At 36.0% G+C, this 144,179-nt stretch overlaps 7 protein-coding genes and 1 non-coding gene across 15 annotated transcripts; 4 read left to right on the forward strand and 4 right to left on the reverse strand.

Annotated features, from left to right (window-relative positions):
• The first annotated feature begins 8,112 nt into the window (after window positions 1-8,112).
• On the forward strand, window positions 8,113-17,430 carry LOC142983206 (uncharacterized). The gene is made up of 12 exons (XM_076130098.1): window positions 8,113-8,297; window positions 8,791-8,892; window positions 9,474-9,585; window positions 9,993-10,141; window positions 10,876-10,956; window positions 11,098-11,180; window positions 11,442-11,564; window positions 11,974-12,178; window positions 13,652-13,717; window positions 14,049-14,158; window positions 15,750-16,086; window positions 16,850-17,430. The coding sequence occupies exons 1-12, from the start codon at window positions 8,234-8,236 to the stop codon at window positions 17,077-17,079; spliced, it is 1,662 nt and encodes a 553-aa protein (XP_075986213.1). The 5' UTR covers window positions 8,113-8,233; the 3' UTR covers window positions 17,080-17,430.
• A 12,428-nt stretch (window positions 17,431-29,858) lies between these two features.
• LOC142983171 (uncharacterized) lies at window positions 29,859-38,120 on the forward strand. Of its 2 annotated transcripts, none has more exons than XM_076130049.1 (4): window positions 29,859-29,989; window positions 35,046-35,186; window positions 35,529-36,560; window positions 36,883-38,120. In XM_076130049.1, exons 2-4 carry the CDS (start codon window positions 35,067-35,069, stop codon window positions 36,997-36,999), a joined length of 1,269 nt encoding a protein of 422 aa, XP_075986164.1. In that variant the 5' UTR covers window positions 29,859-29,989; window positions 35,046-35,066; the 3' UTR covers window positions 37,000-38,120. The 2 variants fall into 2 exon arrangements, with proteins under 2 accessions (XP_075986164.1, XP_075986165.1); XM_076130050.1 differs by lacking the exon at window positions 29,859-29,989 and adding an exon at window positions 34,154-34,264.
• A 6,787-nt stretch (window positions 38,121-44,907) lies between these two features.
• MED20 (Mediator complex subunit 20) lies at window positions 44,908-46,988 on the reverse strand. Its single transcript, XM_076129936.1, has 4 exons — window positions 46,784-46,988; window positions 46,174-46,316; window positions 45,509-45,768; window positions 44,908-45,205 (listed from the first exon to the last, which is right to left on the reverse strand). Exons 1-4 carry the CDS (start codon window positions 46,795-46,797, stop codon window positions 44,996-44,998), a joined length of 627 nt encoding a protein of 208 aa, XP_075986051.1. The 5' UTR covers window positions 46,798-46,988; the 3' UTR covers window positions 44,908-44,995.
• Window positions 46,989-47,407: 419 nt separating this feature from the next.
• On the forward strand, window positions 47,408-63,179 carry Herp (Homocysteine-induced endoplasmic reticulum protein). The gene is made up of 4 exons (XM_076129943.1): window positions 47,408-47,816; window positions 53,062-53,498; window positions 56,949-57,173; window positions 57,557-63,179. The coding sequence occupies exons 1-4, from the start codon at window positions 47,682-47,684 to the stop codon at window positions 57,774-57,776; spliced, it is 1,017 nt and encodes a 338-aa protein (XP_075986058.1). The 5' UTR covers window positions 47,408-47,681; the 3' UTR covers window positions 57,777-63,179.
• A 408-nt stretch (window positions 63,180-63,587) lies between these two features.
• LOC142983107 (uncharacterized) lies at window positions 63,588-66,505 on the reverse strand. Its single transcript, XM_076129942.1, has 5 exons — window positions 66,297-66,505; window positions 65,777-65,923; window positions 65,375-65,511; window positions 64,768-64,997; window positions 63,588-64,411 (listed from the first exon to the last, which is right to left on the reverse strand). The coding sequence occupies exons 1-5, from the start codon at window positions 66,442-66,444 to the stop codon at window positions 63,628-63,630; spliced, it is 1,446 nt and encodes a 481-aa protein (XP_075986057.1). The 5' UTR covers window positions 66,445-66,505; the 3' UTR covers window positions 63,588-63,627.
• Window positions 66,506-67,283: 778 nt separating this feature from the next.
• On the forward strand, window positions 67,284-105,705 carry lig (ubiquitin-associated protein-like lingerer). Of its 7 annotated transcripts, none has more exons than XM_076129789.1 (29): window positions 67,284-67,365; window positions 74,846-75,013; window positions 78,773-78,847; window positions 83,420-83,542; window positions 83,966-84,074; window positions 84,153-84,314; window positions 84,856-84,935; window positions 85,403-85,435; window positions 85,563-85,631; window positions 86,201-86,311; window positions 86,771-86,908; window positions 89,427-89,514; window positions 89,794-89,885; window positions 90,200-90,556; window positions 91,045-91,129; window positions 92,448-92,581; window positions 94,401-94,487; window positions 96,003-96,104; window positions 97,408-97,524; window positions 97,813-97,900; window positions 98,274-98,401; window positions 98,770-98,868; window positions 99,285-99,374; window positions 99,881-100,022; window positions 100,553-100,656; window positions 101,186-101,305; window positions 102,610-102,645; window positions 104,189-104,291; window positions 105,061-105,705. In XM_076129789.1, the coding sequence occupies exons 2-28, from the start codon at window positions 74,891-74,893 to the stop codon at window positions 104,276-104,278; spliced, it is 2,982 nt and encodes a 993-aa protein (XP_075985904.1). In that variant the 5' UTR covers window positions 67,284-67,365; window positions 74,846-74,890; the 3' UTR covers window positions 104,279-104,291; window positions 105,061-105,705. The 7 variants fall into 7 exon arrangements, with proteins under 7 accessions (XP_075985904.1, XP_075985909.1, XP_075985911.1 ...); XM_076129790.1 differs by having other exon boundaries at window positions 67,354-67,429; XM_076129791.1 differs by lacking the exon at window positions 67,284-67,365 and adding an exon at window positions 68,022-68,155.
• Window positions 105,706-106,119: 414 nt separating this feature from the next.
• Window positions 106,120-111,697, reverse strand: LOC142983162 (6-phosphogluconolactonase-like). Its single transcript, XM_076130037.1, has 4 exons — window positions 111,476-111,697; window positions 110,023-110,223; window positions 109,288-109,568; window positions 106,120-108,867 (listed from the first exon to the last, which is right to left on the reverse strand). The coding sequence occupies exons 1-4, from the start codon at window positions 111,591-111,593 to the stop codon at window positions 108,772-108,774; spliced, it is 696 nt and encodes a 231-aa protein (XP_075986152.1). The 5' UTR covers window positions 111,594-111,697; the 3' UTR covers window positions 106,120-108,771.
• Window positions 111,698-112,416: 719 nt separating this feature from the next.
• Window positions 112,417-112,500, reverse strand: TRNAL-CAG (transfer RNA leucine (anticodon CAG)). Its single transcript has one exon. It is a non-coding gene; the product is annotated as a tRNA-Leu (tRNA).
• Between the last annotated feature and the right edge of the window lie 31,679 nt (window positions 112,501-144,179).

Raw genomic sequence — 144,179 nt, forward strand, 5'->3', positions numbered from 1 at the left:
GCGGAGGGAGCGGGTGGCGCGGGCGAGGGGCGGTGCGAGTGAGCGGAGAGGCGCCCGCGCCGGCGGCTCTCTTTGATCGATAGTTCGAGCAATTCGCTCGCGGAAGACGGAAGCTCTTCACCGGTGTCGTTCGTTATGTCCTATTCGTCGTGTCGTGTGTGAACTGCTGTTTATTATTACTTGTTATTGTTCCGGTTTTGAGTTGTTAGTGTTTTTATTGTTATTATTTTTGTTGTTATTGTTTTCAAAGTGCAGTTGTGTTCGTAAATAGGAAGAAATGTTGATGTGTTATGTATGGTGAAGCACGTGGAAGTGCACGGCGTGCTCTGCACCTGTACGTCCGGATCCAAAGGTACTCAAACTCTCGCCATACACCAGGTATTTGCGTGTTGATAGACATTGATAACAATTTGTTTTAGCACTTCCTTATTATTGGTTACGTTTTGCTATTATTGTTTGATTTCACGTAAGCCAAGTAGGTACCTACCTACTTACAATTTTACTATGAGCTATTGTAACATACGGGCCTACTTACGATACCATAAACGATACATAAGATTGTTATCTAATGATAGCGTTGCATACTAGTGAGCGCATAGACGTGGTGGTACGCGTATGTACCTACGACGCGTCGCGACATGTCGTCGCTCAGCGCGCCGCCGCCGCCAGAAATCTCGTAGGCATGCGCGGAGATACATCGCGTTGTTCACTATACATTGAACGCTCAAAAATGACTAACTCGGGAACCAATCATTTCCGAGAAATATCGTTGGAGTAAATTTCGCGCATACAGTGTCACAAACTTACCAGTAAAGTTTTCGGTTAGCTGTCATTTACACCCTGTATATTGTTATAGACTAATCTAAATTGTTATTTTTTACAGTTGAGTAAACATAAAAGTATTTATGAACGTCCCTTTCGTTTCTAATTACAATAACATATCTAATAGCCCTCAAAATGTAAACTGTTTATTATAAGTAAAATGTAAAGGTGCATACAAATATGAACATTGATACATAATCCGAACATTTGCAAGACGCATTTCGTCAACTAGGGGTAGCGTCAATTTAGTGACCAGACGAAAATAAAAACTTGAATGCCTCAATTAGACTAAAAATCTCCAAAAATAAACGTCGTGTAAACTCTGATTACTTATACAGTGTTTTGTCTTCTTTATTCATACATTTGAAAATTGATTAAAATTTGACGTATCACTTCCCAATAAGAGCAAAGACGTTTATTAGTAAGACAGTTAGGCTGAAACACTCGATGTGAATACACACGAACATGTCACATAACTTATAACTTACGGATGATATGACGTTCTCGACAATGTTCCGAGGGAACATATAAACGTACATACGGAGCAGTAAAAATCACAACCACCCTTTTTTATTTGTAATAAGTAGAACCCTTTGTAAATCAATAAAGAGTTAAAAAACCCTCTATGCTTTTTTGTAGTCGTCGAATAACCCTTATACTTCGACACTCATTCCCACGAGCATTAACCAAACTTACCGTTGAATGTTGCATTATAGTCTTCTTCTTGTCGTATGGTTAGTGGTCAACCTAGTGTCAAAGTTGTTCAAGCCGCCCGAAGGCCTTTGACATGGCTTAACGACTGTTATCGTAGTAGATAACAACCGGGACCGACTTTTAACGTGCCCTCCGAAGCACGGAGACGCCCAGTTCAAATACCACTATGCGGTCACCCATCTATGGAATGACCGCGCCAAGGGTTGCTTAACCCACAGATCGTTTACCGACCGGTGAGCGCAACTGGCTATGGGCGCCTCAAATTCATTATAGTCAAACACGCAAACATGTACACACCTCAAAACCCGTATAAATATAAAAATATGCGTAATATTGTCTGTTTGTCGCTGTTAGTGTTCAGTGTTGAGTAATGTTTCGCTCGATGTGTTATCGCTTTACAAATGATATGTTATATGTGTATAAGATATATTGTGTTTAGTGTTACTGTTCTACTTGCTGTTCTATTGTCAGGTAATATTTATAATTTATTAATCATATCTTATCAATTACTATACTAATATTATAAATAAGAATGTCTGTCTGTATGTTACGCTTTCGCTGCCAAACCGCTGTTTTTAATTCGATAAAATTTTGGCATAGAGATAGGTGAGGTCTAGATAAAACATATACATTTTTTGTTAATATGCATTCAAATTAGGGTGAATATTTGTCAAATAAATAAATTTATTCATTTCATTACTGTCCTATTGCTAGGTAAACGGCTTGCTCCCGTAATTCGAAAGCTAGGCCTGAAGACATTGGCTCTCATCAAAAACTATGTAAAACGTATTAAGTATATGTTATTACTTTTTCAGATGTTAGTTCAATAACGTTAACTCCTTTGCCGTGGGTCGGTGTCCTACTGTTAAAACATCGTAAGTGGCAACAAAATTGTTTGATAATCTTACAAAATTAGGAACCTTTAGACACTGAGCAATATTATACATTCTATGATCTGTTTATAAATAAGGTTCTGTGTTCAAATGCTGTGCAAAGGTCTCAGTTTCGAATCCTGTATCAGATGTAAATTGTTCCCGAGTTTAATGTGTCTGAAATTCGAACATAAAAAATCATGTAATCCTGATCGGACTTGCATAAGGCACAGGCCATGTCTACCGAAACATTAATTAATTTCCAAAATCAAATGATGCTATTTAGTCTCTATCTCCTCTCTTCTTTACAATGCGTAATTTTATGTATGTATGGATTAATTTTAAGTATTATACTTAAAATTAAGTCCTTAAATTAAGCTTAATCAATGTTATATTTGTTCCATTTAGCTGAAAAGCCAACTGAAGCAGCGGCGGGAGTGATACTAGTCAAAAACAAGTATGCCATCGGGAACGCGAGAGATATCTCCATACTTAACAATTTCAAGTTAAGACTCAGGTAATATGCACAAAAATAAGTACAGTCGGTACTATAGAAAGTTTGACATTTAAAATCTACTGCCAAACTAGTTCCTGCGACGCCCGCTAGAGGCGCTGATTTGATTTTCATACAAAATTTATCGATAGCTAGCCGGTTGTCGTTACTTTATTGTCTTCTTCTTCTTATCAACGTAGTCAACCTAGTTTCAAAGTTGTTCAAGCCGCCCGAAGGCCTTTGACATGGCTTAAAGACTATCGTAACAGATAACAACCGGGACCGACTTTTCAACGTGCCCTCCGAAGCACGAAGACGCCCAGTTGAAATACCACTATGCGGTCACCCATCTATGGATTGACCGCGCCAAGGGTTGCTTAACCCACAGATCGTTTACCGACCGGTGAGCGCAACTGGCTATGGGCGCCTTTGTCACATCAGTCTATAGTGACAAAGAATCGAGCTACAAGTATGATGTAGGTATTAAATCTACTATTTTCTTTCAGTGCTGTAACAGATGTGATGTTCTTCTCAGCATTGAAGAAGGCTTGGTACGCAGAAATAGCAGATTATACGATACATCCTGAGTTTGATCGAACCACTTTGACAACCATAGCACTGCTGCATTTGGAATATGATGAAAAGAAATTTCAAGGTACTTCACATAATTTAAATCCAGGTTAGATAGAAGATCTATAATGTAAATGATTACAAATTTAAACGGATTAATTTAGGAAATATATGCAAACCATGTCATTACTTCAAAGTACTAGCCATAACTACTAGTAAATACTTCCCATGGTCTTTTATGACCTTTTATTTCAGGAGAAATGATAGCATGGCCACATGATATAGACGATTATTCTTATCAAGATGATGAGGTCTTCGCTGTTGGGTATACTGACCGTGAGTATAAAATACTTATATTTTTGAAAATAAACACATTATTTTATATACAGTCAATCTGGGTAACTTTGAATTATTTGGGTCACATTGACAGTGGGGATATGAACTGGTATCTTTTATTTTTTTATATGAAACGAACACAATTGATAAAAGTTTGCAAAACTAAAATAAACTTTTACCTCCCTGTCTCCTGTGTCCCTGCGTCCTCCCTGTCTTTAAGTTGGTAAATAAATATTCATAAAAAATTTGAAGCGCATTGCTGGCTAGAGAGTCGCTTAAACCACTGATACAAAACTAGGTAATTTTGTATTTTCAGGAAATGAAATATTCGAGCAAATAGCCTACAGGATGGATCATGTCAGTTTGAGCGATTGTCTTGATTTTTATTCAAGAGAGGAGGTGAGTGAAATTTTCAGGATTTCATGAAACTAACCGTCAGTAGGAGCTCTTTATTGTGGCTAACTAGTTATGTGCAAAAGCCAAAGGTACACTCGTCTCTATCATTCCATCTCTCTCTAATGAACTCATGAAGGATGTTGGTCGGTTCATTCCTTGCTTAAGACAACAGCTCAAGCTAAGCGTACGCGCTAATACATCAGCAATAGGCTTTATGAATATTATAGTTTTTGCTATGCGTTATCGATCATTCAGTAACTGAAGAGTTTTATGTATATGTTTCAGCTGGACTCAGTATGGATGAGACCGAAACACTATCATTGTTACAGTGTAAGGTACAACAAGGAGGCTTGTGTGTTTGACGCAGGAATGGCTCTTGTCAAGTTTATAGACAACCAGTGGACACTGGTTAGTATCTAATATAACTAATGTAGACTGGGAATTGTATACTTTAACTTAAATGTAGCCAGATGAGATGCTTATAGCCAGTTGCGCTCACCGGTCGGTAAACGAACTGTGGGTTAAGGAACCCTTGGCGCGGTCAATCTATAGATGGGTGATATTTGAATTAAACGTCTCCATGCTAGGCGGTTGTTGTCAATTAAGATAACAGTCGAAAAGCCATGTAATTTGCCTTTCGGGCGGCTGAGATAGTAGGTTGACCATTAACCACATTATTATGATAAAATAAAATAAAAAAACTTAACATATCGCTCTGCAAAAATCTTTGTTCGGAATCTGTCTATACATTAAAAATGTTTTAAAGTACATACATATTTTCAATACTTCTATATCCCTTATGTTCAGATATCACATTATTATAAGAACTCCAGTCTTTATACCATTTCAGTTAGGTATGAGTACATGGAGTCCTGGTTGCGCGCTCCCAGCTCGGTTCATAGACTTTGAGTACTACATGCCCTGGATAACCACGAGGACAGCTACCAGAAGGTCCTGGAAGCAGTTCTGGCCGGCAGAACCTTCTATGAAGAATGAAGACCTGGACGCATGGATGCTGCAGCGGCTTAATGATACTACTATGGTTTTAAGACCAAGTATGGAAAGTAGTTTTATTTATTATGATTTTTTTACTGCCTTAATTTTGTGAAAATTTTGAAGACTACTTTTGGCTGTATCACTTACTAGTCGACCCTCGCTTGCGTCACATAAGTGAATGGGCAAAAATTTTTCCCCGTTTTTGCAATATTTTTTACTGGTACTCTGCTCCTATTGGTCGTAGCGTGATGATATATAGCCTATAGCCTTCCTCGATAAATGGGCTATCTTACTCTGAAAGAATTTTTCAAATCGGACCAGTAGTTCCTGAGATTAGCGCGTTCAAACAAACAAACAATCAAACAAACAAACTCTTCAGCTTTATAATATTAGTATAGATTAGAAATATAAAACATCGGACCTGTATTATATAGGTATTTACCTTATCAATTAAATTTAAAAAGCTACATGACGCCACAACGTGACGGATTTTACACTTCCTAAAGTCATTTTACTAAAACTGATTCACCTATTATTCTTATAGAAAGGAAGTAAAATTGGCTCATTTAGCGTATTATTTCATTATTCCTATTATTTATATACGAAGGAAAATAGTAGGCTAGTATTTTTTTATTACCTAACTTAAAGACCAGATGGATTTACTTATTATTTCTCTTTTTACATCCAATTACACAGATTAAAAAACAAGATCCTGTAACCTAGAAGCGTTTTTCTTATTTTCACCACAAAATCAGCAAAATTATGTTTTATTCCAATAAATTAAATTAATTCTGCTTACATTTTCAGTAACAAAACCAAAGAAACGAGTCAAAGATATAGAAACAGACCCAAGAACGGAGGTAGTGCACGGAACTTGTCGCAAGGGTGAGAGAGCTGACGGTCACCTCATATATAGGGACATTAATAAGTTCGGCTCAGTATCAAACCTCACTAAAGGCACCGCTGTATATGGGGTAAGTGAATGAATATTGTTGTAATAAAATCTCTTTGGCTTCAAGAATCACACATGAGTACACGGTTCATTAAGTTTCTTTCAGTGAGCTCGTGAGGTACCCAAATATCGAGATTTTTTGTGTAGAAAAAAGATTTTATTACAAGTTCATACATATTGTAATATATTATTCCCCGACCTAATTTATTATTTACTGATGAAGGACATAGGCTACTGAATACTCCACATGACATCTGTGGTGCAGTCAGTAGTGCATACAACTGCTGATCTCATAGTCTTGGGTTCGATTCCCTTATTAGAATGAGCTAAACTCGGGTGTATTTAATACACCCTTTAATACCTTCACGTATAACTATAGGACTGATGTTATGTACGTACGATTGAAAGCCGGGCCGTAAGGATCTTCTTTTTCAAACTGTTATATACCAAAAGAACCAAAAAAATATACAAAAATATATAAAAAAAATATATTTCAGTTATCACTCTACGACTTACGCTACAACAAAACAAGATACACCTGCATCATGGTATACGCAGACTGCGACCAGAAATCAGACTCCAAGCTTTGGTACACAAAAGGCTTTCAACAAGGCCACGTGATGGAACCAAACATCTACACAATACCTCTCCCTTCAGACAAGAAAAAGCCTTATATCTACCGATTAAAGGACTATTGGTTCAATTACAATTTTGATAAAATTAATAGCGATATCACTCATTTGCTTTTTCGCTTCGAGTATGTTCAGAAGGCGACTATAGAAGTTTATTTTTATGGGAATAAAACCCGGGGGTATGCTACTGTGAAACCTAAAACTACAGGTAAGGAAATGCGATTTTAAAAGGTAGACTGCTTATGATCTAAGTATTTGTTCTGTAATGTTGTGCAATTCGAAGTTAGTAAAAAATAAATTATTAAATAAGTAGTAGTGTACACGACTGTTGCTAAGAGGACTCGGGTTCGAATCCCAGTTTGGGCCAAATGTCTGTACGGAGTTTTCTTAGAGTTTATCCGGAGTTAGGAAGTCGATGTCGTAGACCTTCTAGTCTCAGAGCACGTAAAGCTGTCGATCCTGCACCTGACATGACACTGATCGTGTCCCACCGGACAATAAGAGTAAGGTAATAGAGAATGTTTCTGTGTATTGTGCACACACTAAGCCTAGAAACAAAGTCCTGCACTGTTGGCCAGTTTCAATTAAAATGGCTGCAGTAGTTAGGCGGTTAGGAGGACATTATTATTACACTTCAACAATATCTTCTTTTTCAGCCACACCAAACTGGGCACACGTAACGAGAGAGCCAGTATACACCTACCCGACAAGCACTCGCAACACTCCGAGGTTCACTCGTAAAGTAACCCCTCCCCCTCCCACCACGAAGCGAGCCCAGGTCACTGTCACTACCACCAAGAGACCCTGGGTGAGGACTACTAACTGGTGGAACAGATGGTGGAGGTACCATTATGATCAGGATCTTGGACATTATGATTGGTGGAGAGGATAATTGCAGTAATGCTAAACACGAACTTATATGCATAGTAAAATAATTTCTGGATTAAATGTTTGTGTCTCTTTTAATCTTTAGACCCAAAAATATAAAATAAAATGAAGTGAACACATACATATGTACTTCACCTTACGTGTTAACTAAAGTCGAATAAAATTCTATTAGGTTTTACAATTTTTTGTTGGAATCATCTCAAAAGCTTGACCGAGTACTAGGTCTGGCCGTCAACAAGACTGAATCGGTCGAAACGTCGAGTTTTAATCGCGTAAAAGTCCCGTCTATCATAGTGTTAAGATTTACCTGATTGTTAAACCTTCTTTACATCGCACGGTCGCAAAAACAGTTAATTTTACGGCACATTTGTGCAATAAAAATTCTCGATAAGAAATTCACGCACGATGACTAATCTAACCTTTTGTTTACTACCTACACAATTGAACTATACATATTTACATTCTTGAACGAAAATAATGCTCTATTGTCCTATCTCATGGTACTGAGTTAGTTGCTTCATGTCCAGTGTACGAAAGATAGTTGACTAGATTTGATAAAATAATGCTATGTGTGAAAAGAACAGTGCTTAGTATCGTTGTTATTGTGATTGTGTTTATATTTGTGGGTAAGTAAAAGTATTTTAAGTTTCAAATCTGTAACGTGATTCTTCTATTCTCTATCGACAAGCTAGCTATCGAGAGATTTTGTATGAAAGTCTGATGAGCGCCCCCAGCGGGCGCCTTAGAAACTATTTTTGTAGCACATTTTAAATGTCAAACTTTCGATACTTGATTCAACAGGCTGTAGATATTAATAGAGTCGGTACAATATTTTTTAATTATTCAGTTGTCGATAGTCGATAGTAGAGAATCGCGCTACAGAATGATTGACTAGTATCATTTATTTGATGTTTTTTACAGATTTTTAAGTATAGAGACGCGGTTGTGTCGAACCGAGGTCAAAAAATATTTAACTTTATCGGAGAATCGAACCCGCTGCACCTGGCGTAATACAGTTTATTTAAGCATGCACAATGCACATAGTAACAACTTACGAAAATCTTCATAATTGATCGAGTAGTTTCCAAGACATTGCGCGACTAACAGTATTTATTCCAGATGCGGTATTACCTCAGACTGAACAAAACAGAACTAACACATCACCGAGACCACTGTTCCTGGCTCCTGTACCTTGGCTCGGTGTACTGTTGTACGATGAACGTAAGTATTTAGAGAAGTACTTTCAATATAAGTCAATAACCGCCTATACACACACACACTATCGCACGTTCTTAGGAGCGTACAGCAAAAAGCAAAGGAAAAGCAGCGCGCTCTTCGCTCGCGGTTTTCTTCTCGCGGGCTTGACAGATGAGCACGACGCGTTGTCTTTCCTTGCCTCTTGCACACCCTTCAATCTACATTCTAATCTACAACAATCGCGCTCTTTCACGCGCGTTTGTTGTTTCATGCGCGATAGTGTGTGTGTGTAAAGGGAGCACTTAGAGATCTTTCAAACTCGTAAAGAAAATTGCAAGCGAAGACCGCGCTGCTTTTCCGCGCATAATCCTTCACAACGCGTGACAGCAAATTGGTATTTGAGCTGAGCATCTCCGTGCTACGGAGGGCACGTAAAATGTCGGTCCCGGTTGTTGTCAATTAAGATGACAGTCGTAAAGCCATGTCAAAGGCCTTTCGGGCGGCTTGAATAACTTTGACACTAGGTTGACCACTAACTATACGATAGATAAAGATAGAATAAAATTTTAATGGAACTTTACTGACATATTTATTTTATACTACAGGTATACTGGAGAAGCCTCCAGCTGCAGCCAGTGTGATAATGGTTAGAGACAAATGGGCGATCGCTAACGCAAGAGACATGGCTGTACTCAACAAATACGAGTGGTTTATAGGGTAACTGCAAATATCGTACCTGTTATACGTGACTGGTCTCAATTGAAAACAGACATTACGGCTAGTATCCGCCTTCTGCGCAAATAGTTCAAAATACACACACATGGCTTTTCAATTATATCTAGTATCTTAGAATTCATAAAGTTATAGCTTGTTTAATGCGTGCTTGCAAATCTGAGAGTACTTTAAAAAACAAACAGCTCTTCGACGAATGTAAAATCCCAGTTTTCACTTGATCAGTATGGTGGAATCAAACTGTTCCTTTTATGTCGTTTCAGTCCAATAACTTAGTAGAAAAAAGGTTTAATTACCCATTCTGTGTATTTTCGACACTGTTATTTGAAAATATGGATTTGAATACTATTTTTTTTGGACTTTGGTACTCATCATATTATTTATGTTTATAGAAACAGAACAAACGTAATGTTTCTGGACGCAAGTAACACACCGTGGTACACGACGCTTGTCAATTTCACCCTGCATCCTGAATTTGATAGAACTACGCTGGCTTCCATAGCTCTGTTGGAATTGGAGCCTGATGTTAGGTTTAAAAAAGGTAATTGATCACACTTAGAAGGTTTGATTTATCATTAGGTGCCTTTACACACACGCTCTTCTGTCAGACGGCGCGTTCTTCACTCACATTTTCTTCGCGGGCTTGACAGATGCGCGCGCTCTTTCCTTTGTTGTTTCACGCGCGAAAGAGCTTAAAGGCACCTATTGTTTTTCATTTGTCCTTTTTAGTCGTTACTAGTAGTTATAAGTTTGAAAGTCTGACAACCAGACTTACCGAGGGGTATCGTGTTATAACCCGGGTTGCATGGTTGTGGTGGTCGGATGGACAGTTGTTCCATGTAAAATACTTGTATTCAGCTGCATCCAGCGAGACTAAAAGCTGACTACAACATAGTTGGAAGAGGGTCTGGGTTACTATTGAGAAATATTCTTATACTAGAGGCCGCCCGCGACTTCGTCCGCGTGGAAACCCTTCCGGGATAAAAAGTAGCCAATGTGTTATTCTGGGTCCTCTGCTACCGATATACCAAATTTCATCGTAATCGATTCAGTAGTATTTGCATGAAAGAGTAACAAACATCCAAACATACATACATACTCACAAGCTTTCGCATTTATGATATTAGTAGGATAAATGACTCGGTTACTTTGCCAGACTCAAGAATCAAACCCAAGAGACCAGATGATGAGCAGCCGGTAAATTACCAACTGATCACTCGATCACTGGACGACAGTTTTGCCTGCGATTGTTTACAAAACCCCTCTTCTTTTCAGAACCAATTCTATCGTGGCCTAATGTTGTCACTAACAACTCTTTTGCGAGCCAAGATATATACACCGTGGGATTCAGTGACCGTAAGAAAATATACTTAATATTTGTAACTACTAGTACTTACCTACTAGTACTTTAATTTTTTTTTTCCATTGTGTATAAATTGTGTTGAAAACGTTTAATTATATCATAGTCAATAAATATCATAATCTTTATATTTTCAGGCAATAAAATTCTGGAGCAAGTAGTTTATAAAATGGGTTACATCAATGAAGAAGATTGCCGCAATTTTTATGAAGCTGAGGAGGTAAATATTTATGTTATTACAAGTATAGGTCAAAGATCTTTGAAAATGACAGCCGGGACCCACGATTTAACGTGCCTTTCAAAACACGTAGGAACTCGATATGTATAATATGGTCACCCATCCACTGACTAACCTCGGCAAGCGAAGCTTAACCTGAGAAATCGATCCGGCTGTTGTTACTGAGCCACGACCTCCTCTAAACGCGGCATGTATATGATGTTTATTATAAAGAATATATTATTATAATATTTAATTTTCTAGCTGGATTCAGACTGGATGCGTCCAAAAAAGTTCCATTGTTACAACGTTAGGTTTAGTAAAGAGACTTGCGTGTTCGACGCCGGGATGGCACTCGTGCGGAAAGTGGGACGAAGATGGACCCTGGTCAGTATACCATCTAGTAGATACATAATCAGTTGGAAGAGCCAAGTGGTCTTAACTCTGAACACTAACACTTGCACCCACACGCAAATGGTCGATTGTTTGAACCCAAAGCAACATACCAATGACTTTTAAGTTATGTGTGTATTAGAAATAATTATCACGTGTTTCAACAAAATCTTGCTCGCAAAAAAAAGCTTTTTTGTTTATTTTATTTATTTATTTTAACATATATAACATATTTCCTGATGCATGTAAAGTCCTCAACCATGTAATGGACTCAAGGCCTAACCTCCAACTCCTTCGGGAGAGGAGCCTAGCCTAGCAGGGAGACAGTCGTTTAAAAGAAACGGTAGATTTTTCAATAATGATTTTTTGTATTTAAAATATCAAATTAATAAATAATTCACAGTTAGGTATGAGTACGTGGGGACCAGGGTGTGTTCTGCCGGCGCGTTTCGTAGACTTCGAGTATTTTATACCGTGGATAGTTGAGAGAACAGGTCCCACGAGGAAAGCTGGCAGGATATTCTTCCCCTCAGTGTCTACGAAGTCCGAAGACCTGGATACATGGATGCTTGAACGAATCAACGACAGCTCTATTGCTTTGAGGCCAGGTAAATAACGCAACTCCTGATCACAAACTAAGTAGAGCTTGTAATATACAACTGACAAACGTACTTATATAAATAAAAATCAATAAAAAAAAACAAAGACTTTTATTTCTAGGAAGAAAATCATATACATTTTAAACATACTACAGATAAATTAACATCTCAACTCAGAACAGATACTCATCACACAAATACCATACTAACATCTACGGCAAAGATGCAATCAAAATGCTTTATTAACACGAATGAATTACTAAACCAATAGCCGGGTCCTGACTGAGCGAGCAGCCTCGCGAGGCAAAATCTCGGTCCCGCTCATTTCGATCTGAAAGAAAGGAGACCTAGATATTGCCTCGCGAGGCTGCTCGCTCAGTCGGGACCCGGCTAATAACGTAGATTATTATTCGCCGATTGGTTCACGAGCAGTCGATTAAACAACCGTCGGATACAGATTCCAAAGAGAATATGTGGCTTTTGTATCTGCTGAGCGGCTCCGTGCTTCGAAGGGAACCTTAATAGTTTCTTTGTGGCTGACGTAGTCTTTATAAAGTCACTCTATTTTACGTTTTTATTGACCAACAACTTTATAACCTTGCATGCAAGGTTCATAGCTGGTGGACGCATACAAAATTTAGAATAACAGTGACCCGCAAAGCTCTTGCAGGAGACGGTGGCAGTTGTTATCAGTTAATTTTTTATTTTATTTTATGGTTAGTGGTCAATCTAGTGTCAAAGTTGTTCAAGCCGCCCGCAAGGCCTTTGATATAAACTTGGCTTAAACGTATGTTATCTTAATTGAAAACACCCGGGACCGACTTTTACGTATGTACCTCCGAAGCACGGAGACGTTCAGTTCAAATACCACTATACAGTCACCCATCTATGGAATGATCGCGCCAAGGGTTCCTTAACCTACTGATCGTTTACCGACCAGTGAGCGCAACTGGCTGTAAGCGCTCGATCTGTCGAATACCAATTAAGATAACAGTCGCAAAGCATATCAAATGCTTCTCGCACGGTTTCAACAACTTTGACACTAGGGTGACCGTTAACCATACGATAAAATAGCAGCGTGCAGTAGCTCTACTCTCTACCACTATCGACTATCGACAACCAGCTAGCAAAATGTTGTATGAAATTCTGATCAGCGCCTCGAACGGGCGTTGTAGGAACTATTTCGGCAGTACATTTTTAAAGTGAAACTTTTGATACTCGACAGCACCGGCTGTATAGAATGGCGCTACGCTACTTGGAATGCACTGGTCGTGGTCAACCTGCGACCAAGGCCAGTGCAGCCTACGCCGAAACGTTAGGCATTCCAAGAAAAAATACATGATCATGTTAATTGCCGTATCCTGTTATATATTTAACCCTACGAGTACAAGTTTTTTCATTCAAACCAGTCCAGTCTCATATTCTGTCAAATGTTATTCTTAATATTATGCGTGCCTTTATTAATTTGTATAAACATTTCAGCGGACAAAACCAGGGGTCACCAATATAGAAACGTAGCAAAGGATCCAAGGACTTTAATTGTCACAGGTATGATATATCTCTAAGTAGCGATTCGACCAAACTTTGTCCAGTTTGCAGCGAGTTCACCTTAAAAAGCCTTCTTCGGTAAATATCTATAATACAAGCAAACCGCATGAAAATCGTAGTAATTATTTTGTTTTTACCGCTAGGAGTTTTCGTTAGGTTTTACGGAAAATATTCACCTTATTTTCTTTGCTATCATAGTACCACGTTCTTAAATTTTTTTATGAAAATGTTATTATGAATTACTTGTACCAGCAATAACATTGTGATGAATCACAATTTATTATTTATTACTAAACAGCCAATGGTATAATATCTAACAATATTTTTGCAGATAAGGGTTCATGCAAGGAAGGAGACGTGCAAGATGGTCAAATGATGTACAAAGATAAAATGAGATTTAGAATTCAAGGGAAAGATACTCGTGCCACTGCAGTATACGGTGTAAGTACACATACTGCCCTCAATAGTTGAAAACACGCATACGTAGAAAAGAAATAAATAATCTTCAAAAAAGTGTTAAAGCGAAAGCACAAATTTATTTTTCATTTATTTATTAATATTTGCGCCCACGCAGCTCCGATCACGCCTTTTCAGCTTCTTTTCTCTCCATCAAACCCTTCCCGTGTCTGAAATTCAATACTAGGAGATCATGACTACATATGTATTCTTATTCTTCCACCAGGTACAAACGCAGTCGAACCGAATAAAAGTGTCCTATCTACTCCCACTCCTGGTTTTTAGGTTTAGCCAATCTTGACTTATAAATAGAGTGACTCAAGTGACAACTTCTTTTATATACATACTAGCTGACCCGCGCAGCTTCGCTTGCGTCACATGAGAGAGAATGGGTCATAATTTTCCCCGTTTTTGTAACAATTTTCGTAGCTAATCCGCTCCTATTGGCCGAAGCGTGATGTTATATAGCTTATTATTATAGCTTTCCTCGGTAAATGGTCAACACAAAAATATTAATTAAACCTCGTAGAGGTTCTCTTATCTATACAAATATTATAAAGCTGAGTTTGTTTGAACGCGCTAATCTCAGGAACTACTGGCTCGAATTGAAAAATATTTTTGTGCTAAGTAACAACCGCGTGCATCCAACTCTAAGGTTAAACTACGCTTGCCGAGGTTGTTCCGTGGATGGGTATACTATAATATAATACTCATAACTATTTAAAAGAATATACAATTAAACTAACACGAAATTCTACCAAACACCACTAAATGGGTATAATATTAACATTAAACACGAAAATAATGTAATTAAAACTACTTAAAAGAATATACAAACAAATTTATTATAACTAACACGAAATATTTAGTGGAAACTATTTCAAACTAATATCAATTCGAAAGAGTATAACCTCAACTGATTAGAATAACGTAAGTAGCATAATAATCAAATTTCGGTTAAAAATCTCCAAAGCGTAGGCTTACCCAGCTAAGACATAAACGTAATGATAGTGCGATTTAATATTGCCAGTAGCGCCATCTATTGAAAGCGCCAGTGCAACCGCAAAGCGGTGGAGCGGTTTCTTCCGATTGTCGCTGTTTTCCGTGGGAATGAGATATTTTCCCGGAGTAAGAAGTAGCCTATGTCCTTTCTCGGATATCAAAGTATCTCCATACCAAATTTCACGCAAATTGGTTCAGTAGTTTAGGCGTGATTGAGTAGCAGACAGACAGACAGACAGACAGACAGAGTTACTTTCACATTTATAATATTAGTATGGATATAACACTAGCTGACACGCGCAACTTCGCTTACATCACATAAAAAGAATGGGTCATGATTTTCCTCGATTTTCTAACATTTTTTACTGGTACTCTGCTCCTATTGGTCGTAGCGTGATGATATATAGCCTATAGCCTTCCTCAATAAATAAGCTATCTAGCAGTAGAAAAAATCTTCAATTTGCACTAGTTGTTTCCGAGATTAGCGCGTTCAAACAAAGAAACATACAAATAAACTCTATAATATTATACTTAATATTAGTAACTATAGCTAATAGACACTTTGTAATTACAGCTTTCAATCTACGATCTACTTTTCAATTTGAAGTTCTACACCTGCATAATGGTATTCGCGCAGTGCGATAAAATATCGACACCCAAACTGTGGTATACAAGAACATTTGAACAGGGTCACCCTTTAAAAATGTGGATTAAGACCGTACCTCTGAAGACGAAACCTCACGTATCTCATTTAAAAGATTACTGGTGGCATTATTACCCTGAAGTGACGAAAACAGAGATTACACAATTAATGTTCCGATTCGAATTTGTTGAAAGAGCCATAATTGAAGTGTATTTTTATGGTAATAGGACTATTTCACCGGCCAAGATTCCTACTACAACTACAACAGGTGCGTATTTTATGCTTTTTGCTCTGAAAAAAATTATTTTCAGTGAACAAGGATTTCGATGTTTAAAGTCTTGATGGCTGCCTTGGTGGTACAGGCAAGTAGCACTCAGGTTCGAAACCCTGGTCGATACAAAAAGTTAGACAAAAGTGAGTAAGCCACTGTGTCTCGGAAAGTTAGTAAACTCTTTACTGAGTGAATTTAATTTTATTTGAAAGCTTCATACAATATTTTTTGCATTTGATCCCAATTTGGCTAGTAGTTTACGAGAAATCCTTGAACAAAATTCATTAACTTTTAACGACGGTTTTTTTATTATTTCCCATAGCCAGTTGCACTCAAGTCAGTAAACGATCTCAGAGTTAAGCAACCCTTGGCGCGGTCATGCCATAGAGGGGTGTGGTATTAGAACTGGGTGGCTCCGTGCTTCAAAGGGCACGTAAAAAGTCGGTCCTGGTTATTTTCTATTAAGATAACAATCGTTAGCCGCGTCAAAGGCCTTCGGGCTTGTACATCTCTGACAATAGATTGCCAACTTACCATACGATAAGAAGAAGATAAACATTTTGACTTATATTTAGTAGAATATGAGAATTAACGCGAACACGCATTTTACTTTAAAATGCCTAACGTTTCGGCGCAGGTTGCACTCGCCGTGGTCGCAGGTTGACTAAAAATGCGTGTTCGCGTTAATTCCCGTATTCTATTATACATTAAACATGCAACGCGAGAGTTTAAAAGTTACGAAAAATTTTGTCTGTTTCAGAGGAACCGCCATTCCATTTAATGGAAAGAGTGCCTGGCGATTATCCAACGAGCACACGAAACCCTCCTCGTGTCCGAGGGACTTATAAGAAGGCCACAACACCATATTATGGGGGGCCGAAGACATCACCTACCCCCCCGACCACACGCCTCACCACTCAGTGGTGGAACAAGTGGTGGCATTTCAACCACTACAGAGACTTTGGAGAATACGACTGGTGGCAAGGATAGATAAGTAATCTATACTAATATTATAAAGCTGAAGAGCTTGTTTGTTTGAAAGCGCTAATCTCAGGAACTTCTGGTGCGAATTGAAAATTCTTTTACTGTTGGATAGCCTATTTATTGAGGAAGGCTATAGGCTATGTAACATCATCTATCATCACGCTACGACCAACAGGAGCAGAGTACCAGTAAAAAATGTTACAGAAATAGGCAATGATGACCCATTCTCTCTTATGTGACGCAAGCGAAGTTCAGCGGGTCAGCTAGTAAGTAATTAATGAATATTTTTGGACTCACGACAACTACACAATTCTGGACCCGGCTTTAGCTCTGAGCACCAATTTAATTATGGGTCGAAGTGACGTCACGGCGAAATCGGTTAAAAAGAATCATCAAATAGACGATGGAAATTGTAAGTTGAAACACGGGTTTACTCGAAAAGGGTCATTATATTTCTTTTGTAAATAAAGTAACAAATATATTTTTTTACCAATTTTTCACGAAGTTTTTTTATTAAAAAATATGGCGTTTTTCATTTATTTTTAAGTAGCATTTACATATAACATTATAAATGCGAAAGTTAGTGAGGATAGATGTACGTTGGTTACTCTTTCACGAAAAAAGTAGGTATTGACTTGAAGAGTTAATAAACCTGATTTCCTGGGATTTCCTGGGGTACAATTTTATGTGATCATGTCATTGTCAATATAATACCTAGTCAATCCATGACACATAACATTTTACGCCAATCTTTCCCAGTGGCCGAAGTCATGAGTAACAGCTAGCATGTCTCAAAACCAGTGTTCGTGAATTCTCTCTTAAAATAAATTTTACGTGCCCTACATAGCACGTACACTATCCACGAACACAATAATGGTCACGTTTCAAGCTACAGTCTACACAAGTTATAGGTACACATGAATCAATGGTATTAGTTAGTTGCCGCCAAACTATAACTTTGTCATGCTGCGCCCCTCGATATACTCAATACGTCACACCTGAACAGTACAGTTGACAACAGAAGCTTTGTAAGATTGCTGTGTTATTGAAGTATTTCTTGAAGGTCCGGTAAATTACACAATACTAGCTTTTGCCCGCGACTTCGTCCACGTGGTTTTGAACTTAGGACAGAATTTTCATTCAAACTTTCACCCCCTATTTGATTCTCTTGGGGGTAGAATGTTTCAAAAAACTTTCTTAGCGGATGTTAACATCATAACATCTACCTGCATGCCAAATTTTAGCCCGATTGGTCTAATGGTTTGAGCTGTGCATTGATATTGATATCACTACGTAGTCAGTTAATCATGACAAATTTCATCATAATCGGCTTATATTTGCTTGAACGAGTTACAAACATCCGTACATATTCAATCCGTACAAACTTTCGCGTTTATAATATTAAGTACGACTAGTAGGATACTCAAGCTTCCACTTTTGTGTACAACCGTACCTAAGCCAGATATATCTAGATTATTCTGGACACGGGCGTCGAACGATCATCAGTTTAGTTCGTGTTACTAACGTCGCCGGTTCGCACCGGATCGTACCGGATCGCGCCGGATCGGGCCGGTGCGCGCCGGATTGAGCCGCTCGACAGTCAAGCTGATTTATGACGCGCTGACGATCGGGTGACTGAGTGATGGCTGGAGGACGTGATTTGTTGCTATTCTGTGTACTAATATCATAACGACTTTGTATATAGATGATATATAAGATAGTAGGAAATAAATAGTAATACAAAGAAGTAATTTTTTTTGAGACTGGGACATAAAATACAGTCAAACCCGGAATAACAATTTCTGGATCACATTAATATTTGTGCGGCGTGGAAACCGTAACCGGGACCTCCCTCCGTCCGTCGTACCTGTAGTGGCGTGGCGACCACCTTAATCACTGCGCCACGGAAGCCTTAAATGAAAATGATGTAACGATGATTTTTTTTATTTTTTTATTTTTTTTTTAAGACAACTCCCGCACTAAGAATTGCTCTTGTGTCGCGGGGACTTTTACAAACATACAAACAACGGACACAAAGCACAACCAGACCCGAAACAATTATTTGTGGATCGCACAAATAATTGTCCCGTGTGGGAATCGAACCCACGACCTCCCGTTGCAGTGGTATCGGCGTGGCGACCTAAACCACTGCGCCACGGAGGCAGTCAAAGATGATAATAAAGAAGTCAAAAAATTGTTATTTACTTTGAAATTAAAATAAAAGTACCCCATGTAACTGTAAGTAACTGTATACCGGACGAGACAGGGCCAATAATTACACATGGAGACAAAATATTATCTTTTGTAGACTCATAAACAACTGTATTTACAGATTTATGAATTTATCTGTGCAACGCGAATCGGTCACTATTGGAAAAATATCTAAATTTATTGTAGATCTCCGAAAGCCAAGTGAAAGCATAAGTGCGCCTTACAGCTCTGTGTATAAAGCTTGAAATAAATAACTACAGGCGAAACAATAAGACACAGTTTGTTATAATAAAAAGAAAACCATTTTCTTTGAAAAACAGCCCGACTTAAGTAAGAGTATCGATTTAAATCTAAGAGAATATAAAACAATCTCAATGTGACCTTTCTAAAATCTTGTTTAAACGGACATTTCCGAACTGTTTAATGAAATAATTCAATTAACGAGAAAACAAACCAATTAGCGTAATGAATCCCTTTCATCCGTCCCTTGACTTATAAACAAAATGCTATATTTAGAACTCATTGAAAATCGCCCTTGGACAGTGAAGGACAGTTAACTAAGAACTCGATATGTATCGGTGACCATCGCATACATACATACGCATCGAAGGGAGGAGCTCGTGGATTAGTTAACAACAGCCGCGCGTATCAGTCTCTGAGGTTAAGTTACGCTTACCGAGGTTGTTCTGTGGATGGATGATCATCTTGTACATATCGCGTTCGTACGTGTTTCGGAAGGCACGTTAAATTGTGGGTCCCGGCTGTAATTTTCGAAGAACTTTGACAGTCGTTAACAGTAGTCAAAAGCTTGAAAGTCTGACAACCAGTCTTACCAATGGGTATCGTGTTATAACCCAGGTGGATACCCTCTATGTATGTATGTTTGTAATAAAATTATGAATTAAAATTATCTTCAAGAAGTTTTACAACCTTTGGAGCACAGCGGAACTACGAATATGTCAATATTTTACAAAATAGTTCTAAACATCCATATAATTTTCTTAACACAAATATTTTCGCTCCAAATACGAACGGTCCGCCATCTTAGCTGTCAACAAGTTAAAATGGCGACCCGAAACTGTGAATAATGTAAACATCTTGGCGGGGCCTGTGCAAACAATTACATGTCTACGGACACAGCATAACAACAACAAAATGTATACAGTTAAAATTCAATAGTGCTACGAATTTGGTTTTTGGGGTTATTTTCAGAACGATATGGCAACGTTTTGGACCGAATAGTGACATTTTTTTCCTATTTAAAACGTCTACTTTTATCGATAACTTGTTCATTTCGTTTGTTATGATAGCATGGTTAGAAAGAAACAGAATAAAGTTATGAATTAGAATATAAAAGTTTTGCTACACTTTCACATATTCTCGTCGTTTATTCGGTTTATGTAATCAATAGCCAATAACTGTAACGACAACAATTATTACTTTTAATAACGACTTAATTAAAAAGAAAATAGCGCTCTTGAGGTGTACGAAAATATGACCGTAAGTGCGAAATACAAAGCTTCATCGATTACGTCACCAAACCGACATTACCTTCTCACAGCTAGACCACCACAGCAAGGAAGGGTAACTTTATAATTTAAGAAAGCATGAGTGAGGTATTTTCAGACAGAATTCAAATCGCAAATATCTTTAAGAAGTCTATGCAGTATACACCAAACTCACGATGAACAAAGTCGCAAGACGATTCTCTTCAAATAAACAACCTATTAAGGTCTGTAATTCTGTATGTTTTAACTACAATTATACATTTTCAATAACGTTTCATTATCGTCCTCCAGATTACTCCTCGCGGCGACCATCAATATTCCGCTAGTAGTTTATGCAAAACATGGCCGAGTCCGTTCAAACTTTGTGCGAGTAACGTGACCACCACACTCTAATAATACCCGGCTAATTGCCGAAGCCACTTTGTTTCCCCGTAGATATCGTAATTAGATGGACGTTTTCATTTGGCCGTGATATACGTACTATGGAATAGAATGGAAATTGTGTGGCACATTCGATTAATGTAATTAATGTGATTTACAAAATTTCAATTCAATTTCCAAGGTACAAAGGGTAATGTAGATTTACTAATCCCATGAAATAAAAAAGTATGACCTATTGGAAAGATTGACTAACATTTTCGGTGTTGAAAATACAAGAAAGGTTATAAAAATTAGCACTCCGGCTGCAAAACTAAGTTCTACAAGACCTTCTTATGTCGTACAAAACAGTTTTTGCAATCTTTCTATCAGACCATTGACCAGTGACATTTGTTTTAGCTAGTTTAAAACCATTCCCTAGCCCTGTGCTTCTTAACACTGTTTAGAAAATACAAAGAACTGCACAACAACACAAGTAAATACAAAAACAGTACACAAACAATATATCCCCGTAACCATTTACGTTCATCGCAGCAATAAACATATCGTTGGGGCTGTAATTTTTCAAGGCATCGTCAATAAAACATCGACAGAACATAACAGGGGGAATAAAATGAAATATAAGCGAAGTTTAGCAAATGTGCGGCTTGTACGATGTTTGAGAAATGTGGCGAAGCGCCGGTACATTTGTCAAGAACATTGCAAAAGTATAAGCTTGACTCGAGGGAATGTGCAGGTGTAGGCCGAGAGATAGACAGTTTAGAATTATAGAAATGTGAACGAAATGAATGATTAAACTTTGCTGTAACATAAAATCTTGCTGATATTATAAATGCGAAAGTTTTGGAGTATGGATGTTTGTTACTCTTTCACGCAAATACTACTGAACCGATTACGATGATATTTGGTATGTAGCTGTAGACCCAGAAGAACACATAAGGTACTTATTTCGGGATTTACACGCGAAGGAATACGAAGCGGAAGAAGGAAAAATATTGAATTTCTGTTGCCGATTTCTGCAGGAGAGTTTTTGTGTCTCAAGTAATTTTTAAATTATTTATATTAATCTTAGTGACCTTTATGACTATGAATATAATAAAATTGTTAATATACCATCAATGCGGAAAGGCTGGCAGAGCTTAGTGAGAAGAACTGGCAAAATTGCATGCATGGCCGATCATTTAAGTCATGTAAGAAATTGATTTTACTAAGACGACTGTTAAATCGAATTCTAATAAGCGTGAAATTACTGTCTTATGTTGTAAAATCCACATTAATAAACATTTTCTTTTATACATTTGAACTGTTAAGACACAGAGTTTGCCGATGGTATAAGATAGCACCACACACGTAAACAGACGACGATTCAAATCCGAGGCAATACACCAATGACTTTTCCAAGTTATGTGTGTATTAGAAATAATTATCACGTGCTCTTACGGTGAAGGAAAACATCGTGATTAAATGTTAGATGCCTAAAAATTTGTTTAATATATTTCTTAAGGGCAGGTAAAGTCCCCAACTCGCGATTGGCCAGCGTGGTGGACTCAAGGCCTAATCCCTCCCTCGTTCGGGAGGAGACCTTAGCCCAGCAGCGGGACAGTAACGGGTTGTAAGATGTTATTTCACAATATAAAATACATTTGATCCTTCATTTGTTATGAAATCAAATAGTGGTTTATAACCCAGACTGACCCAGATATGACTGGATATCTTCTATAATAATACTATTCTATGATTTCGAATATTGGTAATTGGATTCTCAGAGTCTATGTTATAATTGACTAGCAGAGCCAATTTTATTGATAAAATAATAGACATTTTACAAATATAGATGGAATAAAATGGTTGTTTTTTGGTTTTGTTGCTGTTTTTATTTGATGATCCCACTAACTAGATCTAAAAGCCTCAATATGATGTTTCTGGAATGTATGAAACCTATATATTTTACACTTGATATATCTATTTCTATGTAAATACTAGGAGTTAGTCTACGTTTATTGATTTTTCGCATCATTCGTGTTATTGAACTTATCCTTTTAAAAGATGATTATATGTCCAAATATTGCTGCCTTTTTCTGTCTTCCGAAAAAAACGATAATTCCAAACGGACTTAGAATGAATCTTATAGCGCAATTTGCGACATTTACAATTAATTTTTATCCTTAGCCTATCACGTCACCCAAAATCAGTACGTAAGTCATAGACATATCGAGCCAAACGTAATTACTTAGAATGAATCTTAAAGCGCGATTTAAAAACTTTAATTTTATCCTTAGCCTATCACGTCACCCAAAATCAGTAAGCCATAAAAATTGAGCTGGTACACCCGGGATACCTAAAACATCTGATTGGCGCCCAACGTGGGGCATATTACCACTGCTACGTGCGATATCGCAGAATCCCGGAGCATGATATCACACAATTTGCCATCCAAAGTCCGCTAAAATACATACTTTTAACAAACAAACAAGCAAAATATTTCAAGCCGTCAGCTCTTCGCCTACACTCCGAAAAGCCCTCATAACAAATTGGTAAAAATTTCTCGTGCACATATTCGTCAGTTTTATTCTACAACGCTTGCTCACGCGGCTGGAAGACCTCTTACCTTTCACCACTTTGGCTTGAATATTTCTGACGTATCTTTAAACTTACATTTGACATTTTGGAGCTGTGTTTTAAGATTTTGTTGCTAGAGTTTGTTTTGGTTTAGTTTTGTAGTGGGATATAAAGTTGTGAGTATGTAAGGAGATTCTTCTCTCCTTAAAGAGGACTTTTGAAAGCTGAGGTATGGCTTAAAGCTCTAGTTTGTAGCACATCTTTGCAAGAAATTATCATTTTTTAACTGGCGCAGTGGTTTAGGTCACCACGCCGCTACCATCTCGGGTCGTGGGTTCGATTCCCACGCGGGACAGTTATTTGTGCGATCCACAAATAATTGTTTCGGATACTTCGTGTCCGTCGTTTGTATGTTTGTAAAAATCCCCGCGACACAAAAGCAATTCTTAATGCGGGAGTAGTCTTTTTTAAAATAATAAAATAAAAATAATATGTAATAAAAATAAATAATTTATTCTTGCACCATTTATAATTTAAAAGTGCTTTGAATTGAGCAGTAATAATGTCTACGGGAGGAGTTTATTTATAGAGCGCAAATGTGTGTGCAATATTCCAATACATTCTAAATTCTATCCCTCTAACTACTAGGCCGACTGTGCCGAATTTGTGAAGTTCAAGCACAGGATTGATACAGATTGCGGAGGCTGTATATGATCTCAAAACCAGTAGGTACCCTAATATAAATGACCGCCGTTTGGCGCGGTCATTCTATAGGTGACCGCTTAGTGGTATTAGAACTGAGCGTCTCCGTGCTTTGGAGGGCACGTAAAAAGTCTGTCCCGGTTGTTGTCAATTAAGATAACAGTCGTTAAGCTACGTCAAAGGCCCCTCGGGTTGGCTTGAACAACTTAGACACTAGGTTGACCACTAACCATACGATAGATAGATAGATAGATAGCTCACCTCTTCTTACCTAGAAATAACAACGTTGATAATTTAACAAAGACATCATATGAATACTTTTATCCTGTTGCCAATTTACCATCACTTACGGATATACATTAGCAAAACGTGGGTGTATTTTCAACAGGCTACGCCTACTGGTATTAAAGGCGTGATACAACAGATGTATAGGTACTTAATATTATAAAATTGTAGAGTTTGTTTGTTTGTTTGTTTGACCGAGCTATTTGCGAATTGAAAAATCTTTTACTGTTGGATAGCCTATTTATAAAGGAAGGCTAGACAACACCACGAGACCACCAATGGGAGCTGAACACCAGTAAAAAATGTTTCAAAAACGGGAAAGATTATGACCTATTCTCTCTTATGTAACGCAAGCGAAGTTGCGCGAGTAGGCTAGTAAAAAAATAAATGTTATCTAACAAATTAAAGCTTTTCACGTCCCAATAAACTCACACTTCCTCAAAACGTTTCAAATCATATCAAAATATTGTACAAATTGCTTATGAGCGTTCGAGTGTATCAAGTGAAATAAATTTCAAATAAAACGTGGAGCGTCAAAGGTTGAGTCCTCTTGCGAGACTCTGGGACTATTGCACGGTTGATTTGGCAAGGCGTTCCGTTCAGCTAATTTGACTAGCCCCGTCTTCAACACGATGATAAAAGGAGACTGGAAGAAACACTGGAAATCTAGATAAGAAGTAAAACAAAGCTCTCCTGGATTTGTTATCTTCGAAATTAAAGTGCGTTCTAGAAATTTTTATGTTTTCGAAAGAAAATTAGGTCCACAAAATGGTAATGAAGGTCGATGATCAATAAATGAAATAATTTCACTTCTACACATTACATCAATGGATGCAATGCAGTAGTTGGTATATCGTACTAAAACTTTTTTTACTCCAAGAACGTAGGTACCTTTCGTCTGAATATAGCCACAAGATACTTACTCAGAAAACGAAACATTCATAAACAGGCAAGAAGCGCGATTGACGAAACAAAACAACACAGACTAAATATGTGGACTATCTCTGGCAAAATCTTCGGAATGGCCAATATTGAACCAATAAAGCACTTTCATATTATTATTATAACTAGAACGGTTTTTGCTTATAATTTCAAAACACTTTTTCAAAAATGTCCTCATATTCTTTGTCGTATAAATATAATATGTCACATCTATTGGTCGCTGTCTCCGTGTTGTCGTCTCCGTCGTCTGATTGCCGCCGGCTCTTGTATTTATCAAATAAATATTGGAACGTTTCATTTGCTCCATTTTGCGGGGAAACTTCTCTAGCTGTTTACAACTGCAGCGTTTTACATTTCCTGTGTAACTTTGTGTTTTCAAATAGTTGGTTTATAAAGTAGTCTATTTTATAGTGGCCTGAGGTGGTCCTTTGTGCAGTGTGTGACGAAATTAAATGGTAATGACGCTATTGAGCGAGCAAACGAGGTTTTTTTGGGAAAACTGATCAGCGCCCCCTGCTGTATTTTGAAAGAACTAATTTTAATAAGTAATTGAATAGTTAAATCTTAATTAATTTTGCGGTAGTATCGGGTGTAGGAAATTGCGTTACAAATACTATGTCGTGCTTGGCTACATGTACTTATATTTAATTTGCCGACATAGGATGGTTGTTAAAAAATTCAAAACTATATTTTGTCCTACAAAATTAAATGATTAAAGATACAACCTGGAAATATATTAATAACTTACTTCGGCCCGCGACTACATCCACATAAAAATCATTCCCGTAGTAAAAAGGTTATAAACAATCTTTGTATCAAATTAAGTAGTTGCTTACATTAAAATTTAGTAATTTTTCTTGAAAGGGTAACAAACATACCACGTCCTCACAAGATTTCACATTTATAATAAGTATTAGTAATAATAGGTGATAAAATATAGTAGTGATAAAATATATCGCTATAACATTAAGCTACATAAGCCATGAAAAATGAGCATACTTTAGAACAAATAACACAAACACAAAGAATAGCATGTTGCAAAACTAAAAATAGGTGTTGGTTTAGCGATAAATAAAGCGCTGTCAGCAATGTGGCGCGACAACGGAGCCTGCGTCGTCGACCGTCAACGTTCTTTTACAATAAACTACGGTTTTTAGCTGAAAATAACATGTAGGTATTGGTTTTTGGACCTTTTTAATTGCTTTTAAAGCGTATTGGGAGTGTAGGAGGTTGTGTAAAGGCTGCAGGTTCAAATCCAGTAGTTTTTGTGATTCTTTTACGACAACTAACAAAGTTTAATGTCCAATGACAATACTTTAAACTACCTATATAATATACAATACTAGAAAGTTTCACGTTATAATAATCCGGGCAATTCAGCAATACTCTTTTACAAATTAGAACAGACCTTTGCTACTGCTGCTTTTAGTACTTTGCCCGACTCGGGAATCGAACCCGAGACCTCATCATGCAGTCGGATACACTACAGACTGCACCACAGGGGTATTATCATTACTTACATATCACCAACAATGTTAAGAGCGAAACTTGGTTTATATTATAGGTACCTCTACCTATATAGGTACCTTTGAGTATACCTATGTGTCAGATTTTAATTAAAAAAATAGCACTATTTACTACTTAATTAGAATAACGTATTTTTAACCGACTTCAAAAAAGGAGGAGGTTGTCAATTCGAATGTACGTTTTTTTTTTATTAAACTCTAATTTCTCTTCCTTTTCTAACTCACGTAGATCTTATTTAGAAGGAAAGGAACTTCCAAACAGCCTAGCATAGTTAGGTAACCTACTTTTTTAATAAACTAGTCTCAAATATTTAGCAGTTGCCTAAAGCGACCGGCAACCTAATAATGTATGGAGAAGGCAATGTTTGCGCAACATAATGATGTACTACGAGTACGAACCCACGCCTAGGCACTGCCTGAAACTGCACAAGTAAGTTCCAAAGCTTTGCAGTTATTACGTATTGAAATTGAAAGCAATTGCTATCAATCAATCTCTTTTTACAAGGCTTTTTTTTGTTCTAGTAAATTTTCATTCCTGAGATTCTTTTTCAGGCTATTAATCTATACTAATATACTTATACTAATATTATAAAGCTGAAGAGTTTGTTTGTTTGTTTGAAAGCGCTAATCTCAGGAACTACTGGTACGATTTGAAAAATTCTTTCAGTGTTACATAGTCCATTTATCGAGGAAGGCTATAGGCTATATATCATCACGCTACGACCCATAGGAGCAGAGTAGCAATAAAAAATGTTACAAAAACGGGGAAAAATTTAACCCATTCTCTCTTATATGACGCAAGCGAAGTTGCGCGGGTCTAAGCTAGTTATTAATATTAGGCAAATTTAAGCTTCCATAATGGTTTATTTTGATTAAGATGTGGTGACTGGTGAGGCTATGAGTGTAAAAGCCGTCTACTCTAAAGATGTCCAAGTGAAGCCCTATCCTTGACTTAAGTTTAAGGGGCTTAGCTGACATCTTTGATCTGCCTGCCTAATCCTTTTGGGACGGACGGTCTGAGGAGTGACATTCCTTGTAGATCTAATAGGATAGGATAGGTTTATACTCACTACTGTAGGTACCTATGACTGGATTTTCTAGGAGGTTAAACACTCTCGAAGGGTCACTTAGAAAGAAAAATTGCAATCTAAACCTAATTGTCAATTCGAAAATTATAAGGCCTTTCTTTAAAATAAAGCTTTAAACAAAACGACAATTAATTTAGTGGGAGTAATAATTGGGGCTCAAAGATTGAAGGACTCTACAATAATACAGCGGAATTTGCAAATATTCACAAAACACGTAATACCAAAATAACAATAGACATTGTTCGCCAATAAACTACGTAATGAGCACCACAAGCTCTTCACAAGTTTACCGTCAAATTGGCAGAGTCACTGCGGCCGCGTCAAGTGTCTTTCCATCTAAACTGACAAGGGGTTAATTAAAGAGAGAGACAGGCACACACTATCAACACTAGCGCGAGTGAGACGGCCATATTTTGAACAGGATATCCGAATTTCAATTCCCTGTTCGATACTGTCGGGTTACTTGTGATATGTTATTAGTGTTTCGGCAAGTGACGTTTGATGAGAATATGCGTTATTGTTTTAGGCTGTTTGGATGATTACCTTCGTCCAATAATGTCACAATATGGCCGTATTAATTATTGCAGCAGCAATTTGATTTTATGTCAAATCAGATAATTTCTGTTTATAGTTATATTTACATACATTATATCGAGCCTTTTTCCGATAGGGGTAGGCACTAGGCAGAGGCCAAATAACGCTACTTGGTACGATACTTACAAACTTTCCTTGCCTCATTCACATCCATACATCTTATCATACATAGTCATATTGCTTTGTATCAAAGAAAATACAAACACAAAAATAAGGCACAAACCATTTGTTAATCTACTTAAAATCCTATCAACCTCTTCAGTAAGGCTTATGTCGTCAGTAGTTTAACATCGGTAGAGAATCGAGAAAGCAGAATTCGAACCCACGACCTTTCAAACAAGACTTGACATACCGACTTTACATATAATTTCTGAACCACAAACAGAATTCAAACCAGCTACCTACGTTCGTTTAGGCATTGCTTTCGTCAACCTATATTGAAAAACTTGCCTATAGTACATATAATATAAACCCTATTTTAAAACAAATGAATCAAATGAAAATATAGTTTGCAAAATTAAATGTCCAATGTTGATATCGGTACAGGAAAAATACCTGCTTACTTTATCACAAAAAAAAACGTAATACTTATCCCGTAAAATAGATCATTAAACTGTCAATTTTTATTCGGATTCATTACACATCATCTAAGTAGGTACTTAATTGTTTATTGATAAAATCACTTAATACCTAATGGACAAATCCCATCTGAAGAAAAATGAAATTGAGTCTATTTATAGAGAGAAACGATTATAACTCACGCACATAAGCCATTAAGCAAGTAAGGAATGAATATTTATAAAAAAAAAAGTATACTACAACAAACCGACAAACTCACCTTTAAATTGAAATGCATTCAAAATCGTTGAACGTAACGAGAATGCTGCCTTCCCCGTCACTTTGCCATACGTCACTGCAATTCTGTCAAATGATTATACGACCAAATGCGAAATACTCTATAACCCTATCGAATCATTGAAATGTTTTGTTGACCAAAATCAGTTGTGTTATTGTGTTCATTCGTGTTGCTGCTACTGTGCTATTTGTCAATATTATATTCTGTTATCTCTTTTATTGAAGTTTACTCGAAATAACTTACAGTGGCGCGTAATTCATACGCAAGGTAAATAAATCCATACATTTCTTACGCATAACTATCATTTACCGACTAAAGTAAGCGTAAAAACTTCGGAAAAACTGACATTTGTTCGGTAGAAGTTTTAATAAGCAATTTAACTTCTTTATTTTCTAATAAAAGAGTAGTTTTATTGCAATTTTAATTAAAGAGATTGACTTTTAATTAAATTTCGTTTACATTTGAGTAAATTTCGACATCGTAGATATTATATTTGCTTCAAAAAATATTATATAAGTTTAGTCATATTATTCTTAGAAATAGCCTTTCTTGACATAGAAACATAGTAACGTGGCAGTAAACTAGAAACACTATTACCACTAACAACTTTTATGAGTTTTTTAAACTTACTTTTTTTTATTCAATACAATTTTTTTAATGTTCTTTATAGTTTGAATATAAAAATACAATATAAATATGTTTATACTACTTAAAATAATTTTAATAAGTCACCATTGATGACCAACAGCAATAGACTCGCTACATAAAATAAAAATCTAGTTTAAGAAACCTAGTGGATAAATTTGGAACACTGCTGCTTATTTCTTATGGGATACATACTATAAAAAAGCAACCGATCTTGAACTATGCATCTTAATTTTTTAATTAAAAGCTAATCCATTCAGCACAATTTTAATTTTAAAATGATATTCTATCCAATAAGAAATAGACTGTGTGAAATTATCTTCACTTGAACTTGTACGCTTGTTTAATGGAAAAAGGACTTAAGATAAAGTCACTATTTGTCCACTTGTGACCTATTTTTACTGAGTACACAATTCAATGGTACGTGAGCTATTAGCCTATCTCAATCATAACATGATTGTGTGGGCAGTACAATTGACTTCAACACACACTTACACATACACTATATAAATCATGTGTGTATTGCACACACATATATTTTATAGATCATTATTGTGTCTAGTGTATTATTTGTAATACACTACACAATAACATGATACTTAATCATTATAATTTATGTCTGTATTTGTTTATAATCAAATAGTATTTTATATTTCAAAGTATTTATACAGTTTTACCGGAAAGAGTATTCATTCAAATTATGCCATAGGTAAATTAAATTATAGATCTTGTATATTATATTGCCTTGCAATCAATATATCTTACCTATGGCAAAATTTATTGATAGCAAGGCAAAAAGAACCATTTGTAATTTTTATTCTTTTTTAAAAGAAAAGAACTGCTAAAATGAATAGTCAAATAGGTTCCCTATTTAATCAATATTTGCACATAAAATCTACTTGCTTATTCTTTTTAGGGTTCCATACCTAAAGGGCAAAAATAGGAGCCCAAAGAAACATGCAATAGTAAACCCTTTCTGTGCAGGTCTAATTCTCACTTGACCAGTTATTTTCTTAGCAACATCCAACAGGAAATCACATGTACCTATAATAGAATACGAGAATTAACGCGAACACGCATTTTACCTTAAAATACCTTGTTGGTTGCACTAGCCGTGACTGCTCAAGTCAGCCTGCGACCACGGCGAGTGCAACCTGCGCCGAAACGTTAGGTATTTGAAGGTAGAATGCGTGTTCGCGTTAGTTCCCGTATTCTATTATACCTACATTAATCATGCAACGCGAGAGTTTAAAAGTTAGGAAATCACATGACATAGTGTAATACACTGCACTAAATTTTCAACAGATGTTGATTATACCTATCAGGCAATGCAACGGACCATGAACATAGTAGGTAGTCATTAGCTAGCTAGATTATTTGTATTTTTCCTTTATTGTATAGTACATAGGCACCTATGTCGTGTGCAAATATATAACGAATACATATGATGTTCTTTATGTGTTATGATAGCTGTGTTAAGACAATCATCAATGATAGTGATCAGTTGCCATCAATGATCTTTTTGTTATATCAATGAAATATTTCGTAACGATTTTGAACTGAGTAGAAGTGAAAGCGAGTGCAGTTCTCGAGGTTTCGAATTCAATTCTAGACTCCGACAAAATGCTATCGACACTTTTCAAATACTGTTGGAATATGCTTATTATTAGCTCAGAATTTAGTCGCCGAGTTTTTGCAATATACTTGCCCCCTATTACACGGGCCAACATTTAGAGAAAGTGAAAGCTTTATTCAACTAACACACGATGATCATTTAAATAGAAGTCGGCAGAGGTAGTCATTATAGTTAAACAGAAAATAAAGAAAGTAGAAATATATGCGAGCGCTTATTCCCGTGTATAAATCTAAAGAGCTATTATAGGTATATCAGTGTTAATCGAAATTATAAATGTGTCGAGAAATTATACCTATAATAAACATTAACCGAAAACTACTTTTTAAAAAATGCTATGTTTTAAGGAGGTTACTTATGTACTTCTTTATACAAGCAAACATATAAAACGATTTTTAACGACAATATAACAATGACGGAATACTATTTACATTACCACAATAAATGATAATTAGATAGTAAATAAAAGGCATGATTTTATAGTCCAACAACTTAGTAGAAAGCCTTGTAGGCAAGGTTCACGCTATCACGGCTATCAGAAGTATGCAAATTCAGAACAAAAGTGAACCGCAGGATTGGGCCTCTAACCTACTAACGATTGGCGCGACGTTGACACTTCGCAGACGTTGGAGCCCCGTCAACACTCGTTTCAGATAACGGTGGTTTAATACAGCTACTTTATTATGGAAATGCTAAAAATAACAATCTATACTTCTATACTAATATTATAAAGCTGAAGAGTTTGTTTGTTTGTTTGAATGCGCTAATCTCAGGAAGTACTGGTCCGATTTGAAAAATTATTTCAGTGTTAGGTAGCCCATTTATCGAGAAAGGCTATAGGCTATATATCATCAGGCTACGACCAATAGGAGCAGAGTACCAGTAAAAAATGTTACAAAAACGGGGATAATTTTGATCCATTCTCTTTTATGTGACGCAAGCGAAGTTGAGCGGGTCAGCTATTAATAATAATTAATATCATTGGACAACTCACACACGGTCATTTGATTCCAAACTAAGTAGAGCTTGTGCTAATCAAATAAGTATTAGACATACTTATAAATAAATGTACTTCTAAATACATACTTATATTGAAAAATTAACAAATAATTGACCCGGGTGGGATTCGAACCCACCACGTTAATCATTGCGCTAAAGGTGCAGTTGTTAATTATAATCTAAATAAATTGCGCATGCCAAGGCTCTCTACTGACTTGTCAGACTATATGTATGTAGTATCTAAGTATGTATGTAGATAGTAAATAGTAATTACAAGTCGATATAAACAATGTTATCAGTATTTTGAATAGAATGTTAGTTCCACAATCATCATAATGTATGACATATGAATACATGGAAATAAACAAATCAGAACTGTTGAGATTATACAGGGTGTTTCAATACTTTCATTACGAGTTTTTCGTGATTTTTCGTTTCGTTTAGAAATTCGAATTGTCTGTCGTCTGATAAGATATCACAATCGTGCCTTTTAGTTGAGCAGTATTGCACATTATTACTAAATTCAACTGTGTATTTGCCAATCTAGAGAGGCTATCACATATCTCAGTTGACAGCTATTTGAAGCCACTTTGTTGTTATTGATTGTTAGATTATAGTCATTAATACGTTACGTTAAAGCACCGAGGAGACGCCCATATCCAGTTGCGCTCATCGGTCGGTAACCGATCTGTGGGTTAAGCAACCGTTGGCGCGGTCATTCCATAGATGGGTAACCGCCTAGTGGTATTTGAGCTAGGCGTCTCCGGCTTCGGAGTGCACGTAAAAAGTCGGTCCCGGCTGCTGTCTACTAAGATAACAGTCGTTAAGCCATGTCAAAGGCCTTTCGGGCGAACAAAGACACTAGGTTGGTCACTAACCAAACGACAAACAAAAAAAAAGCACCTATGTAAGTACTGATGCAATCTATTTCACGTACATTAGTTGTCAACTGAGATGCGTGATACGCATACAGTTCGGAGGAAAACAGGATTAAAACTCTGAAAAGCGTAGTAAAAACTACACAAAATAAACCTTCTTCAAACGTTATTTGTCAAAGTCGCAACACCCTGTATTCTTTATCGAATTAATCTATAGGCAAACTGGGTGACTACTTATGATAAAGTATGTCTTTCTAGGACGTCCCCTACATTTTTACAATAAAACGTTTAGTAAATATTAGGACAACTAATGAGTTTGATCGCTTAATAACGTTACGCTACAGTTTTTTCACATACGATTGTGTGAAGAGATTCGAAGCGGTTCATGTAAGTTTTAGCTTGAGTTTTTGGTTACGATTTTTAACTATCGTATTTTTTTACACATCATTTTATAAGTTATAATGCAAACTAAGATTATTCCTGGAAGATTGGCCGGAAGAAGCAAGTGACCGAGGGGACTGGAAGTCTAGGGGAGAGGCCTTTGCTCAGCAGTGGGACACAGAAATAGGCTAGATAAAAAAAAAATGCAAACAAGTCTGAAATTTTATGATTACGATAGTTATTTTTTTAAGTTGGCGATTTTACTTTTGTTGTGATACTGAAATATCAACAGTCTATAAAATCTACATTATAATATTTTGTTAAAAGTATGTCTGTGTCATCGCAACTCCGAAGCGGATAGAAAATTTGATTCTAAACTTTCTGTTTATCCAAACTATGTGACACACTACTTAATTTTAAAACTTCTACGTTTCAGTAAACTCAATAATAAAACCAGATTAAAAAACATTTTAGGCTTAGGAATTAACCACCATACACACGCAAAGAAAAGTAACTTTATTTTCTTCCAACGATACTCAATGGACCTTGCTTTCAGTTGCAGGTCCTATAACAATTAACGCACGCAGAGAAAATTAACTATTTCTTCTTTCTAACGATACTAAATGGACTTTATTTATTTATTTATTTATTTCTTACAGCTTACAACTACCATTACAGGTGTACCACCCAATGCGGTAGTTATGCCACAGATACATAATTATTTATAATACTTAGTCTAGTAATTTACAATAATATTATTAATTATAAAACTAACTTATGTATTTAGTTCCAGGTACCTGCTTTAACAATGGCTGATTCAGAAGACTACAGCACATTGAGCCACGTGTCCAAGCTGGTGACGAATGAGCGTCTCAACGAAGCTCTCACCGACTGGTTCAAAGAGGATTATACTTTCACTCATTGGGAGGTGAGAAATTAACGTTATTTATTTACAAGCAGTGATAGCCAAGTCTAGGCCGTTTCGCCGCCGGTTTGACCTGAAGGCAATCAGCAATGATTTTTTGAAGTTTTTGTTTATTTGGAGTAATTATCACTTGTTAATACGGTAAAGGAAAACATCGTAATATCTACTTGCAGAACTAATGATTTCTTTCAAACAGTATTTAAAAGGTTGCTAAGTCTCTAACCCGTATTTGGCCCACGTATTAGATTCGATCTTCTATCCCCTCTTATATACCGGCAAAAGAGTCTTTACCCAGCGACAGTATAAATCACTTTTTGCTTTAATAAAGGTTTTTTTTAATTCCAGTATGTCAGCGAAACAGGCAAAGGCGACTCGTACCTCAGCGAACTAATTCGCATCAGAATCCACGGCGTCAACAAGAAAGGTGACAAGAACTACGTCCAAGTGATACTCAAAAACATTCCTAAAAGCGTCTCCCGAAGACTTACATTTAGAAGTCACGAGTTTTTCAAAAATGAGATCAATTTCTACCAAGTAGTTCTACCAGGGCTACTCGAATTTCAATCTACGAAGACACTCTCGGATCCCTTCAATAAATACGCGAAACTTGTTTTTGCATACTCCGATGGGTGTAATGATGTAGTTTGTTTAGAAGACCAATCCATCCACAATTTTGGCAGCGCAGTTCGCCAAACAGGGATCGACAATGATCATTGCAAAATGACCTTAAAAGTCTTCGCACAATTCCATGCTATATCCTTCGCTATGAAAGACCAGCAACCAGAAAAGTTTGAAAAGTTAAAGAACGCAATTTTCGAAGTATACTACGACGAAAGACTTTGGGACTGGTATATTCGCTTCTGGAAAAGGATTTCTGGAATTGCTATAAACGCTGTCGAAGAAGAGTACCCTAATTCTATTTACGTGGAAAAAATTAAACAATTCTGCGTACCAGAAAGGTATCAAGACATGATCAATGCTGCGACAAAAACCACGAAAACTGGAGTTATTTCTCATGGAGATTCTTGGACTAACAACTTTTTGTATAAATACGAAGATGGGAGGCCTGTTGATACGAAAATTATAGATTTTCAGTTAACTAGATGTGCGACGCCGGTGCTTGATTTGGCTTTTATGATATACGCTTGTACCAGTCACGATTTGAGAGAGAAATATTATGACGATTGGTTGAAGTACTACCATGATGTTTTGTCTAAACAAATAAGGGAGATGGGCAGTGATCCTAATAAGGTGTATCCATGGGAGCTGTTTATGGAGGAAATTAAAAAGTATTCGTATTTCGGTCTAGCGTTCAGTTTTGAGTCGACGCCGTTTATTGTGCTGGACCCTGAAGATGCTGTCAATATGGAGATGGAGGTAAGATGCTGAGCTGTTCAGTTAATAAAATATCATTTAGAAATAGACTAAATCTATCCCACTAGTTTTAAGGCTTAACCGTTCTCATTTCGGGAGACCTCTGTCCAGCAATGGGACAATAATAAGTTCGATTAATTTAATTCGGCTATTATTGCACTACTAGCCAATACCTGTGTCAAATTTAACTACGGTTAAATTTGTTTGGGCTACAATAGATTTCCCATCTCATAATATTTTATTAGAAAAACTTGTTTTTTTTTACGTCACATTTAACTACTAACTAATTAAAACCTTATGCTTACTATTCTTTGCTCTATTCCAGGGTGACGAACACTTAAACATCGACGATGTATGGCAGATCGGTAACTTCAAGACTAAGGAGGGTAGGCTGAGAGAAGCGAACAACGTGAAACACTGCGTTGATAGAGGTTACATATAAACTAAATATTATAGCAAAAATATATACCTATATCATGCTTCCTATGTATTCAAAATAAAATCATTTATTTTTTCAAGTATTGACTCTTATGGTAGTCGTAAATAGATATTTAGACTTACTGAATCTACTATTATAATAGCAATATAAATTTAAAGTCCACTGTCCACATAATCTTAGAGTGAAATTATACTATTACTTTAATAAGGATGTGATAAATATACATATTTTTACTTGTGGTGGTACCTTAGGGTGATTGTATGTGTACGCACAATGATGTTTGCATAAGCGTTGCTGAAAAACATTTCTGTGGCTACAATACACTCTATCTATAGTGACACCTTGAAGCACAACATAAAATTGAGTGAAGTTTAAATATATTTCTAATAATTAAGTATCTTTTTATATATTAAGTAGAATTAACTAATATTATATTTGTATTTAATCTTAAAACTTCGCAATATATCGCAATAATTAATTATTTAATTAGTATTAATTTAAGACAAGTATTTTATATTATATTGTTTCCAATTTATACATGACAGTATTAGTTTATTGCTTTTTATCTAAGAAATCAAAATTAGCCCCAGGGCGGCTGAACAATGCTTTTGGCCTGAAACAGATAATTAAATATTATAATGAGTTAGCCGTATCCTATGTCTTTAGTATGTACATAAATAAAGATATATAATTTTGTATTTTTGATATTATTTATGTACATAATTTTTAAAGAGTATTAATATTTGTTTGTTTTCATTCTAGAAATTGCTTCGTCAAAAGTTTTGTTAAACTCAAACTCAGAAAGGGCTTGATCAATTGATTTCATTCTCGTTAAGGGACCAAAAATGTGAAAAAGATAAACAGATTTTTTAAATTTCTATTTATTTATTAGGCAGATTATACACCAGTAATAGTTTGTTAGTAAGTATGTATGTATTCATATTTTGGATTTAATTTAGTACAATTTTAGCTTTAAGTGCTTTGTTTAAATTTAAATTTTCGAATTATTTTGTCTCAAATAAATCAATTTATTTTTTATTAAATTTATCCTTTAAATAAGCTTAGCTACCATTATTTACTGCGACTCGACTATTTGAGAGTTTGATATAATAAATATACAAATAAATAAATGTTTTTTACTTTTATACTTCTTCCCAAGGAGGCGTCATAAAAATATCAGCCAAATCTCTTTAGACTTTACACTTACAGTATTTTTTTAAGAACCAAAACAGTCAAATATCAACAACATAAAAGTATAAAAGCCTTGCTTAAAATTATTACTAATACGATTATCATCCATTACGATTTAGTTAGTAGTAGTTAGTATTTTTCATTTTAGGTTTTTTCTTTGTACGTTGCGTTGATGTAGTAGTACTAATAGTTGTAGTGGTCGTAGTCCTGCGCCTTTCGTTGTCTGGTACTGAAATTATACGGTAGATGGCGTTAGTTAGTCAGAATACTGAAGAATAAATTCTCACTCTTAGCTTCAGAAAGTAGTAAGTAATAATAATATTAGAAAATAATAGTAAAGCATAACAATCACAAATTAATTAAATAATTTACACTTCGGACTCTTTCATCGAAATTCCTGCTTTCAGCATTTTAGTGCAACGGGACCATTGTGCAGCCCTATCTTTCGAGTCTTTTGCCATTTACCTGGCATTAAGAATATAAATTATATTAGAAATGCCCAACAGCAGTTTGCCTAGGAATCGAGCCCGAGACCTCGTGATCAGCATCGTATACAGAGGCGCAGTGGTTTAGGTCCTCACGCCGCTACCATTGCGTCCCGACGCACGGTCGTGGTTGCGAATCCCACACGAAACAATTATTTGTGCGATCCACAATGTTTCGGGTCTGGTTATAAGTGTAGTTTGTCTCCGTTGTTTGTATGTTTGTAAAAGTCCCCGCGACACAAGAGCACTTCTTAGTGCGGGAGTTGTATTTTTTTTACGATTATTATCTAGTTATTATTTAACAATAAGTATAACATACTTACAATACATAGGCGGCGTCGTCGGCGTACTGCGATTATCAAACTCAGTACTAGTCCAAATATCATACTCAGGGACCCACATGTTCAGGTCTAGGGGTTCATAACCCGCTTCGTTCATGTCAACGGGTCCTCTATACTCGACCGGACCCATTTTGAAGTCTTCATAGTCTAAACCTTCGTCTGATCTTGCTGTATGAATGTTTAAAAGCCTCATACTTTTTTCCTTGCCGTATGCTTTGAGGTCGAAGGTACAGGAATCAGAGAAGAATAAGTCGATTGATATGTTGAAAGATGTTGCTGAAAAGAAAGTGAATACGTTCTAGTTATTGTTTTTTGCGAAAACTGTAAAGTAGGGTGCAATTTTAAGCGTCTACAGTGGTCTTAATAAACCTTAATGACATTATTGAGATAATTTTAAAATTATTGGTTCTTCCTTCAGAAAAAATATACTAGTACTTATAGTTATTAAAAATGGTGTAAGATGTTTTATTTTATTGTTGTTTTTATTTTGTTCAAATATTTGACGACAGATCGCTCCGTGAGAAACAGAATGAAGGTAGCTACTTTTTATTTTAAACTTGCCTTTTAAGTACAAATAAGGTACTTACCTTTGTGGAGTTACACTGCTCTTATACTGCTATCAATTCTTTTTTAGCCGTTCAGCTGAGCTCATTAAGAACGCATTCACGATATTATTGTTCGTTATCACATAACGTCTCGACGATGCAATTAAATCCTATATGTATAATAACAGGCGCGTTCAATTTTTCTGACATAATATAATAATATGTTAAATAAACTTACTTCGATGCTCATAACAAGGTTGTTTGTTAGCAGCTCTAGGACACATGTGTCGTACGTTCATCTCAGCTGTTCCCGCCGCGTTTAACATCCGTAGAATCAAACAACTGTACTCTACGTTCTGGTATATCGTTAACTAGAAACAAAGAAGAAACACGCTGTTATCTCAATGTCATACTATCCATATAGGACGACTTCTGGATAACACAAACCTACGGATATTAAGTATACATATAAGTAACTTCTATACTTATCCTACACACGTGACCCCCTGTAAGTTACGGTCTTATCCCATTCCCATTTCGTGTCCTAGGTGTTTCTGTGACATAATTACTGGGCAAACATCTTCCTCATAGCTAATTCATCTTCTTTATCTTAGGTCGGGAAAAAATCTTTTCGCAGTATAGTATGTATGAACTTGTAATAAAATCTTTTCTCTACACAAAAAAAGCTCGATATTTGGGTACCTCACGAGCTCACTGAAAGAAATCTAATGAACTTGTACTCATTTGTGATTCTTGATGCCAAAGAGATTTTATTACAAGTTCCTACATACTATAATGCGAAAAGACTTTTTCCCCGACCTTATACATATATACTTTCATACTAAACAAATAATATATATTCTTAGTAGGTACATAGCTGACAGAGAGGTTTAAAATATAGGTTACCGTGTAAGTCAATCTCTTGAACTGCACGTTATCAGAACTCAGTTGTATCTGGTCTCTGTAGATCAAGTTCACCATGTCTTCCTCGTCGCAGTCGCCAAACTTCTGCGTTGTGGAACCAGCTGGAAATATACAACGACAATCTATAACTCCTATAGTTATTAACATTTATGAACGCATATGAGTCAGCCGTTTCATGTCTCGCTGTTTATGAAATAAGTAGCAAATAATCTTACTTTAAAAAAACAGTTCTAAAATAATTAAATAACATATACTAAGCTCATCACCAGATTTTTGACTACGAGTCGCAGCGAAAATCTTCTTACTTCACCATTTTAATCGGTAGTGGGTAAAAATTAAACCCTCGATCTGCTTTCGCTAATGATTAAGTAGGTATTTCGCCTGTGTGCCGTTGAGATATTTTCTTCGTTTCCGTTCCCAAGAACCACAATATTTATGGAAAAAACTTACATCTCAAAACAAATTGTCGTTGATTAATCCTGGATATAGTGACTCTGTTGAACTGATCCAAGGTATGTTGCAGCCAGGGCATGTAGCTCATCATGTCTAAAAAACGTGAGGGTGCGCCGCAACCCGGACCACGGACACCTAAACCTAGCTGAAGGAATAATTTAAAGTAGATAAGTGAAAGAATTGCTATAAACTTCGAATGATATTACTGGACTAACCCCCGGTTTCTGAGGTACATTTAGCGGTAGTTTATCTATTTAATAGTGTGTACACTCACATAAAAAAAGCTATTGAATAGATAAACTACCGCTAAATGTACTCCGAAACCAGGCATTATTCTTTATGAAATAGGATTAAATAATGCCTTCAGATCCGTCCACTTTTTTGCTAGAATGTAGCCTATGCCTTCACCAGTTAGTCAACAATTCGCACATGTGTTGATCGTGGTTTCTCAGTCGGTAGTGAAATAAATCGCCATAAAAAAATATGAGAAGATTTTTTATGGCCATTTGTCCGTATTTACAGCAAACATTTATACCAATAGACCTTGTTACTCACCAGTTGCCATCTCCCCCAAATATCTCGGATGACGAGAGCAGCTCCTTCATTCCACACACACACGCCACTCGGATTTAATGACACCGCGCACGCCACGTGAGGAGGTCGTAGTCTTTTGCTGTATAGCTGGAAGTAATTTCATCCATTAATGTCCCACTACTGGACAAGACGGTCTCCACCCGAAACGAGGGAGGGGTTAGGCCTTACACCACGCTGGCCTAATGCACTTTATGGTCTTAACTTCCTCGACCACTTGCATGGAAAGCGAACGCTTATACGGATACCATTCGGCTAATGATGCACCCTTGTCCAGCGGCGGGACAATAATGGGTTAATTTATTACAAATACTTTCTATACCTGAAATATAGGTGCAGTAACTTGTTACTTGATCTTACTTACATTAGCTGCTACATAAAAATCCTTGCACAATTTCCCCGGTATATGCATCACCCTGATCACCTCCTTATCCAACGAATGGAAATCTGTAAAGAAATCTTCCGTGATGCAGCTAATAACAAAAGTTTTACCCAAGTTCAATTCAAATTCTAATTAAAAATATCTTTTGTTTCGTAAACTTCGTACAAAGTATTTCAAATAGTCATATAGTCCAAAGTTGTGCTAAAACTTTACCACGCATATGGTATTTTTTGTCAATAAGTTTAAACCATCATAGATCTAAATGGGAAAACTCACCATCTTTCATTTTAACGACGTAGAATATGGGACTCTTTAGAAAGGAGTCTGGAGGCGGACACACTGGTTTAATAGATGCTGTAAAATATAAATTTCAAGTTACTTTAAACTTATTCATAGCCATATTATAAACAAAAACGGGCTGCAGGAGATTTTATAAACGCATGCCATAGAGCCCGCATGCATTGGCAACCGTTTTCATTAGCCAGGCCCTGACTGAGCGAGCAGCCTCGGGAGGAAATATCTAGGTCTCTTTTCTTTCAGATCAAAATGAGCGGGACCGAGGCCTATTGCCTTGTGAGGCTGCTCGCTCAGTCAGGACCCGGCTATCGGTTGTTATAGTGCCCGCATGCTTGGTACGAGAGATGACTTCCCCTTACCTCACATCTTTAGTAAAAATAAAATACTTTTTTTTCGCAACAAATGTTTATCGTGGGATCCAAAGTGAAGTTTCCTCTTCATTCATTTCATTTCTTGTTCATTGAAGAGCAAGCAATGTAGGCAAGGTGTTGAATTCTTACCATCTTTAACGACATCTTTCAACTGGATCAAAGCGAGCGTGTTGAAAACATCGCCGTATTCTGGGTGTAGCATGTAGCTACGTACTCGCCGCCCGGGACGTTCCCAGCCCTCGGCGAGTAATACGCGGGATTTTTTCCTGAAAATATACTTATGGACTCACAAACATTAATTTATGATACATACATAAAAATAATAATAATAATTTATTAATATTTATTATTATTTATTATACATACATATATGTGTAATATCACGCCTTTTTCACACAGGATCTTTACAAACTTTCCTTTGCCTGATTCACGATGTTATATTTTGTTCACAACTCATCTAGTATCAATATATGAATAAGCGTCATATTTATTTCGTCAAAAAATCTTTTATATGCAGCTGACGGAGTACGATATGAAGATTTTGACCCTGTTTTTTGACATTCTTTTGATGGTGTCTTTAACTGTCTCCGTGGTTTGCGTAATTTCTCTACTTGATTTTTGTTTTTAATCAGTGGACATAAAAACTACATTTACTCGAGTCAACGTTACGTCTTTGGAGTTGCAATAAATTTAAGAACCTATTTTTAAAATGAATCCCTCACCTGAAGTTACCGCTAGGCATTGCTGCAATTTCAGATGCGGAACCAATAACGAACTCCTTGTGAATGAGAACGACTGATGTTACAGACCGCATGTTACCACTCTCGCCCCCTAGCGATAGAAATCAGAACTATAAGTGGAAGTACTTAGTCATTCTTGTTCTACTTCGGATGAAAAAGTCGCCAAAGTAAATGTTTAAGCCTCCAAACACTTTTCGACCTCTAGGTTTAATTTAAAGCAATAAAACTTCAAAACTTGAAGCAACTTCAGCAAAATTTCTTGAAGAACTTTAAATATTGTCAGACTAGACGATATTTTCCATTAGTGGTCGAAACTAGATAAAACATGATAATATTATGTAGGTACTTACAGTATGGGTAAAATAGTATTCCAAGCCAGGGATACTGGGTTATCTTGACGTCTCCTTCAATCACTTGCGGCGAATGATCCACGCCACAGTCTACTAAGTCCAACTTCACCGATGATATTGTACGCACTGAATATTATAGAGAAGTAGGTATTTTAATTTGATCCATATTATAAGATTTAAAGGGATTACAGCGATCAAGCGTATTTCCCCTCGACTTTTGCTTGGCGTCACACGACCACAATCAATGTAATATGTACCAAAACTTCAAACAAAAACGTGTTTGTCGTTTATTGTGCCTATTGTTGTACAAAATGCTGTTGTTTAATTGTTATGTAAGATGTCTATAAATAGGTCTGTATTAACATAAAAAAAACTATATACCTAACTTAACAAAAAGAGCAGTGATAGCCAAGTGGTATAAGTTGACACCTCCCACGCAAGTGGTCGCAGGTTCGAACCCGAGGCAACACACCAATGACTTTTCGAAGTTATGTGTGTATTAGAAATAATTATCACATGCTCCAACGGTGAAGGAAAACATCGTGAGGAAACCTTGCATGCCTAAAATTTGTTTACTACATTAATTGAAGGCATGCAAAGTCCCCAACCCGCACTTGGCCAGCGTGGTGGACTCAAGGCCTAACCCCTCCCTCATTACGGGAGGAGACCCTTGCCCAGCAGTGGGACATTAATGGGTTAAATTTATTTATTAACTTAACAAAAATTATACATAAATTCATACCCCGGAAGAGGAACAAGATAATATATTTAAATTAAAGAAATACTTATCTTTCAACAATACTATCACAATAAAAATCATCTCAATATATCTCTTAGATTTTCCAATACACTGCACTTCACTATAAACTTGTATAATAACTAAACGAGAAGTATCACTGCTATTTATTGTTATTGTTTTATAATCTAGTGATTGTTATTCAATATGAGTAAATATAAATATTGAGTAACACTTTATCTGAGTAAAAGTATATGTGATGTGTGAATGTTTAGGAAATGCTTTTACGGAAAAAACACAGCTGAATCCAAAGACAAACAAGACCTAATATTATTCTAATCTGATAATTTGTTGTTTAAATTGTGCGGCCGTCGCATGCACTACCGACCGCGCCACAGAGGCATTCACGAACTGTAAAGTACTTGACGAATATAAATTAAGAAGCACTATACATATAACATAGTCCACAGTAAGAGGTCTGTTTGAACGAACTAATAAACAAAACTACACATTTATAAAGAAATATTTATTACAAATACTTATCCTAGAACACTATCTTGCAGACAGAAAGTTAAAATAAACTAAACTTAGTACTATGCACTCCTCATTCCGGTAATCTTTCTGTACGCACTGAAATGTTCTAAATACTGGTATATTGTGTCCATTGGTGTGTATATCTCGTTCATTCGACTTAGTAGATGTTGTGGAGGCTGGACTGGTACTGCTGGACCGAGGAGCCCTTGAAGGAACTCCCGGAGTAGACCCCATACTGCGTTTGCTGTTACACAGGGGCGGTATTCCACCTGAAAATTATTGATAAATGTTTAGGATTATTAAAATTTTGTTAACAAAATAAATATATCTCAAAACCCAATTTCAAAATAAATATTTAAGTGTAGATGTCATTAGGAGGTGGTTTTTGAAAAAATAGATAGCTCATGTTCCACCCAAGGTCAACTATTTCTACTCTAATGTTTTTCATAAATTGATTCAGCTCTAAACATTATAGGGTAACAGAGCAAACTTCCACTCATATAAAACATAAGTTATAGTATGGATTGGCTAGTATATAAAGAGTTATAAAAACAAAATATTCATTAACTTACCTCCACAAGAATCCCTTTAAAATTCTGATTCATAGTGACCGATCCAAGTTTTACACAGAAATCGCCAAGTTCAAACCTCGGTCCTTTACTCTCTATCTTAGTTTGTTTCTTAGAAGTATAGTGTTGTGAGAGTTTCATCATTAGCAGGTCGAAGAGACCGTCTGCTATGACATGGATGTTCTTTGAACCACTTTCTAGGATGGAGAAGACAGATGCTGGTTGTTCAGAGTTGTGGAGTATGTGAACTGTTTTTGTTGTTCCTGCAATGTGATTAATTAAGATTTAAACATTATTTTGCATGTTCAAATTTCTTATTTGGAAATAAAACAAAACAAGAAAATAAGCAGAAGAATCAAAACCTTAGAACATTTTGTTTGAAACATAGAGTTAAAAAACTTTGAACTTTATGAGTGTCTATTCTTTTAGCATTTTACATCATTTTGGATTGTCATTTTTCTTACCTCTATTTCAAATCTAAGGTTGAAGGTATAATTTAAAGGTTTTCAAAAAAGGCCTTGTGGAGTAACATGTTTGAATATAGGTTTTGTCAATCTATACTTTAATCTAGATATTTTCAATTTGTACATACTTGAAATCTACAAAACAGACATTACATTCAAACCCCTTTTTTCAAACTTAATAACTAGCCAATAAGTAACACTTACCCATCTGTGGATGTGACAAATAACTCTCACAGTCAACCAAGAACTGTCCTTGTTGAGATGCACCTAGTGCTAGAATACGTTTAGTCAGCAGCTCTATCACATAAGTGCCTGTTTTGTTCTCCGGTACTGGGTATTGCTGTAAACTGTAAAAAACATAGAAATAAAGTAATTTTAACCAACATCAACCCACATCGAATTACAACCAGAGATGTTAATAACTGTTAATACCTATCATAACTTTTAAACTCTCGTGTTGCATGTTTAATATATAACAGGAAACCTGCGCAACCTGCGCCGAAACGTTAGGCATTTTAAGGTAAAATGCGTGTTTGCGGTAATTCCCGTTTCTTATTATATGTTTATCTATAACAACAGTATTAACAACTACGCGTACATATTATTTAAAAACCTATTAATAGTGAACATGATACGGCGTCCGCTAGGGTAGGCCGTCACAGGTTGGCCGGGTCGGTTATCACTCAAACCTCGGCGGAATATACTATGTTTTTGTAACAAATCAGGCAATTGTAAGAAATATAAAGGCGGAAATCATAATTTGGGACCAACTTAAGTCTAACTAATGTATAATTAAATGAAAAAATCCACTTACACTGTGACACCCATGATTGTTGATTGTTTTGTAAACAAACTTTTTTCAGAACTGAATCTCAACGTATGTCCTTGTTCGTTAATGTTTTAATCATTCATACTTCTTTGACTGCTTAATAAATAGTTTTTTGCAATTATTTGATTTAAAGAATAATATAATACTATTCCAAAACAAACAGTTTTGAGGTTATTTAGTTTGACAACGGTATTGGCATTTGCATTTAACGTTCAGAATCAGTCGAGCAGTGGTTTAGAAATCCGTTTATTGATTATTATTTTGCCTCACTATAAAATCGCAGTCAAGTGTTAATTGCAGCGCAATAAAATAATTCCCTCATGAATGCTGAAAATTTGAAATCTTAGAATATACCATTATTAAAGTTTCTAAATTGTTTTCATTCTGTGAATTCGTTCAGTAACAAAACAAAGTGGCAACACTGCAAAAGTGTAAGAAAACGAAAAAGATTATTCTGGCTAGGATTGGTCTATCCTATCCAGATTTATTTATTGACCAATAGAACGAAGGTATTCTAAAACAAATAAAAAATGACCTATGTGTCATTTCGGAAATTGTAATCGGTAACAATAATTTGACGTCATTATTCAACGCTGGACCAATGGCATAACGACAGATAATTTCATGGGCAAATTGACAAGTGCCGAGCCCCATTTAGCTAAGTATTTATTTACATCAAAACCAATTTATTTGGTCACTACCTATTTGGACGAGACGCTTGTGATATAGAAAATCTTTCATAGTATATTGCGTCAGCGATAAATTCTAGTGTTTATTACTGAAGTGCGTATAAAACTTGTTTCCTGTTGAAACTGCGTGTTTTAAAAATCACGGTTTACAAAGTGTTATCTAATAATAGCGAAGAACTGTTGAATGTTTGAAAATGATACCAGATAACGTGGTATTGATTGTAAAGGCGCCGAACCAGCAGATTGAGGATCAAAACATAGAATGTCAATCGTCATGGACTGTGCGGCAACTGAAGGGCCATTTAGCCGAAGTGTATCCGAGTAAACCTGTGAGTACCATTCCTAAACGATCTAAGCATTCAAAACATACCTTAAATGCGCATAAAAAAAATCTAATAATAGTCTATGCGTGACCTCTGGTCTTGAGTGTATTTTTTTGTATATAAAAAAATACAATGTTCATAAATCATAATTTATTTGTGTTCATGATAGTTCTGGAATTTAACTGCTTATCTATTTTAATGCATGTTTACTCTTATCATAGACCTCCAGGCTTATCAATATAATGAAGTCTAGAATTTGTAGTTACAGTGTGATTATTTATAAACTATTTTAACAACATTTATGGCCGAATAACATACATTATTATGAATAATTTAGTAATTATCTGCATTGAGTTAAATTTCCATTTATATTTACTGAAACAACTAATAATAACTACCAAGAAGAGGCTCCCTATAAGAATTGGAAGAAGTCCAGTAGAATTTGAGATAATATTTTAAATAAACCTGACTGTTCATCAGTTTCAGGCCAAAAATATACATACAATTTAAATTACCTATGTCTAAAACCAAACTACATTGTTATAAAAATAAACTTATAAAAACTGGTGGTATTTGCAAAAAAAAAAATCTAAAATATTGTTTAGTTTCTAGTCAGAACATAAACCAAAGTATTAATCAGTAATCACTATCCAAATGTTCATACCGTATTAAATTACTTCTAGAACCAAACTATACCGTAGTAAAAATAAATAGGTATACCTAACTAAAAAAAATGTAGGGTCATAATTTGCAAACACTGGCAATGTGAAAATAAGTAGGTACCTAACTGTGTATATTTTATCAAAAATCTAATCAGAGTAAAGTAATTAACATTGATTACCTAATACTTAACCCTGACAGATGGCAATAATCTATAAATAAATATTATCATTATTTGGAATTTCTGAATAATGTTTATTTTAAAAAACCCCATTCAATTGGCTATGGCCCAGAAAATTACATCCTTTAGTAAATACTTTTATTCCATCCTCAAAGAAACATAGTATTTGAATTTTAATATACAAAATGGTATTTAATAGACAAAATTCACAGTCAATATTATCTTTGCTGTTACATTATGTCTAATGCTATGTTAAGTAACTCAAAATGAAACAACTCTTTTTTTTGAGTTCCGTACTTAACATATGTGGTTGTTACCAGGTTGTATCTCATGAACTATGATAGTTAGGCAGTTGAAATTTTTACAAGTTTTCTTTATAACAACTCATACAAGAAAACAATAAAATAAATATCTAGGGTAGGGGGATGCCATACAACAAATAATATAAGTTTTGATGGTGTTATGAAACCTATTATGTGTGTTATTATAAAAGATTATAAGCTATAAAACAAGGTGTTAAAAATAACCATTAAGTTATGTAATAGAATACATAAAATAGTATTCACAGTTGTTATTTTGAAAAATAATTGCCAATTTTAATTATATCGTCAGTCAACCATGTTAGGTACAAACTGTTATCAACTCAAGCCACAATGTGCTTGATAGGATTGTTTTCTTGATAACATTGTACCAATCAAAATATACGTCGAACTTCCTTACTGGTTGCGTGTGTTGCAAAAATATACATGTTAAATGAAAAATACTTCAGATGAAATAGCTACTTGTTTTGTTGAAATTGTATTATGAATATTGTATATTTAATACTAACTTTTTTGTTTCTTGTCTCTTTTGTCTCTAAACCACTGAACCACTTTAGATGATCCTCTGCACAAAGATAGTTTGAGACATGGAAAAGCCATATGATAGCTTTTATTTCGAAAATCCCATGGAAACTAAGCAAGGTCATAAGCCATATTACTATAATCCATATACATCTGAAATTTGGATCAGGTTTTTTTAAATGTATTTCTTTTAAGTGCTCACATACCTATACAGAAATTTATTTATTTAAATTGACAGTAAAGTCTTGATGATAGGGATCAGGTACTTAATGATCATCCACCTGATTCATAACCCAAGACTCATAGCAACAAAGCTTGTGTTATCATAGCCAGGTGTTTATTGAAAAAAACTGCAGTTTATTTGCACAAATATGTTTGTTTGATAACAACCTATTCATATTCATATTAATGACATTCCATTTGTCATTTGTGTTTTAAACATAAATATGACTAGTCTGGAACCATATTCTGCATAAAAATGTTCATCTATACTAATATTATAAAGCTGAAGAGTTTGTTTGTTTGTTTGTTTGTTTGAACGCGCTAATCTCAGGAACTACTGGTCCGATTTGAAAAATTCTTTCAGTGTTAGATAGTCCATTTATCGAGGAAGGTTATAGGCTATATATCATCGCGCTACTACCAATAGGAGCAGAGTACCAGTGAAAAATGTTACAAAAACGGGGAAAATTTTTAACGCTTATGTAACGCAAGCGAAGTTGCGCGTGTCAGCTAGTTACAGATAACATGCTTGGTATATTTGAAAATTCTACTACCTGTGTGTGTTATTTATTAAAAACTGACTCTTCACTGTAGCTCCGTTGAGGTGGACTAAGTTATTATAGTTTAATATCTTATGTTACAGACAAAATCGTGAATAAAAGCTAGTAGTATTTCTTTTTTGACATTAGCCTATGTATCATAGTCAAGTTCCGTTAAAATCGGTTCAGTATTTTCGGCGCGGTTTAGTAACAGACGTGTATCCGAACTTGTTCATAATATTAGGTTTAAAAGGCAATTAAAAAATGGCCTATAGGTACCTACCTACTTTTGTTAGCGACTTTCTATTGCTAACGTGGTCTTATGCTATAAAACTTCTCTAGTATTCAAGTAATTCTAAAGTAGCGTTATTGATAAACATAATTCGTGACATTCAATAACATTTATGTAGCACATACCAGCTGAGTCCAGTTGCTAAAACAATGAAAAGATCTTCACATTACTACTTTCATTGAATTCGACTTATTATCATTTATCCTCAATTTATATTGTAAAAGTAAAAACAGCAAGTAATTTTCACACAAGCAGAATTAATTTGCATGTCATTACTACAAATATCATTGCGTAAGTTTATTTGAATAAGATACGACATAATATAATGACAACTTACTCGTATATTATCTGAATAAAGTTGACTTTGGTTCGGCATGTAATGATGCATAAATCGGTATGAAAAACGTCGATAAATAAAAACATCTTGAAGAAAAAACCAATGTAACGAAAAGTCGATATACCAATACAAGCAAAAGGTCCTTTCCTTCACTTTTACAGCACCTGGAGTGGCTGATTAATAATTAGCATTTATAATTAGTGATTATGATGAGTATGAGCAGATTGCCTACTGTGATTTTCAAAAGAAATCGATATACAAACATCATTGAAATAAGAAAAGCTTGATAGCACTTTGTCTATCTAACTTGACACTTGATACTCAGTAGTAGTATTCTACCGGCTAGACCACAGAGGCGACCATAGAATAATAATATAATATTAGTTTTACAGTTCCCCTTATCATTGTCACCTACCTCTGGCCTGAATTCCAGGAACGTAGCAACGATAACGGAAAACATAAACAATGCTAGCTAAATTCTTTCACTACTGTGTTAATAGCTTAGATAAGCTTTACGGCACTTTTTAACATAGCTACAGTTATATTCAGGTTAAAATTTCACATTAAACATAACGAGAGCTATTTATTTTCTATACATTTCAATTGCACCTTTTTCCCATAGGGATAGGAAGAGGCTAGGTACATCACTTTTCTACATACGTACCTACTCGTAAAATCAAGACTTTTCTTCTTTAAACATACTTTTCTATTTGTATTAAAATTAAAGTTTATACGGGTAGTGTTAGTTAGTCTATGATTTGACTCATCACAAGTTGCAAAAATGGCCCAAAAGGGCTACCTACAAAATTAATCTCTCAAGCTTACACCAGATTTCTAATAAACAGATTAAAGTTTGTTTACGTTCAAAATAATTAGTTTTAAACAAAAACTGTCTCGTGACTGTGTACAATAAGGCGATTAACTTCAACCTTGGGGAATAAATGCCGTGATACGAGAAATCTAACAAGTGCGAAAACTAAGACGATTCTAGTTATTTCGTTGTACTTAATCAAGAATTCGAATACCGTGAAAAGATTGCTTCAAAAGTTAGGAATTATTTTCTCTTATTTTATAACAAAAAACTTAAAAAAAGAACTGACTAGCACCAATAGTTACTTTAGTACATAAAAATAATGTGGATTTGTTTACGGTGTACATCTAGAGACCAGTGAGAATCGAACCCACGATCTCTCAAGTCCCGTCGCAATGGTAGCCACAAACAAAACTTTTTAGAAAAAAGCGTAACCGCAATAAATTCTACAACGCCGATATGCCAGGGACGTTTATTCTTCTACCTGCATCAAAAACTACTTGAAAGGCCAGTTTCACAATTTCTAGATAAGTATAGGATACTAAAGTGACAGTTAATTAAAGAAACTGACAGTAGAGCACTTATCCGGATAGGAGAAACTCGACCTCTGTAGTCTGTGGTGACACACAAGCCATCAGGATCTAAAAACCTGTAACCATTCTCAATTAGACAATTTCTAAACATTATCTTAGACATCATTAGGCAATATAATTTTCCACATAATCCTGACCACACAAGAGTTTCCTCAGATACTAAGAGTCAGAAACTCTAATGATAACAAATTGATGATAACAAGACATGATAACTAGGAATGTCAGTGTTATCACTGACTACGCAACAACACTTAAGATTCATACTTATTATAATTTCAGCTTCTGATTGTAGGATTTGTGTACACAAAATAAGAGAAAATTATACCTTGTATTCAGCCATTATGTTACGATATTCAGACATAGTTATTTTTGCCTCGATGCTTGCTTGTTTTGCTTCATATGCGTTCGTGCCTGTTCTACATCTAATTAACTGATGTTGCTAAGTACTAGACCTTTGTAATGAATATGTTTCATAGTTTGTGCGTGTAGTAATCAATTCAATGTCGCATTTATTCATTAATTACTTTATGAGCTTCTGTACTCTACTCTAATTCTATGTAAAAAGTATTCGATGAAACAACAAACATTCTATTTGATCTTTATTTTCCAAAAAGACATACTAAAGCAACGTTTGCCTTCTTTTAGAAATTACGATGAAACAGAGTTCCGATACCTAAAGCTCTTTTAATGCCTTTACGATCTTGCATACAATTTACAAAATAATCCATATACTTTTATCCTTTAACTTAAACTTTCTTGTTTCCTTCTTTACAGAGAACAGAGGAACAGAAAATAATATACTCCGGCCAGTTATTAGACGACAACACGATATTGAAAGACGTTCTTCGAACATACGAGAGTCAGATCGCTCACACAATGCACCTAGTCTGCACTCCGAGTCGGAGGGTGGAACCTCCTCCTCCAGTGGTGAACACAGAGGGAATAAGACGACGAAATGTTGAAACACCACAGACTGAAACTCCGGCCGAACCTCCGCGGCCGGAGACGAGACAGAACGACCAGAATCACAATGTGGAGATGCAGAATTATCTAAGCTCTTTCGTCAATAATTATGGGAGAGTCCCACCTTATCCTAATTATAATTTCGGGGAGGGATATCTCCCGGTGCCGAATGATCCAGCGCAGTTGGCCAATCATATGATGATGATGCAGCAAGCTTATTTGCAGTATATGCAGCAGTATGCTAATATGTAAGTACCTACGCTTTTCTATATAAATACTTTTTACAAAATTTGCGTGGATTGAAAAGAAGCTTATATCTTTTAGAAGTATATCTTTTTCTTTAGGAGACTATCGGCCGGTCAAATTTAATTCGATTTAGTTGACCTGTTAAAGCGTAACTGAGACTCAAAATCAGAAAAAAAAACAATTACTTTCATTTTAAAGGATACACCTAAATTATAGTACAGTTTTGTAATTAGTTAGGTATAGCAATCCATTGTATGTCTATTGATATATCGATCGAAATTCTATAAATTATGTTGTTGGTATGAGGATAAACGTGAAAATACATTGTTTTGATGTTAATATAGTTTTTACTGCTATATTTAAAGGAAAAGTTAACATAATCGGCCACTTTATAGTAGTTTAGTTGAGCCTCTTCGTGCTTCAGAGCGCGTAAAATATGGTTTTCTCCCATTACTATAAAGACCCATTATGTACCAATAAATACACCATTCATCATCTACAAAGAGGTGGTAGACACATAACAGAACAGACCAAGACTGTCTTTTCTGTACAGTATAGACTCTTTGAAAGTCATTGTCTGTGGATTCTAGTCATACGCAAAAGTCTTATGTATGTGCAACTACCTCCAGACCGCACTAGGTACTTCTCTGTAAACCCTGTAAAATAAAACGAATCCAGAGTGCCAAGGCTAGGAAACAACAAAAAAAAAACATCATTTTCATTTCTACACAATAAACATCGAATAAAGCCCCACACATTTTCAACCCTTCGGCGTCCCAACCATCTTATATTCTTCTTCTTTATTCCCTGAAACCCACAAACTATTCTATATTCGTCACAACGCAATCAAATGCTAATCTATACTAATATTATAAAGCTAAAGAGTTTGTTTGTTCAATTGTTTGAACACGCTAATCTTAGGAACTACTGGTGCGAATTGAAAAATCATTTTACTGTTGGATAGCCTATTTATTGAGGAAGGCTATGGCTATATAACATCACGCTACGACCAACAGGAGCCGAGTACCAGTAAAAAATGTTACAAAAACGGGGAAAAGTATGACCCTTTCTCTCTTATGTGACGCAAGCGAAATTGCGCGAGTCAGCTAGTCATCTTATATTCATCTCCTTTTTTCCCTAAAATCCACAAACTATCCTATATTTGTCAATACGCAATGAAATGCCAATGAAAAATATTCCAACTACACACAAGACCACGTCAGCGTTTGCGTTAACCAATTACGAAACAATAAAATAAGTTATCGAAGTAATTGATACAGTTTTTTGTTGTATTAGGTAAGTACGTCCGCTACCATTGTTACGGTCACACTTGAATAAATACTATCTACAATGAGTTGAATTATGCACTTAATTTATTAGGTTTCTTTGCACAAATATTTGTAACTTTTTAAACAATTTTTGTTACGAAAAAGCATTTATTTGCCATGCTTTGGTACCCAGGTGTCAAAACACAAAAATGTTGGTACCAAATGCTCGCCGTACTTTGTGGACGCTAAGTTCAAATACTACTCCATAATAATATGGCCTACCATCTATGGGATGGCCGCGCTAACATTGCTTAACGTACTGATCGTTTGCCGACCGACGCGCGACGTTCGCTAGCAGCTATAAGCACTGATATCTAATAAGATACCTATCAGATATGTTTACATAACAGTAATTAATTAAAAATCTTCAGAATCGAAACCGCAATTCGCAAATGGATCACTGACGCAAGTTAGTTTTTGACATACTTCAGTAACCGTAATACTTTTGGTAGTGATGTCATTTGGCAAGTAATATCGTAGATATTAACAAACCTTGAAGCCATAATTGTGATATGTCGCTGAATTAATCGCGTTACTATATTTAGAATTTAATTGTTTCCTGCTCGACGATATTTTATGTTAATATTTTTATGTTATTACTCTTACGGCCGTTTTCTATGTTCCATCAACAATTACAGATGACTCTCTCAGGATATAACGACAAAATGATCTATTGCTGACAGGTTTTGCTATACTGAAATGAGTTGTTAAAATCGAAGTAAACAATGAATAGATAGGGCATTGAAAATGGCCGTAAGTTAATTTAGGGATGACGTTATGACCATAATTAAGTTCGAATACTTCAAAGCCCAATTTCTGCCACTTCTGCCAAGGAGCCTTTTTGTAATTATATTTAGTGTTAGGTATTTGCTAGTAATTTACAAAGTAGGCAAAATTCTATTTCATATCCAGCTGGATTCTGTTCGCTAATTTATAAATAAGTCTCCCTCATTCGTTTCCCATAAACTACGAAATTTATCCCGGAGGTGTGGCAGACATATTTATAGACAGTCTATTGTAATGAACATAAAAACTAGTAGTAAACAAAATAGTGGATTGTTGGCAACTCTCCCGCTATTTACTGACGTTGTGAAAATATTCCATTCTTTAAATCAAACTAAACAGATTCCTTTTCAAATAAAACGCCGATTTTATCGTCAATTTTGTTAGCTTTCTTTAAATGTATAGTGTACCACTTTTAACGGATTTTTTACTGCGAAATTTTTGTTTGCTTACTTCGTAATTATTATTATCTTTAAGAGAGGATTTTGTACCCAATTTTATCCCATCATGGAACTTCTGCAACATGTTTTCTTTCACAATAACCCAATAATACACTGATCGGTGCACGTGTACGTATACGTATTCACGTATACATTAGTAGTAGGGAATGCAATCCCGACTCAAGATCGTCAACTCGAGATCCCTCGCGATCAGAAATATCAATCCCGCGGGATCCCGAGATTTTCGGGATCCCGTCTAGTTAGTAAAAATAATACAATTCGAACGGCTTGTTTAATGTAATATGCGTGTGATAGTGTGGTGAATGCAATAAATTATTATTTGAAAGAAAATAAAAGCCTTTATTTTTGAATATTACTAACAACGTAACATAATTAACAGGTGTACTAACATGAACATAATCAAAAAAGTAGGTGTAGCTCCAGGAGATCAAAATAAAAAGTAATCACATGGCATTTTGAAAGTAGCCTCTTAATAAACAAAGTGTATCAATAGTATGAGCTTCTAATCGGCATCTTAAGTCTATTGCAATGTAGCCAGCTGCTGAAAATGCCCTCTCCGACAATCCCGAACGGGATCTCGTCATATTATGCTTCGGGATTGATCCCGAAAAAATACACGGGATCTCGCGAGATCGGGATCCCGCGAGATCGGGATTGCATTCACTAATTAGTAGGTAGTTAAACCTTTATATCAAACGATGTAATTGACTTAATTCTTACAATTTTCGCGTTCCTTAACTATGAAATACATATACATGAATTAATCCGTCCATTTAACTCGGTTTTCTTGACGTTTCGGTCCATATTACACTGGCCCTCTTATCTTAAAGTTAAGTTACCCTCTTAAATTCAAAATTCTAACCTTTAACTCACTTCTCAGGTGGCAAGCAGCCGGCGGAGCCCCAGCAGCGCCCGCCCCGGAGCCCCCCGCCGCTGCCGAAGCTCCCGCGGCCGCCGTAGAGGAGCAAGACGAAGCCCTAGCGAGAGACTGGCTAGATCACTTGTACGCAGCATCACGGATCGCCATACTGTTCTCTCTTGTGTACTTGTACGCGAGCCCTGCGAGATTGTTGCTGGTTATTTTATTAGCCGCTGCGGGTTATCTGTGAGTATAACTTTATTATTTTGATTATTATTAGTTTTTTTAGGAGAAAATATAGTCAGAAATGAAGGGTCGAGTTTCGAGTTTGAGTATGCGTTTCTGCACGTACCTACGTGTGAAAGAGAGAGAGATAGAGAGTACTGGTCTGTTGCTATGTGCAAACTATGTAATAAAAAAAAATGCATGTGTTACAAAGTTACCATTAGTACCTATATTTGTAAAACATACCTCTCTGAAATCTGCCAATAGTTTATCGACTGGCTAATTAAATGCCCAATCATACAAACAATAATACATCATATCTAACTTCAGAACAAAAACAACAACCTGCAATTTACATTTAATAACTTAAACAACATCCTAACAAACTAAATTATAATTTCCAGCCACCAGATCGGTTTCTTCCGAGATTTACACGTAAACCATCAACATGACCACGCGAACCGCCGCGAGCAACCACAGCAACCAGCCGGCGACAACCGCAACCAACCAGCCGAAGAGACGGTTCCTCCACCAACCAACAATGACAATCAACAATCACTGTTAGCCTTCGCTACAATGATTTTTACATCATTCTTCGCCTCACTTATACCGGATACAAATTAGCGGGTAGTTCTAAAATAGAAGCGTAAAAAATGTTTTTTAGTCTATGGGTTCGAAGAAAAGAGTAAAGTAAGATAATCTATGGTTTAAAAAATTAAGGTTAGAATGCCTTATTTTTTTAGCCGACGTTTTTACCCAGTCGTTGTAATTCGATCGAAATGTCGGGTGAACAAATAAGGTATCCTAACCTTTAATTTTCAATCGCGTTTAAGACCCGATACATTATAATATTATGTGTACAAGTTGCGAGAGTTTCAAATCGTTGATCTACGGTTTAATTTACACTATGGTTTGAAAGGTGTTTGATATATGTATGCGCAGATTACCTATGAAATGTGCTATTTAAATAAACATATTTTAAAGTATAGAAAATTGGCTAACGTTGCATAATCTATGTAATGTTTCTATTGTTCAGTAATTTTGAAGATAGTTTGATACCAGCTAACAAACATACTAGCATAAGTTTAAAAAAATGTGTATCTTTATTTATTTATTTCAAACTTAATAAAGTAGTTGTTTTGGTACTTGCTGCTTATACGTTTATCAAACCCCTTTTAAACGCTAGTGTAAAAACTCTTAAAAGTAATTACTGACATAATGTTAATGCTACATTGATGTTTTAATACAAAGTACGGATTCTTAAAATTGATGAGTTTAGTATCAATGAAAAAGGGAATTTTACTGACGGAACCGACTATTTCGAGGTTAAGCTTACTTTAACTTACTAAGAAACTGGTGCTTACATCTAAACCCATAAAAAAATAAATTAAAATTCAAAGACACAAATCTTGAAGAAAATTCTAAAAATCTTGAAGAGATTTAAATGTGTATTTTTAGTAAACGATACAAATAACCCAGTGTAAAAATATCCTATAAAATCTACGTGATAATGCATTATTACTAAAGGAATCTGATAGTGCCGAAACGTCCAGCAAAACATAGGTAAAAATGTATATTCGCGTTAATACCTTACATTTGGGACTTTCGTAAATTTTCTTTTAAATAAACTTATTTAAAAACATCCCCAATAACAACAAAACAATTTATTGACAGACCCAATTTCTACAATTTTTTTTTAATTCGGGTGTTTCAATAAATTGAAATTAAAAAAAATTAAATGTAATTGTAATCGGATATTGTGAATAATATTCTAAATTAATAGTTAGTAAGTTATTTATAAACATTAGTGAGATATTTAATTTTGTTTTTAAGGTTTTTGTTGTTACTGTGCACATTTTACTGAGCAATTTCACTGGGCAACCTACTTGTCATGTATACTGGAAGTCATGAGAGTCACATTTACTGAACACTACAAGTAGAGACGCGACAATAAACGTGATCATTTATAGCCAACATAATAAAATAACCTATCATCTGAGGAAAGAAAGGGTCACATACAGATATAAATAAGGGAGAAAAGAGGGATACTTAAACAAGCTAACTTTATACATACAGTCACTATATTGTGCGCGAAATAGTAAACTTGTCTTTAAATACAGTCGTCGCATAGAGATTTTAATTTTATCGTATGGTTAGTGGTCAACCTATTGTCAAAGTTGTTTAAGCCGCCCAAAAGGCCTTTGACATGGTTAGGCATTTTAGTAAATAACAACCGGGATAGACGTTTTACGTTCTCTTCGAGACACGGAGACGCCCAATCGTAATACCAAACGGTCACCCATCTATGGAATGGCTGTGAAAATGGTTACTTAACCCACAGATTGTTTACCGACCAGTGAGCGCAGCTATAGGCGCCTTGGATGAAGTTAAAACGCGTGATATAGTGACTATATAAATAGGGCTATATTCTTAAAGTATTTAGAAAACATTAAAACAATTTAATGTAAATATCTGCCAAGAATGTGCGCAGTAATTTTAATTCAAAGATAAAAGCTATTTTTGGCTGTTCAAATCGAGTGTTAATAATACTGTTAAATTATATGCAAATTGTAAGATAAAAATTGACTTTAATTACGTAAATGAATTTTGTATAACAAATTTAAAAAAATAAGGCAAATTGTAATTTAAGCCTTATCGTAAAGTACACGTAAGTAAATTTTGTCAGTTTTGACGATTCGATGTCATTAGCCCCCTTTACAAACACACTCTATCGCGCATGAAATAAAAATCGCGCGTGTAACGAGAAAGGAAAGAGCAGGCGCCGCGCTCATCTGTCCGCGCCCGCGAAGAGCGCGGTGCTTTCCCGCACGTAATCCTGTACGCTCCTGAGAACGTGCGATAGAGTGTGTGTGTAAAGGCGGCCAATGGCTAGAGAATCGAAAGACGAAATTGAAATAATATGCCTCTCCTGAAAAGTTTTTAAAAATGGCTTACGTGGTGATAGAACTTAAACGACAAATGTGTTACAAATCAAATTGTTTAAGTACCCACGTTTGTAAGTCTGTTTGTCAGACTTAACTTGGTCATACTAAACAAAATTGCCAGTATATAAATAATGTTCAAAAGATTTAGCAGCCAAAATGCTAAATCCATACAGTGAAGGATAGTTTTAAATAATGTTTTGGGTGTACTGACATGAAACCAAATACTTGTATATACTCTGCCTAGTTTTAGTCCCATTTAGTTATATTATTAAATGTATTTATATAGATACTTATGCAAATCTATTGTGAAATTCATGGATTAAATTTACTGTTTAGTTTTGAGTCAAAATTGGAGTTAAAAATTTCAGTTGCTGAATTTTTGTTTATTGCATAAAATATTGTAAAATGCGTCATACGTTTTTATATAAGTCACTTTTATGCCCGCTTTCTGAGGCACATTAAACTGTAGTTTATCTATTCAAACCTGTTTTTTTATATGAGTTTAAACGCTATTGAATAGATAAATTATCGCTAAATGAACCTTAGAAACCGGGGGTTAGTGATATAACAAAAGCAACGGCTTTTTTCACTATCGGATAATCACTTTATCTATCAAATAAGCTATTAGACACTTAACTATAGGTCATGAACCTAGCTCTGATAGTTCTATGTCAAGAGAGATCATGCATTCTTAAAAACAACTCCTATTTTGGCTCTAAATCATTTTTCAAGTCAAAAAGTACCTTTTACTTTATTTGAATCTAAAAATTGGAATTGAAAATGAACTGTAAGTTCAAATTTTGCGGAAAAAAATATTCAAATTAGATTATTGGTTGTTGTTAAGATAATATTGTAGTGACGACGTCATTCACTAAATTGTATAGAAGTATAAAAATACTAAGTGTGAAGTGTCTTTCATACAGATGTAGAAATCGATTTAGTTATTCTACCAAAGTTATGTGATCAAATTATTAGCTAACTAAGTGTTAAATGGCGTTTTTGCTCACCTGACTGGGCACGGGTCTCCTCCCTTAGGAGGTTACTTAGTCCTAGGGTCTACCACAATGGACAAGTGTTGGTTAGGGTCTTTGCATCTTTCAAGAGTTGTTTTTAAGAACTCAGGCATGCAAAATTTTGTCACTATGTTCATACACCAATAAGTATGTGAAAATTATACACACATACCTACTTCGAAAATAAAAATTAACTATGTATGTATTTAATGAAGTTTGTAGGGATCGTTTGCCCTGAAGTTTGATCACATATATTTGGTAGAATATTTAGAAACTATAAAAATGTATTTTTTCATCGTGTTTTTAAGCTTTGTGAATTACCTTGCATTTCCATATAGTTTGCGTTATCATATAAATTGTAAGTCGCGTGATAGAATAAAGTTGTGTAGTTGATATAAAGGCTTGTATCTGTGATTTATAATAAATAATTCTGGCTAAATTTCTGTGTATTTGATATATTAGTATAAAAGTAAGAATTGCTTAAACCTAGCGAGAGTTGATATTTACCTAATCAGCTGTAAAAACAAGTGTCTATACACACTATGTCGAAGGTACGCGACCGAAGTTTCGCGGCAGATTTTATGTTCTGATATATTTGGCTCATATGACACACCATAAGTCATAACACACCATATGCCGAACTTACATGTGTGCATGTTGTATTCTCTACTACTGGAAAAGTTGCCGCTGAACCGAAGAAACCTTTATACTATAAAATCAGGAATGTAAATAATATTGCAAGCGTATTTATGTCAAAATTTGGTCACGTACTTTCGACATAGTGTTTAGTCACTAAGTAGAAGTAAAGCCTTACTGCCGGTTTTACCATTTCTGGATAAAAAGGCATTGGTTAGCTTGTCAAATGGAGTAGAAGCTACTACCACTAGTAAGTAGTACGTACTAAGTACCACTAGTAAGTACTAAGTACCACTTTAACTTGTGTAACTGTAACTTGTACTGTGTACATGTTAACCGTCACTTATCTAGAAATTGTAAAACTGGCTTTTAAAGTTGAATGGATAATGATTTCTAATTTATCTTGCCGTAAGTCGTCTGAAAACCCCTTTGGCTTATGGCCATAACATAATATATTATTATGTACTTTATAAAGTTTTCAATTCTCGCTAGAAAAGCATACATTTTTGAAAATAGTATAAATTAAACTAAACCTATTAATGTCCCACTGCCGGGCCATGGTCTCCTCTTGAAATGAGGGAGGGGTTAGACCTTGAGTCCACCACGCTGGCCAAGTGCGGATTGGGAAAATAGATTAACCTACATACATTCATAATATTATTAACAGAGGCTAGTAAGTAGTTAAATATCATCTAAGAATTTAAATATGGTTTAAAATTATAAAAATGTGCACTGTATTTTATAATAATTATAGTACGACAACTTAATAGAGTCTTGACATGGACGATGTGTTTTTCCATAATAAAATGAATTGTGTCAAGCAGGCCACCATCAGCTGCATGATGCATGCATGCATGCTGCCAAGTCACTGATGTTCTAGATTCTAAAATTTGCAAACCACAGCCAGATCTTTGCATACAATGCTCTCTACTAAGTTGTGGTTCTATATGCCAGATTATATAAGCAGAGGTGTATGAAACACATGCTTTGCTTTACCGGACGAGTCATATAACTTCATGCTGCTACTAAGAGTAACGGAATATTTATGGCCAGTGTCACCATCTCTGAAAAAGTATGGTGAGAAATTGACAGTCATTTTGATACTGTAGCTGGCTGTCTATCGGTTAAGGTATCCAACAATTATCCATTAAGCTGGCCTTTAGTCTATTCTGTAAAAAACAGTAAAATAATTTTAAGAGACAAAAAACTTGACAAACACCCATAGACAACAAAAAATATTTTTTACGCCTCTATATCATAGATTTAGGGTATTTAAAAACATAGACATAGACACAACTTTATTCTTTTTCCCAATAGACAAAGATAAGCATTTGTACTGTAAGGCAATGAACTAGATATGTACTACTTTTGTTAATACTGTGATAAGTTTTGTTTTGTTGGTATTCTATCGTGAATTAAATCTAAAATGTGTATTATCGAGTTTTATTTCGTAATATATAACTATCTGATTAACTAAAGGGCAACAGATAACTAGATTTCGTTATCTATATCTCTATGTAACTAGAAGTAGGTAAATGTCAAACAATCTCAAACAATAAGTTGTTTTAGTTGAAGCTAAATTATTGTATCGATTTAGATGAAATTGCGTGAGCAATGTCTTGTATACTAGAAAATGACATGCCCTATAATATCTAATCTTCGTTTGTGTAATAATGGGCAGAGCTGGGGACAATTCTTAGTAATCATAAACATGTATAATATACATGATACATATTATCATATCTGTTCCACCCATGTTTCACCATTCTTAGTCAAATATGTATCTAATTTCTAAAAGTTATTGGTATGTCGTCCAGTGTAAGTACATAATAAAATCAAAATCAATTACATAAATAACATATATTAAAAGAATAATACAAATTAAAAATCATCACTGAAATCCACATCCATAATATCTTCAGTCAATACTTCTTTTATACTATCATTTTTAGGACTACCCTCTTTTGCTTCAGAATTGTCAACAATTTCTGTAACTTCTTGTGAAATACTTTGATTTTCGTTGTTTATTTCAACTGTAGCACTATTTTCAACATTATTAATACTATTTAATTCCATACCAATATCTGTGCTAACAATTTCTTTGCTATTATCACCAGGCTTTTCAATTTCTATAAGTTCTCCTGCTTTAATATTACCATTTAAAACATTAGTATCAATAGTTTCAATAATATCATTTTGTATATCACTATTTTCTTGTATTTCATCAATTTGTGCATTATTTGTAATTTCATTATCACTCATTTCTACATCTTTAGTTCCTTCTATTTCTTTATTTACTTCTTTACTCGCATTATGTACATCAACTGTTACAGATTCGTTTACAGCCGTCACATTACAATCATCTTCTGAATCCGAACTGTTTATAACATTAGAACTATTGTTCTTCGCCGTTGTAAATCTATCATTCACTTCAATAATTTCATTGGTGTTTTTTGTATGTGTTTCATCAATTTCAATTGTTTCAATGTCCATACTTTTGTTGCTTTCGTCAATGATTTCCAGTTGTTTCGGTGGATTGTCAATTGTTGTTTGTTTGAGCCTCGCTAAGCGCCGTTCTTCGGCTAGTTTGCGGTTTCTTATCATTCTTTCTTTCTGTTCGTCGCTTATTGAGGGGGAGGATGTTGCTTTTGGCATCATTAGGGACCTGTAACAACGATATTTGTCAAGTTAGCTAGATTACAAAAACTAGTGGTTATGTTACTTGCTTATTTTGACTTCAAATTTTTTTAAAACTAGCTGGCAAACCTAGTACAACACATTTGGTAGTTATTTTCTCAAAAGTTTTAAGTATTAATGATTAAAAAGTTCACATTCAAAAACCCCAATACACACTTGGCAATTCAAAGTGTACTCAAGGGATAGTCAAAGGAGACTTCAGCAGATAGAAGATTCATACAAAAAGCAAAACTAGAATTTGTAAAGGTTTTCTGGGCCCTTTTTTATGACGCCCTGCACTAATGTTAACAGTAAGCAATAATTATAACACTACCAGTAACTTACTTATCCTGTTTAGGAGTCTCCATAACCCTTTCCCACTGGTCACTCCTATCCACCACTTTCTTCACAGACCCTGGTGCAGGAGTAGCCCTCGCCAGTTCTATCTGTTGTTGCAGAAGCTTGTCAAACTCATCTTCTTCCTGTGGTGGAGCTGTTTCTTCATCACTGGAGTCTTTTTGTACTACTGTCTCTTCTGATATGAATTGGTCTGTGCGGATCTTGTGGAGATGGACCTGTTAAACATATAAGACTTGGAGTAAGTTTCATTTTATGTTCTAGAGGTGAATGGTGGGTAAGGAAAGTTCTTAATTTCACTTTGGGCTAGGAAATTTTTCTGGTAGAATAAATCTAAAGTTAGCAAATATTTGATTATGCTAATTCTCTCATTGGATGAGACTAACTGACCCATGGTAACATGTAATTTGTGAAAACTGTTTTTTTTAAATATTTATGTTATGTTTGACCTTTCACCTATATTTATGTGAGTACAGACTAACTTTTGTAGTTGTAATATTAGTAAGGGGATAGACTATATGCAGTTATGCTACACATCAATAAAACTTAATTAATTTCCTGTACTATATAATAAGTTCTTGAACCAGAAACTTACCATTACTGGTCTCTTCTTGCCAAGGGTTTCAATCTTCTTCAAACAGTCCTCAAACTGAAACTTGGGGTACAACCTGTAAGCCCAGTGTTCTAGCTTCTTTAGAACCAAGTCTAAGTCCTCTTTCTCGTGGCCTTTACCTGAACATAATTACACTAATATTTTGAATATATTTGTAAACAGCAATAGTAGATTTTATGATGGTTTGAATGTGTTTAAAATATATCAAAGTTCAAGTAAGTGATGATTACAAATTATAAAGAAAAATAATAAAATATAACAAAAACCAATCCAAGATTCCTGCATATGGGGCGAATATATAACCACATGTGTTTAAAGTAAGTAGCAAGTATGTACTGAACTTGTAACATTATTAACTAAAAGAAATATAAAAAAATATCTCACCCTTAAATTTAAAATCCTTGAAATGTTCAGGTATGACTTGAATGCCTCTAGGACCAGTAAGTCGAGCTGGATTCAGTATAAACCTAGGGTTCTTTGTCACTTTCTTGGTTTTAGTTGATGTAGGATCAACTCGTCTTTTCTCTTCCTCTGTAAAAATATAACAAGTGAATAGTACAATAGTAAGTGAAATATTTGCTTATTTATTAAATGTATGATTTGACTGCTACTTTTCTACTGGCTTTAGTACTTTTCAGTATTTACTCAGGTAACATCACGCTAACACTTCTATCCAAAATCGTTGCAGAGGAATATAATAATATAATATTGTAATTATAGCTTTTTACACCCTTTGTCCTTTGTCATTTAAGTTTGATAAGTGTTATTATCCATATGTCCATAATATTCCATTCAGGCTGCAGGTTAAGCATAGCAAAGACTTTGGGAATTTATTATAATGTTAAGAAATAAAAATGTCCAAAGATAAAATATAATTGGGAATAATTTATTTATGAATACTAACCTGCTTCATCGTCACCTTTAACACTATCGTTATCAGAATCCTCGCGAGACCGCGGCCGCTCGTCATATTCATCACCTTCGATCACTCTTTCTAGTTCTTGAGCTTCATTTGCCTCATCTTCAAGAAATATATCCTCGAGAAGGGACATTTTCACTAATTATTTCATGAAAACAAAACAGGAATTATTTTGACGTTGAATTTAGCGGGAAATATTTTTTCGTTCAGAATCTTGATCATTGGCAAACAGCCGCGTTGAAGCTGATTTTTTTTTTTTCGATAAGCAAGCGCACTTAAATCACCAATTATCTGCTAATATGTTATTACATAAACTGAACTAAATATTGTGAAGAACTTTTAACCGAATTATTTCTTATATTTTATAACATTTTAGGTTAAAGTCCTGTTAACCTATTACCGAACGAAGCTATACAATAAAAACCGTAACAAATTGATGTGTAGGTATCCGTTTATAAACTGGTTACGGTTATTTATTGAGAAAATTCAAACAACCTTATTTTTTAACAGAATAATTAGGTTAACATTTCCCTCGCACTCAAAACCATGTTCAATATAAAATTTATACAACTTTGAGTTTGACAAAGTTGAAGTTGACTGGTTGGTAATTGAATCCTCAGTCGAGAAGTTACTATCGAAAAATAAGGGATTGAGCAAAAAAACATCAGTAGGTAGGTACCTTGATGTTATGCGGAAACTGACTGGTTCTCAGTTGTGCCGATCATCAAGCAGATGACTATTGATTAGTAAAATTTGTATCTTAAACATTGGAAAGGAAACGCAGATCTAACAGTCTAAACATAGACTTCTGGCATAAGCAGAACTCGAAAGCCATGGTGTATTTAAATATTTTCTGGTTTGGTTTTATATTCAGCATAGTAATAGCACTTAAAAATCTAACAAAATACGCGTAAAATGACATGGCTAAAGTAACCATCTTTTTCAGTTCTCATTTAGTTAGTAGTAGAACTGGCCAATCTTTAACCGGTTCCGAAATTTTACGTCCCAACCCTAGGAAGTCACGTGACCAGCTTGCGTTTGAGCGCACTAACAGGTATGGAAATTAGTAAATTTTATTAGAAATTTAGTTGTATTTTGGATATTATTATAGAAATAAGGTAAAAATTAACGCATCGCTGTTGTTGTGTGTTGATGTGCGTGCAAATGAGGTGTTAATTGGTGCTGTGCACGGTTATTTCGTCAACAAAGACTGTCATTTTGATACCAAGAAAGGTGCTTCAAGAATGGCGTCCCCCACATGTGCCGCCTGCCTATTGAGTTTCGTCTTGGCGGTGTTTGAATCTGATGACGTGAGCTGTTGAAACGGCGTGGAAAAACTGATACGTGTGATTTCCATCGGTGTTCCGGTAGAAATTGTCATAAAATGCATCAGTGGTTCGGTGCCCTTGCGCTGCCTCACTAAATGATTCATTGTTCTCATTTTCGCGAAAAAATACTTAAAAATTCGTTGTGATATGTCGGTTAGGACGTGACGCTAGTTGCATTGTGCGTTCTAGTTAGTTTATTTGTGTGTTTTGTTAGGAAAATAGTGTATTTTAGCGCGATCCGCCCAGTTGTTTTGTTTACCAATTTACCGCTTACCCGTCAGTTGGGAACGGTCATTTCTATAATATTATCTTCGCTATCTATGTTTTCTTTGTAGGTGTTATTGTGAATGGGGTGTAGATTGTTGATTTATATCAGTAAGTTAGTGTTCCGAGTCAGTAACGCCGGTAGTTGTATTTATTGTGGCTGTGATTAGCAAAACAAGCGTTTAGGAAACGTTGGTTACGCGATTCCGGTAACGAAACGTTGCATTACTTCATCGTGATACGGAAAATTAGGTAATAATGCTTTTGTATCGAAAAACTTGCCAAAGTTATAAATTATTAGTTTTCCTTGTATATTTTATCATTTTCCACAAAACTATTTATTTTACACTGTAAATAACTATTAAAAATAATATAAATCGCACCTAAAATTAATAATATCTGTCATAATTTCCAAATAGACTAAAAACTTTGCAAAACTCAGAGCAATGTCAAGGCCATTGACCTCTAAATAAGTTTACAAAGTAGAGCCATTTTGTTATTCATTCAGAAGTGATAATGTTCATAACTTGAGAAAAAAACTTTCCTTAGTACCTATTTAATTTAACACAATTTACTATATTTGGAAGAATTATGTTTCTCCTACTATTTATAAAATCTTATTGATTTTTTCTAAAATATTTTTTATTTACAGTAACTTCAGAGATTTACTTTTTTAATACAGTTTCTTGAAATGTTGGTATTTACTTATTATCAAACAAATTTTCTACTTTAGAAGTAGGCTAACAGCCACCTTTTCTGTTATCTATAATATAAAAATAAGTCGGGTTTTCCTTCCTGACGCTATAACTCCAGAACGCACGAACCGATTGCCACGGTTTTGCATTCGTTGGAAAGGTCTCGGGCTCCGTGAGGTTTGTAGCAAACAAAATTCAGGGAAAATTTCACCGACCTCCACGCGGGCGGAGCCGCGGGCGACCGCTAGTTGCAAATAAAAACACTATCAACTGTTCTAAACTCTCTGAAGAAAACTTATCAATATTTGCCCTTAGATCTAAAGGCTTTAACAGTACTCTTTACAAAAACAAAGTGTTGTTTATATTCATAATACAGAGACACTACTTCTATACTAAGTTATTTTTGCAAACATTTTGTTGCTTTATCACACAACTTAGTTCCTTATTTGGCTTAGAAAGTATTTATGGGGTTATTAGAAACAGTTGTGGATCATACCTAATACCATTGTGTTACTTATTCAATCTTATTCAATCATCAGTAAACTATTAATTATCATAAGTATCATCATTGTTTAGTCTGCTAATTCTCACAGGAACAAAGTTAGTCAGATATTAAGATAGTTTTTTCAAGCTTTACCAATCTATAGTTGACCAAAGTGGCTTCAGGTACCTGAAACCTAGTACAATAAGTTAAGTTCCTATAAAGAAAATATTTTTTAAATGAAAACCAGTAATTCCTTAGATCAAACATACTTTATAAATAACTACAAAACCCTTTCAATCAACAAGTCTATTTTAGTAACCTGATATTATTCCATCAATACATTAGCTGACATCAAAGTCTTTATTCTTTTGAACAACAATGGCTGATCTTAACTTACAATAGACATGTGTGGGTAGTACATTACTTATTACTAAGGGTTATTTGATATAACTCGATCTAGCCTGTATGACAAGATGTATGGATGTGAATGAAGCAAAGGAAGTTTGATAAGGATCGGACCAAGTGGTGTTCCCTGGTCCCTGCCTTACTAGGTGTAGAGGGAGATTTTTTTTTGTATGTATGTATGTATGTTATTTGATAGACAGGTAGTTTATTAATAGAGCACTCAACAAGCTTAATATCAAATGTTTTAATAGCTAACTCTTATTGGCACTGTATCAATTGTGTGATAAATAAATGAACAAATGTTTGAGCCAAATTTGGCATAGTGCAATCCTTATCAGTTACTTCCTACTATGTTTGTTATTCTTTGATGTTACTAAGAAAATAAGGTTAAAATTACTTGCTGTAATCTTGTTATTTTTTTATTTTTATAAATATAATGCTAAGATGCACAATGAGTCATATTAAGCATATTAAAATTGATAAAGGTTTAATTCTTACTTTAATGAACTAGTTTCAAAACAAAAGTTAAGTGAAAAGTTTGCATTTTATCCACCTTTTAAATTGGAACTAACAGGTAAATAAATTTTGCAAAGGTGCTATTGCAAAATTCATGGCTAAGTTTCCTTGAGACATTTTCTTTCGTGTTATCTAGTTAACCCTGTGTTTTGTTAGTATTACTAAACGGGTTTTTTATTTACCTATATTTCATGCCCACTGCTGAGCATAGAAAACAAATAATTATTAGGCTTAAGTAACTTCATCTAAATCTAACTGGAATGGAATACAAAACTTTTCCAAAATGACATTTATAATTTTTTTTTAATGAAACTGTAAATGCAATGATTCTTTAACAGTTCAGCCACCTTAGTCAACAATTAAGAACAACAGATAAAATATAAACAAAATGTAAATGTCGCAATGAATAAGTTTATCTTCAAAGTGTTGAAATGAACACAGCTTGACCCTACACAAGTTCACTTTTATCCTTATAACATTGTTATCTCTAACATAATATTTTTGAGCTTGTTTCTAGTTATGAGTAATTTTGTGCGTACACGAAAGCCCTTATTTGTTATACTCCCTACATACTTTACATTTATTTTCAACATAAATTTCTGTATTTAATACTAGCTTTTACCCGCGACTTCGTCCGCCACCTTAATTTTCCTATTATGCGTCATTTTCCGGGGTAAAAAGTAGTCTATGTCCTTTCTCGGGTATCATAATATCTCCATACCAAATTTCATGCATATTGCTTCAGTAGTTTAGGCGTGATTGAGTAACAGACAGACAGACAGAGTTACTTTCGCATTTATAATATTAGTATGGATAGTATAATCGTTCTTTAAAAAATATGTAAGTCGTACGTGCGGGCGACGCGATGGCTACAGTGCTCATCATTGTCTAGTGTCAGGTTTTGTAGGTCTAATTTTATAATATAGAAAAATATAGGAATGTTACTAATTTCTCTGAAAGATGTCTATTTAGATAATTTGGAGGTATTCCCCTCTGGTCCTATATTTCTTTCGACCGTGGTGACTAGCAAAGGATACTTATCCATATCCATACGTCGATTAACCTTATCTACTAAATCCAGACATTTCATTTTATCGTACTAAACATTGGGGTCAATGGCCTGTCTAATAATAATTCAGATATCTACAGATAGCGGTGTAATGCCTACGTAAAATATTGATAGTAAAAGTACTGGAGATAGGCTTTTTAGGCGTGAATTTACGACACACTGTTTTATAATGAATGAGTATCTTAATACAATTAGTATGTTTGTCGAGATGAATACTAGCATATAATTGTATAAACTTAGAAACTTGCATTGCTTCTTTATTATCTAATGCATTTATTTACCTTGGATTGCTTGATGTTTCGGCCTAAGTCAGATTGCTGTGGTCGCTAGAAATTACTTTGTCTCTCTCCCTGATCTCTTTTACTCGTCACAATTTACTGCCTACAATATCATGCATGTAATAAGCGCGAAACATGCAAACTGTCGGTCTTCGTAAAATACAAGAAATGTCTAGAAATTTTGTAATACACAATTTTTAACAGTCCTTTTTTGTTGGTTCCCAAAGAGTGTTTTGCGGTTTACAACATGACTCAATAATTTATAAATAACTAGCTGACCCGGCAAACGTTTTTTTTGCCATAAAAATAAAAAAAAAGTGTCACTTAGGGGCATGAAAAATAGATGTTGGCCGATTCTCAGACCTACTCAATATGCTCATAAAGTTTCATGAGAATCGGTCAAGCCGTTTCGGAGGAGTACGGTAACGAAAACTTTGACGCGAGAATTTTATATATTAGATATTGCCCAATAACTATCATTGCTTACACGAGTGACTTACTACACTAGTTAGATATGTAAACAAATATGATTAAGCAATAATTCTGATGCGGTTTCTATCGATTTGTGCGGTTAGTTGCGTTTTCATTAACTCGTGTTAATATGTGTGGTATATTGAATGTTGGTTTTGACCACTCGATGTATCGGATTACATGGATTTAGCGGTTAAATCGTATAAAATAATATAATACACATAATAATAGCAAGTATTTCGGGATAGAATTTAAATTTTAATCGTGTAAATCGCTAATCCATTTTTTTTTCGTATGAGTTACATGTTTTCATTAACGAAACGCGTATTTTTGCAAGAAGCAGTTACTTCATTCTATGAGATTCGAGATAATGCTACAATAATCTATTGTTAATGACCCATATTTTGTGAAACTACCTTCCTTTTTGTAAAAAAGGACGACATTGTAACGTATAGATAACAGGGACGACTGCCCGAATTTAACTTTTAATTTTGAGACAGTCTAGAAATTTGTATAAAACATTCACATTGTTACAGGGTTTTGTAAATTCACGGTTTTCAAAATAATTATAACTTTTAAGTCACAGCTGCAAACTACAAATTGAGTTTCTAGTTTGTCTGTTTGGTTCCACAAACATAACTATGATTCACGTTAATCAAATTAAACACTAACTTTCACCTAATTTTTGTAATTTGATACAGTTTCGCTTTTAGATATTTGAAGTAAATGCTTTTCTAAGACGTTCATCTTTCCTTGTTTTGCTAAAAATATTCTTAATCGCAGTAGTCGTAACATTTCTCTTTTTAGACCAAATTTTAGAGAATTAAACGGAGATGCAGAAACGTAGAATTTATTATTTTTGCATAATTATTCTTCACGGTCCAAAGAAAATGAGTGAATCAACTGCTATTCATTTGTTTATGCCAAGTCAGCGTTCTTATGCTCATACACTTAATCCATGCCATATTGTTCAGAAACTGTTCAAATATCATTTACTTAACTCCGTTTTCTTGCTAGTATGTACTATGTAGAGAAGCACGGTCTGTTTTGTTTGTTTGTCTTCTGGCTTTTCTCTGATCAATAGAGATTTGATATTATTGTTACACCCTGCTTTATAAAAGTCTTATAAGACAACGTTACTAGTTGTCTTCTCAGAAGATAGCATTTAGATCGACTAGTGTGTATGATGCTAAATAACTATAGAGGGAGCGTAGCAATGTACATCCTTGTCAACCCCCCATGGGAGAAAGGCGTTATCATATTGCCACTTAGTCTTATGGCTTTTTAGGCAAGTTAAATGAAGCAGGGTTTTATTGAGGCATGTAAATACAAAACGTCTATTATTCCAATAATTTTATTCTCGTCAATCGTTCCATAGAAACAGTATTCTCCAGATTATGACGATCAATACAGTCATTTGGGAATATACGTCGTTTTCCTCCTATTGCGAACATAATGTATTTGATGTTGCTGTAATAACCATGGATTATTTACTAATTGTGCATTGTTTATTGTGTTGTTATGGGGAGATAGAGCTCCTACCAGTAGCTCTGCTTGCATAGAAGGTTTTCTGGAAGAAAAGTAGCCAATGTCCTTCCTTTCGATTTATGCGTCTTTTCCTTGCCAAATTTCGTTTAATCATGCGCTAGTTTTTTTTTTTTTTTAATTTGACTCGATACTGTCGGGAGTAAGCCTGTAATAAGCTTTGCATTTAGTTAGTGTACCTTGGGTATAAATATGGTTCCTATTGTTTGGTTTTTAGAAGACCTTCGTTAGGCACTGTGACTTGATTAAATCTTACTTTTCTTGAAGCACCTTTTAACAGTATCTGATTGACTAATTGCAAATAACACACCTCATTTGCATAATCTATAATATTAATTTATAACACTCTAGCTAACTAATTTTCCAACAGTATTGTGATTCGTAATATTTTACCAGGCGCTTTCTGAGCGAAAGTATAATTTTTGTTCGCTCGTATGTCTCCCAAGTGACGTATGCCAATCTCGTACGAGCCTATAAGCTTGAATACATTAATATTCACTCATATCTCTTGAGTTATCTATAGCCTAGCTTGTAAAGGCATATACATATCCTTTACAAGCGTAACTACTCTTGTATTTAGCCCCGTTTTCACCCCCGGAATTCTAGGAGTACGAGCTTTATCAAAAAATACGCCCTGTAATACATTTAATGAAAAAGAAAACAACAAACAGTCCAATTGAGAAACTCCTCTTTTTTTTTGAGTCGGTTTAAAATAAAAATGAATGATTTGAAGAAAAAATACTTAACAGTAATCATGGCATACTTAGTTACTAAAAGTTTAAAATCTATCATAATTCTTCTTCACTTAATTTTAAGCCAGATTTTTACCATCGTTATAGCAAATGATAAACTTAATATCTTAATTTGCACATAATTTTAAAGAGGTTTTTAACCCAAAGTTTACGAGCCGACGGTTTCAAGTCCTCAGTTTTACTGCTTTAGTTTATGAGTCATAACTTATGAGTACTCAAAATTCTTTATTTAAATACTGCCTCTTTACCTCGGTAATGAATACGACTCCCGGGTTGAGCAGGGTTTTAAAGCTCTACCAATTTCTGATGCAAGTTTACTTTAAATGGCCTCAGCAAGCACTTGTTGACGGCTAGTCGTCAACTAACGGTCGAAAAGCACCTGATGATGCACATTCATTACGTGTTTGGTTGTCGTCAAGGCATCATGGCAACCCCCTTATAATTTTAAAACGAAAATTACAACAACTATTTTAGTTAAAAGTTTTAAACTCTGCTCAAGAATGTTTTCTATCTTTTATTTCACTTGAGAGTGAAAGAAACAAAAGTTGACGGATAGGCATCACGGCAGCCACCTTATTTATAAACGCAAATTATACCTATCTCAGTTTAAAGACTACTAAACTATGTTTTCTTTCTTTAATTTCACTCGAGAGTGAAAGAAACAAAAGTTTCAAAACTGCGTATTTTTTCGAATAAGTGGGTTAATGTTTTTCAATGTTTGTTTCAGCTGCTTGTAAATAGAGGCTGTAAATATAACGTATATAGATTAAAGATGAGTTTGGGTGCGCGCGCCACCAAGGGTGGTGCGAAGGGCGGCGCCAAAGACGGCAAGCATGCACAGGATGCCAGGAAGACCACAGACAAAACTCAGACCAAGGAGAAGGTGAAACCACAGGTGAGAAATTGTTAATTTTACTAATTACTGTCTAGCTGCTGGGCTGGATTTTCCACGCAGAAATATTAGGTGTCAAAAATGCTATCATATGAAAATTTGAGTTAAACAAATTGGTAGTTATTAAATTATTGCTTATTTAGTTTCTTAGCTACAGTTGATTAGATCTGTTTTTATAAGTGGCACGGTTGTGCTAATCCCACAAAGGCTATTAGATATTAAACATGCAATGCGAAAGCTTTAATGACTAATGAAGTATTCTTCTACAGGCTGTATTTTTCTTATCATCATCATCTTACTTTAGACATTTTACAAAAAATGTGAACCCTCGTATCATGAATCACTGAGTATGTAAATGAAAATCAGACCAAAATAGGTTAAGTAGTTCTGAAGTTTGTAAATACCAGACAAGCAGACACAGCGGAGACTCATCATTCTTGCTGATAGCAATACAAAACAAATAGTAATTCTCACAAAGTGTCGATATCCTTATTTATTGCGAAGGTCAATTCCAATTTCCTCTGCGGCACAATCAAAGCAGTTAAACTTTTTATTCTTGACACTCATGCAATTGTCGTGGAGCGCTTGCATCCCACTTGAGTGAATTGATAATAACCTCGGCCCGTTAGATTCGTACTGATAAATCGAGACACATTGTTGCATGTTGCACTGGGAACAGCGTATGTGCTAGTTTTATATTGCTACTTGTAGCTACGAGAAGAATTGTTAAATTGAGGCCTGTAAAACTGGATCTGTAGTAGTCTGTTGTAATGTAAAATGAACACAAACTCAGGCGAAAATATTTTGTTGTTTATTTATTTCAAACTTTATATACAGGGCTGTATAAAGGCGGCTTAATGCCAGTTTACCTACACATAACCGGCTACTTTTAGCGTATTGTGACAGCATGTGCCTTTTATGGAATAGGTCAATTTCCTATGTTCATCTCCGAAACACCTAGATAGATCTTATCGTAACTCACTGATAGATATTTTTTTTTAAGTTCTGCGCATAAGTAACATCAACGCGTTACAGCTATTTAATGATTAGAAAATTTTCGTTCTCTGTTGTTTACGTCAATCTAATTTTGAAAATTACTAGCTTACCCGGCAAACATTGCTTTGCCATATAAAAAAATGTGTTACTTAGGTGTATGAAAAATAGATGTTGGCCGATTCTCAGACCTAGTCAATATGCTCACAAAATCTCATGAGAATCGGTCAAGCCGTTTCGGAGGAGTATGGCAACGAAAACTGTGACGCGAGAATTTTATATATTAGATAGTGCTATGTTGATCCTTGCTACGTGTTCTAATTCCATCTGTATAAAAACGTTTTGTATGCACAATCCCTAGTTCAGTACTTATAAAAAATACTTTTTCCTCAAACATTCGCGCTACTAACTTATGGTGAATAATACAGCTCGTGTAATATCCATAGTAGAGGCTCAATATTTCTTTATTGTCATACAAATGACTCTGATATGATAGTGAGGTTTTATGCGAGATTGTTGGCTGTATGCCAGAATGAAATTATTATGTTGAGGAGGTTGTAGCTTGAATACTTCCTATTTATTTAGAACCTTTGAGTTTGCGGGTTTAGTGTGAAATACTGAGCTTCTCCGAGCTTTGGAGGACACGTAAAAAGTCGGTTCTGGTTGTTGTCTATAAAGATGGTAGTCGTTAAGCCATGTTAAAGCCTTTTCGGGCGGCTTGAACATTTTTACACTAGTTTGATCACTAACCATACCATAGAATAAAAAAAAGTAATTGTGAAATAGTCCTATGTTTTTATACGCGTTATTTGTTTGTAGTGAAGAAATCTCACTTGTCAAATTTCGTTTACGTCACTTTAGTATTTTGCCCGTAAAATGTCAAGTTAAGCCCTTCTCCCATTACGATACGCCCGCGCGACTCTAGTCTCGGAGACTAGTCGCCACGAAGTATCTCACATACATTTGTATGGAGACTCTCACATTACGATACTGGTAGTCTCTATACAAATGTATGTGAGATACTTCGTGGCGACTAGTCTCCGAGACTAGAGTCGCGCGGGCGTATCGTAATGGGAGAAGGGCTTTAGACAGAGTTTCTCTCGCATATGGATTAGTAAATGGATTATTTTGACAGTGTGACTGTGAGACGAGAAGTAATTCCGAATCTATGCAAGATATTCACTATATTAATTACAACCTATACTGTAAATAGATTACTAGGAATATACACTAGGCCTTCCCTAGACGAATTGGAAAGATGGATCATAAATCAAATTTATTTTCTTAAAGGCAACTTAATTTGTGCTCAAAGCACTATCATTCGAAAGATTCATTTGTCCAAGCCTCCAAACGCCTTATCTTTCCAAAACACACCATAATTTCACATAAACGCCATTTTATTTCTACACTAGCGATCATAAACACCGGTTGACCTTGCGACCGCCGGTGTCATTGACACCGTGACATAACCTCCAAAAGTCCAAGCCGTTTTGAGGTTATCTCCATTCGTACATTCAATGGCTTTTGTATGAGATTTGTAAGGGATGCTTTTGTATGTAACCCTGTTGTAACAGGTTGGTCAAATTATGGTTAACCGGTTACTATTGAATGGGAACACAGGTGTTGTTGTGACAGGTTTTTGACGTAAACAACATGATTTAAACTTTCACGTTGCATGATTGATATATTGGAAAATATACATATATAATTTCAGTTGACAATTAGTAATATTATTATGGTCATTATTCAGTACATTGCTGCTTTGACGTACCGTGTTAATCACTATAATCTAAGAGAGAAAACAGTGTATCACATAGTGGCCTTTTAATAGTTGTCAACTGAGATACATGGTAGCTCCCAGGTCGTTGTCGAGAACTGAATGTTACGGCACCTGTGTTCATATTTAATCAAAAATATCGGTTTATAATTATTTAAGTTACGTAGGAAGTGTTCGTGAATAATAAACTCATTACAGCCTAACTTGGTATTGACAGAATGAGAGCCTATCCGCCGAATGCATCTCTGTCTGTGTACATGTTATGCCTTCGCGGTCGAACCGCCAAATCGGTTTTAAGAAACTTGAAGCAGTTTTGAGATCAAACATGGCTAGTTTCTTTTTCTAAAAATAAATAACTTAATATTGTCAAAAAAAAACTGGGACTAAAATGGGGGATGTAAGTTTGTAACTAGGTTTTTTTTCTCTTAAGGAACAGCTTACAAGCGGGCGAAATAAGGGATGGAACTTAGTAGCTTGAATATTAGTTTTTTCTAAAAAAAAAATAATAAGTGATGAAAGTTTGTAGCTAGGCTATTTACTTTTTCTGGAATCGCCTTATAAGCCCCTGAAACAGGGAACAAGCGGCTAAAAGAGGGGATGAAACGAGAAAAAGTTCAAATCACTATAATGTTGTGTCCCAACACGTATTGTCGACGACACATGTCCGACGCAACAGGGGACTGTTTTGACGTGCTCTCATTATTTATTTGTTATACGTATATAACATGTTTGTAAACACGTCCCTGCACGGCTAGTAGTATACGCTAAACTATGAAAATATCCTACGTTATACTTTGGTTTAGGTTTTGGATTTCGTTTACAGAGTGAAAAAGTAGCACTTGTAATATGAAGATTGTAATATAATAAATTCATATCCCTCTCCAGCATAAAACTACGAAAGAGATTTAGGAGTTGATTAGAAAAGTAGCTTATATTTAACCAAATTGAATATTTAGTTATGTTTCCTGATACAAGTATTTGTTTGTTTGCAGGCAACAACAGAACAGCTCCGTATGGCACACATGATCGATCGTAAAAGCGAAGACGCGTCTGACGTTCGAAGAATGGTAAGTACAAAAACTAACTCGCCATTTTACCTCCTTTTACTGGTGTCCATTCTACCTACGAAACGTGCAAAACACTGGTCGTATATTGCAGGGGTGTATGGAAGTATTTGCGATAGCTGGTTGTTCAACAATTGATGAGGAAAACTTCGGCATGGACAGTTTTATACCTGGCTGATAGGAGACTTTAGCGGAATGTCTCCGTGCTTTACAATTTGGAGACCATATATTATGTCTTTATTTTGTTATAGCGCTGGTGACAATATTTTACTGTGGCTCCATGCAAGGGTTTTAAACTCCTTCTGGATTACTTCTGGAATGATCTGAATAAATCCTTTCTCGACAGAAATATGTAAACATAGCTCTATTATCTTTATAAGCAATATTTGTTAATCTACGTCAAAGACATTACTAGGGCATTACCAACAAACTCTTACAAAATATTGAAGACTTATAACAGGTATTTCAAAATACGGTTACGCAAAAAACCACCCTACATTTCAGCCCTTTGAAAAAAATTGCGAAAATCTCCTAAATGTTTACGTTTCCACAAAACAATGTCTTTCGAAACTTTTCTGTTTTTTATAGTATTTTGTATGGTTTCATTTCCCCTGTAAAGAGGAATGACGAAGGTTCAGTTGTTTTTCAATCTTGCGAGATGTGGTTGCTTATTCGTATCGTTGGTCGAGTGGAGTTTGGTTTTATACCAGTGATGGTCAAAGGCCGGCGTCGTGTAGTGCCAGTCATTTTTGTTTGTCGTTATTTGCGCCCGGTTTACTTTGCAATTCAAGTGTCTGCGGCGTTTTATAGACGGTTACAGGTAAATGTATTTCAAGACCTTCTAGACCAAAAGACACTCAAGGGACAACAATAATAAAATAAACAGATTATATAAAAATTAATCTGTTTATTTCTTTTTAACTTTGACATATTATTATGTAGTTTAATTATTTTATTAGTGGCTGTTGCGTATGTGATCTTATATACTTCGACTTAAATGGGGCAATTTTTGTGTTGTACATTGTGGATCACCCACACTTTACAAGGGAAATAAGATATCCAGTGCCCCGGTTTTTATAAGAGTTATATCAATTTTATTTCTTATATGTTTTTGGACCCACTACCGCTACCCACCCACTGGGGAAGGTACCTCTTTAGGAAGTCTTGTTTTACATCGATACGTTTATATATTTTTGCATTAAATGTCTAACCCCCGGTTTCTGAGTACATTTAGCGGCAGTCTTTCTATTCAATAGCTTTTTTTATATGAGTTTAAACGCTATTGAATAGGTAAACTACTGCTAAATGTACCTCAGAAACCGGAGGTAAATCTTCTAATGCTCTCGAAACAATACGACGTTTTGTCATCCCAGACATCGAACCCCGACCATCGTCATTGAAAATGTACAGCTACTTAATAAACACGTGTATACAGGTAGAAGGACACTGAGGTTAGATAATGCGCAGTAATACATTACTCACGGTTGATAACAGATAATTATTGTTTATCATTAGTTTTATCACTATTGTTATGATTAGTAAGTGTTCGACGAAGTTAGGGAGTACCCCGCTTTTTTTTGAAAATGTTTACTGTTGCTATGCTATACCAAATAATGGTACCTTTGGTTCCCACATTCTCACACAATAAATATGCCCTGTACATACATACATACGTAAAATCTTGCCTTTTTCCTTAGGGGTAGATAAAAACCAAAGTACTTCCCTTGCTTCATTCATATCCATCTAGATCGCTATCTAGTTATTGTTTTTCATCGTGTTAAAAGGTTCTTTTTTCTTTTTTTTCTACGTTCCTTGTTTGTGTGTTTGTAAAAGTTTTACACACATACAAAAGACATAAGATTTTCTCCTAGTGATGTAGCAATGACTTTATGTCAGTCACTCTATTATTTCCTCATATTCATATGAGCTCAATTAGTCCACTATTCATGTTTATAAATGTGAAAGGGCTGAAGTTTCATATCTATAGGATATTTTATGGCTCGTAAAGTTGCTACTTTGCAAGCAAAGCCAAAGGTAACGGCTAATTTCTGATATAAATGTGAGAAAAGACCCATTTAAACTTTAATTAAACCTTGTACAGTAAGTTTACGGTAAATATACCTTTACACGCATAAATCAACAATGCTCATACAAATTCCCATATCTGTAACTATTAGAAAAACGCGTACGAATCAGATATCATAACAAGTGTAGTACAATACTATCGCGGTACAATTTCACATTGTAAGGGCACCGACAGACTTGGTTAATACAAGCTCGAGCTCTATAACATTTTTATGTGCCAATTGTTATTTATCAATGTTTGATCCTAGATATTCTTACTATCGCAATGCAAAATTCGGCCGAAATCGGTTTAGTGTATTGGCCTTAAAACGTAATAGACAAACAAACTTTTGCTTCTGATGAAAAATGCTTACCTTTGACTTTGTCCGTATGTATGTATGTATCGTAGTTGTACAAACTAAGCTTATTTTTGTCACAACCTATTCAGTAGTTTTTGCTAAAAAGAGTGGCAGACATACATCACAAACTGTGGAATAGCACGAATATTAAAACTTTCATCTAGATTGCTTGGCTAGAGCGAGACAGCAATATAAATATCAGTTTGGACTACTAAAGAAGTTCAACTACAACCACAACTAGTCCAATTCTCAATTTGAATCAACATCAATCAATTTTGACAACAATACTTTGTCACTCTTCATTGACTGTGATACTAAATAGTTTACTAAAAGTATATTTAAATAGTAGGATTTTAAATAGTTTACTAAAATAATATATAGTTTGTTATTGTATATTGAAGTGAGACTACGACCTATAGAAGTAGAATCGAGTAGCGTCAGGTGGCGTGTCGGTTTGTATCGTACCGTGGGAAACTATAGCGGTGTAAGTTTCACCTAGTAACTGTACTATGGGTGTTACTATGATACATTTATTATGTACTTTCTGCTTGTGGTTTCGGCCGCAAGATGATGAGTTCATAATCTATCTGTGTGACTAATTTTGGCGATATTTGTTTAGTAGTTCTTGAAATCTTGTAATATAGATTAGAAACATTGAGTATTATAGACTAGAAACGTTGATAAGTTCAATAAAGATTATATAATCTTAGTCGAAAATCTTTTATAAAATCCCACCTTCGTTACAAAAATCTCGTGCTGTACATAAAAAATGATATCTTTTTGTTTTTTTTTTATTTGCCTTTGTACCGACTAGCCCCTGTGCTATTCGAAGGTGTGGGCAGAGGTATATAAAATACACTCAAGTTTCGTCCTCAAGACCTCATGATCAACAGTCGTATATACTATCGACCACGCCAAAAAGGCAGTCCAGATAAGTTTCCAGTACACATATTATGGCCAAAAGCAAGTCCATATTACAACCGAACTAATAACCAATAATATTACTTCGCAGTCAGACAGGATTACACCTTTACAACTGCTTATTATAGACCATAGACTATATAACTATCAGGTGTTTCAATTACATAGTTGCAAGGCAGGGTAGGTAAAGTAATAACATGATGTCATACATGTTAGCAGGAAAATTGTTTTATTGATTTCAAGTTCAATCTATGAATCCTTGATCTTTTTGTGATACGAGACTTTCGTTTGTCTGGGGTTTAAAAAGAGGCTGAGGGTTTTAGAATGACATTGAAATTTTCAAGTAAAAATCTTGCCCAATAGTGGAAAATAAGTAGAAACAATTTGTTTATACTATATATTTATATATATATATTACCTTAGACTAAAATTTTAATCGTATAGTTAATGATTATCATCATTCACAACTTTTTACTTTCTTTACACCTGTCAATCTTGTCAAGTTATATTCGACAAACTAAACTGTCAACGACTATTATGTATGTTTTCATTGAATTTAAATACATGGTTATCTTAGTACTTATCCATTTCTGTATAAACCGAGGTAAACCGTTGGATATTATCTCATTCGGTTGCGTTAGCTATTAGAATAAGTTAATATTATTGTTGTACTCTACACTAAATATAATTTCGAAACAAATAGATACTACGTGAAAGTTTAAAGTTATTTTAAATACTATTCGCGAACAACCTTGCGGGGTAGTCAGGTATTTCCTCGCAATATCCGCCCGTCTGCGGCGGAAATGTTTCTGTTTACTACATCGACTGGGAAGTACTCAAAATAATAGGATTTACAATCATTTCTAAATTTTGCTTCAAGAATGCCCTACTTATTTTATAATCGTAAAAGTTTTGAGGTTGAACGAACCTTTGTCTATAGTTAGTACTAGTTTAGGCAATAGTGATTGAACTGATCTGGGCATCATTTATTTCTCGTGATTTTTATAACTGATGACGTCAAATATAAAATGTAAGCTTGTTGTGGCAAATATAATGCCATTGAAAATGTGATAACAAGTTTCACACGGTATAGGATAAGCAATTAAAAAAGTTTCTGGGAGTTTCTTGCCAGCTCTTCTCATTGGCATTACATTTCGAACTGTCGGTAAATTCACTTGTTGTATCATTGACTAGTTTGTAACTGGTATTAAGGATTATTCTGTGTGCGTAGGTGCTGGAGCTAATGGAGATGACGTGCCGCACCGAGGAGGAGGTGTGCTCGGCGCTGCACGACTCGGACAACGACATGGTGGCCGCCTGCAACCTGCTGCTTGAGGAGAGCCAGCGGATACAGGTACATACAATACCCTCCCCGATAGAATAACGTAGATGAGTAGTTCCTGTGCTGCGAGTGTCCTATCTGAACAAAATAGACATTCAAATCGTGATGATGCTATAAAGCTTCGTCTACGCTAAAGGAGCTGAGCACGAGCCGAACACAAATTTGTGTAGTGTGGACTGTCTTAAGAGCCTCGAACATGTGTGTTAAGAAGAATTTTGTGCTTTGTTCCTGCTCCGTTCTTCTAGTAGACGCAGCTTTAGACTCGATTTTGCCGTGAGCTACAGGACTTTATAGAAGCTTATAATAATGTTAAAATGTGTTAATATAACTATATGTTCATCTCGTCTGAGCATCAATTGTTATGTGGTATTTGGTTTTGTTTTCTTACCTTTATAAATGTTATAGTAAACTAAATTGATATTATTTTGTCATCAGGGCGAGTGGCAAACCAGCGAGAAAAAGAAAAAGAAGCCGCCGGCTCCGGCCGGCAACGGCGAGCTGGATCCACCTCGCGATCCGCGCAGTCGCTCCGGCCCCCGACCACGTGCGTGTTTACTATTGTTACTGGTTCTAAGGTGTATGAGAGACATGTTGTGTTATACTGGTGTTATGTGTGGTGCAGGTCGCGGCGAGGGTGAGCGAGGCGAGCGCGGCGAGGGCGGGTGGCGCGGGCGCGGCGCGGCGCGGGGCCGCGGGGGAGCGCGCGGCGGCCGGGGGGGCGCCTCGCGCCGCGCGCGGGCCAGCCGCGACAACACGCAGGGCTGGCAGGACCCGCCGCCGCACTGTGAGTATACGCACACTACTGATCCTAAGAAGCAGCTTTAGTTATGTAGACAGACTCACCCCCCTCCTACATTGTCCCAACATTGTAACCGGCGAAACATACGTGTATAACCTTCATTTTTCATTGATTATAGTACGCCTTTGCCATATCTATTAGGTTACACACACGCTCTCACAGGTAATCTAAAGCGTGCGAGGGAATAGGTGCCTTTACACACACGCTCTTTCGCGCGTGAAACAACAAAAGAGCGCGCGTCGCTCTCAACTGTCAGACGGCGCGCTCTTCGCTCACGTTTTCTTCGCGGGCGCGGACAGATGAGCGCAGCGCGCCATCTATAAAGGCACCTATTCCCTTACATGCTTTAGGTTACCTACACCTATAGATTACCTGCACAAGTAATCCAATACGGTAGACCTCAGAGTGTATAGTTGCCATAAAATTAGTTTTCAAACTTTGTTTAACAACTTAACAGCATTGCTTTTCTCCACTACTTAGCTGAAACTTGCATACCTTGTTTTAATGGAGCGTGTTTGTTATACAGCTGGCAACATCGTGGAACCATTCCCTGCGACAGAGGATTGGGACAACGAGGAGTGGTCTGGATCTCTCTCAGACACCAAGGTATACATCGCTTTGATACAATGTACTTGCATTTTTGTTATTAACTTGGCTATTGTAACGAGGCTTAGTGCAACAGCTAATAATTAAAGATACTATGATATTTATAAAGTCAAATTTTTAACAGAACTTATGAAACTAATTTGGTATAAAAAATAAAAATAACTGCTTATGTAACTTGACAAAAATCTTTTAAGTAACAAAAGGTTTTAATCACCTTAAGCTTTTGTTTGCCACCTTCGAGTGATTTTTGAGTTAAAATTTGTCTAATGATTGGTGTGGCCGTTCAGATAATATTATTAACTTCACTTACAGTTTTTTAAAATGAAGTACATTACTTAATATTTTAATAGATTTTTTTTATCAGTGAGAATGGTAGCTGCAAAAGTCCTTCGCCTCGTTACAATCGCCAAGTAAAAATCTCATCCAATAAAATCCAGAGTAACAAACCGTATGAAATTTTGTTGTAGATGTTGACCATCCCAAGGATTGACAATACACCTGTAAATATATATACAGAATATATATTTTAAATGCTGTAGAAGTTAGACGGGAGCTTCACGATACGGTTGGAATGAATGTGTGATGTTGTGTGTACGTGATTGTGGAATAAATGACTGTGTGTTGCAGGTATTCACGCCAAGTGCCAATGCGCAGAGCGGGCCGGCCGACGGCGACCAACCGCAGAATAGTACCGCTGTAAGTTTGTATTGTCGCGTCACCGCGTGTTTTTGGTTTTTAAGTTTTGTTTTGTTGTCGTGTCGTATTATTGACTGGTTTGATATGTTGGTTCGAGAAATGTGGATAGTAAACAAAATTCCCTATCCCTCCAGACATAGTGATAAATAGTAAAGAAAGTTTAAATCTCTTCAAATATGTGCCATAAATGGCAGTCAAAAGTCAATAAAATTTATTTAATTTCATACCCATTATTCAAAAGTTGAACTGGAATGCTCAGTTTTCTAAATAAAAAACCTAGAGGGTACTTGGAAAACTTCTGTTTGTTAAAGTACCCTCTTAGTTTGAAATTGTATCCTGTCCTTGCCCCTTTTATCTTTATCTCGGTGAATTGTTAGTGTGGTCTGACCCCCGGTTTCTGAGGTACATTTAGCGGTAGTTTATCTATTAAATAGCGTTTAAACTCATAAAAATGCTATTGTAAAGATAAACTACCGCTATATGTACTCAGAAACCGGGCATGATTTGTTTTGGCTTTGTTCAACTCAATTGTTATACTTGTTGTTAACTGTAACGCCACGTATGTCCAGGAGTGGGAGGGCACGGAGGCGAACGGTCCGTCGGAGGCTCACATCCCGACGTACACGTACCACAACTCCGCGCACATACCCGCGCATCCGCACCACCAGTCGCTCATTGACGTGAGTTACAAACATACATACATACATATATTAAAGGAAACAAAACAATTTAGATATTGTTATGTGTACACTTTTGTCCAGAAGATAAAACAAGCGTTGAAAACAAGTGTTCAAGTATGTCCAAAGTTAGGCTTTTCGGTACACAAGGCGTCGATATACGCCTAAGTCCTACTATGGTTGTAGTATACATTCTTGTTTAATCAGCTAGTCTCGAAGTAGGATTGTTGCTCGTAACAGGGATGACGACTATTTAAAAAAAATTTGTCCGTCTGGTAGGGCGTAAAAAAATATCAAACACGTATTTTTTCGATGTCGTCATCCTTTTTACGTGGTTGATTAATCATTTAATCCTCATATCGGTTTGTATTAAAAAATAAACATTTGCGCACCTGTGCCTACATCTCAGGTCATATAGTTCGGATGTTGTATGATCGTTTTAAAAAATGTGTATGTGTACAGCAAATGAACCCGGGCAGTCGGCAGTCGCCGGTGAGCGCGGGCGTGGCGGGCGTGGCGGGCGTGGCCGCAGGACCGGCGCCCGCCGAACCTCAGCCCGCTGCGCCGCAGGACTCCTTCCACCACCAGCACCATCACCAGGTAAGCTACACCTACCGCCGGTATTGAAACGGAGTAGCATATACAGGGGCCGAAACAGGTCAGTAAAGTCAGTAATAGTCAGTATTTTTGGACCTGGTCAGTAAAAGTCAGTATTTTAGAAAATCGGTCAGTATTGTCAGTATTTTTCCAAACTCACACACGTTTTTTTTTGGTTTTCCTTTGCTGTTGGCCAATCTTACATTCTCGATTTGCCCAGTAATCATATCAGAGGGCTGCTTTGGATGCTCGATATTATGTTGATGATCTGCGTAATATATATGCTACTGTAAAAGCCCGAATAGTGGTAAATCCTAAGATTTTAAGGTAAAACCTAAGATTTACCAACTCTCAATGGTAAAAGTCCGAACAAGCCGGAGTTTAAAAACTGTAACATGTACAGTATTTACAAAACTCCTGCTTCATAACTATGTAACGGTATAATTATATACCGTAACATAGTTATAAAGAAGGAGTTTTGGGCAAAGCGACATGGGTAAGTTAGGTTAGAAGGCTGAGGTGGGAGCTTCGCTTCGCTCGCTCCCACCTTAGCCTTTGTCGTTATTTTTTTTTAAACCACCCAGCAGGAATGCAATGCAATGCAGGAAAGCACCCCGCGAAGCGGGGCTCCGGCGACATCTCGACATCATCAAGTGAATATAGGTAAAAGTTCGAAATAAAAGAATTGTTCGGACTTTTACCATTGAGAGTTGGCAAATCTTAGGTTATACCGGAAAATCTTAGGATTTACCACAGTTCGGGCTTTTACAGTAACATATACATGACTGTATTGAAGCATCACATGACTTCAATAGAACAGCAAATTAAAATTTACTATTTTTTTGAAATCAATATTTTTGAAGTGAAAATTCTTTAGCGCCGTTGCGCACTTTTGCGAAACTTCGTAAGACCTGATTGAAATTTCGTAAGACCTGATTGAAACTTCGTAAGACCTGATTGAAATTTCGTAAGACCTGATTGAAAATTCGTAAGACCTGATTGAAAATTCGTAAGACCTGATTGAAAATTCTTAAGACCTGATTGTAAACTCGTAAGACCTGATTGAAAACTCGTAAGACCTGATTGAAAATTCGTAAGACCTGATTGAAAATTCGTAAGACCTGATTGAAAATTCGTAAGACCTGATTGAAAATTCGTAAGACCTGATTGTAAACTTTATTAACAAAGCTTTTTAACACACTAAAAAGGCGATGCTGGTTGACTACGGGGATGGTGGAGACCAATAACCGAAAATAAGCTTTTTAACAGTCTTAAAAAAAGGATTTTGACTACTCAATTCGACTGTATTTTTTGTTATTTCACACCATTCACCTGAAAAACGGTTTAGAAATGGTCAGTAGTTGGTCAGTATTTTTGAATTTTTGGTCAGTAAAATCAGTATTTTCGACCTCGGAACTTGTTTCGGCCCCTGGTAACATATACATGACTGTATTGAAGCATCACATGACTTCAATAGAACAGCAAATTAAAATTTACTATTTTTTTGAAATCAATATTTTTGAAGTGAAAATTCTTTAGCGCCGTTGCGCACTTTTGCGAAACTTCGTAAGACCTGATTGAAATTTCGTAAGACCTGATTGAAACTTCGTAAGACCTGATTGAAATTTCGTAAGACCTGATTGAAAATTCGTAAGACCTGATTGAAAATTCGTAAGACCTGATTGAAAATTCTTAAGACCTGATTGTAAACTCGTAAGACCTGATTGAAAACTCGTAAGACCTGATTGAAAATTCGTAAGACCTGATTGAAAATTCGTAAGACCTGATTGAAAATTCGTAAGACCTGATTGAAAATTCGTAAGACCTGATTGTAAACTTTATTAACAAAGCTTTTTAACACACTAAAAAGGCGATGCTGGTTGACTACGGGGATGGTGGAGACCAATAACCGAAAATAAGCTTTTTAACAGTCTTAAAAAAAGGATTTTGACTACTCAATTCGACTGTATTTTTTGTTATTTCACACCATTCACCTGAAAAACGGTTTAGAAATGGTCAGTAGTTGGTCAGTATTTTTGAATTTTTGGTCAGTAAAATCAGTATTTTCGACCTCGGAACTTGTTTCGGCCCCTGCATATACCTACTGCCTGTAAAGTGCAGCCTTTTTCAAATTATTGTTAGCCAGAGAGCCGTTTGACTAAATTTGGTGTTAGTTAGAATGCCTCCTAGGATTATTGTTCTACTTATTTGGGCGATTTTTATCTTTCCACTTGAGAAAATAAATAACTTAATTAAAACTGTAGAAAGCCCTATATTAGGCTTCCAAACTAAAACCCATTCGACTCACTTCTTTTGGCTTGCACGAATCAGATTCATCTTCACATATTCATTTTTGCCGTTTGGCTAGACCATATAATGCCGAATCGAATATGTGTGTGGTGACCTAGTAGCTAAACATAAAATTGTATAATATATCCATTTTAGCTCCTAAATAAATTTGTAAAAATAACTTAATTTTGAATTTGGAGCTAAATATTAACTCATGTCGTTTGTATATCAGCAACCTATGGGCATGTCGGGCAGTTTGACGGCGGCGCAGTCGCAGTACCTATCGCAGCTCACGCAACAGTCGCAGAGGCACGATAATAGTGAGTATTATGTTCTTTATTATTACAATGATATTCGGTCTATTATTCCATGTTCGTATGACTTTAGAAATGTATTCTTTAGAATTGTATAGGTGTCGCCAAAGAACTTGATTACAAGTAGGTGTTTTAGAAAACAAACTGAAAGTAGACCCAATGCGGACTTTTGGTTGACTGTTCTGTTAATCAGGCGATCGAAGCGCAATGTCATTGATTTAGCTTAAAGTTATTAAAAAAAACTGTACAACAACAGTTCAATAATGTATAATGTTATGTTTCCAGGCGTGTACACGTCAAATTACGGTGTGTACGGCTCGTCAGATATAACGAGTCAGCGGAAACCGCAGAGAGCCAGGGTGCCACCGCCTTCCAAGGTAAGATATTATAACTAGATGTTTTCAGTCTTCGTCGTTCTTAACATATGCGTTGTCAGGGCTCAGCTCAAATACCACTAATCGGTTACCCATTTATTTATAGAATAATCTTGTCCAACGGTTGTTTAATTCATGATTGTTTACCATCTGGTGAGTGCAACTGACTATGGACGCTTCTTACGTTGATGAAATGTAAGGTGAAAGATGAAAAGTTAGTTGAAAGACATTGTTAACTAACCAGTGTATCATTGTACAGGAATTGACGATGTTTAAGACAGGAATGTATAGTATATTGACCTGTATGTTGTGTGCAGATCCCGTCGTCGGCGGTGGAGATGCCGGGCGGCGCGGAGAGCGGCGCCGGCATGTTCCTGGACGTGCAGTTCGGCGCGCTCGAGCCCGACCACCTCGCCGAGCCGCACCCGCACACGCCGCACACGCCGCACACGCAGCACACGCCACACACGCAGCACACGCAACACACGCAACATGTGCAACACACGCCACACCTGCAGCAACAGCACTCAGGCAGCAAGCCCGCTGCGGCGCCTGCGCCCGTGACGTCACCGCCCGAGCCCGCGCCCGCGCCCGCTCCGGTCCACGAGCCGGCCGCGACTCCGCCGCCCACCACTAATGCGTATCCTAACAATACCAATAGTATGGTCACTAATGTAAGTACACGCATACGTTATGTCTCCTAAGAAAAAGCACTTACACACCGAAAGAATCGTTGTTTTGTGGCCGATTGAGATCATTCTAAAACAAGATCCACTTGAAGTAAATGACTCAATAACCTAAAAAACGACCGCGTCTCTCAATGCGAACATATACTTTCTTTCAATATCATTAAATTGCTCAAAAATGCTAAAATTTTATTACAATATAAAACTACTGATCAATCTCGAATATTGAAATAGCAAAATCCCCAACCCACAATAAAATTAGCTAGCATAGTGGACTAAAGACCTTCCGTTACTCATTACGGAAGCAGACCATTGCCCAGCAGTGGTATAATAATTGGGTAACATTTTATTTTTCAAAACATATTTTACAGTGCCTTGATTTCTACCTACTTCTATAGGAAATTCCCATTAGAAATAAGCGTGATTTTATGTACTAGACTATTCAAGTAAATATATAATTTGTGTTATAATTCCAGTTGAGTGAGAGTCTATCGGCAGTGGACACGACGCCTGCGAGCCAGCCACCCACGACCACAGAGCCCACCGTCACTAACACCACATGTAAGTTTACTTATGTATTATATTGCTTTGTTGTTTTACCGCTTTTATATATGAGTGAATATCTATCTCTAAATTAACTAATATTTCTTACACTTCCTTCTTCTTAAACCTTCGTGTTGCGTGATTGTGAATTTACTCGATTATGCGTTTTTACTTGGGCTTGTTTGGCTTTTCAAATGTGTGAAACACTATATTCTCTTGATAAATATTGAGAAAATTTTGCTTGGAATTAAATTGGCCTTACTTCACTTTTGATCTTGGGTCGGCTAGACTGTAAGTAACCGCTTACTGTATGTTCATATAAATTGACTAAATGAACACTAATAAAACATAGGAATATGTCTAAATTAAATACAATTTTTGCCGACGTCCATAGCGCAATGGTAAAGATTTTACATTACGCCTCACGACAACCATTGGAAGGCCGTAGGCTAGATTTACAAGAAACGTACACATTTCTGTTATTCAGAAGAATTTGTTTCGTGTTTGGTTGTACTAATGGCCAGTATTGTATAGCCTTTAATAATAGCAAAAGATTTATATCTTGAATGGTTATACAGACTTTTTAAGGATTAAAGTCCTGTATTGCTTTTGTTATGTATGATATTCACTCATATATGACAGTGTGTTGTTTGTATGTTTGTATGCACAACGCTAGAGCGTACCGTCGTACATGTCGGTGTCGGTGTAAAGTTTGTGCGACATTACTCAGCTTTATACTGTGTGCGTCCAATGTTGCTTGTGGGACACTGGATACTGTGTGGACCTTACATTTGTTCTATTTTATTTAATAAAAAAAAACAATACATTTTAAGATATTATAACATAAAAGCATCATGGGTTTTATCTTACTCTAAATATGATGCGCTTTTTTTAATTTTACCTTTATTCGAGGAGGAGAGTTTCCCAGTTGTGGTAAAGGTTTGGAATTTTTATGAAGAGCAAAAAGAAAAAAAGACAATTAAAACTTTTTTAAGTTTTGATGGTTATAGCAATAAAAATGGTGAGATTTAAAACCATCTGTGTGTGGACTTATTGTATTATGTGCTTGGTATGGGGTTTGAATTTGGTGATTTACGTTTAATTTGATTTGTTAAAAACGTTTAATTTTGTTTTTGAGAACTGCTTAATAATGCTCGAAGAATACCTTTGAGCTGATAACAAATAAAGTTATCGACGTTTGAACCTCCTTTTTTAAGTCAACTGTACAAAGTTGACATTTTACAGAAATTATTGGAAAATAATAAAATTGTGTGTAATTGTTATGTGTATCATTATATTATCAAAGCAATACTGATGTTCTGCGTACATATTCCAGCGTCATTAGAGGTGCAGCTGTCGGCGTCGATGAAGCAGCTGTCAGTGTCGGGCGTGTCGGGCGTGAGCGGCGTGTCGGGCGCGGTGGACGCGCACGCGCCCGCCGCGCAACTCGCCGCGCACCACCGACCCAAGGTACACCACCACCCCACCCCTCACCACCACGTGCACCACATTCATACTCACTCATGCACATACTCATTTACTTCAACGTACAGTCGGCTAAATAATAATGAAAATTACTTATTTTTAAGTCAAAGTACTGCCGTCATTGTTAAATATACAATTAGTTATTGAATCTTTAGTCACTTTGAGTGTTATGAATTTACAAAAAAATCTATTGCTAATACGTTAAAAAATGTTTTTGGAGTTCCTCAAAAACAGGTTACTACAATTTTGTCCACATGGCAATAAATCTTTATTTTTTAAGCCATTATCTACGGGCGTAATATTATAAGTATACCTTTATCTTTAGCTGACTGTACATTTTTTTATGTCACTGTTTATTCATAAAGAGTAAAGTCATATTTCTAGTCATAATAGGTTCAGTTTAAATTTTCATGTTTTTTTTATTATTATGATTTCATCTTAGATTTTTCTGTTTAGAAAACAAAATAAAGTAATTCGTATATTGTACAAGATAAACTAAAAAAGGAATATAAATTCTTTATTTGTTAGTTAGTTGAACCCCGCGACATTACTCGTCTTCTCGATAATAACGTACTTTCTAGATACTAAATACGTTACTCGAATGTAGGTATCAAAAACAAAGCTATTTTTTAGATCGGTCAAGGTAATTTTAGTTAAAGTGTTCACAATTCACAACAAGTAAACATCTTGACAGTGTTTTTGTATTAGTGTCTTCTCTAAAAACATCAAAATATAATCTCTGCAGCAATTTGTAGTAGAAAAATTCTTATATATGACCACACCTTTCTATTTTAATTTTTCTTTCTTTTCGTTTCACTTGAGGTGAGTACCTCTTATCACAAAACTTTCATCAACCAAATCGCACATCATCACTCATTTTCATCAATATATCACATTAAAATAGCATTAAGATATACTATAAAAAAATCGATGTAAGAAGCGGTCAACATTTCAAAAGAATTCACACAGGGTTTAGTCTTCCCAATTTGGTGGTGGTTTACAAAAACGATAGGTTAGCTTCACAATATATTGTTCATTCACATCGCCATGTCCATCAAAACAAAATCTATCGATAGGTTTTTGAAACTCATTCACTATCGGCGATAGCCCAATGGTTAAGGTAGCAAAGAGATACCCATTGCACTATTGACCTCTCATTTTAGCTTAGATTGATCGAAAGTAAAAAAAGTTTCATAGATACGTAATAGCTGTATCAGTTGTGGTATGTTTTGTCTCTATTTCGAGGAAGGGTAAAGCCAGTTGCGCTCACCGGTCGGTAAACGATCAGTGAATAAAGCGATACAATGTATTAATGGGATATTATGCTGAGCGTTTTCCTTTAATCCCATAAGCTTTAATCGCCAAAGCAAGCAGAGTTCCTAGATATTTAGAGGCCTTTCGTCCTTTTGTCGTTTTATACCTACAGATGAAGGCACGGTACATGTTTTGCCGTTAATTTGCATCATTGTGTTCCATGTAATAGGGGGCAAAAAATAGGCCCTTCAGCCAAACTAAATGGCTATTGAGAACATTTTGATATAAACTGCTGAAGTCAAAATTAATGTAACTCCGTGATATGCACTAATGTGCAGTGGCATTCACTACCGCTACGGCATATGGCAATAACTAGTAGTATGTTGGATTAAATGCTGAGCGTTTCAAAGCAGACAGGGTTTCTAGAACCTTCTTGTCTTCCTAAGAGCATAAACAACTAACCCAGCAGTTAGATAATGGGACAAATCATACTAAAACTAGAGCTATTATCATTTTATGAAGTAGAAAGTAAAGTGATTGTCTGTTGCAGACCGTAGGACAACAGAATGTATACGCCGCACATCACGCGGTGACACACCATCCTCCCGTCTACGGGGCCAATGTATACGCTCCACAGGTGTGTTCAAACATACAAACTAACAAACGTACTAACTTATTATAAGAAGTTGAGACTAACAATAACTTTTACTCACTATTAACTAATGTTTTTGGCTTGATAATGAACGCGCAACTAATTGCGTTTGTAGTTGATTTGTTAGGGGATATGAAAAGGTAGTTTTTTTCCCTTGCGTTAGTTATTCCCATATTAGATTTTGGTCTAGGGAATTGTAGGAGTAATATTAAGTTTATGGTCCTATTTTTATCCTGTTTTAGGGTTATTCACGTTGTGTTTAGGAAAATTCTTTAATAATGTTTTTAATTTTGAAATTGGCTTATTATCGGCCTTAGTTTAGAATATAAACCCTAATGTCCTGATCATTAAGATATTTCGACAGTTTCGGGTTTGTTTCTAAACTAAGTGATGAAATCAGACGATATAAGTTTCAAGCATTGGATAAACATATTTTTATTAGCTGCGAATGTTATTCAAAAATTGATTTATATGTATTAGGTTTTACGTAGACAAGTAAGTCTTCTATACTCAACGATTTTAGTCTTCAGCGACTAATGTTATACAATCCAGAACGTCGACGACGCGATTTGTATAGGATTTGTATGGCGGTAGTTGCTGCTTGAAGAATCTAAAATCTTTGAGTATCGGAGATTTGCGTTACCTTGTGTACAAAAGGCTTATGCAGGGCGCAAAAAATATCGTTGACAATAACTCCCTTACCGGTGACTATAAGAACTTTTACTATAATAGATTTGCAAAGAATTAGATTAGCGCATTCTTCGACTACGACGTCTCTGTGTGGTGATGTAGTTTACACTAAAGTAGCGCTTCAAACGATTGCATTACTCGTACATATTGTATGAATCTGTTACACGTAGTCGTAAAAGATCTGATTTTCTCGTCTTGTCAAATTTAAAGTTAAATCCAAAAAGAAAGGTTCCCGATTATACCGCGTCACTATTAGTAAGGACTTACCCCCGGTATCTGAGCAAATTTAACGGTAGTTTATCTGTTCAATAGCGTATTTTTTGTATGAGCTTTGACGCTATTGAATAGATAAACTACCGCTAAATGTATCTCAGAAACCGGGGGTTAGTAGGTTTAGAGCGCGAGCTAGGTGTACTTAGGAGCAAATAGTAGTTGGCTATCTGACGCCCGGTTTCTGAGGCACATTTAGCGGTAGTTTATCTATTCAAACTGTCATGTTTATATTAATCGCTATTGAATAGATAAACTACTGCTAAATATACTTTAGAAAGTGGGGGTGTGGTAATGCAGACGAACTTAAGTAACGCCTCAAATATATTATTAGTATGAATCAGTCAGACTTAGGTGAAAAGTAAGATCTAACTTTCATCGATTCGAATCAAATTTATCTTGTAGGAGCGATAAGCAAAAATAAAGATTTCGAAGTTTTACCGCGTCACTATTAGTAAGGAGTTAGTAGGCTAGCCGCTAGGCAGTGGGAGCTAGGAGGTCGTGGTAGAGTGAGTGAAGCTGACGGGCTGCCGCTTGCAGGTGAACTCCAGCAACGCGTCGCTGAGCGCCTCCATGGCGGCCAGCGCCTACCCGTCCAGCGTCACGCTCACGCAGTACCAGCCCATCATCAACTCCTACCAGGTACCACCTGATACATAATATATTAACTACCTAATACTGCCGACACTAATTTATATAATAATAATAATATACTTATTCTAGCCATACAAAGTTTGTCTTTTATTTTAGTCTTTTGGACTGTGTGTGCACTTATTTGATGTGTGTGTGTGCACTTATTGTGTATTTTATGTGTAAAACTCGGTTTCCACATCGAAAGGGTAATGAGCGGGAAATTGTTAAGCAAAACGCATTATTTTTATAGTAAATAGGTTTATGTATTCATCAATAAAGTGATGGTCGTTCCATTTCCACTTTAAAACCGAAAGATTATTTATATTCTTTTTACACGTTTGGTTCATTTCGTACGACTATTTGTTGGTGAAAATCGTAAGTTAATAATGGGTTCGTTCTGCTTGCGGTGGAAACTGGGCTTTACTTTTGTAGTTTCAGTGGGATTGTTATCTGTGGGTTAATTTACAAGAGCTAAAGTAAGCCCAATCAGACGAGATAAAGACTGTTAACAAAGTTTCAGGGGCTCAAAACATTTCTATTTGAATAAATTATTATAAAGGTCGAATTTTAGTCAGAAGCTTGAAAGTCTGACAACCAGTCTTACCGAAGGGTATCGTGTTATCCCAGGTAACTGGGTTATGGAAGTCAGATAGGCAGTCGCTCCATGAAAAACACTGGTATTCAGCTGCACCCGGTGAGACTGGAAGCCGACTCCAACATAGCTTGGAAGAAAAGCTAAGCTGATGTCAAGGTCGAATTCAACAAAAAATCAAGTAAAGACGAAGACGAAAAAATATGTGTCACTTCGAATTCAAACAGGAATGAACTTGATCGCAAAATGGCGGACCAAATGTTGACAACTACGGTACTGACTGCTTTCCTGCACCACGAAACACACAACGACATCTGCCTTTGCCATTACTGCGCGTACGAGTGATAAGGACAGAGATAATAATCGCCCGTTATCGCAATGAAACTTAGTAATGGTCCGTTTGTTTACGTTTTTTATCTCGTTAGGTTGGCCTTACTTTAGTCTAGTTTTGGGGAAAGATTTTATTACTGAGTAGCTTCAAAGGTTAGATCGTTTGCCATTAGTTACAGCATTCGTTTTATTGAGTAATATATTTAATAAATCTGTCATCAAACATTTTGACCGTTTCAACAAACCACAAGCGGTTCTAGGGAACGAGTTGGTATGAGGCCAACTTTTTGAACAAAGGAACTTCAATTCCTTTGGGATAGTGATTTGTAAGTTATAGGCGCATAACAACGTAAGTATATATATACTAAGTGGTTATGCCCGTCCCCGCAGCAGCAGACGTCGTCATCGGGCGGGGTGTACGGCGGTAGTGCTCTGTACACGGCGGCGCCCTACACGCCCTACCAGCCCGCCGCGCAGCCCAAGGGACAGCCCAAGGACACGCAGCAGGTATATACTACATCACTTACATAATGATGTCTACGAAATAACGTATCCCTCTATATTATTGTCTTAATACTTAGCAGCGGTAGCATTTTCTAAAAACATCTGAAACAATTAACTCAGATGCTGGATTAACTATTAGACATCAAAGGGTACAACATTTTAGACTTGTGTTCGTAAGAATGCTGTGCTCACTTAATGAATCAAAATGTCGTATACAAATACGACATTTTTATTCATTAAGTGAAGTAAAGTTAATCTCATGTTATATTTATGTGTGTTTTGTGCGTACAGTATGACAGTTCAGTAGCGTCGAGCAACAATAGTTTATCAAGCACAACGACGACACAGACGTCAACCGCCAAAGTTGCGACCACGACTGGTGAGTATTGTTAAAAACAAATTATATTTAATTGTTTATTTATTAAAAATGACATACCGCGAGCGATTCGGTTTTGATATGCTTGTTTTTTTTTTCAATATTGCAGAGATCTTTTTGGTTCTCCGTAATTCATGATTGTAAAGTTCACAACTTTCATTCGAAATTTCTAAGTTAACACAGTGTATACTAGCATTATATAACTTAAATTCAGAGCAGAACTATTTATCTGCAATAATATTAAATCCGTAAAATTTATTCCTCTGTGGTTTTTGACGATGGATGGTCCATGCATTAAAATGTCAAAGTTATTCTCTAAATGCAGTTATTTAGTCATAGAAACATCCAGAAGGTATATTATATTGTGTATGTGCAGTGGCGGGTCACGGCTCCAGCCACTCAGGCGGCGGTGCCTATGCGGGCGGTGCGCTGTACGGGGCGGGAGCCACGCCCTACGCTCCCTACGACGACCAGATCATGCGGCCCACGCTGCCGCACCACATGGTACGTACACTGTGTAGGATTACGCACTTAACCCATTACTGGCTCACTGATTGACAATACTTTCCTCATGAAATAACAAAACTTTAGAGCCTAGACTTTATCAATCTGGTCTAAATGCAGTTCGGAAACTTACACACTAATCGCTTACTCAGAATTTTAAGAGATTTCCTTACCCTACACCTTTAGTTTGCACTATTAAAACAAAAATTACAGACTACCAGTGATCTCGCGTTGTAGATAAATATTTCCCATTCCCAACCAACATTTGACAAATATAATTTTACTTACTTGACGGTATTTAGTGATTCCAATTAGTATCTTCTCGACAAGAGTGATCGTTAATTGACATAATATGTGTATGTTCTCAGGGCGGATACTACGAAGTAGGGTACGGCGGTCGGGAGGCCGCGTTCGGACTGAGCGCTGGAGAGAGGTTCGGCAGGACTGATGCTGCGTCACCACAACAGGTACACATACACTGCCATTACACTAGCTTATTAATATAAAATTAGAAGATTGTGGTTGGAAAATTATAGCTTCAATCAAAAGAACAGATTTTTTTATTTTTGTTTTTTTCTCTCCGTAGGAACTGTCTTCATGCTTCAAGGAATATCATAAAAAAGAATTAGCGAAATCGGTTCAGCTGCTCTCGAGATTTACGCTTAGCAACAAATTAAACAACTCGTTTTGTTTTATACATAGTACAGACGCGACATGAAAATGTATGTCGTAGATAGCTTCATATATCCTCCTCATGTATTATTTCATCTCAGAATTTATGGTCTCCTTGAAGAAAAACAACTTCTCTGAGAGGATTTATTATTTCCCCTTGATTCATCCTCTTGATTGTTCACTACAATTAATGAATTTTGTGTCGTCACAGGTGCCAGCGGCCGCACTACCTCCAGGCTATGCCTACTTCGCGTATCAACCACCTCCAACCACATACACACAGTACGGAGTCTACTCCACGGTAAGTTACATCACACACATTATCTCAAGTAACATGTTGTAACTCCCCACATTTATCAACGCAGAATCGGCTAACGCCGGTTATAGAAGCCTTTATGTCCGCGAAATAAGGGTATTATTAATACCATTCGCATCGGCTCGGCTCGGACGACGCGTCGCATCGGCTGATCGGTGATAAGCCAAGTAGTGTGGTGATACCCATTTGGCTGAAGCCGATTCCGCGTCGATAAATGTGGGGAAATACTAAATGAATAATCTTGAAATCGTTCAAGAGAGGTATTTAAACTTTGCATACAAAGTTTTCATTGGTCAGTACATGATTGGATAGCCAAGCTATCAATGCTATGTCCAGTCTTTAAATAGATTCTACGCTTGCGTTGGACCTCAACAGGGATGAAAGAGAATTGTTTGCACAACAAGAGTCTCCTTTCAGCTTGCTTTTGTTGGTCTACTAAACGTCAGACGTGAATATGTTTAACTAATTTTGTAATTTGTTTGTGTGCATAGTACGGCGGAGGCTCGAACGTGGGTGGCGTAGGAGGCGTGGGCGGCGTGGGAGGCGTGGGCGGCGTGTCGGGCGGCGGCAAGGTCAACACGTACGCGCAGCAGCAACAGCCGCCCTACGACGCGCAGGACTCCTACAAGCCTGGTATGTGATGTAGCGTCAGTTACTCTTTTTCTTTGGCCCATTACCGTACCACTGCTGGGCAAGGGTATTCTCCCGAACGAGGGAGGGGTACAGCCCTTGAGTCCACCACGCTGGCCAAGTGCGTGTTGGGGACTTTGCATGCCCTCAAGATAGAGTTAAACAATATTTAGGCAGGTTTTGTAATCAAACCAGTACTTCCCTCCATTACCAAATGATCCAACGCGTGATTGCGAGCAGCTGCATCGCTCTAAGAAGCGGATGGTAGACATGTACCGCACGAGATAATAGTGCGAAAATGAAGCTCGACCCATAATGGATTGTTTGTCATGAACCTCATGTCATGTCATGTCAGCAAACGATTGGCGGTGTACATGATAAATAACATCACAATAAAAGTTTTGTTCCATTACTTAATTAACTCGGTAGAACCTTCACCGTATCTTGGCTCTCTGTTTAAACTCGTAACAGTAAACGTGATAAAATGAATACGTACAAGGTAGTCTGTTCGTGACATATTGTGTATATTGCAGGCGGTCCGTACACGGGCAACGCGAGCAAGTCGGGGGGCGGCGCGTCGGCAGATCTCACCAACGCCATGTACGCCAAGACGCATGTCGCGCTCAACAAGGTCAATGTGAGTACCGCTATATTATTACTAAGTTTTTTTTTATCTAACCTGTATCTGTGTCCAACTGCTGAGCAAAGGCCTCTCTCCTAGACTTCCAGCCCCCTTGGTCGCTTGCTGCTTCCGACCAACCGACAAGGAACGTATTCAAGTCGTCCCGCCTTCTTTGTATATGTCTATTTATCAATAAAAATATTATTCTATCCTTTTTGATTTAGACATTTTCTTTCGAGACTTAGAGATTGTAGGTTCCAGGCTTTCGCAATACTTAATTTGGGCTGGTTTAAAGTTCAGATATGTAAGGTATTGAAATGGCTTGTCATAGATGACATTTTGAACAATAGTAATCTTTTATAATGGTGTTCATGAATGTGTTGGCCGAGTTTGTAGCGTGCGTATGCTGCGTAGATTGTGGCCGCACTGTGTAATAATGAGAATATTGTGAGGGGTGTCCTTCGGGGTGGTAGTGTCAGGTAATGTGGGAGATTGTAACGATGAGTACTTGTAGTTAGATCCATATTGTTCTTGTGTCCCGCAGAGCTACGAGAAGGCGACGTTCCACAGCGGCACGCCTCCGCCGTTCGGCGGCGCGTCGCACCTGTACATCCCCGCGCCGCCGCACCACCACCCGCACCACCACGCGCCGCAGCAGCACCAGGTACTGGTCCCACCACTCACCACCACACATACACACACTCTACTGACACACAGCTGCGCGAATATAACTCCTAAACCTAGATCCGACTGTAGACACAAACCCCTAAATAATAATAAATTTTATTTAACTCACGTTTTTTTGAGAAACTCCAAATACATAGTGAAAATATTTCTTCCTATATTTAAATTATGGATCTTATTATTTAAGAACATTTATTCTCAATTATTTATTTGTTAATAATTAATTACAAAAAATGTGTTGTTGTTGATGGTTTCACGAATTCAAAAGATAATAGTGACCATTGTTATATAAATAGTTATGAATTTTACATTGTTTACTAAATTATTTAATAATGCCGTTTGCCTCGGATACCTACTCTACAAATACCTAACCCCATTTTTTCCGACATTATGTATCATCTAACACAAAACTAACTGTACAATGACACGACACGATACGAATGTATTGATGTGATGATATAGCAGTGAGCCAGTGTGAGACACGAGAGTGTAGCATGTCATGCCGATCACGACATACAACTATAGTGATTTATTGCATTCCACGAGTGTGGACACTGGTCTATTACTTGACAAATTAAAATTATTGATAACATTGCCTGTTCATTTGATATCGCTTATGTATTCTAAATAAAATACATTAAAATTGATCCATCCAGTTTAAAGTTATGAGGTAACAAACAGAAAAAACATACAGTTGAATTGAGAACCTCCTTCTATTTTGAAGTCGGTTAAATTTATCCTTTTATTCACATTTTACATAGTTTCAGTCAGTTATCATTAGTTCATTAATGTAATTACAAGTTTCTTAACGGCTTTTGTCGTACCTAGTAGGATGTTCCATAACTTAATTATGTAATGTAGTAAATCTGTGTTGGGTAGCAAAAAGAAACATCATGTCCTGCTTACAGAGCACGAGTTTCCTTTCGTTATCAAAGAAGAGTTCGACTTGAGTCCACTAATGTTGGACAAATGCAAAGTGTAGCCTTACATTCCACGTAACTAAGCCAGGTTTTCAAATTAGATTTGTCTAGTAGTTTCAAAGATGTTTAACAAGAAAGCATACAGAGATAGAGTTAAATAGTGTTATCAATAGGATAGGCAAAATTATAGTCATATTCTATTATTTAAGACATTATTTTAAATTAAATACTCTTTGCTAAAGCCAGTGTCCACATTCAAAAAATAAAAGCAAAACGAACACATTAAAAGTTTTGTTGATATGCATGCATTCTTAGTTGTATTAAGTTTGTTATTATATTTCTTAGAGTTTACTTTCGTTTGTAGATGGATGTACGGGTGAACAGTAGTCATAATAGGCGGGTAAGTAATATATACATAAATATCTATTAACGCACACAACTATATATGTGTATTGTGTATATGCACTATGTGTTAACATTTTGAATGGACACATACAACAAAACATCTTGCTTCTATAAAGGCAGATTTAAGAAAATCCTTCAGATAAACGTACAGTCTCAGTAAGCATTTGCAATTCAAAAGTCGCTTATGAGAAGCATTTGTCAGCAAAAATACTTGAGAGAAACTTATTTTTATAGATTTGATAAAGACTACTTTACTTCTATTCGCAAATTGACAAAAACGTCAAATATTTTTAGTCAAAATATATTGTCCAGTTTACATAGTTACATACATAGGAGAATGATGTGGCTTTGACTGGTTTCGCCTATCTGTTCTTGATACAAGAAGACAGGCATAATTGATTTATAGACCATAAATATATGGTCATTCTCTTTAATTACCCAACTATGCAACACAGAGGATTATTTTATCTACTTAGTCAGTTTGTCAAATATTTACTAGTTATTTATCAGCGCCACTCAAAATGTTAACTATGCACATCGCTGTATATCTATTTATATAATATTATCTGTATCACAATAGGGTAGTTGGACATCATTTATATTTCTAGAATTGATTCAAAATACTTGCTTGAACTATTGAAAAAGGGTTGAATATGAAAGCAGGCCCTAATATTTACGTATTGATTGACTTAAGTATTTGACTTAATACTATCCCACTGCACATATTACGTCTCCTATCAAAATAAGACATATAAAGCCTTTTAGAATTAAATAAAAAAATATGGTTTAATTCTGAGAACTTTATTCGAGTCCATCTAATTTACCAATTAGGCAGTTATTGATTGGGATATAAGATAATATGATAAAATATTGTTTTTTACAAATATATTTATGTACTTTTATGCAACTACCCTATTAGTTTAGTATCATGTATTACCCGCCTTTCCACATAAGTGCATGTATGTATAAAATATATTATAATATGAATGTTTTGCTTACGTACTCTTATTTGCATTATTATTTACACAAAACGGTTACAAAGAACTCCGAGACGCTTTTTTTATAAACAAGTTATGCATTCGTGCCTAATTATGATTTTGCAAAATATAATAATGACTCTAGTGTTTCAGTTGTCAGATTTTAATAAATTACTATACTACCTTTCTTTCCTTAATAGTAATTTTTAGTAATAAAACCGGCTTCATTCCGAACACGTATTGGTTAGCTCAACAAGTGGAATCTTAGCAGATTTGACAAGGTTTAATTGTCATTTTATCTTTATATGTGCTATCAGAAACTGTACCGTAAGTTGTGAAACGTGTAATTTTCAACACTTATGGATAAACTGCCAGCAAATTAAGATGCCAGAGACTAAGAAATATCGTCAGAATGACACTTGTTAAGCTAGCTTATACTAATCAGGAGATAGTGGAAATGTCTATTAGTTATTTTTTATTAAAATCTGTCACCTTCCTTTTACTACAAGATGTTGTATTGCATGTAGTAGTGCATTGTTATTGATCTGTGTGGTGTTGCAGGAGAGCGGAGCCGGGGGCGGGCGCGCGGCGGCCAGCAAGCCGGCGGCGAGCAAGCCCAGCTACTCGCAGTCCTACTGGGCGCCCAACTAACCCGCCGCGACAGGTAACATCTACTAGCACATTTATCCACAATGTTCAATCAAAGACATAAGCCCCGTCAAAGGCCTTCGGGCGGCTTGAACAACTTTGACACTGGGTTCACCACTAACCATACGATAAGAAGAAGAATGTTCAATCTAGTGATATAATTTAGTAACTTTTACAAATACCGAGAAAATAAGTTAGGAGACCTAAGTTTTAGTTTTTGTAGTTTTTTTTTTTTATAACCCATTACTGTCCCACTGCAGGGCAAGGGTCTCCTCGCAAACGAGGGGGAGGGGTTAGGCCTTGAGTCCACCACGCTGGCCAAGTGCGGGTTGGGGACTTTGCATACCCTCAATAAATGTATTATACAAATTTTTAGGCATGCAAGGTTTCCTCACGATGTTTTCCTTCACCGTTAGAGCAAGTGATAATTATTTCTAATACACACATAACTTCGAAAAGTCATTGGTGTGTTGCCTCGGATTCGAACCTGCGACCACTTGCGTGTGAGGTACCAACTTAAACCACTCGGCTATCACTGCTTAGTAGTTTTTGTAGTTATCAAAATAATTAATTTCAAGTTGAATAGATTGATTGATAAATTAATCCTAAGTCTATGAAGTATAAAAAGTAAATTACTCTTGAAACTAAGTTGCGTTGCTGGCGGGAAACGTTTGTCCAAATTATTTCAAACAGTTATTTACTAATCCTTCGAAATGTTACGGATTTAGTTTTCTTGTACGACCATTGTGCATTGTGTATTAAGTTGTGTGTTTGTAATGTTGCAGGCAGTCCCCAGTTGTGGTTGGTCGCGTGACACATGTACATAGCGATGGCGCGAGCCCCTCACATCAGTCAATTGCGCCGACACCCGATAGTTATAGTATAGCTAACGTATACATTCAACAACACACCCTTGTAAAATATACGAAATTACACACAAAACAAAACTATGTTAATATTAATTTTATAAATTCATAGTGTAAGCGGACACGCGCGGCGCGACAATGTATTTTTTGTCATATATTATTTTTTGTAACACTAAATCGTTGAGAGACTACGGTTAGTTTGAATGATGCAATATGATTATGTATCGGTATGAGTATATTATGAGCCGGCGTGTTCGCACTCTCATTTCGTTAAGTCCGCTATCATAGGTTCGAATTGTTTAAAAATTGTAGTTGCTATGTGTATCTAATAAAGTATGTATATGTATGTAAGCATTTGGTACGCTATGCGCGCCGAATTTTTTTTATTTAGTTGACATACTTTTTGTAATTAACACTATTATTAAAAATGATTAAAGAGATGTCATAGGACGTTAATCTTAATGTAAACGAGTATAGTCGAGCTCTTTTATATGTGGAAGAATGCAATTGTGATGATCTCGCGGGCATTTGAGAGTATGAGGGATTACACATATTGGAACTTGATACATGACTTTTATTTTGTTACACTGTTGAGCTATTGAAATAACATCACAACAGGTGGGTGTAAAGTCGGACCAAGTCACGACTGATCCGGTGTACAATTCGAGTGCACTAGTGCCATATACTGGTGTTCGTAAACACATCAGTATGAAAACAACTTCAGGACAATAGGTAAGCTCCCTTAGGTCCTTTAAGTAAAAATATACAGATAAGTAGATCATAGCTAGAAGTGTGTTTTGACTGCAACTTATTTATTTATATAAAATTTTATGATATATTTTGTAGTACCTAACCCTTTGTGTTCCCTTTATGGGTAACATAATATATTTTCCTTAAGATGTTAATTTTTTTAAAATTTTGCTTAAAGATGTGATATTGGTAGAATATTTGCTACAGGAGGTAAAATAAAACAACACATCCCTTGTCAAACATTTATTACGAATTACAATCAATGTAACAGAAATGTAAAAAATATAAAAAATAGCAACATTATAATTTTTCCTTAATACGAAACAAAACTTCAAGTTTTTAGTTATAGCACAAAGTTTATAAAACAAAATAACACAGCTCTTGCATCCCTTTCTAGTCGTATACACAAACTCTTAGTTTAATACAATCCTAGGATGTTATGCACCCTGTAATTTCACCCTTTAGCGTCATTCACTGGAGACTTAAGTTATTAATCATATTAATTTAGGTTTTTTTTCCTCATAATGAGCAAATTTTGTCACACTAATCCTAAACTACAAGTCAAACTCCAAACTTTCCAAATAAAATATTATTACCTGTCCCGGGAATCATCCTCATGACAATATTTTGCATCTTGGACCAAACAGGACGTATTACGATAACTTATAATTTTCGAAAAACATACTTTCGGTTAGTTCATCAAATCGCATTCCTTAAAACATTTTTGTTTACAAAAATAGTTAAAGTTAGCTAGCTACATATTCCCCGTCTCTAGTGAACGCTTCTCCCAAACTAAACAATATCAAAATTCTAACATTCCTCTTATTATTACACTTATTATGATTGGTAAATGGTACACACCTAGTAAAATGGAATCAACGTAAAACAAAATGCTTGCTTTCTATTTAATTAAATATCTAAAGCAAAATTAATCCATAAATGTACTTTAGATACACGCAATAGACACTTGTGAAGAAAAGTGACTGAAAACACTATAATAGTTTCACTACTTTCAGAAAGTAAATACGGCACGGTTCTCCCGTAACCACGGTAGGGGAAAGGTGCGAAATTTTAAATCAATGAAAATTCAATTTTCCACTAACGCGGCGAAGTGGAAATTTCGAACCGTGACAGTTCTATTTCAATGGAAACGCAACCTTAGGTTTTCACATAGATAGCTAGTTTTAAACACGTACCATACTTTTTATTAAAAGTCTGACTGTCAAATCTTACTCAGTCAGTGCCGTCATAGTCAGTAGAACTTGCACCGAACTTTCGAGAAAATGACAAAATTCTTGATCCTTATGTATTATGAGTTTATACTTACAGATAACTCTATCCCGTAGATAGACAGCAAAATTCTACTCGTTACATGTAAAAACTGTTACTTAAAGCTATCATGCATAAATAGACGAAATTGTATTTAAAATACTACTGTAATACAACACGATGAGAATACTAAACTTTCATTTAATTTTGATATTATATCTAGTGGGTATCTTGTATAATGTAATTAGTTGTAAAAGTATTAGATAAAAAATTGTACAGTAGAAACATGGCAACTACGCTTTCTGACTACTCATTTTTAGCATCGAAATGACACAGAAAATGTCCAACCCTTTTTAGGTATTTTTCAACAAAAATAAGTTGATTAGGTTTTTTAAGTCCAGTAACTTAGATATTTTAGTTATTATTTAAAAAAATAATAGTTACCAACCTACATAGACTGCCACCTAGCCCCACTAACAAAAGATCGGTTTTTTAAATAAGCCCTATATCCGCGAGTTTTTGGCACGTACTACTTACTTATCAAAGTAAGTTGCCAAGTTTTACTGTATTATCATAATCTGTCTTGCTAATAAATGCGATATAAACATGGATTAGCTGAATTTCTCACTTTCTATCAAGTAAAAAAGACAAAAAATACCAACCCACCTCGGATTGCTTCTAATTTCTCCATTAGATTTTTTCTGAAATATGCAATCATGCTGTATGGACTGTAAGGCTGCGTTTCCACCAGAGATGTGCGATGGAAATGTGTCGTGCGAGGATGTCTAGCTGTGCTGTGAAAATGTGTGGGTGTTTCCACCAAAGCTGTGCGATGAAAATGTGTCTACGAGGATGTGTAGCGGAGCTGTGAAAATGCGCATTATGTGTGGTGCGAGGATGCGTTGCGAAGCTGTGAAATGTATCGACGGGGGTGCGGTGTAGTGGGAGCGGAGTAACGCGAACGCCTGCCTGCCGCTCACGTCTCACTTTGCTGTCGTTAGCGCTTGTAGTCGTACGCATGTCGTACGGTTGCGTGGCATAATGGACGAAAAATTAATTGATTCCGTTAAAAAGTAGCTCCGTATCTTCTGCTTCCATTTCTTCATCGCAAATTGTTAAATATAAAAGTATCTTCTTTTTCCAATTATCCATATCTATTTTACGCACTTCTACTTCCAACAAACTCCGTCTATGGACTGGCTGGTACAGTATGCGCAAACCTCGCAACACATCCTTCTCAACACATCCCTCGCACACATCCCTCGTACACATCCCTCGCACACATTCCTCGCTTGTTTTGTATGCGCAAAAATCTAGCTCCGCTGAGCCGTTTCCACCAGAGCTGTGCTGACCGAGGCGAGGTAAATGAAGCGATTCTATTGGTTCTTTACAAACACATCCCTCGCTACGCATCCTCGCACATCTCTGGTGGAAACGCAGCCTTATGCACGCCTTTTTGAAGGTATCCGGCCGATATCGATCCGATCCGTTATATTCAAGTTTTCGCGTTTATTAGCAGACAGATAATTTAGGCGGTAATTGAAACGGTGTGTATAGCGAGACATTCACAAGTGCTTATTGCGTTTGAGCACGAACACATTTGAGCTATTGTCAAAGATGCAGCGCGGCGGCGTCGTCCACGATCCAGTACAACGAGCCGGGCCGCACGCGGTTCGCGGGCAAATCCTCCTTGTCTTTTAGGATACGCTGAAAACAAGTAGAAGTAGAATAGCCTAGAAGGAAAATGGCAGAATCTTTCTTAGGAAATTTTAAGAATGTCTTTGCATGTTGGAAACGTGTTTATAAAAATCACAAAGGGCTCATGTGATACAAATCGATACAGCTAACATGGCCAAGCCCAGCTCCTTGAATCTAAGCCATATAACTGTTTTTCAACTTAACTAGGATAGTCAATCATATATTAATATTGAATTTAGATGTCAGTGCCTTGCAAGCCTAACCTAAATCCTGGGATTTCCTATAGAAGTTTGAAAATCATTCGCAACATTTTCATCAGCAAATTTCCTAACAGCTGGTACAGATTTGCTATAGCTGTTATTATGCAGGATCATGGCAATTAAAATTTTATGTGTATTTTAGTCAAATATTGATTTTAGGAATACATACCTTAACCATGTCAGCCTTTCCCGCGCCACTGATAGCGAAAATACAATTCCTTGCATTATTAATCGTCGGGTAAGTCAACGTCACCCTCTCCGGGGGTGGTTTGGGGGAGTCAGTGATGGCAGCCACCTTCAAGCTGGTCTCCTCGAGTAATGGATGACCAGGGAACAAGGAACATGTGTGGCCGTCCGGACCCATGCCTAGTAAAAGCAGGTCGAATTTGAAGTCATCGCTTTTGAAAGCTTTCGTTAGTTTCTCTGTGTAGTCGACTGCGGCTTCTTGTGCTGAAAATAAAAATACGAGTTAAAAACAGGGTTATACGTAGGTAGTTTGCTAACGGGTGAGAATTTCTTGAAAAGTGGATAAAGGAGTACAATATTTGTTATACTTGTTAATGGAATATTTCTCAATGGATGACTGGAGTTTGGTAAAGTGCCCGGCAAAATGGCAATAGGTTTGCCTCCTAAATCCTAATACATAGGACTGACATTATATTAATATGTATAATATTCATTATTAAAACGTCAGTGTATTTCAGACACCTCTGCCTAAGACTTAATAAATGTTAATATGGCACAATAGTTTAGAAATGGAAGGTCGCAAATCTACTATTTGGTTGTGGGTTTGATTACAAATGTAAGTTTTTTTAAAACTATGTATAATATTTTGCGTGACGTTATTTTTTAATCCACGTTCATTGCAATTCAGATAATAATAACCTTAGTGTGAAATCTTTACCTGATACTCCCTGCTTAATAACTACAAACTGGCTTTCCTTCAAGGGAGTCTTAGGCACCAGCTCCCTCTTATAAGTGCCAAAGGTGGAGTCTTCACTGTCTTCAGGCACCACACGCTCATCACAGAAAGCCAGCACCCATTCTGACCACTCTGTGTCCACTCGAGGTAGACTCTCACAAAGGTATTTTACTACTGAGCCTCCTGGAACATTAAAAATTTATTAATTAGATTTATCTTGTATGATCCAGCTTAACAGGGATGGCTGTTTTCAGCTTAAGTACTTAAATGCATAATTCTTCAAAAAATTGGTTAAATACTGTATTGATAAATAATTGGCTGAGGGTAATGTATAAAAGTGTGTATGTTATTTAACAAAATTTTATTCTATGGGATCTTCAGAGAAAGAGAACTGAAGTATTTATTAAAATTATCATAATGTTGCAGACGTTAACATTATTGATGTAACTCGAAACTTAATAGCAAAAAGTCAAATTCAAGCAAAACCTTCAAGTACAGAACCAAGTAAGGTGTCGATTACAAAAAATGTGCTGAATAAGTGTTGTAATGAACAATGTTGATTAATTTATTTCAATATATAAATAGGTAGATTATAGTCCAACGATTTAGTAAAGAGCATGGTATGCAAGGTTCCCAGCCAGCGGAGGTATACAAAATTGAGAATGTAGAATATATTCATGTAAATCTGAAAGCTATGGCTCTATAATAAGTTGTCGGACTATATTTTAGGTATGTAGTTAATGTAGGTACGTAATATGGTTACTTCACAAACAATGCTTGGTCATAGTTATTTTGGTGAATGACAGTGCAATAAAGTCATTGCTGTTTTGTTTCACAAGAAATTAAACTGCAAAGATAAAAGTGTCAGATAGAATCTGATATAAATGATAATTATTTTATCTGTTTAGAAAGTAGGTACCTACACAAGTGATTTCACAATATAAAATAAAAAAATGTGGTACTATAATATGCAAACCTATTTGCTTTAGATCTATGACAAGTAAAAATATAAAAAGTTAATTTGAATTTATGGCTAGGAGCAAGCGCATTAATTAATTATTAGTTAACTTCCAGTTTTTTTTTGTTTTTAGATTGTTTCCAGATGGTCATGTTAAGTCAAGTAGACTAAAGTCTTGAACAGTGAAAATGAATCTAGAATAAAAATGCTTTCAAAGCATTTCTCGATTGTACTGCTAGAATCTAAAGTTCTGCTTGTATTTTAACAGTTTTATCAAAAAACCTGAAAAGAAAACGCCGGTTTCAAGATCATTCATATGTAAACATATGACTATGTCATAAATGATCGTTAATTTTGTAAACATATCGCTGTAAATATAGCTCGCATTTTAATTACATATTACGCAATAGTTTTAATATAACTTGAAGTACTTGAATACATAACATTACATCAAATGACCTTTGAAAATAAACTTACCGGAAAGACCTATGTAAAACTTTCCACGGTTGTAAATTGAGTCGTTCGATATTTTTTCTATATACGATGCTAATTTACCAATTAGTTCCTGTTCGTCACTCACTTTTATTGTCGTCATTTTTAAGTAATCAATTTTGGCGTTTTAATTAAAAAGAAAAGTATTTGTTTTCTTCCCACTTTCCGGGATAGGAACTTGTGAATTGTCAAATAGAATTTGTTTGAGGTTATGTGCGCGCGTTCCAGACGCGCAACAACCTAAGATTTGATAACACCATTTTATTTAAAAAAATTAAATTTTATTTCAAAAATATGTGACAATGCCTCAATACTTAAACAATTAATAAAAAGTGAACTAATTTGTTTTTATCACTGTTTTTAAACGTAAACTAATCTTTAATCGTTTCTTTTGATTAATTTGCGAATGAATACTGAACGCTGTTTCGGAACGCAAATCATCGTCATCGGTCACTCAAAATGTTTTAAACAAAATATTATTTTTATCAGTAATTATTAGTCATGGTATTTTATTAATGCCGATAAAATCTACAGTAATTCATAGATGTCATGTTATATTATATTTGATTACCGTAAATCCCTTGCTAACTAGTACCTACTAGGTACCTATCGATGTAAAATAGATTTAGTTGTGCCATAATTTCCGGAGATGGCGATCTAATTAATATAAAAAATAAGTTTAACACTAACCTAATGATTTATTTTCAGCAGTTAGTACAAAGTAAGTAAGTATTTAAACCATTATACATGCTTCAAATAAATATTATTATTGTGAACTTTCGAAACAAAATTGAACGAAAAACGTTTTTGATACATATATTTTAGAAATAATATAAAAGAAGGTTGTATTATGTATACAAGTATTAGAATTCTAAACAAATGCCTGTTAAAAATATGTGTTGTTTATTTTTCAGAACAAAAATATTTGTCAGAAGTGGGATTCGAACCCACGCCCACAGAAGTGGACTGCGACCTGAACGCAGCGCCTTAGACCGCTCGGCCATCCTGACTTGTACAATAGTCTTGAAATTACAATTCGTTTTATATGACCGTTTTAGTTGTACTAAACTTGGCAAATTAAACTTAATTATTTTAATACGCTTTAATCTACAATGGGGACGAAGTGTCATAGCGATCTTTCTAAATAGATAACAAGATAAATAAAGTTCGAGTAGTGTTTAAATTTGTGAAATTGATAAATTACATTATCTCATGATACCCACCTACTTTTTCTTGTAAATATGGATAGGGCTATTTTGGTAACCGATGTCGTATTTAACTAATAATGTACAGCCATTTCTTATTTAATTGGACGCTATACTATTGTAAGAAAAATACAAATTAAGAAAAAAAACTTTGCTGAAACGTCATAACTTATTTTTTTTTTTAATTAAAAGTGGAAGGTAATCTGCAAGAGATCTAATATATTTTAAAAAATCTGTTTCTGTTAAGAACTCTGATACTTGTACTGTAATGTGGTGTTCAAATAAATCGTTTACAGTAGAATTATGTTTACAAGTCGCGATAGAATAAAATCATTAACACAAATTTCATAAAACCATAATTTATAAACCATTAAAAAAGGGATGTAGGATAATGCTGTAGAGAGACTTAGACAGCTAAGAGCTAGAAACAAAGTCTCAAGCTTTGAAAAGTCCCCCATTACATGTCGAATCGGGCTCAAAGGCGGCCACCGTGTTCGGGTCGGGATCTGTTTCGTCAAACAGCCCCTTAACAGGCCTCGTCAGGCCATCACATGTCAGGCGATCGAAGTCACTCCTGTCCATAGTAATGTGGATACCTCGTCAGGCTCCACACCACGGTAGTAACCCACCCGAACCTTCAACGCATCATGGCGCTACAGCATTATCCGCACCCCTCTGAAACATTCAAAATACACCTCCGCATTCCGCCTTTATGCTCGGGTTCGAAACTTGGATCTTTGTTCTTAGTTTGTTTCTTTTTTAATCTGTGCTTCCTATCCGTCAAATTTTGGAGGGAACTTAACGTGTATATTATTTGTTTTAATAGAAAATTTTCGCTGTGATAAAAGTTTACTTAGTGCGTTTTGATATTACAATGATTGATAGGGGTGGTTTTTATCTAGGTCAGGTGCTATGCAGGTTCGGACGTCCTTAAATTGGTTTCGATAAAATATTGCTGATGTTGCGTTCACAGCGATGTTACTCCAACTTTATGTAGGTAATTAAATAGTAGATATTATCACAGATTTTTTCAATACCTTAACTTTTTGTTTTTGGGTTAAATTACTACATTTTGAATGAATTTAAAATGAATAAAATTAGATCTCTGGTGGCGAGTAGATAAACCACTTGGATGCTGCGTGCTTTATGAGTCTTAGAACGCAAATAATACACTTTAGAAACGTTTTCTGTTAGATTAATATGAACAAAACTTAAGAATCCCTTGCAAATACATACAAAAAATGTATTCTACGCTTAAATAAACCTTTAGGAACAACTTGTTTGCCTCCCTAGTTCGTCTACTAGCTACAAGATGGCGTTAGTGTACACCGGGTATCTGCGTAAAAGTGAAAGTTGGACAAAACGCAATGAAAACGGGCACGTTGACCGCGACACTCGGTTGTTGACCGTCAAAATGTGCTGACGTAAGTGCTGTAATATCGGTAGGTGGCAGGGTGGCCTCGGGCTGCACTATATGCAAGTTTTTTTCGCTGTTTACAGGGCTGTAAAGGGAGATCTTTAACTCATAATTTAAATCAGCGCCTCAAGAACTACAGCTACCAAAATACGGTTTTTACATCGATTTAATTTTGACTAATAATAAGCCACGAATTTCGTAGATCACTCTAATTATAAGATTAATAATATGAAAAGACGTTTATCCGGAATAGGTACCTACTCTTCTCCTTTTGGTCGTAACTAGCAAGTACTAATGTGGACGAATTAACCAATCACCAGTTTCAAGCCTTACAAGGCGTTTTCAGGCTTTGATAATACAATTTCCTGCGCCACAGGAGTTTGAAAATATACATTCATAAAATCACCCCTTTTCCCCCTATAAGTGTAGGCAGAGCAGGGAACGTCAGTTGCTACGATCTTTACAAACTTCCCTTGCTTCATTCATATCAATACATCTTATCATACGTACGTTCATAAATTAAAAAATATGAAAGCAAATATAATCAACATAATTTTATTACAATAATAAACGCTTAACACAAAAAATGTCTCTTTATTTTTATGACACTTGACAACGGAACTCGTTTTGTTAACATTTTGTTTTCAGGGCTACAAAAGTAATTGGGCTAACAATTAATTGAAGGTAGACTAGCTGATAACTGAATACCAAACCCTTTGAGTTATTTGTCAGTGTTTTACGAGTTTTTTACACTTATTGGTATTGCGTAGGTTTTAAGTGGTGATCTAGATTCTGCGTGCTATTTAGTACGTACTAAAAAGTCAGTAATTTTGGAAAAGCAATTGTAGTTTGTAACGTAAACAATAAACCAGGTACTGGAGCTTTCCGTCCCTGAATAAAATTTTAATATTTTTAATTGTTACCCGAAGCGCAACAAAAAGGTGCGCTCCGAGGAATAATAAAGGTGTGCTTCAATTTGTGGGCCTCGAAATGGTGCGCTTCGAGGAATATCCCACCCATCCACATACCAACCTCGGCAAGCGTAGCTTGAGAGATCGATCCGTGCCGATGTTGTTATTTAGCAATGAGCTTAGTTATTAAAGACCAATTACACAATTATTTATTTCTACAAGTTTTTAAAAAACCATAGTTTTAAATAAAATCGCAAACAGGAATTAAATGAGTAGAAAGTTAGCGTCCATGTATGGTGTATCGGAAACAGTAAAAGAAATGAATCGGCAGGAAGACTTCAATAACATGTTCCGGCGAACACGAACAATGTTGCGTTAATTGCTTATAGAACTATTAGAAATAGTCATTCAGTTTAGTAATTTTTATGTTATACTAGCTTAGGCTCATATTTCCAATAGTGAAGAACTTTGTGGACAAAATTAGTTTCCCGGTATTAGGTACCTCAAATCAAAATCAAATCATTTATTTATTTAGGTCAAATGCTGACACTTATGATAGTCAATGATATAGAGTGAATTTTATTTATTTATATTATATGAATTTACCGCTAGTTCAGTAGGGCCAATGAGAAGAGCTGGCAAGAAACTTTTTAATCGTAAATGGTTTTAAGAATATTTCTATAGGTATAAAATAGTATAAATAATTGCCAAATTGGAATAATCTTCTGTAGTATCTACCCATACTCTTAAATAAAAATGATTTTGCATAGAGTCTGTAAAATTACAATTTTATTTGCTTGATAAGGAAGTCCCTAAAATAAAATAAGTAGAATTTTTACCATTTCTTTTTTACCATTAATTTAAAACAGCAAAAATGAGCAAATTATAGTAATTGCAATCAGAATCAGACACAATCTCCTAGGAAGCCTGTTTTATCAATATACCAAAACCATTTTCGGCATCAAAGATTTTATCGTAAATGAATACCAATAATATACGAATCGTCATACGTTTAATGTATGTTTTAATGCGCAATATTGAACGAGGACGTCCGCTTTCATATGAATTAAGATAAATTGTCAGTGTATATGCAAAAAGGAACCATAAGACAATTTTTCCATTTTAACTTTTTTGCGGAATACCTACTTATATAAAATTGTTTTTTTTTTGTTTATTTGGAAAAACAAACTGTAACACATTGTGTTTTACAAAGAAATGAAACTATAAATCAAATAAACACGAGTATGCTACCAACTACATTCTCCACATATAAACATAAGACAAAGACAGTTATTTTAGTATTACAAAAAAAGAAAAAAAAAACGGTAAAGTAATAAAAACAAATTCGTTCACAGCCACACTTACAGAAGTAATAAGTTATACATTATAAACATAGATTATGAGTAATTAGGAACTTAGGTATAGATAACACTTAATCAGACCCATTAACACATAGGGTTAGGTTTTAAGCCTTATATACAAAAAAGAACGACACGACTTTCGCCTCAGAAATAGGGTGTACAAAACGCAGATCAGAACCAACCGCAACTGAGGAGCTATCACGTATTTCAGTTGACAACTATTTGAAAGCCACTGCTATACCTTGTTTTCTCTTTGATTACAGTGATTATCACGTTACGTCAAAGCAGCAATGTAAGTACTGAATAGTGACCATCAATTTGACGTACCTACACTAGTCAACTGAGATGCGTGATAAGCCCGATAGTATAGACGTGTTTTTGTAATACCTTTGATATCTCAAAGTACGTATTTGCTGTATGGTTCCTTTTTGCATAAATACGGACAATTCATGACCAGCCACCTCGGTACTCGATGAACTTGAATTTATCACGTTTGGGTGGCAGCCTGGCGGAATTTTGGGAATTACGACATTAATATTGTGATATTATAACGGATGTCATGCGTCATGTGTTGGCTGACAGTCTATTGATGGAAAGGTGTGGTAATTTTAGTAATATTGAGTATAGGTTAAAAGTTGAGCGGGTCAGAAAATTGCAGACAAAATCTTTTTAAAAATATGAGCAACAAAAGTTGTACAAGTTAACTAATAAGTAGTTTATAGGTTAAACTATTGTCAAGTCGATAGTCTTATAGTGTTTAAGACTACGAAGGCGCTGATCAATGTCATATCGATACGTTTTGATACTTTTAGTTATCGAAACTTGATTCTCGGGTACGGAAAGATGACTAGAATTTGCCGGTTATGATAAGCGGCAAGGAAAACAAAAAGATTTGTAGGACAACAGCTACGAAAGCTCAAAATATATTAAAGGTTTAAAATACTTTTTGCCCTGGTAACAAATTTTCTAGGTAGGTACGATACAGTTAAAAATCTTTTAAGGCTTTAAAATTTCCCAGATACGCAAGATAATTTAAAAGGCCATAGAATTCAAAACATTCTTGTTCTTGCTAGCATAAATTACATACTACTAAAATATTGCCAAATATTTTCCGACCAACAATTTATAAATACATTTATAATTATAAGCCAATGAGTAAAGTAATGTAAGTTATCTGAGAGGTCATCCGTATGTGTCTAACCTCCGCGACTTGGCGTAAATGCTGAGGTGAACCCGAGGTATGTTATATACTAAATGTCAATTTATTATGTTATCCGGAGTTTTTTACTGACATGTTAAGGCCAAGTTTCAAATATGAAGTTCAATGTTTATGTTGCTTAATTTTTTTAAAAGATCATTGCATGAGTAGTTTGGGATTGTCTTTTGATAAAATAGCGGCAACTGTACAAAAATATGTCAAAATTTCACTTGATAAGATAGTGAATCCGGCCCTATTAGGGTAGCTATCAGTTATATACTGCCACTTAATGTAAACTATTTACTATCGTCTTATCCATACTAATATTATAAATGCGAAAGTAACTCTGTCTGTCTGTCTGCTACTCAATCACGCCTAAACTACTGAACCAATTTGCATGAAATTTGGTATGGAGATATTTTGATACCCGAGAAAGGACATAGGCTATATATCATCACGCTACGACCAAAAGGAGCAGAGTACCAGTAATTAATGTTACAAAAACGGGGAAATATTTCACCCATTCTCTCTTATTGGACGCAAGCGAAGTTGCGTGGGTCAGCTAGTTTACTATAAAATTTGCGATAAATCTGTTACCATTATTAGAACATTTAAACACTTGCTTCATAAAACTGAACTATTCAAAAGTAAACCTTATTTAGTTAAAAAAAAACAATTCTACCCTCCCTGGCGCCTAAAACGGACAAGTTGAACCATAATCATTATGGCTCTTCAATATATTAAATTCGCTACAGACATTATGAGTCATTGAAAACAGTATTGCCATTTATAAAAATCTGTGCCTTAAGCAATGACCCAATCGTTTACCTTTTTATATAGCTCGCAGCTGCCCGCTGACCTCTATGTCAGCTATCCTAATAGCCCTAGTCTATAACGTGGCTATAACTTTATTATTTCAACACTATTTAATTGTCAATTATTTAGATTTCCGTATTTTCAGTAAAATTGGCATCGATTTACCACGGCTTAAGATGGTTATTGTTATTTTTGATTAGTTATTTTATGCAGTTTATTTTCGATAGAATTTCTGAATTTTTTTTATTGTTTTTTTGGCAAATTTCGTTAAAGATAATTGTTGAAATGACTTTCCTGCAAACAATACGATTAAATACGCAAGTTTATAACGCTTAAATGGTAGGAAAAAATCACAAAGCACTCAAACATCTTTCTTTAATAAAACCATAATTACATTTAAATTTAAGAAATATTCACCATAATTGAGATATATACATATATCTCAATTATGGTGGTGGTGGTGGTCGGTACATAAATTATGTATATATAATAACATATAACACTAAATATAAACTAAATAACTATTATAAACGGATCAAATTCTTAGGATGGTATTTGCAATTCTAACAAGCTAAAACTATTGAATGAATTTTTGTATCGTAAAATGCCTGGATGACATGAAAGGAAGAATGTTTCCTAGCGACCTTAAAATTAGATCCGCTTCAAAATACGACAAAAAAATAAAGATTGTCAAAAAATCATTTATAGACATTTACATCAAATTAAAATACCAAGTTTAGAGATAGGCTCTTCGTGATACCCGAAGCTTAAAGGTACGTATTATGTATGTAAAACTGATAGTTAGTTATTTAGTAATAGTTAATAGATACTTGTGTACTTCGGCGTTAATTGTACGTTATTGTAATGATTTAATATGCGTAATAATAGATTTTGGTGATTTATCACTGACTTACCTTGAATTTAAGTTTAATAGTTAGCATTTAAACGAGCTAAATAAATACTAGACTTTAATGTACCTAAAAGGCGAGGTTTTCTTTTTTTTGTCATTGTTTGGCAAGGATACGATTTATGCATGGTTTAATACAGTTTATAGATTTTAAAGAAATAATTTAAGGATTAAATTTGTTGGGATAAACTTTTTTCTCAGGTAAAATTCTTGAGATAAAATCTCAGAACTTGATGCACACAAACGTTGCTAGAAGAATCATAAGTATATAATTATATTAATTGATAGGATATGTGGTATCAGGACATCTAAGTATAAGTAATTCTAAGGTTAAAATTGTGACTAATTCTTTTGTACTTACTTGTTGTTTCTGCTTTAAGCTGATGTGGACTGTGGTAGATATCAGCTTTAAGGATTTTGTAGCAATGAGTAAAGTGAGAAGGTGGTATACAAGAACACTAATTGGTGCTTAAAATTATATTACACCAGGAGTAATTTTTCACAAGGGTCAAATGATTGTGTAACCTGACAGATTTTTATTAGGACCGGGAAATTTCGAAAAAAAAGGGCGAAAAGTGACAATGTTGATCAATAGGAATCCTATAGAAAGCTACAGAAAAAAAAAGGAAAATGGTGCCTTAATCGTGTCTTAAAAGTCTTTAGAGTGCCTTTGATACATAATTCAGAGGCCTTTGAAAAAACCGCTCCAAACTGGTTTACAGTTAAATTTTAAATTATTTTCGTAAGTGTGATTCATCAAGCAACTAAGTACATATATGTAGCGGTAAATCACTGCCATTTTGGTGTACCATAAGGTCAGTACAGTGTGCACACAGCCTTACCCACAGGTCGCACTTGACACACATATGATCACACTTTCTGCTATTGATACATGCACTAGTGTGCCCCGCGGGGTTACTTGTGACCTTCGACAGGAACGAACGTGATTTTGAATGATGTAATTGTTTTTGTGAAATTGTTTTTTTTTTGGGTTTCTTTGATGGTGAGATCCGGGAAACATTGAAGACTTAAAAGTTAACTTAAGATTCTAGCTGTTGTTGAAACAGGCGAGCTTTATTAAGTAATGCGAAAAAATAAAAATAAACTTATATGTCTTCTGGAAAATAAGGATTCTTATCCTATCTTATCTTATCCTATCTTATCCTTATAAGTTCTTATCCTAGATTAAACTAAACAAAGATCCTTATTTAGATTATAGTTTATCAAATTTTGAGCGAATTGAACTGAAGCGATTGATTACTACAGGGCAATGCAGTGTTTTACAATAAAGCTTACAAACTATCCAATAGATTTCATATCGAAATATGCCTCAAGAACTAAGTAGAGTTAAACACTAAACTAAATAAAAGTACTTTCAGGTAGTAGATTTATCAAACTTATTTCAAGACAATCTTACTAGCTCTGAAAGCCAACACATAATTAAACCCCATCAAAAAACTTCATCACCATAAAAATCAGCATCTCAAACTATACCATAGCAACGATTAGTCGAACTAATAAGGTCATCGAGATGTGTCCGAAACAGTCGCCGCGTCATGACTTCGCTCGCCTTCGTGACAGGTGGCCGTAACATATGTTGTGTCTATAGCTTATTCTTACGTTAAGTAATACTCAGGGTTACGTTTTGGGTATGTAAGGCCATGGGGAAGACCTTTTTGTGTTAAAATGAGGTTCCAGAAGTAATATTTTGGTATTTATTTATCGCTCTGTAGAATACTGGTATCTAGCTGCATACGGTGAGACTGGAAGCCGACTCCAATATAGTTGGAAGAAAGGCTAGGCTGAAATATCACACCTAATCAAACAATTTAATGATTTAGGTAAAATGTTGACACTTATGATAGTCGCTACAATTACTGAATCTACCGCTAGCTCGGAAAGGGGGTAGAGCTTTATGTGAAGATCTAGCGAGAAACGTACGGACTACTGTAACTAAGACTTGTTATAATCAAAATTGTAATTGTTATTGACAATTATTTTAAAGTACATTCTTGGGATGTGCTCCGAAGAACGGAAAATGAATGAATATGACAGCCATAAATTGAAAGTGCCTTCCGAAATACGGAGGAACTTGGAATGTGTAATGTAGTCACCCCTCCACATATCATATCATAGATAGATCCACGTGCTTCTTGTTTAACTTAATACAAGCTTATAATAGGTGTATAGACTTCAAGTAAAACTAAAACAAACTGCTTTATTGAGTAAACAACCTGAATAATTCACGCACGAAATCAATAAAAACCGATAACTTGGGTATAATCGTTTACAATATTGATAGTAGTATAGTTACCAGTCATCCGTGACGGCCACTCAAGTGGAACAATACTAAACGGTGATACACAAACGTAATAACAAGACTACTATGTTTGTTTACAGTATTTAGGTTAAAATGTTGTGGTTTTTATGTAATAAAGTAAGTTTTATTTATTATATTATGTTTTCCTACGTAAGGTACCTACATATGTACCTATATTTAAAAGCTTCTGAACTTATTTATGCATAGATATTTATATTATTTATTGATTCAAATTGAACTGGCAAGTTAATTCGTGGTCTTCGTGGATAATTTGGTTTTAGAGCAAATCTTGCAAGTTGATATTTAGTTATGTGCCTATGGAAAAAGCCGTGATTTTATTTATGTGTATATCCTTTTGTTTACCGATACTTATTTATTTATGTTTCGGTTCCTACACCAATCAGTTAAATCTTTAGCTTCTAAGCTATTATGTTAACTTTATCTATAAAACAATAAAAAATGCCAAATCTTTTTAATCCTTTAAGTCCGTTGTTGCTTCAAAGTTTTTAACCGACATAGTTTAAATTTTCCATGTATTCACCAGTGGATAGAATAGACAACTAATTACTTTTAATAAGCTCTAGACAAAGCTTGTTTATAATTAAATTTCTTCCTTTCCATTTAATATGTTACACTAACTGTGTAAGGAGGTATAATCGATAAAGTATAACGATACTTCAATCACAATATAAGTTTTGCACAATTTTGTCACATAGAGCGGCACAACAAGGTCCCCGGTTGCATACCACGCCGAATATTCAAGCAGTGCGGCTCGCATGTCCACTGTACTGTATCTGAGATATCAATCTACGCTATTTAGCAATCAGTACCGTCAGGATAACACTGTTATCTTAACAACTTTATACAACAAATATATTATTGGCTTAGCCTTTGTTCCAAACTATGTTGGAGTCGGCTTCCAGTCTCACCGGATGCAGCTGGATACCATTGTTTTACATGGAGCGACTGCCTATCTGACCTCCACAACCCAATATCTGGGTTATAACACGATACCTTCGGTAAGACTGGTTGTCAGACTTTCAAGCTTCTGACTACTGTTAACGACTGTCAAAGATCTTCGAAAATAGATGCCGGGACCCACAATTTAACGTGCCTTCCGAAACACGGAGGAACTCGATATGTATAAGATGGTCACCCATCCACAGAACAACCACGGCAAGCATAGCTTAACCTCAGAGATCGATCTGCGCGGCTGTTGTTAACTAAGCCATGAGCTCCTTCTTTATATAGCAAAGGTGGTTAAAAAAAAATGCTTATGGCATCAACAAATTGGTACGATAGGCCATGCTTCTACGTGTAGTAGCATTATAATAATTACATTTTAGATACTTTATTATGTTTTTTTTGTAGGTAGGTATTAATTTTTAGTTTTATATATATGTTAAGAGCGTATTATCGCCAACAAGCTTGAAAGCTTGGCGAGTAAAATTATCTGTCACTTTTTCATTTATGGATTTGAAAATTCAGTGATTTATGATTTATTTCTTAGATAGCCAAGTTACGAGACGGGTGATGAATATAAATGTAGGCGTACATGTAAGTAGAAGAAGACCAAAAAAGAGATGGATGGATTGTGTGAAAGAGGATATGAACAAGAAAGGGGTGAATACAGAGTTGACGGCTGAAAGGGATGAGTGGAAGAAGAAAACATGTTGTGCCGACCCCACCTAGCGTGGGACAATGGTATAGAACTTATATATTGCTTGTAAAAATGTATATAACGTGTTTCAGATGCGATGTAGTATGGGGTGAGTGTCGTGTAAACGGTTTTGGGTAGTTTTGTAGATAGCCTCATCTATATTATATACTATATATACTATATCTATACTAATATTATAAAGCTGAAGAGTTTGTTTGTTTGATTGTTTGTTTGTTTGTTTGTTTGTTTGAACGCGCTAATCTCAGGAACTACAGGCCCGATTTGAAAAATTCTTTCAGTGTTAGATAGTCCATTTATCAAGGAAGGTAATAGGCTATATATTATCACGCTACTACCAATAGGAGCAGAGAACCAGTGAAAAATGTTACAAAAACGGTGAAAATTTTGACCCATCCTCTCTCTCCTTTAGGGATTTTCTGACTGGACCTTTGATTCTTGATCGGATCGTAATTTTCTGATTATAGAATGATTATTGTTAGTAAAGCACAGTTACGTTTAGACCGAGAGGCGCCTGTGGACGTGAATGTAACCTTGTTCATCGATTAACGATCAGTGCAACTTGTTATGAGTGCTTACATAATGCACGTAACTATGTATTTTTATATCATAACGGTTAAAAATATTCATCGCTGTGGTTAAATCCAATGATTTTTAGGTATTGCTCGCATTTCTAGCGTTTTTTATTGGGATAATTTTTTTTTGGATTTTCGTAGTTATGTTATGTGTAGCGCACATAGCTGAAAGTGGATGTATTTTTTGTATTTTCGGTGCCGGTGTATGTAGTATCGTGGTTAAAGTGTGTCCTTACCAAGGCGGGTGCTGTGGGTTCGTCTCCCGTTGTAATGTGGTAATTAAAAAGTAGTTAGTTTTGGGTCTGATTTTGCTCTCTGATCGTTAATTGTTGCGTAATTCTATGTTTCTAATGTCCCTTTGCGACACAAGATTATTTCTAGATGTCTATAACGGTCCAAAATTCTTAAATATTAACCATTATTTCAGGAAAAACTTTGATAGAAAAACATTTTCTTGCTATCGGTACTTTACCGAATGTGTGCCATTGGAATGGGCGCGGCATTGCGTGTGAGATCCGCATGTGCTGACCCTACCTACTGGACACACGCCTACATTACCTATGTTTGTATGTATGTATGTATGCAAAACAACTAGTTATAATATCACGCAAGTGCTTTGTGAGATTATACACCTACGTATATCAGGCATATACTTAAAATAAGCAGACGATTATCGTTTTAATAATGTATTTGTAACCAGTGGCGCGTGGTAATCGATCAGTAGGTTAAGCTACTTTTTGCACGGATGTTAAATTGATGGATAGCTGCTTCGCGCCTTGTGCGTGTAAAAGACGGTACCGGTAGTTGGCAATTAGAATATCAGTCCTTAAGTCATAAAATTAAACAGTGATAAAAGCAAAGGAAGTTTGCAAGGAATGTGCAAAGTGGTTTTATCTGGTCTCCGCCTACCCCTATGGGAAGAAAGCGTGATTTTATGTTAAAGTGCCTTCCGAAGCACGGAAGACCTCGATATGTAGGTCACCCATCCACAAAACAACTTTGGCAAGCGAAGCTTATCTTTAGAGATCGATCCGCGCGGTTGTTGTTAACAAAGCCACGAGCTCCTCAATATCTGTGGTCCGAAAAATAGGCAAGACAGTTTAGTGGTTTAGGTGGTCGCAACATCACAGCTATTTAAACCAGTGTTACTCGAAATAATTATGGGAAGCAATTTGAGTCTCCTTAAAATTGAGGGTAAATGATTATGTCCGTAGTTCTTGTCTTCGTTTCTGTTAAAGTTTATATGTGCAGTTTTAGTAAATATTGTTGCTAAAAGATCAGAGAGCAATATTTGCATAGTAAGCTAATAATATTGAGTTCCCTAAGGATGCTATGGTGAGAGAACTTGAAAAGAGTTATTTTATATCCAATTCTGGTACTCGATGACGGCTCTATTTAACAATAGTCTTCGTTTATATGAGTAATAGAAGTTATAACATAGTTATCTATAAAAGGTATATTTCCAGAAATTCACTTGTATCACGTCAAATTACAGTGAAAATTAATCTTTTGCATACATATGTTACTGTAAAAGCCCGAACTGTGGTGAATCCTAAGATTTTCCGGCAAAACCTAAGATTTACCAACTCTCAATGGTAAAAGTCCGAATAATTATTTTATTTCGAATTTTTACCTCTATTCACTTGATGATGTCGAGATGTCGCCGGAGCCCCACTTCGCGGGGCTCCTCCATCTGGGTGGTTAAAAAAAAATAACCACGTCAGCCTTTTAACCTAACCTACCCATGTCGCTTTGCCCAAAACTCCTCTTTATAACTATGTTACGGTGTATAATTATACGGTAACATAGGTATGAAGAAGGAGTTTTTTATATAGGTACCGTAAGAACGTAACATAGTTTTTAAACTCCGGCTTGTTCGGACTTTTACCATTGAGAGTTGGTAAATCCTAGGTTTTACCGGAAAATCTTAGGATTTACCACAGGTCGGGTTTTTACAGTAATACATAGAAATAAACTACTCTTTGGTGATCACACATTTTAAATTGTCCGATGGCGGAATCAAACCAACCGCCCCTGTTCACCCCCTTCATTAACAACATCCCACCCTTTTTCCCATGAGAGTAGGCACAGACCTCAGAACGCTACTTGCTACGATCTTTTATGCTATTCACATTGCTACATCTTGTGATACATCAAAAAAGCATTTAAAGGAAAACTTAAAAGTTATTCAAAAATTCGTATCATCCTAAAGCTGTATCTACACTAAGAGAGCCGAGCACGAGCCGAGCAGAAATTTCTTGTAAAAACGCGCTCGTTCGAGGCTCTTAAGCTGGTCTGCACTATGTTTGTGCGCTGTGTACTGCACAAATTTGTGCTCGGCTCGTGCTCAGCACCTCTAGTGTAGACGCAGCTTTATAAATCAGCTGTAGCTCTCTTCATGGCACCTCATCCGGATGTTTACACAAATATAAAGTGTTCACTATATTCAGTCATCTCGCCATGACACGGTTGGCGAAGCGCCATCTAACTTTGTTATTATAATTCTGTTTATAATAATGTTGTTTATACTAAAATAGCTTCCAGTTGATTATCTTGATGACTGTGATACTCTGGACACCGAATATGAGTTGCTAAATCATGTTTTTTATAACAAATTGACTAACTGAAACACACTGACAATCCATTCAAACTTTTTGACAATCCCGCACTAAGATTGCTCTTGCGTCGCGGGGACTTTAACAAACATACAAACAACGGACGCAAAGCACAACCAGACCCGAAACAATTATTTGTAGATCGCACAAATAATTGTACCGTGAGGGAATCGAACCCACGACCTCCCGACGCAATAGTAGCGACGTGGTGACCTTAACCACTGCGCCACGGAGGAAGTCAAATATACATATAATTTTAAATACATACTACATACATAAAATCCTTTTCCCATAGTGGTAGGTATAGGGGGCAGAGACTATAGAACGCCACTTGGTACGATCCTTATAAACTTCCCTTGCCTCTTTGTTCATTATACATCATCCTAATAAAAATACATTTATCTACATACATCCCTGCGATTCTCATCCTCAAGATACACGTGCTCATTACAAAAATATTTGTCACTGGCGGGAGTCGAACCCACCACTCGTATAAAGGACCAAATACGGAACACTATGTAAGTATACTTCATCTAAACTTTCACTCCAAGTTCAAATAACACATTACCTTTATTGAACACAAACTTTCATATCGACAACAAAATAAAGTTATTTATCAAAAGACGCAAATGGATAACATAATGTCATCATCAAGCCTAAATACAGATATTATTGTAACTTAGTATAAGGTAGGTCATAATATATAAATGTACGACCATATAGACAGACTTTAAATTTTGCATGGAGATATCATATAACTACGCAGTAAATGAGCACTTACTAATGTTTTAAAATTGCAACCCCTGAGAGAGATTTTTGTCTACAGAATCTACACATTACACGAAAAGCAATATTGCTTCACAGTCAGCATTTTACGACGGCCAAGGAACCGTGTGCCGTAACGTCAAGCAAAAGCCGGGCCAAAATGCCTTTTATATATTGTTTAACAACTTTTTAGCTATAAGAAAGTTGGGATAAAATATTGTCTTAAAAGACTCTGAGAGACTTTCCCAAAGTATTTTTTTTTCAAAATTAATATTGTATTATTGCCCTGTATGACATATTGCCATGGATCTGAATAAAGCAAGGAAAGTTTGTAAGAATCGTACCAAGTGGTGTTCTCTTGCTTTTTCCTACCCCTATGGGAAAAAAGGGCTTGATTTTTTTTTTTTTTTTAATTCAAATTTGATGTAAATATGTATTGTATTTAAAAACAATATATTATAATTAACATACAAGCCATAAACGACAGAATAATAGTTAATAAATAAAGAATACATTTTAATATATGTTCATCTGTTTCCTAATAAGGCACAAGATGAGTCAACGATTCACGGTCGACCATCAATGAACATAATGATGTATGCACCGAAAGAAAGATTTGTATTAATGTTTAAGTCTTTTATATGACGCGATCTGTTTGTCTGTCACGCTTCGGTTTATAAAGCTGTAGAGATTTTGATGTCATTTTCTTACATAAGAATGATTAAACACACACTAAAAATGTTTTAAGCTGAAATGTGTATTTTGTTTTTTCTTAACAAAAGGAGGAAAAAGTTACTAAAAATCATGTTAAATGTGTAATAGGTTACGGGAATTAACGCGAACACGCATTTTACCTTAAAATGCCTAACGTTTCGGCGCAGGTTGCACTCGCCGTGGTCGTGGTGGCCGTGTTCGCGTTAATTCCCGTATTCTATTATACATTAAACATGCAACGCGAGAGTTTAAAAGTTAAAAAGCATGTTAGTTGAGGATAAGAAATGTCCGACTCGGAAATCGAACTCGAGACCGATACCCAAGATCTGGACCCAGTTTTCAGTACATATTAGTGTGTGTATGAAATTGTACGATTGACGATCTAGAAGCCTTTGATAGTACAGGTAGACCCGCATATCAGGAGGGGATGGTTGGAAAAAATGGGTAGGCCTTTGCCCAGCAGTGGAACAGAACAGCCTGACGAAAATAATGTTTTTTTGCGGTAGGTACCAAGCAGACGAAGTCGCAAATGTAAGCTAGCTAACTGTTTATTCTTTTGTGTACAAGAAGGTCAATGTTTTGTTAAATTGAATGGATATTAATGAAGAGTGGCTGTCGTATAATTTATGCGAAATATACTATTTATGTGTCAGTGTTTTTATGTCAAAATTCTTGACAGCACTTGTGTGTTTCTTCATTGTTACAGTACTTGGTTGCTGTAGCGATATCCTCGTTTATTTTAAACTAGCGGTTTAAACAATTATTTCACAAAAGAACCTTTGCAATTTTTACACATAAACCTTCGTCAAGAATCAATCTATCTATTAAAAAACCTCAAAATCTGTTGCATAGTTTAAAAGATTTAAGCATAAGAACAGACCGCTTTCTGTTTGAAACCAAGTCTCTTTCGCTGAAAAAGAAGACATAGAATAACGAAATAGATAAAACACACAAATTAAATAGCATATCATCTTCTTTATAGAACAGGCCAATGGAATGTAGTGCATATGTATCATATAGTCCAACATATAAAGAAATAAGGACCGGTCGTCCTCTCAGCATGAATCCATAATCGTATGATAATAATGTTCTGAGATAATGCAAGATGATGCTGAACGGACTTATATTATGCTTGAAGCAACCCCTTTTATATTGTTGAATTAATTAATTAACTATAAGTTAGTAAGCCACCTCACTTCCACTGCGTCGGGAGTTCGTGGGTTCGATTACCACACAATTATTTGTGCGATCTACTAATAGATGTTTTAAGTCTGGTTGTACTCTGTGTCCGTTATTTGTATGTTTGTAAAAGTCCCCGCGACACAAGAGCCTAAATAGAATGGGATTCGTAACGACGTATCATCGGTTGAGTGTGAACGGTCGAGTGTTTTTCTATACATTTGTCTGTTCTGGCGTTGTGCGACCAATAATACGCGACGCATGTTCCGTCAGATATTACTTATCTTTATATTAATTCTTCTGTAAGTGTGTATGTCACTGAACTTCTCTTAAACGGCTGGACCGATTTTGATGAATTTTTTTGTGTGTGTTCAAGGGGATTTGCGAATGGTTTAGATTCACAATTTTGTCCACTGGACAATGTTTTTTTTTATAATTTTTTAAGTAATTAGACAGGACAACGTCTGTCGGGTCCGCTAGTATTTTATATAAGTAATATTACCTTCCTTAGTCTTTGCTATTTCTTAAACAAAATCTGCCAGGATACGTACATTTCATAAAGCGATATTAATAATAATTTCCACAATGTCCTTTTCCCCGCTGCAACAAGGGTCACACGCAAGGCGAGGTGTGTGCAGTTTTTCTGAGCTCGTTCACCATGACACATATGGTGACCTTTTATCTGCGCCTTCTTGGACCGCTTCCGTGGCTTATAAGGATGGATAGTACTTGTGCAGGTATGTGGACTTATATGAAGAGATATGTTTAGTTTTATAATTAGCCTTTTGTTAGGTTCGTTTGATGTTTCGAATGTAGATATTTTGGAAAAAGCCTGTGGAGGAAAGTGTTTGATTGTTACTGTCTCACAGCTGGACATGATTACATTTTCTAAGAAAATATTAGGTCGGGGAAAAAGTTTTTTCGCACTATAGTATGTATGAACTTGTAATAAAATCTTTTCTCTACACAAAAAAGCTCGATATTTGGGTACTTCAAGAGCTCACTGAAAGAAACCTAATGAACCGTGTACTCATTTGTGATTCTTGAAGTCAAAGAGATTTTATTACAAGTTTATACATACTATAATGCGAAAATACTTTTTCCCCGACCTAATATCTCTAACCTAGTTATGAAGGAGTCTCATTCTAGTACTAAAAACGTAAGCTTTATTTAATGTTGAATTGCTTTTAGCTTCGTGCCTATATAATGCCAGCATCTTCGAATCGAAGAAACGAGTAAATGAGTTTGGCTTAAGGCAAATCCTGTGACCTAAGCAATTTTCCGCTTTAAAGAAAGCTTAGCCTTTAGCGACTAGATCTTACAGATCTTTCTACAATGGAAAACTCCTACACACCCTTGTGCTTCTTTAAGTAAAGGTATGTGTATCTGAGTAATAAAAGAGAAGTATTGATACTACCATTAAGATCGCCTATTACATGGAACTAACATTGTAAATTCTGAAAAGCGGGTATATTTCCTGCGAGTCTTCTTCTTGTCGTATGGTTAGTGGTCAACCTAGTGTCAAAGTTGTTCAAGCCGCCCGAAGGCCTTTGACGTGGTTTATCGACTGTTATCTTATTGATAACAACCGGGACCGACATTTTACGTGCCCTCCGAAGCACGGAGACGCTTAGTTTAAATACCACTATGCGGTCACCCATCTATGGAATGACCGTGCCACAGGTTGCTTAACCCACAGATCGTTTACCGACCGATGAGCGCAACTGGCGGGAATAGCCAGGCGTTTTAATTATGTATGTACTTATTTCCTCTTTCCTTTCATAAGAGATTTATCTACTAACTCACAGTAGTAGTCTGGAACATACAGGGTGTGTTAGTATCACGTGTAGTGTGTGGTGTGTGGGGCGCGCCGCTTGCGACACCTGCGCGAGCTTGTGCAACTGACTGTCAACGGTCTAGTGCTGCCCTTAGGGCTATCGATAGATGATGATGTGTATTGACTGGAACTGTCAGTAGTAACAGTAACAATTACTACTACTTTTGGTCGAAATTTACAAAAGTTTTTATATGAAATTGCTCTTAACTTGTACTCTATGCAATAGAAAGATAAAAAAGAAAATGAAGCAGAATTAAAAATACAAACAAGGGTGAAAAAGGGCGGCCTTTTCGGCTAATTGCCTATTATGGATATAGCTAAAATGAAGAAGACTAGCTAAAAGCAGATACAGCTTTATAAGAGAGCTAAAAAAATCGATTTTCAGAAGTATTTTAGACAAGATTTATGATTCTTTCGCTTTTTCTTTTGTAAATTAATTCTAATTACTAAATTATCTACTGTAGTACTCTGGAGTGTACAGGGTGTGTTAGTATCACGCGTGTAGCATGTAGTGTGTGGGCTTGCGACACCTGCGCGAGCTTGTGCAACTGACTGTCAACTGTCTAGTGCTGCCCTTACGACTATCGATAGATGATGATGTGTGTTGACTGGCACCGTCACTAAAAATTATATTTTGTCAACATTTACTAATGTTATGAATTAAAAGGGTATACCTTACTGTTTAATTGTACACTATGCAATAGAAATACAAAAAGCGGGAATAAAAGACGGCCTATTCGTCTAATTTCTGACAACAGATATAGCATAAATACAGAAGGTTAGTTAAAAGCAGATACAGCTTTATAAGAGAGCTAACAAATAGATCGATAGATGCAGACGCGCGCCGCTAGTTTCTGAATAATAACGCCAAACCTAAGATCTTCATTTTGCAAGAAAAAGTAAATACATGTGTCGATATAATAAATGGTTGTATAGAAAAGTCGATGATGGCGTCGGGACGTGACGACCCCACCGCCCACTAGAGGTACTTCGTAGCACTAGTGCAAACAGTCAACCGACTAATGGCGGTCAAACCATTCTAACACGGCGGAAGGAAATAGCGAGACACAAGACGGGCAGCAGCGTCTTGTGATGAGCCTTCCGCTACTGCGATCGCCAACCCGCCTGCCAAGCGTGGCGATTATGGCAAAACCCCCCCAAAATGATGGCACAAAAAGATCGGCCCCTAGTCCCCGGCGGCCCCGCTATTCCTGACTATGGTAGCGGTCATGGTAACGGCGGGGCAAGGGGTGCTAAGAATCCCCGGCAGCGATCAGGCTACCACAACCGACGACAACTGGCCCTGGCAACATATAACACGCGCACACTGCGGACCGACGAGAAGTTAGTCGAACTGGAGGAAGAATTGAGCAGGATACGATGGGAAATTGTAGGGTTATCTGAAGTCCGAAGACAGGGGGAGGACTCAATAATCCTTAAGTCAGGTAACCTGCTCTATTTCCGGGAGGGCGACCAGCAGTCCCAGGGTGGTGTCGGGTTTATCATCCACAAGTCCCTCGTGAACAACGTGGTGAAGATCGAGAGTGTGTCGACAAGGGTGGCGTACCTGATACTCAGAATTACCAAAAGGTATTCGTTGAAGGTCATCCAGGTCTACGCCCCGACTTCGGCACATTCCGACGATGAGGTGGAGGCTATGTACGAGGATATATCCCGGGCTATACATAGCTCCCAGACCTACTTCACCGTTGTCATGGGAGACTTCAACGCGAAACTGGGCAAACGTTGCGGTAGTGAGTTGAAAGTGGGGCAATTTGGGTATGGGCAACGAAACGCGCGGGGTCAACTGCTGGCCGACTTCATGGAGAGGGAAGGACTCTTTATGATGAACTCCTTCTTCAGGAAGCGGAATCACCGCAAGTGGACCTGGGTGGGTCCCGATGGTGCGACCAAAAATGAGATCGACTTCATCATGTCGACCAAACGGCGCATATTCAATGATGTCTCTGTGATCAATGCGGTGAAAACCGGGAGCGATCACCGAATGGTAAGAGGCACATTGAATCTAAACATAGCGCTCGAACGGTCACGACTGATGAAGTCCACGCTCCGACCGGCACCTGCTCATATTCAAAACCCCGAGAGCTTTCAACTCGAACTACGTAACCGCTTCGAGTGCTTAGGTGAGTGCGTAGATGTGGATGATTATAGCAACAGGCTCGTGGAAACTGTCCAGATGACTGGGTCCAAGTTCTTTAAGACCCAGCATCCAAAAAGAACTAAAAAACTCTCAGACCCTACCCTACAGCTCATGGAAGAACGACGTAGGATGGTTCTGCAGTCCTCCGGTGACGTGACAGTCTGCCGGCGGCTCAACCGACAGATCTCAAAGTCCCTGAAACGCGATATACGCCAATTCAACACCAAATGTGTAGAAGAGGCTATTGAGCGAAACAGGGGCTCTAAGGTGTTTACCAGGGATCTGTCCATTGGGCAAAGCCGGCTGACCAAACTGAAGACCGAGGACGGCAGGATCATATCTTCCGGAGCTGAGCTCATGGGTGAGGTAGAGAAGTTCTACGGACAGTTATACACGTCCACACGATCACCTGTTTGCAGTGCGGCAACAGATCCAAGAGCCGCACTAACCCGACACTATACCGAAGATATCCCGGACATCGACCTGCGCGAGATTAGTATGGCTCTCAGACAGCTCAAGAACAACAAGGCTCCAGGTGATGACGGAATAACAGCAGAGCTTCTAAAAGCGGGCGGACAGCCGATATTAGAAGCTCTCCGAAAACTGTTTAATTCTGTCATCCACGAGGGTACCACGCCTAAGGCATGGCACAGGAGCGTGGTGGTGCTGTTCTTTAAAAAGGGCGATAAAGCTCTTTTGAAGAACTATAGGCCCATCTCGCTCCTGAGTCACGTCTACAAGCTGTTCTCGAGAGTTATTACGAATCGTCTCGCTAACAGGTTCGATGACTTCCAGCCTCACGAACAAGCCGGTTTCCGAAAAGGCTTTAGTACCATAGACCACATACATACGCTGCGGCAGGTTATACAGAAGTCCGAGGAGTATAACCGGCCCCTATGTTTAGCGTTTGTGGACTATGAGAAAGCCTTCGATTCGATCGAGACCTGGGCAGTGCTACAGTCTCTCCAGAGGTGCCAAATTGACTATCGGTACATCGAAGTGTTGAAGTGCTTATGCGAAAACGCCACCATGTCAGTCCGCCTTCAAGACCAGAACTCGAAACCTATCCAGCTGCGGCGTGGCGTGAGACAGGGAGATGTAATATCTCCGAAACTGTTCACCGCTGCACTGGAAGACGTCTTCAAGCTTCTGGATTGGAGAGGACTCGGCATCAACGTCAATGGCGAGTATTTGACTCACCTTCGATTTGCCGACGATATCGTAGTCATGGCTGAGACCATGGAAGACCTAGGCGCAATGCTCGATGACCTCAGTAGCGTATCCCAACAAGTGGGTCTCAAAATGAACATGGACAAGACAAAAATCATGTCGAACCACCATGTCAGACCCACCCCTGTCAAGATCGGCGACGCTACACTCGAAGTTGTTGACGATTACGTCTACCTAGGACAAACTGTCCAGTTAGGTAGGTCCAACTTCGAGAAAGAGGTCACTCGTCGAATCCAACTCGGCTGGGCAGCGTTCGGGAGGCTCCGACACATCTTCTCGTCCGAATTACCGCAGTGTCTCAAGACGAAAGTCTTTGACCAGTGTGTGTTGCCAGTGATGACCTATGGCGGTGAAACGTGGTCGCTCCCTATGGGCCTTATCAGAAGGCTCAAAGTCACCCAGAGGGCAATGGAGAGGGCTATGCTCGGAGTTTCCCTGCGAGATCGAATCAGAAATGAGGAGATCCGCAGGAGAACCAAAGTAACCGATATAGCCCTAAGAGTTGCGAACCTCAAGTGGCAGTGGGCAGGGCACATAGCTCGCAGAACCGACGGCCGTTGGGGCAGAAAGGTTCTTGAGTGGCGACCACGAACCGGGAAACGTAGTGTTGGCAGGCCCCCCACAAGATGGACCGACGACCTGGTAAGGGTTGCCGGAGTCCGATGGATGAGGGCGGCCCAGGACCGGTCCTATTGGCGCTCGATGGGGGAGGCCTTTGTCCAGCAGTGGACGATTCCCGGCTGAGATGATGATGATGATGATAGAAAAGTACAAGCAGTGCAAAATCTATACTAATTATAAAGCTGAAGAGTTTGTTTGTTTAAAAGCGTTAATCTCAGGAACTACTGGTCCGATTCAAAAAAATATTTCAGTGTTAGATAGCCTATTTAACGAAGAAGGCTATAGGCTATATATTATCACGCTACGACCAAAAGGAGCGGAGTAGCAATAAGAAATGTTACGAAAACGGGCACAATTTTGACCCATTCTCTTTTATGTGACGCAAGTTACGCGGGTCAGCTATTAAAAATAACACTGACAAAAATGATATACAGGCTATCTGATTAAAAAATATATAAAAGCGGATTATTAATAAAATAAATTTTCATACAAACGTATTAATTTATCAGTTGGTTTCTTTTGCTTAAGGCATTGTATATAATATATAATAATAATATTTTAGTAAACTTTATGACAAGGTGTACAGCATTAAGGAGTGACTTATTCACTGGCGTTGCACAATGTAGTGCCGTAGGACATGTTAAGAAATAGTGATGTACTCAGTTATCGATATTTCATCTTACTTTTATAACTTCAAAATAAATTTTATAGAGATATTTTTGGAATGTTTCATGTAGGTATGTGTAAAAAAAGACCCGTGTAGATTTGCAGTGGTTGAACTCTGTTCCCAATTATTGCAACGTTCAAAAGCTTCACATGGCATAAGAATAAACCTTAGCGTTAGCAAATTGCTGTCCGTAAAAAAATACCGTGTGTCATTTGTCAAAAATAAGACACTTTTAAGAATTCTGTATGGTAACAATAACAATGAGCAAAGATTAAGCTTCCTCACTTTTAACCAATAAAATCACGAAAAAAAGTCAAAGTGAGATTACATTCCGGTAAATTTTTGCAGCCGTTTCTCGTACAGATTGGACAGCTAGTTTTACGCTAATTAAATCTATCGATATATTTTACAGTGTGACATGACTACTAACCTGATCGTGTGTATTGGGCGCGGTTGATCGCCTTGCGCAGGCGCATATGTGCGACATGTCCACGTACAGACAACAAAATATACTACTAAGTAGTAATTATAGAGTTGTAATTAATATAATTATGTTTAGTGAGCTTAATAAATGTTATGCGGTAATGAGCGGATTCTATAGGAATTTAGGAAAGAAACATAAGATTTTGATGTTTTGTTGGTGTTAAAATAGAGTTTCGTCTGAATTTTTGGCTAATTTAAAATCATCCTTATCATTAAGGTGATTATTACTTCTTTTTAAAATTATTGCCCTTTGTTCTCAAACAAATTATGGAATCTGATTGATTAAGAGGTTATACGATATGGAAAAGGAACGAAATCGTAAATTTATCAGTATGTCTTTAAATAAAATTGCATATTTATATACTGTATTCATGAGCAAATTTTTCCCAAAAAACACTACAATATATTCTGCAACCAGTACATTTCAATAACAATAACAATATATCAAATTCAAGATAATTTTCTCATTGATTGTCAGATAGCTGTTTTGCCGACCGTACTGCATATATTAACCTAATTGACACACATTATATATATTTACATATATACTCGCATATTACATGTATGTATATGGACGCTTATTTTTGCTTATGTGATATAGTAATTGTAGATTTATAAGGATACTACTATGATAAATTATTTTTTGACAGGTTAAAAAGAAAATGTGTGGCTTTAAAATCTTTGTTCGGTCTTTCAGTGAACGGTGAATTGTGAAACGGTGGCTTTAGTTAAAGTTGAAAGAAATTTAAATAAATAAATTATGTAAAAAGCATAGTTTTCTTTTATCCTCGGACAATCTAATATACAAACTCAAATTTTAAATGCCAAAGTCTTCATGTATAGATTAATCTTTACGACTAAACTGCTAGACAGATTTTGATGAAATTGAGATTTGAAGCAATTGTTGACCATAGGTCAAACATAAGAAAAAAAAAGGTTGTTAACTATCTAGATAACACGCATGGAGATGCGTTGAAAATAAAATATATTATAACCAAAAAATAAATTTACACCGTGTTTAAAATAAGTCAAAATCTACATATTCGTGTTTGTAAAAGTACCTATCTGCTATTTTAGTGCATTCGCCCACGTGAAGCCACCATGTCTATTGTTAGCCTCGAGTTATTAATACTTGTTCAGTACCCATCTATAAATATACCCAGGGTTATACCTACTACAAGTGACTGTAGCAAATTCTTTCACTCAGTACTATTGAGTAGAGTTGGATATTTAAAATTACTTGAAAATATAGTTCTTTTAGGATACGTTAGTGCCGCTGCTTCTCTACGGCCAATCGAGTATCGAGAATTTGACATTTAAAATATGCTTACTGCAAAAATAGTTGAATATTTTTTCAAAAGTTAGCCGTTGTCGTTAGTCGATAGTAGTAGAGAATCACGCTACAGTTATCCGCGCTTTTGTCGATAACTAGTTGTAAAAAATCGGCAGTCGATAGTGTCAGAAATACTTTATTGAATGGAATATTTTGTTTATACTCACGTAATACGATTTTGTGGAGAATGAAACAACAATATTAATTTTCAACTAGTCAGGGATGATTATTAGGTTTTTCAAATGTCACATTTGTTATATTTCGAGGCGAGTTTTGGTCAGAGCTGTATATATACATCCACGTTTTTGTCGTTTTTGTTTTTTTCCAATTTTTCGATGGCCTGGTCAGTACCTCGATTCTCTAACACTATCGACTACCGACAACCGGCTAGCTATCGAAATTTTGACATTTAGAATGTACTGCCAAAAAAGTTTCAACGACGCCCGTCAGAGGCGCTGATCAGATTTTCATAAAAAAATTCTCGATGACAGGTCGGTTGTCGGTAGTCGATAGTAGTAGAGAATCGAAGTACAGGAGACAAGCCTATTGTCCTTAATTCTAGGCAAGTGTTGCGAATTTCAAAATATTTTAACGAAAGTTAAAAAACCTGAAAGCCCTTCGTAACCGTGAATCACACTCTCACCACAGAAACAGTAAAATCCACGGAATGTGTAAATCTAACATTGTAGTACAAACACACGTGCACAATGCACATGTGCATATGTGCATGTGTGCATTCAACAAGATTAGCGAGAGGTCACCAGGAAGAAGCCCCGCGGATTATGTGCTACTGATTTATTTATACTGCTATTTACTATGCGTGTGTAAGGTAATGAGTAATACATGACTAGTAATATCTTTAGAAAAGCATTTTATATTAATAGTATGTATGACACATGTGAAGAGAAAATAATTTCAACTTTATCTATCTATCTATCTAATCAGCCCGTTTCCACCTACTGTTGAGTATAGGCCTCCCCCTCAGCACGCCACTAACTTCAACTTTATAAACATTATAATTGTCTTACAACTACAAGTTATGTTTTTACCTATCGAATAAAAATGAATTTTCGTTGGAAAACTAATTTGGGACATTTCTAATCTTCAATGGCCACCGTAAACTATCCCCTGTTCAGGACTATATACGATTTGGTCGTTCATAAAGTATTTTTGTGAGAAATTACATCTTAGGAAATTTTCAGAGGAGTTTCGCTTTTTTGAGATGCAATTAAATTAATTAATTTTAGATAAATTGGAGAAATTGAAATAATACTTTCAGAATATGATAATGAAAATAATGTATCTAGTCCATTTGGCATGTAAATTTTTCTCTGCCCAATTTACTCACTAGGCCTTGTTTAAACTGGTTATAGTAATTTAAGGTGTTTATGTACATACACGTACGAATTTAAATAATGTATGGGCCTTTAAAAATAAATGTTTTTTGTAGGCGTGGACACTCGCCAAAGATCAATGTCAAATATATTGAATTAATTATAACATAACTGGTCAAATTATACTGTGGGAAACTAACCTAATATTATTGTCATTAATTATTTATTTAAATAGATTTAATTGACTACCGTTAAATCATGTTGTTATGCCATATGATAGAGCAGGTTGCCGACAGTTCACGATCAGTGGGTGACCGCATAGTGCTATTTGAACTGCTTCGGAGAGTACGTAAAAAGTCAGTTTAGCCATGTCAAAGTAACAATAAAAAGTAAATAGTAAAATTACAATAACATCGAAAATAGTACCGACTATAACATCTGTAAAATTGCGCTTTAACAGGTGAAACAGTGAACTTTCTTCTTTTAATAAGGCTTTACAATTATTTCCGACCTAGTGATAGATTAAGTCATTGCAACGACTACCATAAGTGTCAACATTTGTCGTAAACCAAAGCCTAGAAACAATGACTGCCTCCGTGGCGGAGTGGTTAAGGTCACTTTGCGTCGGGAGGTCGTGGGTTCGATTCCCACAAGGAACAAATATTTGCGCGATCCCAAATAATTGTTTCGGGTCTCGTTGAGCTTTGTGTCCGTTGTTTGTATAAGTTCCCGCGACACAAGAGCAATTCTAAATGCAAGAGTTTCAAAGAAGAAAAATGAATGAACTTCTAGAAATTTCTAGACTAACACAAGGAAAGAAACACGTAATATCTTTTTATTTCTAAACAAAGTAACACATTGATATCGTCCATGACTTGCCGTGACATCAGACACTAATGACATAATCATTAGTATATTATGTATATTGTGATTTATGTGAGAAAACAATATTTGTGGACATTTCTGCATATATTTACTATGTGACGACGTGCTAATAGATTGAAGTTTTAATTAGCGTACGTTTCAAGAGTTAATTAAAACTTTAATCTATATAGGAGCCATAGATGACCCTAAATGCAGGCACTGCAAGGAAGAAGCAGAAACCATGAAACACATACTGTGCGAGTGTGATGCTTTAGGAAGGAAAAGAATGGATCTTCTAGGATGCGGTTACCTTAAACCAGAAGACTACAGGCTGCTTCCGATGGGGTGCATAGCAAACCTGTTTGGTTTTGCCCTGTCCCCCAACGTAGTAGTGAAGGAGGGGGTGACACAAAGGATCAGGAATGGTCGAAGTGTCAGCCAGGCATTAACTGGCATTAAGATAAGAAGATAATATAAGAGAGTTTAAAACTTTTATTATCCGGTTATTAGAGCTACCCGATTAGATGAAGTTAGAAGATTGAACTTTAAATTAGCGTAAGTTTGATGAGTTGTTCAGTAAGCATGTGTAGGAGAAACAAGTGTGTAAGTATAGTAAACATTTTTGCCTACACCTTTTAGTTTTATTAGTTAGTTTAGTTTATTAGTTTTTTTAAGACTACTCCCGCACTAAGGATTGCTCTTGTGTCGCGGAGACTTTTACAAACAACGGACACAAAGTACAACTAGACCCGAAACAATTGTTTGTGGATCGCACAAATAATTGTCCCGTGTGGGAATCGAACCCACGACCGACGCAATGGTAGCGGCGTGGTCACCTAAACCAAAGCGCCACGGAAGCAGCTTTGAGTATAACAGCCGTGAAATTTTAAAAGTTTTTGTTTTATTGCCAACCCTATTACTGACCAAATCTATCACCCAATCAAATTGTTAAAGGTCGTGATATTTTATGTATGTTTGTTTGTTTGTATGTGTGTTTATTACTCTTATACTGCTGTCACATAACAAACATTGGGTGCAACTTGTCAATATGTTAATGTAAATACAAAGCTTTTATCCACATGTGTAATTTAGGAGTAGGGCTGACACTTGAGTCTATGGCTCGTTGATTGTAATTATTATGATTTTATTTGTTAAATATTTTAAATACTTACTTTAAGCTATTACAGTTTGTTTTACTAAAGGGATTATACAGAGTAATTATACAATGACGAATGTATAATTTCACATATTTTGAAATTTCGTGTGTTGTGGTCCCATGTAATAAAAGGCATTTGCAATATTATGCCAAGTCAGAATTTAAATTGGACGTTCCACAAATTAAAAAATGTCCATATAAAACAGGTTGACACGAGAATCGAACCCAATAGCCTTATACAATTCCACAAGGTCAGTTCTACGGAGGCATTATAATGTTATTTACTTATTTGATATATTTATATTTTTGTTATAACTGCACTCTTTTATTTACCGTTACATTAAACATAAATTTAATCATTGTGTGGCAACCCTGATCACATGTGTGATAGTGACAACGCACGGCATCGCGGTCAAGGCCGCCAACTGATTTTTATACAGCCTGCCAAGTGCGAGCCGTGCTTAATCACTTTATTGGGTTGAATTTGACCCCCCCCCCTCTCTGATTTGTACAAGTTGAAATAATATAAGGAACCAAGACAACTCCTGCACTAATAATTGCTCTTGTGTCGCAGGGACTTTTACAAACATACAAACAACGGACACAAAGCACAACCAGACCTGATACAATTATTTGTGGGTGTGGGAATCGAACCCACGACCTCCCGCCGCAGCGCTGTTGGCGTGGTGACCCAAACTACTGCGCCACGGAGCAGTCAAAGTCAAGTATTTGCAAAAGTGTTTGAAAAAAAGCTTTTTATGATAAACTTACATTTACTCTCTATACAGTTTCGTCATTTACAATATTACTGACATATAATAGTAGGCTAGGCAATTGGTATATATATACTGGGTACGTTATCAAACTCCGGGCTACTATTGTTAAATATTCTAATATTAATTTAAACCCCAACCCGCACTTGGCCAGCGTGGTGGACTCAAGGCCTAACCCCTCCCACATTACGGGAGGAGACCCCTGCCCAGAAGTGGGACATTAATGGGTTAAATTTATTTATTTATTTTTAGTAATTAAAAAATAATAGTACATTGCCCGACCCTGGAATCAAACGCGAAACTTCGCGATCAGCACTTCTATTTTATAATAAAAATGTATTTTAAAACTGAAACATTTCAAGCCAGTAAATAAAAAGTAAATAGGTCAAAGGAACTGAACTTTATCTAATTAAACTATTGAACTATGTATAAACTCACGGAACAAATGGACAACTTTACATAACATATTAATTATGTAACACATATAAATCAAATTTCAAAGTCAATGACTACGGAAAACGGATCTACTTGAACTTTTATGTGAAAATTTAATTATTTTATTTTTCTATAAAAGGATCCGTATGTGAATTTAATTGAAATATATTGAGCTTATGCTACTACGCTGCTAAAATAAGCTTTTAATTGATTGCTAATCTATCCTACTACTGCCCGGTTTCTGAGTACATTTAGCGGTTATCTATTCAATAGCATTTTTTATATGAGTTTAAACGCTATTGAATAGATAAACTACCGCTAAATGTATCTCAGAAACCGGGGATGACTGATTTGAGTGATCTGATTTCAGTAAAAAACGGTTTTAGATCTAGCCAAACTTTGTACCCGTTGTGTCTTTGTTCAAAATGTTTATGCAAAATATGTCTTTAAAATATTAAGTTTATTATTAAAATGACTAAACACAACCCTTTTTCCAAATCTAAAAACTAATAATTTCCAAAGTCGCGTTTGCAATCAACAATTACTTAGCAGGTACGAAAATCTGTCTTCTATGGTACTTGCTAAGATATCACTATTTTATTTGAATCAAAACACTTTTAATTACTACGAATCAAACTGTATAACATACACTATATAAATCCGGTAGCGTTATATTTACGACAGGTAATAACGCTACAACTAACTATCAAACTTATGTTTGTTTGTCAAACAATTTATTACTTACTATGTAATATTAGATCACTTCCTTAGTTATCATATTTATTTATATACCTGAACGTATAGGCAGCGGTGTATAAAATATTAGGTCGGGGAAAAAGTCTTTTCGCATTATAGTATGTATGAACTTGTAATAAAATCTTTTCTCTACACAAAGAAGCTCGATATGTGGGTACCTCATGAGCTCACTGAAAGAAACCTAATGAACCGTGTACTCATTTGTGATTCTTGAAGCCAAAGAGATTTTATTACAAGTTCATACGTACTATAATGCGAAAAGACTTTTTTCCCGACCTAATACATCCACGTTGCGTTATTAACAATGTTAGTCCATGTTATAGGGGGCGAGAATTTTGCCCTACACCAGGCACCTTACCAAACTCCGAGCTACTATTGCGAGAATACCATCAGGAATCGAAAAACACCGCTCCCTGCAAACTATAAGGAGTATATCTATTACTTAGTGAAAGGAACCAAATCTGTATGACGAGATCTATCAACATTATTCTACATATCTATCGTATGGTTAGTGGTCAACCTAGCGTCAAAGTTGTTCAAGCCGCCCGAAAGGCCTTTGACATGGCTTAACGATTGTTATCTTAATTGTAAACAGCCGGGACCGACTTTTTACGTGCCCTCCGAAGCACGGAGATGCTCAGTTCAAATATCACAATGCGGTTACCCATCTATAGAATGACCGCGCCAATGGTTGCCTAATCCACAAATCGTTTACCGACCGGTGAGCACAACTGGCTATGAGCGCTTCTTTTTATAACGAGATGAATGGACATTTATACACTGCGAGCAGTTAAACAATGCACTTGGGCTTCGTTCTCTACTGTGAGAATAAAATCGAACTTGAGACATGACCAGTTGCCTAATTACTACTACTGCTACAGTTAAACTATAGAGGAACAGTACAAATATCTGTTTGTTTGTCATGAAAATTTATTGCTATAATAAAAATATTGACGCGGACATAGTTGTCTTCCGTAGTTTTTATATATTTTATATGAATACACAATGATGTTGATGTACCGTCGCGTCAGGTAATCAGTGTGTTTTGATTATGATTGTTTTACTCTAATCATTGTACAAGGATTTGTTCAGTTTATATTTGTTATAGAAGGTTTTGCCAGTAATTTAGTATGTGAACTGAATGTTTTTCATGTGTGAAAAGTTTTTCAACAACATTTTCAGTTGTGTTATCCAAACCTTTTAAGGTGCTCCCACACAGCAGTTATATAATTGTTAACAAAACAATAAAAAGAAAATTAAAACAAATTTGCTTAAAAACAAATGTTATAAATTAGCTTCTAACGTTTTATAACTGCTGTGTGGGGGTACCTTTAGGGTTCCGTACCCGAAGGGTAAAAAAAACTACACTGTCTATCTA

The sequence above is a fragment of the Anticarsia gemmatalis genome, chromosome 23, assembly GCF_050436995.1.
Source record: "Anticarsia gemmatalis isolate Benzon Research Colony breed Stoneville strain chromosome 23, ilAntGemm2 primary, whole genome shotgun sequence".
NCBI classification, from domain to species: Eukaryota; Metazoa; Arthropoda; class Insecta; order Lepidoptera; family Erebidae; genus Anticarsia; species Anticarsia gemmatalis.

Bases quoted from the DNA above. Each gene is read 5' to 3' on its own strand.
- LOC142983206 (XM_076130098.1), top strand. From the start codon at position 8,234: ATGCTATGTGTGAAAAGAACAGTGCTTAGTATCGTTGTTATTGTGATT. The intron at 9,586-9,992 runs GTAACTGCAAAT...TTATGTTTATAG, and splicing joins AAATACGAGTGGTTTATAGG to AAACAGAACAAACGTAATGT. The intron at 14,159-15,749 runs GTAAGTACACAT...TTGTAATTACAG, and splicing joins GTGCCACTGCAGTATACGGT to CTTTCAATCTACGATCTACT.
- LOC142983171 (XM_076130049.1), top strand. From the start codon at position 35,067: ATGGCTGATTCAGAAGACTACAGCACATTGAGCCACGTGTCCAAGCTG. The intron at 35,187-35,528 runs GTGAGAAATTAA...TTTTAATTCCAG, and splicing joins ATACTTTCACTCATTGGGAG to TATGTCAGCGAAACAGGCAA. The intron at 36,561-36,882 runs GTAAGATGCTGA...GCTCTATTCCAG, and splicing joins CTGTCAATATGGAGATGGAG to GGTGACGAACACTTAAACAT.
- MED20 (XM_076129936.1), bottom strand. The intron at 45,769-46,173 runs GTAAGTGTTACT...ATCACATTGCAG, and splicing joins TTTGTCACATCCACAGATGG to GAACAACAAAAACAGTTCAC. The intron at 45,206-45,508 runs GTAAGTTAATGA...AATAATTTTCAG, and splicing joins TTAAAGGGATTCTTGTGGAG to GTGGAATACCGCCCCTGTGT.
- Herp (XM_076129943.1), top strand. From the start codon at position 47,682: ATGATACCAGATAACGTGGTATTGATTGTAAAGGCGCCGAACCAGCAG. The intron at 53,499-56,948 runs GTAAGTACCTAC...CTCACTTCTCAG, and splicing joins ATGCAGCAGTATGCTAATAT to GTGGCAAGCAGCCGGCGGAG. The intron at 57,174-57,556 runs GTGAGTATAACT...TATAATTTCCAG, and splicing joins TTAGCCGCTGCGGGTTATCT to CCACCAGATCGGTTTCTTCC.
- LOC142983107 (XM_076129942.1), bottom strand. From the start codon at position 66,444: ATGTCCCTTCTCGAGGATATATTTCTTGAAGATGAGGCAAATGAAGCT. The intron at 65,924-66,296 runs GTTAGTATTCAT...ATATTTTTACAG, and splicing joins TAAAGGTGACGATGAAGCAG to AGGAAGAGAAAAGACGAGTT. The intron at 64,412-64,767 runs GTAAGTTACTGG...TCGTTGTTACAG, and splicing joins GAGACTCCTAAACAGGATAA to GTCCCTAATGATGCCAAAAG.
- lig (XM_076129789.1), top strand. From the start codon at position 74,891: ATGAGTTTGGGTGCGCGCGCCACCAAGGGTGGTGCGAAGGGCGGCGCC. The intron at 83,543-83,965 runs GTACATACAATA...TTTTGTCATCAG, and splicing joins AGGAGAGCCAGCGGATACAG to GGCGAGTGGCAAACCAGCGA. The intron at 102,646-104,188 runs GTAAGTAATATA...GTGGTGTTGCAG, and splicing joins ACAGTAGTCATAATAGGCGG to GAGAGCGGAGCCGGGGGCGG.
- LOC142983162 (XM_076130037.1), bottom strand. From the start codon at position 111,593: ATGACGACAATAAAAGTGAGTGACGAACAGGAACTAATTGGTAAATTA. The intron at 109,569-110,022 runs GTAAAGATTTCA...TTTTATTTTCAG, and splicing joins TATTAAGCAGGGAGTATCAG to CACAAGAAGCCGCAGTCGAC. The intron at 108,868-109,287 runs GTATGTATTCCT...ACTTGTTTTCAG, and splicing joins GAAAGGCTGACATGGTTAAG to CGTATCCTAAAAGACAAGGA.